This window comes from Podarcis filfolensis, assembly GCF_964270895.1.
Source record: "Podarcis filfolensis genome assembly, chromosome: 10".
In the NCBI taxonomy this organism is placed as follows: domain Eukaryota; kingdom Metazoa; phylum Chordata; class Lepidosauria; order Squamata; family Lacertidae; genus Podarcis; species Podarcis filfolensis.
The window spans coordinates 4265815-4409993 of NC_139612.1; the positions used below are offsets into that span (position 1 = coordinate 4265815).

At 42.1% G+C, this 144179-nt stretch overlaps 1 protein-coding gene across 1 annotated transcript; it reads left to right on the forward strand.

Annotated features, from left to right (window-relative positions):
• Positions 1–8787: 8787 nt before the first annotated feature.
• Positions 8788–64079, forward strand: LOC310744048 (cadherin-related family member 4-like; the record flags this gene model as incomplete). Its single annotated transcript, XM_083574793.1, has 23 exons — positions 8788–8833; positions 9005–9172; positions 12782–12946; positions 13719–13813; positions 15385–15488; positions 16212–16357; positions 17548–17733; positions 19044–19135; positions 23627–23740; positions 25831–25943; positions 29151–29296; positions 30828–31008; positions 33004–33154; positions 34157–34262; positions 36060–36275; positions 37545–37690; positions 48499–48640; positions 49743–49996; positions 57366–57496; positions 58305–58397; positions 59812–59881; positions 61283–61319; positions 63807–64079. 23 exons carry the CDS (start codon positions 8788–8790, stop codon positions 63881–63883), a joined length of 2979 nt encoding a protein of 992 aa, XP_083430919.1. The 3' UTR covers positions 63884–64079.
• Between the last annotated feature and the right edge of the window lie 80100 nt (positions 64080–144179).

Consider the following 144179-nt stretch of genomic DNA (forward strand, 5'->3'; position numbering starts at 1 on the left):
GAATGCTTCAGATGGCTGAGAGAAATAGTAAAGGAGCAGATCTAACCATTGGGATAGATCTCTGTACAGACAAGCTAAAGAAGACCAGCCCAGTGGAGGCAGGGAGCATCTCATCCACCTGATCGGAAAACAGCAGCCAGGTCATCAGCATGGTGTTTAAACATGGGTGAAAGCATTTGCCAAAGGCGGTTCCTACAGAAGAAGGGGCTCAAAGGCAGGGGTGGTGATAGGGGGCAACCTCAGGCCATTGCCAGAGCCTGGTACCCTGGTAGGCCCAAACACTAATGCCCACCCTACTCCCGGAAGGTGATTTGTCTCGGCCAGCAACCCCCAGCTGAGCCCCCTTTTCACTATCATGGCGAAAGTATAACAGGGTTAGGATGTCTTTCCTCGCTCCTTCTACTGCTGAAACAGTGTTCTAGCCAATGAGGGCTGGTTGGCATCTGCCGTGCACCCTAATTCCTCTCAACCAACATCACATCATTGCACTAGGTGCGGGGGGACAGTTTGTGTTAAATGGTGGGGGCCAGCTGGCACTGGCTGGCTTGAATGCCACTGGTGTGGCCACAACTGCCACCACCACCGCTGAAGTGAAAAAAAGAAAAATCCTGCCACAAGGCCAACACTTCTCCACATGTCACTCCTTCCCATTCTAAGCAGCCCAAGCCCTGAGATGCTTACAGCCCCACCAAGAACAGAAGCCCATCGTGTGGGGACCTGGAGGAGGGCCTTTCTTGTACTGGCCCCCCGTTATAGAGCATGGATGGCTGAGGGGCATGGATGGGTGCAACTTTGATGGGGTTTTATCACATGATAAAGTTACCTCTCTTTTCTAAAGCTTCTGATGGCCATGTGTCAATCATTTTAGCCTTTACTCTCCTTTTGCACTGTGGAATTGAATGCAATTGTTTTATCACTGATGCTTTGATTGTGTTTTGTATTGATATTGTTTGATTGTTATCTATAAACTGTTGTGAGGTCACATGTGCCAGAAAGCAGCATGTACATCTATAATACAAATTATGTACAAGAGCTGTACATAAGTGTTAAGGAAACTGGGATAACCAACATGATAGTCTCTCACTGTTGTCAGACTCCAGCCCACCATCTCTGACCACTAATCATGCTGGCTGCAGCTGATGAGAACTGAAGTCCAAAAACATGTGGAGGGCAACACATTAGCTACCCCTGTAAAAAATAGCTCAAGCCCCCCACCAAACCTTGGCACAAATTATACAAACAGCGTAATCAACTCCTAACTATCTTCCTGGACTGTCCACTTGAGGGGATAAAGATTAATATTTCCATGTTCCCCCATGAAAGAGACCTATTGGATTGTAGAAAAATAGCACGTCAGGAAAAAAACTGAGTTGAAGCCTTGCCCATGACACCCAATTTTAAAAACATGAAAAGTGTCTTCCTGGAGTGGACCAGAGGTCCATCCTAACATCAGTTTAGGATGAACTGGATGGTCTAGCATCTTAACTCATTAATAGGCTAGTTTTATGAACATGTCAAAGAGCTCGGTGGCTTCGTTTTTGTCCTGGAACATCCTAATGAAACATTTGCTTGTGCTATTACTCATTCTGCCCAAGCTCCTTCTACAGGATGAAGCTAATAAGGTCACATTCTGCTTTTCTGAATGGTCTGTTTGTGTGGGTGAGGAAGCTTAATGTGAAAGGAAGAAAACCCGTTTCTTCACCGCTTACTACACCTAACATCAGGAAGAAATTATATTTCTTTTCTGTTTTGTTGTTCAAAAAGAAATGATGTCACCTATTTACCAGCATGGGCCAACACATTAAATGGATTCCAGGTTCCTTAAAATAATAATAAAAAAATACAATGCACTGCATTTCATTTCATTTCATTAGGAATTGCTTTCAGATCTTAGCTGATTAGGATGGACTGTTTAGATTATATTTTTTCATACTGCCATCAATCGCCTCATGGCACTAAGGGCTTAACTACACATTTGCTAGGTACACAACATGAAGCTCTGTTTCTGTCTTTCTTATATAGGTCTTGTCTGCAGCAAACATTTAGATCATTATGACCCCACTATAAATGGTCATGACTTCCCTCAAAGACTCCTAGCAATTGAAGTTTGTGAAGGGTGCTGAGAGGTGTGAGGAGATCCCCCATTCCCCTCACAGATCTTACATTTCCCAGTTTTCCTTAACAGTCAATCCCTCTTCCCAGGAAGCTCTAAGAATTGTAGCTCCATGAGAACAATGGTGACCTAATAATTCTTAGCATCCATGACAAACTATGATTCCCAAATAATGAGAACCAAATAATGTTCAGAGTTGTATAACCTGTTGATGCCTTGACAATTCCATAATTCTATTGGATCCTCCTTGCTGTGGCGGTTCATAGTCATAGCTTTTCAGTGGAGCTAGTTCAAAGCCATTGAGTTGTTTGAAGGCAGTGCCAAGGTAAGCCTGAGATTTAACATGTGCACGGGACCAAGATGTTCTGTGTCATGGTTCTTCATTATGCAGTGGGGGAGGCGGTTAGCTGCAACTTCACTAGGTCAGGGTGTAGTATTAAAAATAGGGGAAGATGGTTGGATGTCGTTTTGGATAATGACTTGTGATTGTTATACATCCATTTATCTCTAACACATTTTGTTGCATTGTAACTTCACTGCCATTTGTCAGCCTCGCCAAGAGGATCTTGTGACATATTAAGGAAATGAAATTAGTCACTAAGAGCACAAACATTTCTGGAGTGTGTCAAAAAAAAAGTAAACTCATAGTTTATGCTGGGTATTTCATGGGGCCAAAAACACTGCAGAGTAAACAAACAAAAAGTAATATAATTTAGGAAGAAGTTTCCATACTAAAGTGAGTTCTTCTTTCCCCAGACACCTGGCTGCTTTTTTGTTCCATATATTTTCATTCTGCTTTGAGTGTGTGCTTCATGTTCTCCATTCCTTAGTTGAGCAGTCTTCCAGGATCTCATAAGGAAATAAACGAATTGGCTGTGTTGCTGTTCTATTTAGAGATGGGTTGAAAGTTCCACATTGAACTTTTAATGGAACTATGATGGATCTTGGAGAACAAAAAGGTCTCCACGAAAAGATGATTATCTTTGTGAATTCTTCTCTTTATTTTTTAATATATCTTTTTTGCCTTAACCCTGGCTCATATGAAGCTTCTTTTGTGCATTGAAGGTTTTGCTCATATGTAGCTCCTTCTCTGGAGGCTCTGCATAGACACCAGAGATGCAGGGCTGGAGCTTGTCATTTCACAACTGAGTTCTTCTGCAACGGGAAGAGATAGTTCTTTTTCTTTGCCTCACAGACTCTGATTTCTATTTTCTCACACTATTTATTTTATTTTGTCTAAGTTTAAAAGTTAACTTAAAAAGAAATCCCCATTTATGAATTATATTCTTCTTTTGTATACTTTGATATATTTTTTATTTCCCATAAAATAATATGCAATAAATCTGCCAGGAAGCAGATAATTTCCTCATCAATTTCTATGTTGGGGTTTTCTTGAACAGATCTCATTACTATAGCTCTTGAATTAATGTCAGAAAAGACTATCAAGATGTCTCTATCTAATTTTTTCTTTCATGAAAGGGCTGAGTTAATTCTACATACTGATTTGATCACCACATTGTCTGCATTTCTTCCTAGGATTGTAACAAAGAACTCTTATAGAAACATCTTTAAATCATTTGCTTTCTCTTTCTCTTTAATACCTTTGACCTTAATGCTAGCACGACTCTTTTTATCATCAATAATATCTTTATGACTTTCTAACTAATCTGTCTTTTGTAACATTGATCTTGCTAATCACGTCGATAAGTCAGGGATTCTGTCTTTTCCACTTGTCTTGATTTTCTGTGTACTTCCTCTGCTGTTTGTAATTCCTTACTTATTTTCCCTTGGTTAGATTTTCAAATCTTTCTCAGAAAGTTTTAATTTTTAAAATTCTGAGTCTGCGTTTCTTTTTTCAAATTAGTTTGCATTGTGTTATTTTTTCAAAAGCTTCAGTATTAATATTCCAAAACATATTCATGATTATTCTCTTCATATTTTATTGTTGTTAGCCGCCCTGAGCCCGGCTTCGGCTGGGGAGGGTGGGATATAAATAAAATTTATTATTATTATTATTATTATTATTATTATTATTATTATTTTCCATGTATATATATGTGTGCGCATTTTATATACATACGCTTCATCAATTGCATTAGAACATTCACAATTTTTATCAACTAATTATGCATTCCACCACCCCATTATTAAATTACCCTTAAGCCCTGAATAGATTTCACTAGACTTGAGCATTAATGAACTATACCACTGTTTGTATAATTCACAAGTCCTCTTCAAATTTATTTATACTCCTATCACCTTACATAATATTACAGTAAAAGGTATCTACACTCAGTATTGCACAATGTCTAAGCATAATACATCTCTCTCTCTCTCTCTCTCTCTTTCTGTTAATTATATCACAACAGTAAACTGTTTCTTGGAAAAAAGGGCAGAGCACAATAATTGCTCAGTCTTTTCTTCAACTGACCATGGTTCTTCACCTTTGTACGCACCAAAGGAGCTCACCCTTCTAGTTGTACTCCTCTGGTGGCACATCACCCAGCACCCTAAGACTTCTTTTATAACTGTTCTCTTGCCTCAATACTATATGTTATTCAGTTGACCCAGAAATACTCACGCAGAGCCAGTCTGCTTTACCAAACACTTAAGACCAGCTGCACAACTGCAGCTGAGGAAAAATGAGAATTATGAGTCCATCAGGAGATTCACATTGGTGCTAAAATGGACCACACCCCATTCTCCCCATATCTCCATTCCAACCAGGACTCTAAGTCCTCTTTGACAGCTTTCCTTTCCTTTCAGAAATGCTCACTTACTGCTGATATTCTTCACCAAATACTCAAGGGGAGCCCCACACTGGTGCCTAGATAAAAGTGAGATTCAAGAATCTGACAAGAGAGGTCATATAGGTGGCAAGAGAGACCACACCCCTCTGCTTCCTGTGTCTATACAGTATCACACCTTTATATTATATTTGTAGGCAGATCTTAAATCCAATCCATCATGAAATTTTTGGAAGGGCCAATACTTGAAGAGAGTGAAATTTAGAAGATATCTAAGGTTGAAAGAATCATCTGTTCTGTCCAGGCCCATATAAAACAAGTCCCCACAAAAATTATTATTATTTTGCTTTTGCATTCCTTTTAGAACATCTTGATGCTGATTCTTTGGCAGGGCATCTGGACAAAGGTCATGCAAAACATCAAAATAGAAACCATGCAAATCAAGTGTGTGGATGAACAATGAGCAAAAATGAGCTCATTGTTCATTTTTGAACAATGCCTAGTGAAGTACTTGGGGCATGAGGAGTTGCACAAAATAGTGGGACATCTGCTTTTAATAGGATTTTCTTCAGCCAGCTCCGCTTACCACTAAAGAGAAAATGCTCCTCAGATGACCTGCCAAGACTGTCTCTTTTCTCCTTATCACCACTGCACCGTGCCTTTCTCCAAATCTTCTGCTGGCTGCTGGTGCCCTTCACTTGTTTTTTCGATACTGAGTGTATAATTAAAATGGTGGCTGGGTTTTGGAGCTCCAACAAGCACCACAGGCAGTAGATCAGATGTTGGAGCACAGCTCCAATCATTCATGTCCAGTGTCCATGCTGGCTGGCAGTGGATGACAGTTAGAGCTGCCCCACCAACCTCATTCTTCCCTCAGCAAATCCCAACCTGTCTGCCTTCTTACTTACAACTAGCCAGGGGGTGCTCTGGTGCCTTCTGGCCTACCAGTCCCACAGGCAACCCAACACTATTAGTGGCCGGGATTGATGGGAGATAGGAGTCCAGCAACCTCTGGAGGGCCACAGGTTCTTCATCCCTGAAGGAGGTGACATGGGCAGCATAATTTTGCTTTTTAAACTCCTATGAGGACAAAGCTAGTTGTGGCCTTGGAGATACATGAATTCATCTCTGATGTCTTTGTCTCCTTTAATGTGTGCAACTTTGGGTGTGCTGATTGGTATCAGGATTGTGGTCCAGCCCCAGCCCCAAATCAAGACAGTTGCTCCCTGACCTCTATTACCTATGGAAGAAATATATATATATATATATATATAAAGGGACAATGCAGATGCCTGCCTGCTTTTTTCCTGCGTAACTAGGAACAGATCTAGATGGGACTTAATTTATGTCAGGAAATTATGTCAGGGTTAAACTTGCCGCCCCCTTTGCCACAAGCCTGATCCAAATTTCCTTCAGGTTTTGTTTTTGGTTTGTTTTTTTTTCCTTTTTTTAAGCAAACACATACAAAGTTTTTGGAGATGAATTTGTGCATTTCTGAGGACATGCCTGGTTTGGCCTTGAATTGATGGTCTGGCCACGGCTTTGTGGTAAAACTGTGTCTTTGGTAATTTGATTCAATCCTGGGCCCAGTGTCATTAAAAAGATGCATAGTAGTGGGCCTGAGAAAAGCCCTTGGCCATAGAGCATGGCCAACTAGAAGAGAAGGACCAATGGCCTGACAATCGATGGAAGACAGCTTCATGTGTTTATATTTGAGCTTGCTTGATGCTCTCTTCAAGTGCTGACACACAAGAAAATGAAACAGACTGGTAGGACTAAGACCAATGGGTGGAAAGAGTAGGAAAGCACCATTGGGCTAAATTTCCTAATGGCGAAAGGCATTGGATATCTGGGAGACTGTATCAGGAGTTGGCAGACACTCCTTCACTGTAGCTATTTAAGCAGCAATTGGATGGCTAACTACCAGGCATGCTGTTTTTTGCATTCTCTACAGCAGATCCTGCATTGATCTGGGGGATGGAAGATCCCCTTGAAGATCTTGAAGATCCTGTTCTAACATGAGGCTTATGAATTCTTGTATCTTTATCCCTGCAAAACTAGATCCAGCACAGAGGGAGGGAGAGAGGGAGAGTCATGTATTCCTTTGTATCTAGGCATTATACTTACATGGTTACCTGGAGCTTCTGCAGGTAACAAAACAAATAAGGAAAGTCTGGGTGAAGTAGGAGACTGGAGTAACAGAATGACAAAACAAATAACACTGATCCCTGGATAATACTGAGACTCGGTCATCAACAGGATAGAGAGTCCATGAACAGTGCTTCTCTATGTCTGTAAATCCCACTGCCAGCCCATTAATTGAGCATCTCATCCATTGTCTGGAACTGATCTCCTCCCTTGCTGGGAGATGAGTTGATGGTTTAATAGCTTTTTCACATTTTTGACTTCTACACGTTGCAGCAGATGTTCAGTTGATAAGCCATTAGTTCATAATAATTACAGTATGCCTGTGTGCATAAAAGATAACAGCCACCTGGATGTAATGGGCAAGTTCCCTTTTATTATCCCAGCTGCTGAGTCGTCAAAAAGGTATTAGTAAATACAAAAGAATCTGATTCCATACATAACGCCTTACAGGGTTACAAAGGCAGGATATGCAGGTCCCCACCCACAAGGAGCTTACAATCAAAGGTAGACAGTGGGGAAAGCAACAGGAGAAAAAGTTGAACATCAAAGGAATAAGGGATGATCCAGTTTTGACCTTAAGGTGTGTTGAATTAATCTGTAGTCTCTCTAGAAAATGGTGGTCTTTCAGAACCTCTTAGGAGGCCCACCTGTTTATAGATGGGCAGTGATGTTAATTTTGACTAGGCGAGGTACTTCATAGACTGCTACATTTGCTCAAGCTGGCTCTGAGATCTTCATTAAGCTGCTCTGAGGCCTCAGTTTGCAGCCCAGAGGTTTCTAGTTTTGCTTCAAGGGTGTCCATTTGCTGCTGATCTTTGGTGTCTTTTCCTTGCTGTGAGATATATTTCCTTCAGGCTACTGGCTTTGGTGTTTCAATGTCCAATTCACTTGGACTCGAGAGTGTTGCTGTTATTTCCTCCATTCTGGAACCATTATATGGAACAAAGCTAATATAAGGCCTTGGAAGACTAGACTCTAGACATGTTTTCTGAACTGAAAACCAAATATGTCTCAGATTGGCTTAAATGGCAATCCTTCCCAGGGAGCTCTGGGAATTGTAGCTCCAGGAGGGGAATAGGGGTGTGCCAACAATTATGAGCATGCTTAGCAAACCACAATTCCCAGGCTTCTTCAGGGGAAGCAATGGCAATTTAAAGTGGCATGATACTGCTTTAAATGTATAGTGCAGATGGGACCTAAGTCTTTAAGAACCAAACTGCATGCTACATTAATCATCTAGTTTGCCTTTCAGTGCAAGATTTTTCTTTCCAATAGCCAATGTAGGAGAGGGTCAGGAGGGAAGTAACTTGGATTGTGACATTGGCATAGAGGATCAAGAGCTCCATCTCTCTGTCCTCTGCTGTGTTAGAGATGGTGGCTCATATATGGTGGCTGTTTTTGAAAGAAAAGTCTTGTACTCAGGGGCAAACCTGAGTACATTAGTACATTAGTACATGTTACATTAGTGTAACATGTAGCTTGGCCCTTAGCAACTGTGGCTGATTTAAAGGCCTCCACGACTTTGAATGGGATTTGGGTTGAGTTTGTCTTGCCCGTTGAAATTTGGCAGAGAAGGAAACTTAACATTATCAGCATTTATGTGAACTTGGAACGTGCAACACACCCTCAAGACAATGCTGATCTTTTGTGCTTGGTAACAACATGATTATGGAGTGCTGCTTCCTTAATCTGCACTCAGTTTCTCGCAAGTGCAGCAGCACATACATTTCCCCATGAGCTGTTGGTTTTATGGATCTTGGATGTTAGAATCTGTGCATCATGGCATTAGCAAGAAACAGTCTAATTGCCCTTTTAATGTGTACAGGTAAGTTGGACTATGACAGAGGCAGGTGAATATACTGAGAGAAATTGTACTTAAGAAATACTTTCTCAGATAAGGATCTTGGTAAGCAGTATCTGTAGTTCAAACCTGAAATCTGACAAATCAAAGAGAAAGAAGTAGATTTTCTTCCTTTGATCTTTCTCCCTATTTTAGCAGTTTCAAGGATGACAGCTGACCTAATATTTACTTTCAACCCGGTCAATCTGAATGAGTCGACACCTGTAGGAACGGTGCTAAGTCAAGTTTCTGACCCTGATGTTAATGACACTATAAATACTTACAGGACGGATGATCACTTGGACAAATTTAGCATTGATCCAGGTAAGTATGCAATGGTTTTTCATTAGGGCATGTTCAGTATCTTCGTAACTTAATTTTGGGATGAAGAATGAATGAAAAACAAGAGGGTGAAATCACAAGTGTGTGCTTTGTGGCTTTATAAAGTATTTTTATAAGTACAGACAATATAAAAGAAAATGGGCAGGACGTAAGAGGTTGTCCTGGCCTCAATAGTGAGCCTTTCCTCCCAATTCATTTTGCACTGTTGCCTCTTTATCCTTTTGGTTTTTAAAATAGTTTTGCCCCAAATTTCCCCTTCAAAATTGTATCAGTCCCCCTCCCCCTAATGAATTTAAAGGAGACTAGCAAAAGGAAGCAAATACTTCAGGTAGGTCAAGAACCATAGTGGGTTCTTTACAATACTATCCCTACTCTGAGTAGACCCACTGAATTTTTTGAATACAATTAATTTTCATCCATTAATTTCAATGGTCTGCTCTGAGCAGAACTTAATTGGTTACCACACGATGTCTACTCTTTGGGAACAATTCATTTAATTATTATTTTTTACAGTGCTTCCCTGCAAATGCACTCCCATCCCATAAATCAATTTTGCAGTAAACAAAAGTATCTTTTGCAACCAAAACCATTTCCTGAAATGAGAACAGGGTAAACAGGGCCATTGCTGGCCACTGAATTATTATTTCTTATTATGAAATTAAAATACACACATTGTATGCCAAATATACAGGATATGCTTTTGGCAGGGGCACTGGAGGAACGAGATCACGGCAGAGTGCGGACTGGAGTTCTTCTGTGTGTGTACATGCAAGGGAAAGTGTCAATGGTGTTATTGAGAGCAGCTAAAAATGTGCAGGTTACAGAAGGTGAGAGACAAGGTAAAAGCGAAAATCGCAACAGGGACCTGACCTAACACAGAACTCACTGAGAGCACCATAACTTCAGGAATGCTTCACTATCATTCTTTAGCTTAAAAAAGGCCTGCCCATGTGGTAAACCATGCCATCCCACACTGCAGATCTCTGGCAACATTCTGCAACATCTGGTATGTGGGGCTGTCCTTGATGACAGTTTAGAAGCTATAAAGGTAAAGGTAAAGGACCCCTGACAGTTAAGTCCAGTTGCGGATGACTCTGGGGTTGTGGCGCTCATCTCGCTTTACTGGCCATGGGAGCAGGTGTTTGTCCAGTTTTTCTGGGTCATGTGGCCAGCATGACTAAGCGGCTTCTGGCGAAACCAGAGCAGCACACAGAAACTCTGTTTACCTTCCCGTCAGGGTGGTACCTATTTATCTACTTGCACTTTGACATGCTTTTGAACTGCTAGGTTGGCAGGAGCTCAGACCAAACAACGGGAGCTCACCGTGTCGTGGGGATTTGAACCGCCGACCTTCTGATTGGCAAGCCCTAGGCTCAGTGGTTTACACCACAGCGCCACCTGCGTCCCTTTAGAAGCTATAGGTAAAGGTAAAGGGACCCTCACCATTAGGTCCAGTCGTGGCCAACTCTGCGGTTGCGGCGCTCATCTCGCTTTACTGGCTGAGGGAACCAGCATACAGCTTCCAGGTCATGTGGCCAGCATGACTAAGCCGCTTCTGGCGAACCAGAGCAGTGCACGGAAACGTCGTTTACCTTCCCACCAGAGTGGTACCTATTTATCTACTTGCACTTTGACGTGCCTAGCAACCCAGGGACCCAGCAACGGGAGCTCACTCCGTCACTCCGTCACGGAGATTCGAACCGCCGACCTTCTGATTGGCAAGCCCTAGGCTCTGTGGTTTAACCCACAGTGCCACCCGCGTCCCTTAGAAGTGAATAAGGTAGGTGGGTTACTGCTTTAGAACAGATGTATGGATTATATCACTCCATTCTTAAAGCAGTTGTACCGGCTACTGGAATGTTTCTGGGCTCAATTCAGAGGGCTGGTTTAACCTTACTGCACAATCTTCTGCATATTTACTCAGAGGCTAAGCTCCACTTTGTTCAGGTGGTCTTATTCTCTAGTTAAATGAGTTAGGATTGAAGCCTTATAGCCCCAAACAGCTTGAGACAAGAGTAACTTGAGAACTGCATCCTCTGCAAAAATAAATTTCTGACTATTCAGATCCTCCTGAAAGGCGGAACCAATAGATGGGGAACCTACAGCACTCCAGATGTTGTTAAATTTCTGCTCCCATCATCCGCAGACAGGATTGCATATGGTTAGGATGATGGAAGTCATAGTCCAATAATGCCTGGAGATCCAGATGCTCCCATCGCTTTCATTGGCTCTTCTTTGGGTTCTCCTCCCTTAAGAAGTGAGCCCAGTGATGATGCACAATTGTGGATGGAGGCTCACATTTGCCCTTTCCCAAACAATACAGCCATCCTTTGAAATCCACACTCCTCTGAATTCTGCAATTCAGTTCTCCAGCTAAGCAATGTGTACAAAAATAAATATACAAGCACAAAGTGTGCAAAAAATTCACATATTAGTGAAAATAGTAAAAAAAATAGTAAAAATAGTAAAAAATAGTAAAAAAAAAATATAAAGGAAAATCGTTTTGCAAAAATATGGTTATTAGGCAAAATTGCACACAAAACTGAATATCAGGAGAAATTTGCACTAAAATGTTGGTGAATTTTCATGAGTACTTGCTCTTTAACCAAAAATAAATAAATAAATAAATCACAAACTGATATAGAAGTGATGGAACTTAAGATTGGAAAAATGAGAAACTGAGAGAAGCCAAATTTCACAGATTTGCCCATCTATTGGTTCCTTTTTCTTTGTGGGGATATTGACTTTGGAATTTCCTCCCTTGGGAGACTCACCTGACACAGAGCCTGATATATTTTCAGCACCAGGCAGAGACCATTTTAGTTGCTTGGATGCTTTAGATAGTGGGCTTTTCTCGGTGTTTTGATCTGGGACCTGATCTTTCTCATCTCAAAAGTTCCGAAGGTCAAAAGTCAAGTAAGCAGGTCATTAGCCTTACTGCTTCAAGTGGCTTGTTTCCATGGTCATGCAAAACAAGCGGGAAGATATCCGCTCTCGCAGTGAGTGCTACATGGTATGCTGATCCCATCCATCTCCTGCTCTGTCACAACAACAGCATCCAGATCAGCACAGATGGGAGCAATATTATCTGCCATGTGCTTAGCAAATTGGTCACAGCACCTCCTTGAGGGTCCCAGGATCAGCATTTCAGGGGGGCGGGCAAAGGTTCAGTAAAATTTAACAAGTTGCTCATTCAAGGCTCAGGTGCAACCCTCCAAAACCTGTTTTTTTTTTCCTTTCTAAAAAAGCAGAAGTGATTTTCTTTTTTTAAAACCCCCAACTTATTTTAACCATAACAGTATCATTGACACAGACAAAGTCACCCCTTTCTGAAAGGCCCTTTATTTTGCCCTTGGCAGGTGTAGCTATTAGCTAGGTGTAGCTAGAATCATTGAATTCACACCAGTAGACATTAATGCAGCAACTACAGAGGTTCCCACACAACAGTGCATGCACTTGATACAAACTGATATATAAAATGTGCTTGCCCCCACCCTAAATGCGCTGGTTAATTGGTCCGTGTATTTCTTAATCTAAAGACAAAACAACAGTGGTAAACTGTAAAGCAGCTATCTTTCTTCTAAGTTTCAGGCATCATTAAAAACAAGAAAGTATTTAATTTTGAAAGAGATGACAAACATTATGAGCTGCTCATTAAGTCGGGCCTTCTCGCAAAAAGGAAACTTCTCATCATCAACATTCATGATGTTCCTGAAAAACCCAACTGTACAGACCCTGAGTTTGTTTTAGGAACAGGTGAGAAATACTAAATTTGATCCAATACATTATGGTACTAAATATAACAGAAAAATAAAAAATCTCATTCAGTTCCCCAACAAACCCCAACCATAAATGAATGCATAAAGTGCTAATCTTAACAATGCTAGCTCCATCTATTCCAGTCCGCCACTTGCAAAATTAGTGCTGGCGCTGAGCTGTGAGCAGCAGTCTGAGGTGACCCAGGAGCTGGGAACCAGAAATGGTGGGAGAAGCCCATTCTAGACCAGAGGAAAAAGAGGAAGGTAGAGCAAAAAATCAGCCAAGGATACAAGAACACATTAGAGCTGCCACATTGCTCAAGCAATGCTCTACTGGAACAGGAAGTAGTCTTATACTCCAGGGGTGGGGAACCTTGGATCCTCCAGATGTTACTGAATTACAATCCCCACCATCCTTGGGCACTGGCCATGCTTTCTGAGGCTGATGGGAGTTGTAGATCAGCAACATCTGGAGATGCCAAAGGTCCCTCAATCCTGTTATACTCCTTCCTTTCTAGGAAGATCCAATGGCCACCCTGAGTAGGCAAAGTCATTTCAGGACCAGAAGGTTCTTCACTGAGAAGTTTCCACCAGTAGTTCCATACTTCATCACGTGGGGCTTCTGCACATTGTGCAAGTAACTCCTAACAATCAGCCAATCCCATGCCTCTAGCATCTCACCAGTAGAGCCTTGCTGTTGGTATCAGTATTCTGAGGTAAACTACTTGTAAAAGCACATTTCAGTTTTTGTTTATTTATTTGCTTCACAGCTAATGTAATTGTTGATGAAAACTTGCCAGTATTTACGTCAATCTACAGAATGGAAGCAGCAGATGAGGATCTTGTAAATGGTGATCATTTAAAGGTATGTAGTTCTCTTTCTCCTGTTGTAGTAGAGTACATTCCATAGGTGTTGTTTCTAAAAAGCTGAAGTGCTGCTACTAGGTTTTCAGGAAAAAAATGGCCCCCAGTTTCCTCTTTGGGGAGGGACTGCATTTTGCTGGCTATGTCACCAAAAGGTCCCTTCTTGCTGCAATTTCTACAGCATTTGCTCCTCTTTTGAATTATTTGTTTCTGAATCTCAGCTGTACCTATGATATGTCTACACCGTGCAAATGATAGGTATGCTGTTTTGCAGTTCACTGTGGAGAGAACATTGTCTGCACCCAAGGAAGGGGGAAAGTTTTTTATCCTGGATCCAGATACTGGTATTTTGAGCCGGAATGCAAGCCAGCCCCTGGACTATGATCAAGGATATCATGTAATAATGATGAGTCACTGCGATGTAATACTGTGCAAGGCTGAAGGGGGGCAGGAAAAGGATTTCTGTGAAAATAAATGAATCTGTGGTCTAACTCAGGGCGGGGGAGAGGAAAGGGGTCATGTAAGTAAGGTTAGCTAGCATAGAATGACTAGATGTGCCAGGATTGCTACCTTATGCATGTGTTGTGGCCAAAAATCTCTACCATGCCTCTCCTTCACCAGCAGAACAAATGGTTGCATCTGGTTTGGTTTAGAGTAGACCCACTAAAATCAATGAGTTGTATCTAATGAGAGCGTCATGTTCGCCCAAGGACTTCTGCTTGTGCAGTGGAACTTCTTCTCCCCATGTCCCTCTCCTATAGATGCCCTGGAGAGTTGGTGGAACCATGAGGAGAGGAGAGGGAGAGGACGTCCTGTTGTGCTGGTGGAAGTCTTTGTGATATCCAGATGACTTTGCTGGATACCACCCATGGGACTGAAGTTAAAGGTCTCCACTGATTTTAGTAGGTTTACTCTGTGCAGGATATATCCCATACACAACTGTTGCTGTTTTTAAAATGCTCCTCCATGAAATGCTTCTGTGGGATTGCTGATGTTAGATTGCTCAGTTAGACCTGTCACCAAATTTCACATAGAGTGAAACCAGAAGAGAAATTGGAATTTCCCAAAAGGCTGAAATGTATTCACTATAAAAGATAGCTCAGAAATCAGTTAAGTAATAATAAGAATAAAATATTTAGTATATTTAGTATTAAGTTTGTACTTGTTGGATTCTTGCCCTGTGACCATAAGATGAAGGGAAGTATATAAATATGCATATCTACTATATATTTCTGAAAGTGGTTTGATTGTCCATCTGTTCTCTATGGGTTTAGATATTCCTGTTGGGTTCCTGAGGTGGGGGCAGCGGTCTTCATCGATATTTGAACACCAGCCACCATTTTGAATTAAGTGACAAACCAAAATGTCACCCTTCTTTGTAAATAATAATAATAATAATAATAATAATAATAATAATAATAATAATAGTTTGATTTAGTCCACTATAGCTGTTCCTATGAATGTTCTATATTCGTAATTGTAAATTTTAGACGGTTATTTTTTAAATTTTAGATGGTTGTAGTTATGGCTGTAATAAATGTGATGTTCTGCTCCACCAATATTTTCTCCTAGAAATTTCAGTTCGTGATGAGAGCTACAGATACAACAGGAAACTTCTGTCAAGGAACATTAACCGTGAATATTAAAGACTTAAATGATGAAAAACCTGAATTTGAGTAAGAAATGTGTTTCTTTTTATCAAGGAATAAAACAAAAAAGGACTGTTTTATCCAAGTTTGCTTGAATACAGAAATTTTTATAAACACTTGAAAGATAATATGATCTTGTGACTTATATGGCCTTGGCTTTTACTCAAAGCTTGATGACATTTGACTAAAATAAGACTATAAAAATTGGTTTTGTAAAATGGAGGTTTTAGATGTGTCTCCATTTTCAGTTTAAGGCAGTAGAGCCCACAACCATGGAATTCCCTCCCCACGGAGATCCGTCTTCACACTTCATTGATCAGTTTTCAATGAATGCTGAGGATGCAAATCTTTGCCCTGATTTGATTCCTGAGATGTATAGTTTCAGAACCCACCCTATTCTTGGTGACTGTATTTTTTATTTTTTGGTAATTGTAATTATAGGGTGAAGGGCTGTTAATGTAGTAGTAAAAGTAAAAATAGTAACAAGAACAACAACCCAATGTTAATAATAAGGATGCACACATGAGGGAGTTGGGATTGGCTGAAGATTCCCCATAATTGGGCAATTGGTGATATATTTGGGTTTGCTGCTTTGTAATGTGCAGAAGGGCATTTTGCGGTATTGTAAGCATTTACTTGCCGGTGTTGCACATTATGGAGCCATAGGTTTTTGAACAAAGCATAAGAAATCACGAGACCCCAGCTTCACCAGTAAATATATCTTACTTTCATGTTTGCCACTGCATTTAGACCCCTTCCTTCAGATTCTGTGAATGTGACCGAAAACGTGCCGGTAGGAAGTATTATTGCCACAGTGAAAGCGGTGGATCGAGATGAGAACAGCAACATTACCTATGCATTCATAAAGCCACAGGCACTGTTTGGCTTGGACCAAAGTAAGCGATATCTTTGCACATTTTCAGGATAGGCCTCATAAGAATTTTGAAATGGTTTAATTTCCTCAGCGTCCCTTCCTAGAATTTTTATTCACACAAAATCTCCCTATAAAGTGTCTAACTACTGTACTTCTTTGTGCCTCAATGATTTACACAACCAGTTCCGGTGATCTTGATGCAGCTTGCTTCTATGTCTGCCACTGCACTGTGCAATCATCTACGGTCCCACTATGTGTAGCACCTCGAGTACACTATGAACTAGCCCCTTTTGTCCCAATAAATTACCGTATTTTTCGTCCTATAGGGCACACCGGCCCATAGGACGCACCTAGTTTTTTTTTTGGGGGGGGGGAATAAAGGAAATTTTCCCCCCCTTTATTTCCCCCCCAAAACCAGGTTGGGGAATCCAAACCAGGTCGGGGAACAGCGGGATGGTGGCGCTCTGCCTCCCTGCTGTCCCCCGAGCTTGTGGGGCTGGCGCTGGGGAGAAGCGCGCTTCTCCCCAGCCCCAGCCTCCAAACCAGGTCAGGGAACAGCGGGAAGGCGCGCTGCGCCTCCCCGCTGTCCCCCGAGCTTGTGGGCTGCAGGCTGCTGCCCGCAAGCCTTGCGAGCCCGCGGGAACTCCCGCCGGGCTTGCAAGGCTTGTGGAGAGCTTCCTGAAGCCTGGAGAGTGAGAGGGGTCGGTGTGCACCGACCCCTCTCGCTCTCCAGGCTTCAGCGAAAGCCTGCATTCGCCCCATAGGACGCACACACATTTCCCCTTCATTTTTTGGGGGGGGAAGTGTGTCCTATAGGGCGAAAAATACGGTACCTTAAAGGTTACAAGTGATAGGACTTAGTCTCAGTTACAGATAGGTAGCCGTGTTGGTCTGCCATAGTCAAAAAAATTTTTTTTCCTTCTAGTAGCACCTTAAAGACCAACTAAGTTAGTTCTTGGTATGAGCTTTCGTGTGCATGCACACTTCTTCAGATACACGTGGTGTATCTGAAGAAGTGTGCATGCACACGAAAGCTCATACCAAGAACTAACTTAGTTGGTCTTTAAGGTGCTACTAGAAGGAAAAAAATTTTTTTAGGACTTAGTCTATTGCACCATACTCTCTTTTCTTGCAGGAACATTTCAGAGTGACATTCAGTATGATCTATCCATCGCAATTTCCTCATTTCTGTTCCTTTTCCCCCACAATCAGAAAGAGGCACAATTACTGTTTTAGAGCCTTTGGATTCAGTCAGTACTAAACATGTCAGAGTTTACCCACTGGAAATTGAGGCAAGGGACGATGGAAACATTCACACTGCCTCTTACACACTAATCGTATTTGTAGAAGATGTGAATGACCAACCAGTGTGTGATCCAAGTTTTTCTACAGGAACAGGCAAGTTGATGTTGACTGCGTCTATTAATTCAAAGTAATTGAAAATCAGTTCTCAGTGGGCAAAGTTAAACTCTTTTAATCTTCTTTGACTACAGTGGGACTTAAAAGTATGTAAACTAACGTGGGTAATTTGATCATTACATATTATGAAAAACAATCAGTAGATTTACACGTCCTTTAGCTCTGCCTTCATCCGATTGACATTAGAAGGTGGGGTTTTTTGGCATTAATGCTGTCTTTGAGCACAGTGGAAACATTCAGCTAATTGTACAAAAAGAGAGAAATGATATGAAGTGGGAAGTTCATCAGCAATTGAGAGGACAGTGGTTAGTTATAGAAGAGATTGTAGTGATCCAACATAGGCTGCATTCAGACAGCATATTATTCCATTTTCACACAACATAAAAGCAGATCTAGTGAAAGTTCAGCATTCATTTCTGCCTTAATTCCTTCCAGAAAAAAATATTTCCAAACCAATTAACCCAGAAAATTGTGGAAGAGATGGAATTTGGGCACATGGTGTATGGGCATACAGCTCTTTTATGGGTGAATCATGGGGGCAGAGAAAGGCAGATTTAAGGAATGGGTAAGGGGGGTAGTGACTTGTCCTTACATGTCATTACATTCGTTGCTGTGTCACAACACTCTATTGGTGTAAATGAAATTTAGGGCCACATGCTGGTATATCATTCAAAAAGCCACAATTCCATAATGTAACAGACACTGTGGTGTGAAAAGAATGTTAGAAATGGGGACCAAAGGACTGCCTTTATAGTCAGTGAAACTAATGTAATAAACCTCATTTATGCCTCAAGATGCTGAACTATCACTGCCAAGAAGAGGACATTTCATGGCCTAGTATAGGTGGGAGGTCAGGAGTAGCGTTTTATTTTGCCTGGGGTGCAAAAATGCTGAAGCCTTGCTCTGTGTACAAACATCTGTTTTTCTTGGCTAGCTGGGAAATCTTGTGAGGTAGAATTTTAGTGCTAAAGTTCTGGCTTCACAATGAGATTTAGCTTCGTCTCACTAGAGAATAGCCTAGCTCTGCTCAATTTTCCTTTCAGTTACAGCTTCTACATTCCTTATTTATTATTATGTCAGTGGGATGCTCACCTGCTATTGACCTACACAAGGACAGCAGAGCCTTAGACTGGGCCTATTATTTGCAAGGAATCTATGTTTTTCCCGCTCCCCCGTTGCAAATGGGTATAGACGATTTCTACATTCAAATAAACCATTTATGGTTGTTACACAAATTCTGTTTGCCTGACTTATTTTAATGGGTCTGGTTTGTTATTCTTATTGCCCAGGCATTTCTGTATCAGTTCCTGAAACATTTCCAGCTGCCCCAGCTGTCTACACAGTTCTGGCAAGAGATCCGGACCCAGGCGAAGAAATTGAAGTATGTGGACAAGGGGTGTTCCAGAAATGCTTTAGTCAGTGAATGGAGTATGCCACAGTAGGAACTCGCCTCTACTAAGTTCTCAGTACCCTACAAATGCAACTTTATATATCTGGGTTCATAATGCAGAACCTGAGATTGCAATTTCCCCCCTCTTGCTTAAGGAATTTCCAAGTTCAGTACATGACTATTCACAAGTAAGTCTCATTGGCTTTAATGGGGTTTCTCTCAGGTGAGGATTTGTGAAATTAAATTCACTTCACATTTAAAGGTGAACTTGCCAAATCAGCATTTTCCAAAACAATCTGTGAACCAAAATGCAGCTAACCTTTGAAATTTTCACTTCTCTGAATTTTGCACTGTAGTTTTCCAGCCAAGTCATGTGTACAAAAGTACATGTACTATGGTAAAATCTTCCGATAAATGCATATGTTAATGAAAACAACATACAACATGCATTATATTAAGGAATATTATTTGCAAAACTGTGTAAATTAGGCGACATTGCATGGAGAAAAGTGTATAGTAGGATAAATTCACTCTAAAATTCTGGTGAATTTTCACAACTTTTTTTTTAAACTGCAAACTGATTTAGAAATTTGGGGAAACAAGAAACTTAAATTGTCATATTTGCCCATCCCTTGTCACAAATAAGTGAGTATATGATTGCAGCCCTAGTAAAGTAATACTTCCCCAAAATCATGGATTTTTTGAAGCGGTCTCAAAGTTTTTCTTGTTATTTTCAAACATTTGGTTTGGGTGAAAGAAGAACTGGTCCTAAGAAAAGCTGTATTGGATTGGACCAACAGTCCATGTAGCCCAGTACTTTTCTTTCCAGCAGTAACTAGCAAGATGCCTCTGGAAGTTTGCAAGCAGGGCATGAAGAATAGGGAATATTCCTGGGCCAACTAAGGTGGTTTGCAGCCTTGTACTCCAAGACATTCCCATTAAAATGTAGGTGGTTTTTGTTTTGTTTTACTGTTACTCCAAATAGCCATTCTCACTTTTTATGTGGCCTTCTGGGCATTTGAAGCTGCTTCAATGATTTAGCATTCTCCTCAGTGGTATATTTAGTATGTTCAAGGAGGCACACATGATTCTCCCCATTTTATCCTCACAACAATGCTGTACTGTGGGTTTTGCTGAGAGATGGTAACTGGCCCAAGGTGAGCTTCATGGCTGAGTCTCCCAGGTCCTAGTCTCATACTATAACCATCACAGCACACTGGATGTAGGCAGGAGAGTCCTTTTATTTGAAGTAGTCCTCTGGTGGAAAACTAACCTCTGAGAGCCCTTCAAAAGGAGAACTTTCACCTGTAAAACAAGACCCTATACCTACCCTCATATTGATATATGGGACTATTATCTGACTAAGGACTATTTCCCAAACACCATTGAAAGACCTTGGGAACAAAAGCCACCCTAAGCACAAGCTGTGAGTCTCACAACACAACACAACACAACACAACAACACAACACAACAGTGGCCTGTAGGGTAATATTTGCCCATATTCAAAATGGGGTTTGGGGGCACTTGTGGGGATTTTGCAAATAATGCTTGCTACTAATAATGCCTGAGTCAATAATTAGCTAAAGCCATTTTTATGAAACCGGTCTGCTGAACCTCCCACCTTCTGCGCTCCTTCTGCTCTATTCCTCTTGGTGTTCTGATTCTTCCGATTGCGTTTCTCCTCTGTGTCACTGTGTCATTCTTCCTGCCTGCTTTCCTAACGTTCTTCCTTAGTTCCACCTTCACTGATAAAGCAGCAACCCCAATTCACTTTTACAGCCCATTCCTTCCCTTTCTGTGTTGTGATTTAGGGCAAGGGACCTTAGCAGACAAGCTGCAAAACAATCGACTTCATGGATCCCTGCTGAAGCATACTGTGTATGATTGAAGGCTTTCTAGTGTCACACCACCACCAAGAACAGGAGAGAGAAATGTTGATTATAGTCAGACTATATCCTTGTGTTCACATGCTCAGGTTTTCCATTGCTATTGGCTGTAAGAAGCCTAATTCTGAGATATAAGGTATCAGCTGAATAGAAAGACGTTGTCATTCATCCATCACTATAGGATAATATGCCATATTAAGCCCTCTTGTTTGGCAATTAACTGTTTATTCTGAGATAATGGATTTGTTTAGCTCTTCTCTCACAAGCTGATTTGTTTTAAGAACACAATATTTTATCACATGAAGGTCAAGGGTGTTTGAAAGAGAGGGTAAAAGGATAGGGAACAAATTATGCGTTGGAGTAAGATAAACATCCTAGCCATTGTTTTTGCACCACAAGTATTCCTTGGCACTCTCTTTTTGTTTCAAACAACTGAAAGTATGCATTTGGGGAGGGGGGAGAGTAGTTCTGGTTTTGCAAACAGAAGGGAAAGAAGTGATTTCAGTAAGTCTACTGAAATTGCATTTTGCAACTAATTACATAAGCATAACCATTAGTACTCAACAGCAAACAAAATTGAAGGAGAATTGTTCAAGTGCTCTTCCTTCTCTTGCAAATACTTCCTTTAGAAGCCCTGAAAATGGAAAGGAATAAAATTCTCTGACTAGCCAATTAAAGCCTCTCTTGAGAACTGAAATACCTAGTGTGATTAACAACTTTTGTATTTGTGTTTCAAATATGCTTTGTGAGTCTAAACTGCAGTCTGGACAATGTGTCCTGACTGTACAAAATTAAGTTGTGTATTGAACACAGGAGAGTTTACAAGGGCTTTCTAGATACTTAACATTAGTCCATCCCCCCTTACACAGGGGAGGGGAGCACTTTTGGCCAGCTGGACCACATCTTTACACCCCCTCCAGACACCAGGTGTCAAAGCTGGGGCAGTGGCAGGAGGGTTCTGCCTTGTCAGCATGTTTCCTACAGTGAAGACACTGGTGAAGCAGGACCCATCAGGATTGAACCCTTTAATCCTGCTCTCCACAGCCTGGTAATCGGAGTAGTAAAAGAGGTGATTAGGAATGCACACTGATTAGCCCCTGTTCTTTACTACACACTTCAGAATAGGGACTAATCTTTGCGTAATGCCTGGAATGTCTCGAGGGGCTGATGTACCAAAGCTTTCTCTCAATAAAAGATAATAGGAAAACCTTAATGAGTCTCGGCTCCGTTGCAGGATGCGAGGGCATCAAATGTACTTTAGCACTGCTGTGAAGTGCTGCTGGGAACGACACAGCTGTTAGTTTTTTTAATTCTAGTTTCTAGCTTTTTAGCTTTTAAATTAATGTTGAATCTTGAACTATGGGAACTTTGGCACAAACCAAAACCAAGGGCTTGGCTATACAAATACAAATATAACATTTTAAGTGTGTTTTAAGTGCATTATACAAATGTGACACTAGATGGAGATGGTGAGCTCATGGCAAATTCAATATAGTTTTCAAAACACTAAAAAAAAAAGGCATTTTCACAGCGGGGGTTTTTATGTGTGTCTGGATTCCACCCAAGTGTCCTTAAAGCATGTATGTGTGGTACAATGGGAAACTCAGGGGATACAAATTGAACTTTGTATATGAGTTGCTTGGTCCCCTCAAATTCCATGGAGGGTTCTTCCTGTCTTAAATCCCAAATCCACCTCCAATCCTCCCCCCCCCCACAAAAAATGGGTAATCCATGTTGCTGCAGCGGAAACTGTTCAGATGTCTTATTTGTTTCCCTAATTCCACAAACCAATGCTGCAAATGTACTATATGAATCAGGCAGCAGTGAGATAATTTCTGGTCCAGTTTTATATCAAGGCCTATATCAAAGCCTGATCTCTTCACACTGACAAAGAACGTTCTCTGCTAGCAGACTCATGAACCCTCTGCAAGGTGAGGGGAGACAAATGCCAGGTGGAATGGGTTATATAATCATTTGACTGCTCCTGAAATTTTAATCCTGCAGTCGACAAAGGTGAAACTACTATAAACATAGGTCCCCCATCTGTGTATAATTACATCCGCTTTCCATTTCGGAGCAAACACTCAATGGTTGTTCCATAACAGCCAAGAGGCATGCCAAGTTTTCTCTGTTCTGTGGACCAGCGGCATCTAACCAGTATGACCCTGGTGTGTAGTAACTCTCATCCCCTCAAAATCTGGGGAACAGATTTCATCTACTGGCATTTAATTTCAAACGGTAGAGGGCACAAATATGATCCAGATTTTCTCCTTATTAATAAATCTGAGGATTTAGGGAGCCATAAAAATATTATGACTTATGCACATAAATCCCATTATTAAAAATGAATGGGATAGTATAAAGAAATAATTTAGAAACTTACAACTGAGGACTTAACAACCCTCATGAAGTTCATCTGATGTTTGGAATAGGATGAGTGGAAAGGCTTAGTTTACATAAACTGTGCTCATCAAATTAATGTTAATTTGCAGTGTGTTTTTTTCAGAGTGCTCTTTAAAACGTCACACACAAAAAGCACGCAAGGCTACTTTGTCCTTTTCTACCTTTTAACTGTTTCCCCCCTTTCTTCCTCAGTTTTCTATTATCTCTTCTTCAGCCAACACCACAACTTATTTTGTACTGGATCCAGAAAACGGTGGGATTTATCGAAAAGCTGAAGCAGCTCTGGATTATGAAGCAGACCCTAAAGTAAGGTTACCCAGATACAGATCCGTTGATAACGCTCAGAACTGATGTTTGTTCTAAGGTGGTGTATTTTCCACTATTTTAGCTTTTGCCCCCAAATGAATTGTACAGTGCTAATTGGCTCAGATACATAGATAGATTGATCTATGTGATATGGGGGGGGGAATCTATCATCTATCTATCTATCATCTATCTATCTATCTATCTATCTATCTATCTATCTATCTATCTATCATCTATCTATCTATCTATCTATCTATCTATCTATCTATCATCTATCATCTATCATCATCTACCTATCATCTATCATCTATCTATCTATCATCTATCTATCTATCTATCTATCTATCTATCTATCTATCTATCTATCATCTATCTATCTATCTATCATCTGTCTATCATCTGCCTGCCTGCCTATCCCTGCATTCTAATTCAATCCTTGGCATCCCCAGAAAGGACTGGGAAAGATCAGTCTGAAGCACTGGGTCGCTGCTGGTAGGCTGTGTAATTACTATTGAGACAAATGCGGTATGAGTCTGATTTGTATAAAGCAATGGTTTCCAAAACCTGTCCCCCATGGATCACCGGAAAATTGCTGAGGCAGACCACTTACTGATTTTTCTGCCTGTTGTAGTAATTTCATTAGATGCTGTATGATTTTTAATTTTAATTTTATTGCTTTTATTTATTATAATGTATTTTATTTTATTACAGTTTAACGTGTATGGAATTCAAGTTGCAATACAATAAGATATAATGCCAGAAATAAAAGTAGCCATAAAAATACAATGAAGGATCAATATGAATCTTTAATGCAGACATGCCACAGACCGCCTGAATGAAACTCATGAGCCATTGGTGGTCCGTGGACCATATTTGGGAATGCCTGATACAAGGGCTCTTCCTATGCTCCTAAAGAAGCAGAAGAATGTCACCTAACATTGTCTTGCACAACTTGTGCATGGAAGCAAGCACAATGGACAAGTCACACAATGGGCTGGCCACATGCTGTGGTTGGCCACAGGCTGGACAGCTCTCCCCTTCCCGTCTTTGTAGTCCTGCACCAGCAGCCCAAACAGGAGTTTTATTGAGCCATAGACTAAGTCAGGCACCCCCAAACATGGCCCTCCAGATGTCTTGGGACTACAATTCCCATCATTCCTGACCACTGGTCCTGTTAGCGAGGGATGATGGGAGTTGTAGTCCCAAAAACATCTGGAGGGCTGAGTTTGGGGATGCCTGGACTAAGTGATAAAAATCTGCATTCAGCGTAATGTGCTGGTGGATGCCCTTTTTTTGTGAAGGCATCACAAAAAAAGCTCAAAGCTTTACCTTGTAACAATTGGAGTAGAACCCAAAGGTTTGGTTCACGTGAGCAGAACTTCTCTCATGGGATGAGAAATGAGGTGGTTCTCACTGATGATGATGGGGATATATTACATTTGTATACTGCCCTATACCCACAGGTCTCAGGGCGCTTCACAAAATAAAATCACAATGTAAAAACACAGAAAACGTAATCAAAACAAAAACAAAATGATTGTTTCTACATCCTCCTGAAAATCCCCTCTGGAAGGAGGTGGCATGGGGAAAGTAGGAAGGGGAACTGGTAAAATTCACCTCCCCAGGGGGAGCCTGTGCTGGCTCAAACTCCATTCTGCTAGGAGGAGGAGTCTTTCTAATCACGAATGGGGATTTCTGGATCCAACCCATACATTTCCTGCAGAAACAGGGAAATTCATTCATTCCACATCAACTGTTCATAACATTTGCATATTACCTATTGTTCCCACGAACTCCAAATAGGGTATATGTGATCCAGCACCAGTCTCTCAACAACCCAAGAGAGCAGCAGAAATCTTGAAACGTCTGATTAGATAAAGGTCACTTTGTGATTTTCACATCTGCTGAGCAGGGATCTGTATCCAGTTCTGGCTGGCTCAAGTTCAATACTTTGTCTATCCTACATCACACTTGTACAGTGTGTATTCAGGTATCCAGCTGCCTGCTTTTCCTAACTTGGAAGACAAAAGATTGGAACAAATGATGTAAAATGCAGAATACTAAGGATTTATGAATGTCGTTGATTTTAGCATTTCCGGATGGTGGTTGCTGCCAAAGAGAAAGAAAAAGCAAGCCCTGGGTCATGTACTGGAACCATAACTATCAGTATCCAGAATGAAAATGACGAGGCTCCTGTTTTTAGGTAAGCCTTTTCTGAGCTGTCTCCTTTGGCTTATGATTAGTTCATAGTTACATTTGGAGGTGTAAGAATTATGAAAGTATATACCTAATAATAATGGGATGCGGGTGGCGCTATGCGTTAAACCACAGAGCCTAGGGCTTACCAATCAGAAGGTCGGCGGTTCGAATTCCCACGATGGGGTGAGCTCCCGTTGCTCAGTCCCTGCTCCTGCCAACCTAGCAGTTCGAAAGCACGTCAAAGTGCAAGTAGATAAATAGGAACTGCTCTGGCGGGAAGGTGAACGGCGTTTCCGTGCGCTGCTCTGGTTCGCCAGAAGCGGCTTAGTCATGCTGGCCACATGACCAGGAAGCTGTATGCCGGCTCCCTCAGCCAATAAAGCGAGATGAGCGCCGCAACCCCAGAGTCATCCGCGACTGGACCTAATGGTCAGGGGTCCCTTTACCTTTATACCTAATAATGTTCGTATGAATAAGACAAATGCATTTGAAAGCACGAGTATCATACCAGAACGCTCACCAGAGAACAAAGATGTCTGCCGTTGCACCCTTGGTGGCAAAGTGTACCATTTGTGATGTAGACTTGGTTGGGTTTGGTGTTTGATCATGTGGAAATACCCCTGGTGGTACATTGAAAGATATGAACTACTGTGGTATTCCTTAAATGATAAAATTGGAGTAGGAAAGGGATGATGATCGCTTTTAAAATAATTAAATAACCAGTATTTTTTTTAAAAAATGTCACAGTTGTTTAAAACAGAGGTACTTCCCCCCTTCCAGAACATCAAAGCCCCTTTGAATAAATGTGTGGTTCCCTCAATATCCCCCTCCAAACATCTACAATCCCGGTGGGTCACTGAAGGAAAAGAAAGTGAGTGAGGGTTATGAATAAAATATGCATTAGAAACAAAACAAAAGAGTCAAGGGAGACATCTTGGATATCAGCTCTCTTCTGAAAGTGAAAAAAGACAGAATTTATTTTGCTCGCAGCTAGACAGAGATGTCAAGATAGATTAACTGTCATCTCAAACGTATGTTAAGGGACCATTCAGAAGCAATATTCTTTTGTCCACTATTTTAACAATGTATTCTTTGATGCAGTATTCTTATTGGGAAAATATGGGATTCTGATATCAGAATGGTGTGTTTTCAGTTACCTTGGATTAATAATATCCAGGTAAATATGTTTAGATGGCTGCCTTCCTTAATGGTTCATGCCATGTCCAAAATACAATAAGGTCAGGTTTCAGACTTTGTTATGGATTGATGAAAGGTGTTATGCAGATTGCAGTATGTTCTAGAACAGGGATTTGTGAGAAACCTTTTAGAACTACATACCAATGGAGAGCAGAGCCAAAGGCAAACGTAGGTGGATCCAGTGCTTTTTTTTCTTTAAAAAATGTTTAGGGGTACTTTATTTTTAATTCAAGAAAATCACCATTTTGTAGTTCAAATTGGGGGAAATAAATACAAAGTACAAAGAACACGCATTACCTCATATTACACAGCTGACAGCTCACAATAACTTCCACATTGGCATGAGGTTTCATCAGTAAAACACCACACATCCACATTCCACACTGCTTCATACAATAAATGCTCACTTCTGTCTGTGACTCAGGAAACACTGGAAAAGGAAATGAGGCCGCCATTGGGGGTAGCAAAAGAACTGACGATTCACTGTGCTACAGAAGAAACTATTTTTTTTAATTTTTAAAGTTTCTTTTCCTGTTATATTCACAAAATGTTTAGGGGTATGCGTACCCCTGCATACCCCCAGAAAAAAGCATTGGGTGGATCAATAGATATGGCACATACCTTGGTTCAGTAGGCTACATTCCAGCTTTGCACACAAACACATCCTCTCAATCTCGGCAAGCAAGAAGCATCGTTGCAGTTCAAGGACACAATCCAGGCAGCAAGAAATGCTCAGGGAAGCTGCAGAGTAGAGATGGCAAAGGGAGAGAGCAGGTATGGCCTGCTAAGAGCCCTGAAGGTCAAATAGAACGGGGGCCAAATGAGGCCCTTGAGTTTTTTCTACATTGTATTGCATTTTCATTCTGCCCAAGCAGGCACTGGGAAACCTTCTGGGCTCATGGGACCATTTATGATCAATAGGAACCGCTGCAGGCATCATGAACACCACACACTCATTCTCCCCACAAGTAATTAGGCTTGGAAAGTGCAGCTGAGGAGGCAAGAGTTAACCTTCCCTCCCCCAGGGGCACAGTGATCACTCCACGCCCCCTTCCTACCCACCAATATGGCTTGGAGCCAACACAAAGCCATTTTCAAGCCTGATTACAATGGAGGGCGAGCTATTTCTTTCTTTTTGGATGGGGTCACAGCTCTCCAGTTGACTCCCCCCCCCAATGACCCCTTCTATTGGCTATCATGGAAGGCTTCTTTTGAGCCAAATGTGGTGAGGAAGGTCTCAGCTGGGAACCAAAGGGATAATCTTTTTAAACCCAATGTGTGTGTGGGGGGGGTGTCCTGTAGAGAAGTCACAGCTGTAACACCCCCACCAAAAAAACCCTCTGTATGGCAATCAAGCTTGGAGAAAACCACATTGGCTAAGAGAAGGCTTCTTTCAATCCTAGTTGCAGCAGGGGAGGGGTGAGAAATAGGACCCTGTGGGCACGAGGGTTCATGGGCACCCATGAGTACCACGCTGGCAACTCGTGCTCTAAGGAGCGACATACAATACATGGGCCTGCCTTTTATCCTCCTAACAGTCACTTTAGGCTAGGCTAAGGTCAGTAGTCTAAGAGGAAGGTTAGGCTAAGAGAAAACGATGGTCAAAGGTCACCCCATTTGAAAGCTTCTATGGACTGTGCAACTCTACTGCATGCCTCAAAAACAGTATGGTATATTGTACATGTTTCTGCATTATATGTGGTAGTGGTATATAATGAGGCATGGCTGCTTTTCCAGCATCTGCGCCACTGCTTTGTACCTTGATGGAGCTACAGTAAGGTGAGGCAGTGGCAAGCTTAGGGCCACATGGTTGTCCCAGCAGGATCACTTCCACCAATCTGGCACTCCCATTGGTGCACCTCAGCAGCCTTGACTTCACCGCCACCCGGTCCCAGCCCCATTGAGCTAAGCGGCAGTAGTGCTGCTGTCGTTGGCCACCTCTACACATTGTGCATATTTTAACCAACTTGATGATTTGGGTCAAAGCTTGAAGCAGTCTTTCCTTTACCCACAGGAATTCATCTGTAATTCATATTACTATTTTGGAAGACCTGCCTTTTGGGACATCAGTGGCAAGACTGGTTGCAGTGGACAGAGATATAGGCGACAGAGTCTACTATGAATTTGTGGGCAATTACAGAGGTTTTGCTATTGATTCTGGTAAGGTAGAACTGGGAAAAATGCTTCCAAATCTAAGTTATGAAGAACAGCAGAATGCATATACTCAACCAGCCTAGCCCAACCTGTGGTACACTAAACCAAATAGACTCCAGCATCCATACATGGTGCTAGGCCCACCCTCCACCTTGCATTCCAAGCAAGCAACACAACCAGGAATTTTATCATGTCTCATTGGACGGCCACCAAACATGGCTGGTTTCATTTAACTTTGAAGTCTGCAACAAAAGGCTCCAGTGTCCTGAAAGAGGGTGGGAAGAATACAGAAAGCTACCTTATATATTTTTAAAAGTGAGAATATTGGCCCATCTTGCCCAACTGGCTGCCTTATATTTTAAGAAAAGTGACATTATTGGCCCATCTTGCCCAATGTTCTCCATTCTGACTGGGAGCAGCTCTGCAGAGTCTAGGGCAGAGGTGTCTCCCAACCTGGATGCCTGATTCTTTGAACTGGAGATGTCAGAGATTTAACCTGGGACATTTCCCTACAATGTTTGTGCTCCACTCACTTTCAGCCTCTCCCCATAGACAGGGGCGTAGCTAGCTGCTCCGGCACCCGGAGCAGTGGGGCGGGGTGATCTGCCCATGGGGGTGGCACGGCGATCCATGCACAGAGTCTGCCTGACAGAAGCAAGCCCCACGCTGCCATTTCAGACAGCACAGGGCCCTAAGTCACCGTATCACTCCCAGGAGAGACACGTAGCTCAGGCGCTCTGCAAGCCCCTGCAGTGTGCCAACATGTCACCCCCCTCAAGGATGACACCCAGGGCGGACCACACTCCCCTTCCCACGCACCTGCCCATAGACTCAAATATAGTGGAAAGGATTTCATTGTCAATTTCTTGCTGCAAAGATTTGGTTCCCTTAATCATGAATTCTTGAAGTTTTAAGCATGGAGGATTAGATGATGGACAATAGAGGGGATAAGAATATAAACATCAAAGGTCTGTAATATTTAATTTAATACTGTGAGAGGACATTCTCAATAGATGTTGAGAGACTATTTGGAGATGATAATAAACTATGTTATTTATAATATAATAGTAATGTAAACTATAAAATACAATCAACTGATTGATTAATATGCTGTGCTAAAACGTGTTTAGCTGCTTTTGATGTAAAATTAATGATTACGTTGAAACTGATATTTTTATGTATTTAAAACTTAATCTAAACCGCTTTGTGACCTGAAAGGCAATTAGGCATATTTGACTCATGCTCATCTTTTAGGCCTATTTATACCTAATTGATAGCAGTGTAGTAATGCTATCAGCATGCCTAGCTCAAATAAGCAGATCAATGGGACTTGAATCCAATCTGATATAAACACAATTCCTATAAAATAAAGTTACCCACCTATAGAGGAAGCTTATACCTTTGCTAATATGTTCTATTATCATTCTAAACTGGTCTCTTATATCTTGCTTCTGCTTCCATTACTTTAAAATGTTTTGCAGTGTCAATCAAGGCATTCTCTCCCCTACCCCCAATAAATATATATTTTGGTACCTAGATACTGGTGAAATTACAACCACCTATCGTTTGGACTATGAAGACCTCACTTTCCCCCATAAAACTGCATTGGAAATCAGAGCTTTTGACAATGATAGGTTGCATTCTTCCACTGTTCTGCTGATTATCACACTGCAGGATGTAAATGATAATCCTCCATTTTGCACCCAAGACCTTTACATGTAAGTGTCTGAAGTACTTTCTATAGTCGTTGTTTTCAGTAGTAGAAAAAAAAGTGCTCAATTTTAATTGTAAGGGTTGCCATATGTCTGTAAATATCGGCAGTGCCTTTTTTCCATAAAAAGCTCAACAACTTTGCCAAAAAAATCTCAACACGGATTTTCACTGTTTGAAATATGGCAACCCTATTATATCTAGTAAACAGGAGTTCAGTTCTGACTTACCTGGGTGTTGCAAACATGGCTGAGGTCATTTTTTCCCCATGTACATTTTCAGCTGCGCAGAAAAAAAATGTGACACCCTCCACAAATTCCAAGTTGAAAATGTTTGCTCATTTTGATTACTCTCAAATGTTCCTTCTTGCCCCCATGACATCAGCATGCAGCCTGGCCTGGCCATGCAATGTTGGGACATCCTGTTCACCATGGAGGTCCAGTTAGTGTAATCACCCTTGTTGATTAACCCAGAAGGGAGATTTCCAAGTAGAGGGAAACAGCCAAATGATTCAGCAAAGAGGCAGACCAGAAGGCACAATGGGAAATCAAGGAAGCAAACAAACAAGCAAGTAGGGTGGTACATTAAGGAATCAATAATGGAGTAAGTCTATAAGCAGATCAAGCTGTGCCTCCCCAGAATGAAGATCTTAGCCGGAGCCAACAGAATTATAAGGCCAGATGTGTTTTTCTGGATCCATTACGTGACCTGATCTCTGGTAGATTGCACACTGAAGTACTACCTTCGACCATCTGCAATAGTGTAGTACTCAAGGAATCAGGTTAAAGCTCCTACATGCTTCCAGAGTGGGGAGCAGAGATCCTGGTTTAAAATCCCTGACACTTTATAGGAGGAAGCAGGAACAGCCTAAGGAGAAAAGGTGCCACAGAAAAAAATGGTTTATGTACTGTAAATGTTCAACCTCTTCAATCTGAATGCGTTGTCTGGCACTTTCAAACCAATTTCAAGCGTGGCATTTGAGGAAGCAGTATTGGCTACTAGTTGACACTGCAAAACCCAAATATCAAAGCAAGTCCAAGAGTATTCAGTGAAGCCAAAGTTCTGAATGTAGGATGTTCACAAAAAAAAAGCATGATCAGGGGCATAGGAAAGGGGGGGGGGCGGGGGACAGTCTGCCCCAGGTGCCATCATGGGGTGTGTGTGTGACAAATTGAACAATTACTGCCCTACTAGGGTGGTTCATAATTATTATTTTTTGAAAATGTCTACTCCAAAGGTCTTATCTTACTAAACTAGGGATTATATAGCTATATATGAAATTTCATGCATATCAGTTAATACCTTGACCCTCTTCCATGAAAATAGCTGTTTACTTGGCTGTTTTCCTATGTGGTAAAGGCTGAAATTTCAATTCAGTGGAGCAGGGTCAAGATATTAACTGATATGCATGAAGTTTCAGATATAGCGATATAATCCCTAGTTTAGTAAGATAAGACCTTTCAAACAGGCATTTTTACTGCCCTGCCCTCCGCTGGGCTTCCTGGGTCCTGGAAAGTCAGCCTATGTGAAGAAAATGAGACGAGGCCGAGTAGATTCGGCCTTGCCTTGCCTTCATGCCACCCCCTGCACGCAGCTGATTTTTTCATGATTTTACTGCTGTGGTTTTTTGTTTTGTTTTGTTAAACCACTTTGCAGGTTTTTTAAAATAAATTTTATGAAATAAATAAACAACAAATATAAATAAAATAACACAAGCCAAAATACAATCCATCCTGTAGATTTATCTATCCATAGTTGCCTACTTGTTATCAGAGGCCCAGAATCCACATCCCTTTGTAAGAAAATATGAAATAATGTTAAGCCATTTTTGCAGGCAAAAAATAAATAAATCCATGTGTGTGGGGGTGTGGGGGTGACAAGAAATTTTCCACACTGGGTACCACCTGACCTTCTTATGCCTCTGTGCATGATGTCCTGTTTTTTATCATAGGTATGTCAATTAGAGTTACATGCATGTTCTCTATGGATTTTCTCATTTATAGCATTGAAGTGCCTGAAACAATTGCTATTGGGACTCCCTTGTACACCTTAGAGTGTGGAGATAGAGATGGAACACCTCCCAACAATGTTCTCACCTTCACACTGGATGATTATTCCAATAATTATTTCACGCTAGCTGGCAATGAAATCAAAGTATGTACTATCACAAAACACTTTACTGTGCACAAGTGTGTGTTAGCCAACTAGATTGTAGCTTTTAACTATGCACATTTTTAAAATATAACTCCAGTCTGATTGTTAATTACAATTGTTAATTGAAAGACAATTTGTGTTGACATAGATATTAATACAGAAGGGTAGGTACTTGACTATGCAGAACTAAGAGATCACGGTGGTATGGTTTGCGACAGTAATTCTGAGCTGAACAGCTCTTGAAAATCAACACCAAAACATCTGACCCAGATATGCATCTACATAGTTTGGTCACTTGTCATTTTATTATATAACACTTGGAAATTGAATGTGTGAACTATCTTCTTGGGGGGGAATGTAAATGGTTGAGGTGACATGATGCTGTCATCCATGGTGTTAGATCTGTAATGACTTTTTCACTCATGTGGACGTCATTTGCTGCTGCAGTCATCAAATGACAAAGCAGGAAAACCGCAATATCCCAACTTGTATTTATTCTAGTCTCGTTGTTCTTAAGCTGGTTTTTCTCATGCACCACTTAAAAATTGCTATAGTTCTTGGTGTACCAATTAATGGCTTTTTTCTGCCTGTTGTAGCAATTTTAATGAGTGCTGTACTAGATCATAGAATTGTAGAGTTGGAAGGGACCATCAAGTCCAACCCCCTGCAGCCTAGAATAGCATTAACTTTTTTTGCTGCTGCATCACACTCTTAATTCATGTTAAGCTTGTGGTCTACTAAGACCCCTAGATCTTTTTCACATGTACTACTGGCAAGCCAGGGGTTCCCCATTTTATATTTCTACAGCTGATACTTCCTGCCTAAATTTAGAACTTTACATTTCTCTCTATTGAAATTCATTTTGTTAGCTTGGGCTCAGTTCGCCCAATAGCAAAAGCTGTGTACAACTGATATATACAATTCCTTCCCAGTAATTCACAAATGAATTAATGTTTCATTAAGAATGTTATATATATATATATATAAATTCTTTCCCTATAGGTTGGTCCTCAGCACCTAAACTGTGATTCTGATCTGTTTGCCGCAATGCAGTTCAAGCATATACTGATGATCCAAGTTTCTGATGGCGGTGAGCCACCACGAACAAGTAAGTTGTCCTGAGCATGTGGAAGACCTAGATTTATCTAGATTCATGTGAGGGAAGATCACCTTCTCAGCAAGGACCCTCTTACTCCAGGAATCTGGGGCTGGACAGGCTTCTCCTTACCCACCATGGGTTTGGGGCGATACAATAGAAATACCTCCATTGACATAGAAAGGCATAAAGCCACATGAAAAGGAAACGTTTTCAATCCTTCTCCCAAATCACTGTGATTGGAGTGCCCTGGGAAAACAATTCACTGTGATTAAAAAACTGAAATAAAAGATTCCCCCTACCTGTCAATCCCCCACAAGATGCATAGCTCTTGCCACCCACATTTTAATTCTGGCTCATTCAGTAAAATCCTGTAATAATAGTTGTTTTTGAAGCACCGATCTGGCATTTATAAAAGAGCAGTTGAAGGTTTTGTGGACTGAAAACAGGGCTTTCTCTGGGATCAGAATTTTTGGAGAAGGACTGAAAAGGGGGAAAGCTTGTAGGCATCTAAACTATCTTCCATCAACTAGATTTGTCTTCCTTCCATATTCTTTCCTTCCCATGAATCCCAGTCTTGCTCTCTTCTCCAACACCATAGGATCCAATTTCATCGCTGTATGCCAGGCACACCCTAAAACCTCAGTGTTGCAGCAATACTAGCTGAAAAGGGAATATAAAAAATATGATACCCCACTGAAAGCTCTTGGCACTTTCGTTATCAGAAAAATGCAATCTCAATCAGAGTGTAATTCTCATTATTCTATCATTAGTATGAAAACAAATATTTTTGTTTCTACCACTATCCTTGCTGGTGATGGGAACATAGATGATTAAATGTTTGTTCTAATTCAGTCACCTCTCCACTCTCAATGGCGAGCCTTTATGCCCCTCCCCAAATTAGCACCATCAAAGGAACCCCTGTACTCTTCTCCCCACACCTGCTGTACAGCACTAAGGGAACATCCAGGAGGGATGGGAATCTCAGTCACTTTGGGAATTTCATAGAAGGACTACCTACTGAGGCTTTGTGGTTTGCATGAAGGACTAAAAAGAAGAGTGGACCACATTACTTGCTTGTTTAAGAGCAATGTGTTATTTTGTATTTTGTGATGTTTATTTGTAAATATGTTAAGACGGTTTTGCAGTGAAGCTTCGAAACTCATTCTTGTGGTGGAGAGCAAATTCATTTCTATTTTGCACAAGGTCCAGATCAGGGATTCTTCATTTGCAGCAGCTCTAACAAACAGAAGGGTCTGTGTTCTAGGGACATAAAAGGAGGGGGACAGCTCACAGCTAGGACGACAAGTGCAAAGACTGTATAAATAAGCCCTCTGACTACTAAACAGTGCAATCACCACCGAAGGCTTTTCACGGTGTGTGTTTTTTAGATGCCAGCCAGGGCCACTAACAGGCCTTGGCAGGATTAGATGTCCAGAGCAAAAGTGCAACTTCTATTGTTCTCTTGTTGACTGGGCAGAGGGATCGAGATGAGAGATGGGAAAAGAGAAGGGAGGTATACCACCTACCCCTTTTGAAGCCCTCAAGGAAGACCCAGCTGATTTGGGGAAGCATTCAGCAGCCACTCTGGCCCATTAGGTAGGCAAGACCTAGCTGACACACCTGGCTGCTGAATTTTAATCCTTCTGTTTCCAGTAGCCCTTTTCTGTCCAAGCCTAGGCACCTTCATGGCAGTCAGATCATAATCCTATAGCAATACACAGAAGACAATCTATGAGGCAAAGTTGTCCAACAACATTCTTTGAAACTTGTTTATTGCTCTTCTATTTTTTTTAAATCCCCTTTCAGGCACAATTAGGGTTATTGTGAAAGTAACCCGTACTAATGAAATAGATCCTCATACTGGCACAAATATATTCCGCGTGCTTGAAAATAGCAGCATTGGCACTGTGGTTGGAAGAGTCGCCTTTACAGATGAAGACTGGCCATTCAATAATTTGAAGTACACACTCGTTGGCGATGGTGCAGGACATCCTCCTAAATTTTATATAGAGCCAGATACAGGTACTGCCAATTCTTTTAAAGGCTTCACTGCTCAAGAGGAATGAATGCCACAGGAAGAAAATTTGCCTTAGCTTTCATCCAGCATTTTACTGGAGTTAAGAAGAGAACATGGTTTTAGGCAAGATGCAATCCTGGACCTTACTAAAGTGGTCTTGGTTCTAAACTGGTGTCTGTCATCAGTCATGGACCAAATAAGGGTGAACAAATTGAAACTTAATCCAGACAAGACAGAGGTGCTCTTGGTCAGTCAGAAGCCAAAACAGGGAATAGGGATTCAGCCTCTCTGGATGGGGTAGCACTTCCCCTGAAGACACAGCTTTGCAGTTTGGGCTCCTGGACTCAGCCCTGAGCCTGGATGCCCAGGTCTCTGCTGTGGCAAGGAGGGCATTTGCACAGTTAAAGCTAGTGCACCAGCTGCTCCCATTCCTTGGCCAAGTGACACACAGTTCAGTTACATCATGTTTGGATTACTGTAATGTGCTCTATGTGGGGCTGGTGCCATGCTATTTTTATTGGAATTCTTTGTAAGTTTTAAACAGATTTTATATATTAAATAGTTTTAATTCTATTGACCTTTCATATTTTAATGATTTTTTTTCTTCGTTTTTAGTGATTCTTGTTTTCATCATTAAGCCACCTTGAGCCCTGTCAGGGGAAAAGGCAGGATGAAAATAAATCTGTCATGTGTGCTGTTCCATAATGTTTATCATGCTGTAACACCATTTTATCTGATCCAGGATTTTCTGGCACTACCTAGTTAAGAGATGGGGAACCTGTGGCTTTCCAGATGTGGTTGGACTACAACTCCCACACCCCTTGATTGTTGACCATGGGCTGATGGGAGCTGAAGAGCCACAGATTCCTCATCTCTGACACCACAGTCAATGAGATTTGCCATCCCATTGCGTTAGTAAGATGCTGAATCCTGCCATGCCGCTGCCTAAAATGTGGCGAAGGATCCAGCGCCACATAGGCCCCCCTTCTCCTCTTTGCCCTGCCAGCCCCCTCACCCCTCATAAAAAAGGCCTTCATGGAAATTTACATTAGTACAAGACTTTGAATCTTCAATATGTGAGCTTATGCAAAATCCACTGAGATTTGAGGATGCTGTTCAAGCAGCTTTCAAGTATCATCTCTTTTGTTCTCACAAAGCAAAGTTTTAAAGGATCTCGTTATTGGTACACGAAGGTTGATTAATGTATTTTTCTGCTCAAAAAAATAGAAATGTGTTTTTTTTAAATGATTTAATGGTGTGTGTGTCCATGCCAGGTATTATAAAAGTTTTGAATATGCTTGATAGAGAAAGTGAGTCTCAGTATTTTCTCTGGGTGAAAGCTATTGACCTGGACAATGATATTGAACCAGACCCCGTCCGGCAGAGATCCGGCATTGCTATGGTCACAGTCTACATTCTGGTAAGTAAAGGGTTTGTTTGGTGAAGTTTGGAGCATTTGATTCTATATGTATCTGTCGTAAAGCAGTTACAATAATATATTGAGCATAGCTTATTTGTAAACTAGCAGCAACTAGAATAAATGAGATTATTGACTGAGAAGAATAGTGGATTCTACCAGGGATAGAAAATGTGGTGACCTACCATCACCTCCCCACCCCCACACAGCCAGCATGCTTGTGATGGTCATGATCCTGGGCTCTTTGAGAAAGGGAGGTCTGGCCTCCACAGAGTATACCCTTCTCTTGCACCCTCCCTCTCTCCATTTGAGAGACTCACCATCACCAGGTAAGAGAATCATTATTTACCAGGCTGCCCACTATCAAACAAATTTCCAAAAGCTCCCTGAGGCCTCTCTGAAGCCTCCTTAGGTACTAAGACATTAAAGCTCTAACACTGCTACAGGTTACGTTACTAGGTTAAGCGTCTAATGCATTTTTCCCCTTTAATTTCTCTGCTGTGTCTTGCTTTATTGTGGGTTTTAAAATAGTGATTTACTGTTTTTTGTTTGTTTTTTGGGGGGATAATATAAAAAGGAGAATTCCCTGGGTGCTAAGATCCAGGTTTTCGGCAAGTAGTCTTTGGTGAGGGATTCCAGCAGAGATTTAAAATCACAAAATATGCAGCAGAGTAAAGTGCAGCAATAGAGGCTGTTAAACTGTTAAAATACACCCTTCCAATTTCCTTCCAAAATTTCCCACTTCCCCTAGTGTAGAAAAATATCACATTTGGTAGGTTAAAAATGGTTTACTTACAAAAGCTTCAGAGGTCTGGTTCATCTGCTTCCCCGTATGTCAGTCTGAAAAGTTGCATCTGCAATTAAACTTAGTTGGTTACGAAATGGTGAAGGTTCCTAAATGATAGGTATAGGGACACAAGTGTGACTTGTGAGAGCCACACGGCTAAGCTTGAGCAACCAGCTGAAACCTCTTCACATGCTGAGTTCACAGGGCCGTCTTACCCACAGGCGCTAGGGGTGCGGGGCACCCGAGTGCCGGGCTTTCAGGGGAGCCAGGCCAAGAGTGCAGGGCCCGAGAGTTGAGTCCAGGGAAGAGCCCACCCATCGGTCGGAGTGCCACGGTGGGATCTTCTGCTGCGAGTTCGGGGGCGACCGAGCCAGCGAGAGGCTGAGGCAGCCCTCCTGCGCACCTGGGACTGGGCAACCTAAGGGGGCGCTGGGCAGATCTTTGCACCCCGGCACTGCATATGCTTAAGACAGCCCTGTGAGTTCATCAGGGAGACAGAGAGCAAAGGCTTGATTACCTAGTTCCAAGGTGATGGGAAGAGGACAGCTTACTCTATTAACCCCTTCATGCATTAATTAGATGTAAGCATGTTGGTTATATGATGCTGCTTATCCCCCAATTTTAATGATAATTGTTTTCAGATTGTGGGTTTTCTTATTTTATTATAAGCCATTCTGACAGTATTGCTGAAGGGCGACCTAAAAATATAGTAAATAAATAGCCTCCAGGAAACTCACAGTACGAGAGCAATGGCTACCCCTCTCTTAATTGGTCCTCAGCATCTCATACATAGAGATATATCACCTCTGGATGTAATGTTTCAATTTAATTATTGTGACTGTTAGCCCTTAAAAGGCCTATCTTGCGCGCCTGGTGCCATTTCTCCCGATAACAGAAAACAGCAGCCATTTCTGCATGTCCCAAATAAAACTACTATTAAGAAAATGCATTACTGTACTTATGTTGAATCCGACACAGTGATGACATTGTAGCACGAGTGAGCAATATGACAGGGTATTTATTCTACAATGTTTATTTAACAGACAATAACCATGTCTCCTTTTGCATTATACAATATGGGAACTGGGGACTGGCAATTTATTGTGTCAAACTACATCAGTGACCCAGCAGAGGCTTTGGTGTGTGTGTGCTTTGTTCCTTTAACAGAAAGCAGCATTTTAGAGACAAGAAATATTCATTAGGGGAAATTATGGCATTGTTAAAGGATTTGCTTTTAAGCTCACACGATCAGTCTGCTTAAAGTCAGTTTTCGCCTTATTTGAAGTTAATGGCTCAATATAAATCAGTGTCAGAGGAGGATATGGAGCCCAGCTCACTCTAAACTGACAGCTGAAGTAGCCTTTTGCCTAAAAGTTATAACCAAGTATTATGCAGAGACACAAGGCACAAATTAGATTTAATTGATTACATGACAAATTGAAGCAACACCCCTGTACCAAATAACTTCAGCTCCTCTTTTCATTTATTTGCTTGTTTATTCATTCTTCATTATATTCCTTAAGGATTCTTATATGCAATTAGGTGAGAACAGAAAAATGAGTTGGGCATTTAGAGTCACTGATTACATGCTGGGGAACACTCTTCCAGCAAAGAATCAGCAGACATTCTCACTTGCGAATCTCAGGCATCTCTTAAAGGACTCAGCTACATTAGTAAAAACACACACACAATGTTTTGAATGCATTATAAACATACAACACCAGATGGTGCCAGACAGCAAAAACATTTTCTATGTGATTTTCACATAGCGTATTTTTCTTTTATTATAATGTTTTAATTTCTGACTTATTTATAGCGGTTTTTTCCTGCATGTAGATCCACCCAAAGACAGGCTTTTCAGCCATTTAATTCCTGATTAACCAGTCACTTTAATGATCATCTGTATTTTTTTTAAAAAAACTTGAAATAGTGTTTTATATTTCATAGTGAACGTTGTCTTGATATTTTACAAAGTGGCACAGAAATACATTTATATATCAATAATTCCCTACAATAAAATGGGATCCTTAATTATGCCACAGTGTGTTCCAGTGTCAATTTTCTACTCCAGTAATTTGCTCATTCTCTTAGTGTTTAGTTTCAAGTAATAGATTCATCTTTCTTAAAACAAAGAGATGTTTCTTAGTGAACTTGATCCAAATACATCTTACATGACAGGAATTTCATATAAAGTGCATGACTTCATGTGGGTTGTAACAGCCCCCTGAGACAGTTATCTCTGCTGCATTTCATATGTACATTTAAGGGCTAAAACTGAGAACAGTAACTGATGCTAGCTGAGGTCACTGCAGTCACTTGAATGAAGCTTGAATTCTACCTTTTATAACAAAAATCTCTTGCACACTTGTACACACTGGCAGAAAAAGATACAGATGCACAAAGTAGAACCTCCTTCACCATCATGTTGTTCCCATCTTTAAAATCTGGACATCAAAAAAATTGTCAACAATTTCAAAGTCATAGTATTGCAATCAAATCCACTTATTCATATGTAAACCAGCAGCGATTTCAGTGAAATCACTGACTATGAACAAACGTATGGCATGAGTTGTGGATCTATGCACTGAATCTTATTGCTGATTTTGATGTCTGTGGCATGGTTAGGACTGCCATATATCTAGATTTCCCTGGACATTACCGGGATTTCTGAAAGGCTTCACTTTGTCCTGGATCTTAGGCAAAAATCTGTTTGCAACCTTGCGAACTCAGCAAACCATGGGAGTTTTGCTGTATAATGTTCCCACTGCTTTCATAGATCATGCCATGTTGCAAAATTTGGGGTGGTATTCCACCAGTCAGTTCTTTCCCACCTGGGGGAACAGAAAAACACATGAACATAAAGGCTGGCAACATGTCAAAGGAGGTCTGCTGGTGTGGCATCCTATGCCCACTGGTGTGAATAAAAGCGTGGCATGGCAGTATATTGATCAAAAAGATACAATGCAATAATGCAAGAGATAATGCAATGCAAAAAGAACATTAGAAACCCAAAAGGAAGCACTAGCCTTATAAAGCATGTTCTCCTTAATAGAGAGCACGTGTTGCGGTGGGGTCTAGCAGGCCACCCCACTGTTGCTGGGCAGATCTGTTTGGATGGCCACAGGCTGTGATTGGGTACTTTTGTTTCTGGGGAGATTTTGATGTTACCAATTTGTGGGTTGGGCTCAAAGGTTTTAAATATTGGGCACACAGCTTTGGGCTTTCTCTTTTGCTGCATGCACCGTATCACCCGCCCACCCTCCCTGAACTGGGGATTTTGCGCTTGACCTTGCTATGCCTGTCATGGGGTCGTCTGCTTTGGGGCAGGGGCCTGGTAGGAATTTTGTCCATTTGGCTGATTGGCTGGAGCCATTTGGTTTTTGCCTACTGCATAGCAAATCATCACAACTTGTAAGGTTTGCGGTTAGGCATTGGTTAAAAAATTGGTTGGTGGAGGGGCAAGTGCCAACCCCTCCAATGGTGGTGTGGAAAGGGAATTCCGTTAAGGGAATCCAGGGGCTTGCCATGCTTTCGTCCAAGTCCCTGGCATCGGGCTTGAGCTGCGCAAGCCTCTGGGAGCATGCGGGGAGAGGTGAGGGTCTGGTTTCCAGCTTCATTTCCCCCCCAATATTGTTTTCCCTGACTGGCTTCCGCTGGAATCCAGAAGTCAGTTCTGTCCCTGGACAGGGGGACAGATAGTCGGAACCAATGCCTAAGCAACCACTCACAGTTATGTATTTAAATAAAGTTGTGGCCCAAATTATGCCAAAAAAACCTTAAACAAAAATTATGTGTGATGTTTGAGTTATTGGGGTGGCCTCAACATGCAGCCAGGAAAACTAACCCAATAGTCCCTATATCTGAATGCACCCTCAGCTGAATGCCACCAGAAATTTCTTTTCTTTTCTTTCTTATAATAGGCTGAAGTATATAGTCTTGTTTAGGAGGCCAACTTAGTATTAGGGCACATAAAGTCCAGCCCAATAGTTCTTCCAAATGTTAGAGGCTCCAACCTCAGCCATGTTTTCCTAACGCTGTAGTGTTTTCCTTGAGCCTATCGAGTTTATAGTTAATCAGTGAAGGAGTAAGCCTAACAGCACTGGTGGGGTCACACAATGGTTTTTGCAGGTTACCCAAAAGCACTGTTTATTGCCTAAAGTATTCCTAGTGAGACTTTGAATCTGACTCATCCGTCGTTCCTCATGCTGACTCAGGGTCTCTGTGGGATTGATGTTCTTAGCGCCTCAGGCACAGGTTGGACGTATTTGTGGGGTGGAATGGCTGGGGGAAGAAAATCTCCATAGATCCGTTTGTTATGTTCTAGCAGAAGCCGTTAAGTATGAAACAGACCACATCAATGGGATTCTTAGTGCAATGGGTAATGTCCATGGCCCTAATAAGGTTTCTTATATTCACTTATCATTATGTGGCCATTGGAGATTATGTTTTAATATTTTCAGATACCCAAACATGGCTTTAAATAACATAGGCCTGCTAGTAAAAATCCAAAACATGCACACTCCTAATCTGTCTCTGCAATGACTCACCCTTGTAAATGTGGCTTTCTTTCAGATTTTAGAAGGCTGATGATTATTGCATTTTTTCCTGCCCAGAGTAAACCTACCTCATGCCCAAATAGGGATGGGAGAGAATTTTGATTTTGTTTGCATTTTAATGAGTAAATAGCTAATTCACACCTCTCAAACCAGTATGGAAACTGAAACATGATAATCCTTCGAAATTTGCAGTTCTCCATATTTTGTGATGCAGTTCTCCAATCCATATGTACAAAAATGTGTATATTAGGGGAATGTGTGAATAAAATGCACACGTTAGTGAAAATAGCATACAAAATCTTAGGGGAAATTGCTTGTGGCAACTGGCATACAGCTGCACACTGCCTCCAATACTGGAGCCATGATGGCTTGTGGTCACTGATAGCCTTATCGAGTTAAGAGAGACCTCTCAGAAAAAGCTACAGTAGCTATCATTTATCTTTGTTTGTATTTCCATTAATTGTAACCACATGTATCACACAACCCTCAAAGAACAATTAAAATGATGCTCAAAGTGTTGTTCTGCTTAAAGATAAGGTGCAGGGCACATAAATTATTTAATTATCTGTGTAAACAGATGCCATTAATCAACACAAAGGCATTTATAGGTTGGAAACCGTGTAATTATAGAAGAAATCCAGGAACTCTCATGTTTGGGATTACGTCATGACAACAACACCTTTGCCTTCTTCACTAAACGTAGTTAAATGTAATAGGAAGAGGAATTGCTTTCTAAAAAGAAAAATGCTGATTAGATTTTAAGAAGGAAAACAATAATCGTTGAGAAGAAAAATGATATCATCCTGCTCACTTGCACAATGAAGATGCCTCTCAGATGGAAAAATCTTATCTCGATCTTTCTCTGTAGATCAGCCTTCAAATCATGTCCAATTTATAGAATTGTATTCTATAAATAGTCTGAGACTCCTGGACTGCAGTGGAGTTGCTAGAAGTTAAGCCAATTTAGATCTGCACAGAGATAGCCAAATGTGGGCTTCCTGATTGTTACTGCGGACACCTTTTGGGAATCTGCGCCTGTAATGCAGATGGAGGAATGAGAGTTACCTATGGTGAGGGTGCCCTTGGCTTTATCCAGTGCTTTTTTCCTTAAAAAATGCTTAGGTGTACTCTTATTTTGACTCAAGGAAAACCATCATTTTATAGTTCAAATCGGGGAAAATAAGTACAGTAAATGGACAAAAATACAAAGATTCACAAAATGTTTAGGGGTATGCGTCCCCCTGCGTCCCCCCAGAAAAAGCACTGGCTATATCGACCACTGGATATTATTCTCCAGTGATGTCAACATATATGGCAATGCTATAGCTCTGTAATGCTGCTGCAGATGTTTCAGCGTTGCAAATGAATGCTCTGAAACACTTCTAGTAAAGTCAATTGGCAAATAACTACTTTCACTCAAGTAATCATGATTACATTATAGAACAGCAGAAAAGAGTTAAATATAAGCTATCCGGATTGGAGACAATATACCTTTCGTGGTGCAGCCTGGTTCTCATTGTGTCATGTCCCATGTGACCTCTGAGTGACCTCTGAGAACTGAGTGATGCAGAGGGACACATCTCACGTTTTTTGGACACGGGGGTGATAATGAGTTCCTTAAACTCGAGGGCTGCGTTGTGGAATCTAGAAGTCCCAAATTGTCTCTATATGGATCACCAACAGTGGTTCCCATCACTTTGCAAACCGCTATTGACTATGGAGAATTATGATTTCCCACTACAGCAGAAGTACAGTTGAGAACACCTGGAGAGCGGTGGTGGTGGATCCTGCTGTGGTGGGTCTCCTTGCCATGTCCTCTTGTTCACACTTTCTCCCAGCCAGCTCTCCAAAGCCTCCTGCCAACTTCCACCTTCAGCAACAAACATGTGATTCCTAAAACTTTCCCAAAACCCCACTTCCTAAATCACCCACTTTTGTTCCTGAATTGAAGGCTTGAAATAGCAAACACAAGACAAAATATTAGGCTCCTCCACAATTCATTTCCATTTGGGCAACGCCACTTTTCCAAGAAGATGCAGACATAAGTGAATATGAAAATACAAATAATGGCAATGTAGATAAAGGCGGTAATAGAAGCAACATTTCAGGTGGATCCTTCCAGTGTGGGCATTTAGCAATAGTGCTTTGATGTAAATTTAGCTCCAAGCTAATAACACTGCAAAAAGTCTTATATCTTATCGTGGGAGGCTTAAAAATCAGAGAGTATTATTAAAATGCTTTGAGTGGGAGCAAAGACTCTGGCCTTCCTTATAGAAGCTATGTAAATGGATATCAGACTTCTTTTGATGAATGGAGGCTTAGCAATAAAACTTCTATCAACAAAACATGAATGAAATGATCAGGTACAAATGTGTGGGTTTAAAATTATGCTTCCAGTTTGTAATTCAGGCACCAAGGCTCAAATTCACTATAAATACAAGTTAGGGGCCTGTCAGGAATTGCAGGGAGGGCCCTAAGCAATTGGGAAATCTCCATCCTCCTGTATCGTGTAATGGAGCAAGACGGAGTGGAACAGAGGACAGAAAGCTACATATTTATCTTTCCATCCCTGTGCTAAACCCTTGAATTATGCTTATTATCATTAAAAAAATCTTTAATCAACTTGCATAAAGCCAATAAAAATTCAACAACCTCATCTGAGCAGTGTACAAAACATGAAAAAGGTCCAGGAAACCTTGGTAAACATATGATTTAAGCAAGTGTTTTAAACAGGAGCTACATTTTCCGTGATGCTGAGAGCAGGTGATAACCTAAGCAAAGGAGATCAGCTCATATCCTCATCCCTGCTTTTCAGTCTGTTCTTAAGGCTGCAGGTCTTGACGCATGTTAGTGACATTATCAACATACTGGACCTCTTTTAGATCTGGGTGATTTCATTATGTCCAGGTCTGAAATGGAAGCCCAGAGGGCCCAGGCCCCAATTCTGCTACCATGTTCTGGATTTGGAGCCTTTTCTCTAGGGCACTACATGATGAAGAGGTCGCTAAAGCCCTGCCCCTTTGTGTGTCATACATTCAGTTCTGTGTCTTGTTCACTAATAAACCATGTTTGCTGCAGCTAATAGGGCTTCATGGTTCACCTGCTTTTCTATGAGCTGTGTCAATCCACTTAATAAATATGGATTGGTGGTATCTTATTTTGTACCCAAGAAAATAACTCTCAGGGGAAGCGTACAGAAGCTTTACATACCTTATCAAATAATTTAATGGAGCATTTAGTAAGATAAACAGTCTGGGCCATTTCTCTTTTTGTAATGTAATGTTGAGCAAAGCCTGTCTGATTGATTGATTTTCCTTTAATTGAGAACAGACAATAAAAGCCATGTTTTCTTCATGCTGATTGATAAGATTTGCAGCTGAGCCCTGAATGGCAGCATAAAATGCTATATCCATAAAGCATTGCATGGTTTTTCCATCAGAAAACAGAGCCGGTGTTGTGCTGGCTGTCTCACTTTAGAAGAGTAAAGCAAGATATTCCATAGGCAATTGGTAAACTTGCACTTCTAAAAGCTGTGCGTACTTTCTCCATGCTAGCAGAGGATCGCTGGTCCTCTTTTTTCCTTTCTTCTCATTTTAAGTAGCAAAACAGTCATCACTGAGGGGCCCATGTAGGATAGAAACTATTTGCATGTTCAGACCCAGAAACCTCCCCCCAAATAAATTCACACAAGACTCAAATTTTGGTTTTGGTTTTTGGCAGAATTTAGGCCACAACTTTATTGATTACAGAAAGTGGCTGGTTGCATAGGCTCTGCTTCGACTAGCTCCCTGCCTTGCAGGTAGCGCTGACCCAGGGTTCCAGCATAGGTCAGCCAAGGGTGAACACCTGGGTAGCGGAAAGCCGGGAACGGGCTAACTCTGCCACCCAAATGTCCCCCTGGACTCAGGCATGGGCACAACCCCCTCTCAGGGGTTGACCAAACCATTGAGTCCCTGGATTCCTTTAATGGAATACCCTTCATATAGGGATGGCAAGAGCGTTTTCCCATCCCTATCACCTGAACCAGAGCCTATCCACAACCTTACAAGTTGTGACGATTTGCTACGTGGCAGGCGAAACCCAAATGACAACAGCCAATCAGCCAAGTGGGGAAAATTCCTGCCATGCCCCTGTCCCAATGACAGATGACACACGACGGCATAGCAAGTTCAAGCGCAAAGACCTAAAAGTGGGGAGAGGTGGGCGGGTGTTCCGAATGCACGCGCCGAAAGAGGAAGCTCTGGGTCACGTGCATGGGCATAAATAGGTCCCTCGAACCGTTTGGACTGCATCCCATTGGCCAGATTGCACCCAGCTTCGAGGAACCTACCAATCGGGTGTTGTGGCTGACCAATCGTACCCACCCACAACACAGGGTGTCAGTTTTCCAGGGCTCGCTGCACTACGTGCCCTCTTTAAGGGAGGACCCAATTTAACATTTAAATGAATAAATTTGGATATAACAATGGAGGGGGGGACAATGCAAGGAAACTAGTGATTAATGCCCCCCCCAACAGAAACAGTCAGGGACTGTTAAGAGTCTATTCATCACTAATTCTTCAGCTGCTGTTCAACAGGTATAGTGCCTGAGTTTGCTGTCCTCCTTCCTTTTGTGTCATGCCTTTTAGATTGTAAACCTGAGGGCAGGGACTGTGAGAGCCATTTGTGTCTGAAGGCCAGGGTCAAAATGCTTTAAATAAATAAAGATGCAGAACCTCCACTTCAATCCCACTTGCAGCTGATTACAAAAAAGCAATGCCTCAGCAGCACTTAAAGGCACATAGCATAGACCATAAACATCTGTGCCCCTCATCTCTTGCTACTGCTGATGTCCTGCAGTAGGATTCAGGTCTAACCACACTTGCATGGCAATATATCTCTTAAAAGCCTGATACCCTGTTTCTTTGTTGCAAAGCAGTGTGGGGAGGGGGTGACTGGGACTTCTCCACAGCTTCCCCACTCCAAATTGCCTTCTGCTTGTGCTGCTTTGCAGGCCACCATGTTTTTATTACATGCCTGGCTTACAGTATACCTAGGACCTTGGAAAGGAGGGCCACGTGGTTTTTTGAGAGAAAGCTTTCAACAACAGAGGTTGCTCTGAGGTGTGACAAGGGAACTTCAAATCGGCTTTCCAATAGATTTTTAATGTAGTAATGCATGTTCAGTTTGAATAATTGTGTGTTTATTGACTCTGTAAACCTGTTGCCCAAGACACAAACTTTTATTCTTTGTACATATGTACATTACAACTTTCTGAAGAAGGCTAGGAATAATCTGAATAATCAGAAAAGTGCTTCTGCCACCACCAGGCTTAATGTGTCAGTGTCTGCAGAAACTGACTTGTGAAGTTGCTGTGTAATGATTGTAGGAAAATGCTGGGAGCTTGCGGCTCTTTCTGCTAGAATGTTCTTGTTCCTAACTTTATGTCAGAGGGTTTTCAAGCGACCTGCTATTTTCTTCTTTTGCAGAATGTGAACGATGAACCTCCGATCTGTAGGCCACCCTATTATAGCAAACCTATATACTCTACTATTAAAACACCCATCTTGCAGTTGAATTGCTCAGACAAAGATTCTCCCCCTCACCAGCTCAGCTACACTATTGTGGGAGGTAAGACTATATATAGCTTCGTTTTTGTAATGACCATTCATTAGTTTTCATTCTTTCTGTTTGTGTGAATAGAATTGGGGAAGCACCTTCAAGTGTATTCCCCTTCAAAGGTGAGCCATTTGGGAACTGCACAGAAATTAGGACCTAAAAAACACACACCTTATGACAATACTAGCAAGCCAGAGATTGTTCTAACCATAGAAATATGGCAACTTGCAGTAGGTCAGTTGCTAAAGAGCACACACCAAGAGTGCTTTGTTGAAATCAAGGCTAGGGAACTGTTAAGTTGTGGGCAAACATATCAGACGACACAGTGATTCTTCCAAAGCAGCTCTTTATTTGTAAGCTGGAACAGAACTGAACTGAGGAGCTCAGTCAGCCTGCTTATATAGAGCTCCACTAGAATGCAACAGTAACCATTTTCTGTAACTAACTAATCCAATCACTGAACGTCACTTTCGATCCTTCATTTGCATAACTATCTACAGTATCCCCCTGCTGGCCCAGGGTGAGAACAGGAACCCTCTAGATGGTCCTGGACTACAAGTCCCATCATCCCAGACTGTTCGCCATGCTGGGTGGGGCTGATGGGAATTGAAGTCCCTCAGCATGTGAAGGGCCTCAGGCTCCTCACATCTGGCCTTAAATCATAGAATCATAAGTTGGAAAGGTCCCTGAGGGACATCTAATCCAACCCCCTGCACTGCAGGAATATGCAGCCATCCCATATGGGGAATCGAACCTGCAACCTTGGCATTATCAGTACCATGTTCTAACCAACTAAGCTACATATGAATATACACCTTCTGTGCTTTGAGGGAGACACCTCTGTTCTCTGAACAGTGGCCTGGCATTGGGAAAGGAACCTGCTCTAAACTGCAATCTCTTTTGCTTCCTTCCTTTCTTTAAGGGAAGAAAAGCTGCTGTTCTCTTGTACCAGTGCCTAAGAGGCTCTTTGCATCATCCCAGCACAATTCAGACATTTATTAAGACATGCCATATTCACCTGAAGTGCAAGATTCTGAAAGCTGGAGAGCTAGACATGAATTGTAATAGGATGCCATTTTTATTTTTATGGTACTTCAAACCCCATTCTTTCTAGGCAATATCCATTCTCGGTTCAAACTTCAGAGATTAGGCTCTGGCTTAACTTCTTTGATGACGACACAGAACTTCCAGTATGATGTGTTTCGAGGAATTCAGGATCCCACCACATTTCAGCTACTGATAGAAGTGGCTGATGAACTGCATGGCAGTTTAGCTCACCGCTTGTCCACAACAGCAACTGTAATACTGCATGTGGTTCCCTGGAGCACAACCAGGCCTTCAACCACCACAAAAACAACCACAACTGCCGTAAGTTTCCAAGCATGCTTCTTTTTTTCAGGATGTCAAGAGACATCAGAGGGTGTTGATAGAGGAGAGCACAGTTTAAAATGTTTCTGGTATATCTGTGACTTACAGAGAGGGGGAGGGATGGGGTGGCAGCCAGGTCATTGTGGTGCAAATGCGCAGGAGGGAGAACTGGACTGGCTCTGCTGGTGTGTTTATACTGTGCCAGCATCGTCACACCCTTGGAACACCCACCGGGCGGCTACTACTTAAATGCTTCCCCCAAAATCTTCTGCCTTAGGTAGAGTGCCTCACTATTTGCTCTGAATGAATAAAACATAGCAATAAAACAACAATATGATATACAAAGACTAGAAATAAAAAGTCAATTATATAAAATACATTTTAGGGTTTTGAATTAGTAGTCAAATGGTGGATGTTATTCTGATTGCCCCAGCTAAAAACCTTGCAACCTTTGCTGTCACCTGCTCATCTTGATCTGCCAAGAGAAGGGACACTGTGGCAGTGGCTGGGCGACCCAGAATGGACAATAAAAGAGGGGTGATAATCTCATTCCTCAAGTCTTTATAAAGAGGGCAAGCCAGAAGGGCATGCGCCACTGATTCGGGACTGCCATCTCCACAGAGACATAAGCGTTTTTCGTGTGGAATAAGTTGGAATCATCCCTTGAGTACAACTGAAGGCAGTACATTCAATCTTACAAGAGTAAAAGTGCGCCTATGTTTTAGAATTGCTAGGTTATGCAGATAAGGTGCCAGAGAGTCGAAATGGGAGGGTGGAAAATAGTCATCCCATGGGCAAAATTTCCTTATTGTGGCCAAGTTGTTTTGACGCTCAGTATCATTTAGGGGCTGACAAATCATGCTGTTTGCTTTACTAAAACCCAGAGTGAGTAGCTGTTGTGGTGATAAACCACAAGAGTGAAGTTCTTGATAGACAATTTTAGTCCAGGCGCTCTTGTGACAATCTTGCTGCCCTATTTGCTCTATTTCTGATGTTCGGGCTGTGAGTGCCATTCCCTGTATAGCCAAAAGAGCATCATCTATGTTCACGAATGAGGCACTGGTAAGCTTGAGGGAGGTTTAGAGCTAATACATGCTAGGGGTAGCATGGGTGATATGGGCTTGCTTTCTGTTTGTTTTTTGAAGTTTAGAAGACATTTACCCCTTTTACAAAGGGGGAGTGGGTACAGTACATAACATCCTGAGATGACAACACACAGAGCCGTCTGCAGCGTTCTCTGTTTCTCAGAGTTTATTCCTCAATCCAGGACACCTTCTCTTCCCCCTCCTCTCTCTCTCTGGATTATCAGTTGCTGAGGACCAGCAAGAGAATGCGCTTTCCCTCATGCTCTGTTGCTTTTAAGATTCCCAGTGGCATTTTGGTGGTCACTGTTACAGGTAAAGTGTTGGGCAGTTGGAGACATTTTATAGGTTTACAATGACTATTATTATCAAATAGGAAGATCAGCCCTGGATCAGTTTCTCAAAGATTCATTACTCAGGTAAAATTCCTGTTAAATTAACTGTCAATATGCTAATTTCTTCTATACCATTAAGTTATCCCCACTCATGATTTTCTCTCCCAATATCATGTCACACACAATATTTCCCTAGTTTATCACCCAAACACAAGTGCAGCTACTGTAACAGATGGAATAAAACAAAATGAACAAGACTCTCCACTGAATTTATAACGTTTTTAGCTTTTTCTTTATTCCTCTGTGTCAGTAAAGTAGATGTTCGTGATTAAATAATGATGTAATGTTATTTTTAAAAGCTTTCAGTAGTAGTTTTTGAAAATTCAAAACACTACTTTAATGATAATCTGGATTGTGACTCCTCCATTGCTAAGAGGTTTCATTTGCTTTTGAAATTTGTACAACTCTATTATATATATGCTCAATAACACAATGGAAGTTTTGCTCTTTTGGTGGAAACCAACCTGATTCTTATTTTTATTAAAGGCAAGTAAATCTACTTTGAGGTTTTCAAGTTAAAAACTGGTGCAGATTTTTTTTGAAAAATAAATATTATTAAGGCCTGCTTACATTACAGAAAGGAGCTGATTCTCTGCTCCATGCTGTGTGTCTCTTCCTCAGTCCTTTTCTGGCTCATCCGGCATCTGGGGCCAGAATGGAAATGTCAGCACTGCGGGTGTGAAGGCACACAGTGTCTGTGTTTTGTAATGGGAACGAATTGTCAGCTTCCATAAACGGTGGCTGCCCATCACAAAACTACCCAACATGCAATGCCCCAGCTGCGGTTTTATGTTAGACAGCACTGCGCATGTGAGAGCTGATGAGCTGCTCTCATTCAGCAATGGTGAGACCCCATGCTTTGCCCCACTCCAGTCTGGTGGCAAGAAGAGGTGGTATGGTCTGTGTGTGGTATGGTGTGCATGGCAGGGCTGGTCTGCTGGGTCTTCTGCCAGTGGTGACCACGACAGGGGGGACCTTCCTCGTGGGACCTATTGGTTTTCTGTTGGGGGATACCCCCTCAAATGGTTATGGGCTTGCTGTAGAAATCCCATGTCGATTATGATGGTCAATCCCTTGTGTGTTATTCCCAGCATCTGGTCTGATAGCTAAGCTCTATTGCTTGGTGTGAGGCCCCCCTCAGAATCTTCTATTTCACATGTTTTCCCTGGGGCAGAAAGCCACGTTCATGGATACGCATATCCTGTGCCTATACATATAAATAATGTAAGTCTAAAACGAGATAGCCAGCTGAATCATTAAGATGTTAAGCCAGGAAATCAAATTAACTGGCCACACTCATAGGGAACTTTTACATCCGAGTCCACTGGCAAAACAGACACCGCAGATGTTAACTGTCTAAATCCTTTAGTTTCATCATATGGTGACATAATGTTGAGATAAGTATCGGACACTCATGCAAACTGTATTCAGATCCTTTGTTTGTTCAGTGCCTTGACCAATAGCAGCCAGTTTACTTCAATAGCCCCAAAATATCTGTATCGTAGGCTGGTGACAGCCTGTTTTATCACACAGGAGAATCTGCACATGCTCATCTGTCTGGTATCTCTGGGGAAGGGGAGTCAATGAAGAAGGGAAAGGCTGATATCTTTAATGAACTGTATCTTAAAATATGCTTTAAAAATGAAAGGGAAGTAGTACTTCACTGGCTTGAATTTTGAAGCATGTCCCAGGTCCGTGCTGTCTTCATCTGAAATAATGATTAGTATAGTGGGAGCGTGCCCCTCAACAAAGCCATGTTGCAGTGCTAAAGGGGCTGAACCTTTACGGTGAATCTCATATGTGGTGGAGGGGGGCAGCTGAGACAGAGTCCAACCAGAGGGAGGGGCTGGTTACTATGCAGATGAGAGAGAGAATGTTCAGGAGGAAGGGAGATGGTCAAAAGAGAACCAGGGCTTTTTTAGAGCTGGAACTGATTGGAACTCAGGACCTCTTAGGTGGGCACCATTGCCATCCCAAGAGAGAACGAGGGAGGCGTTCGTCACATAGAATCATAGAATCATAGAATCATAGAGTTGGAAGAGACCACAAGGGCCATCGAGTCCAACCCCCTGCCAAGCAGGAAACACCATCAGAGCACTCCTGACATATGGTTGTCAAGCCTCTGCTTAAAGACCTCCAAAGAAGGAGACTCCACCACACTCCTTGGCAGCAAATTCCACTGTCAAACAGCTCTTACTGTCAGGAAGTTCTTCCTAATGTTTAGGTGGAATCTTCTTTCTTGTAGTTTGGATCCATTGCTCCATGTCCGCTTCTCTGGAGCAGCAGAAAACAACCTTTCTCCCTCCTCCCTCCTCTATGTGACATCCTTTTATATATTTGAACATGGCTATCATATCACCCCTTAACCTCCTCTTCTCCAGGCTAAACATGCCCAGCTCCCTTAGCCGTTCCTCATAAGGCATCGTTTCCAGGCCTTTGACCATTTTGGTTGCCCTCCTCTGGACACGTTCCAGTTTGTCAGTGTCCTTCTTGAACTGTGGTGCCCAGAACTGGACACAGTACTCCAGGTGAGGTCTGACCAGAGCAGAATACAGTGGCACTATTACTTCCCTTGATCTAGATGCTATACTCCTATTGATGCAGCCCAGAATTGCATTGGCTTTTTTAGCTGCCGCGTCACACTGTTGGCTCATGTCAAGTTTGTGGTCAACCAAGACTCCTAGATCCTTTTCACATGTACTGCTCTCAAGCCAGGTGTCACCCATCTTGTATTTGTGCCTCTCATTTTTTTTGCCCAAGTGCAATACTTTACATTTCTCCCTGTTAAAATTCATCTTGTTTGTTTTGGCCCAGTTCTCTAATCTGTCAAGGTCGTTTTGAAGTGTGATCCTGTCCTCTGGGGTGTTAGCCACCCCTCCCAGTTTGGTGTCATCTGCAAATTTGATCAGGATGCCCTTGAGTCCATCATCCAAGTCGTTGATAAAGATGTTGAATAAGACCGGGCCCAAGACAGAACCCTGTGGCACCCCACTAGTCACTCTTCTCCAGGATGAAGAGGAACCATTGATGAGCACCCTTTGGGTTCGGTCAGTCAGCCAGTTACAAATCCACTGAGTGGTAGCATAGTCAAGACCACATTTTACCAGCTTCTTTACAAGAATATCATGGGGCACCTTGTCAAATGCCTTGCTGAAATCAAGGTAGTTCCAGCTCCTCTTTTTCTAGAAAGACAGCACTGAAGAGAACAGTTGGAGAGAGACCTGAGTGACTCTCAGCAGACACAGTGGAACAACCTCTTAAGTTTGCTGCAGTTTTCTGGCAGGAATCCTCAGAAGCAGTCTCTCTTCAAAGAGAGCTGAGAAGATTAATGGTGGCGGGTGGGAACTGACATAAGGATGTGGAGCTAGCCGGATCTTCTCTAGAATTATTGTGCTCACCTAACTCTGCTCTGGAGATAATTGGGAACAGTAGTAGGGTGGCAAATTCAGAAGTGCAGGGTCACAGCCAGGCCCCCTCATAACCACACCCCCTTCCTAGATTATACAATAATCTTACATTTAAACAATATTAATAATTAGGGTTGCCTTGCAACCATCAGTGCCGATCTGCATGTCTTGCCTTTTGGCCAGATCTCCTATTTTCTGTGTGCGCACATGTGCAAATGATTTGGACAGCGCCAGTGTCTTCTTTCAGGGTCACTCATGTTGTGCTTTCCTTGAAGTTCCTTTGTAGCAGAACTTGCACACCATTCTCTTGAAACGAAATCATGTTGTGTTTTTGGTGCTTAAGAGCAGCCAGAGCAAATCCTCTTTGGTGCTTTTCTTCAGAGTGACCCCAGGAGCCAGGGCTCAGGGGCTGATTTACCTCCTTTTACTCTGATTAGCTGCAGATCAGTACAGGAGATGAGAATACTTCTTCCCAGAGGCTTAAAACTCCCCATTCATGCTGATGGGGCAGCTCTAGGATGCTGTAGACAGGGACCCTGCTGAGACCCTGTTGCAGAAATAGTGGCAGATCTTGGACCCTCTGTGACCCCAGGCTGATACACGTCTAGATCCAAAGCACACTGCTTGCTGCTTGAGGGAAGGTGAGAGGGCTCCATATCTCACTACTCAGCCAAGAGCACGAAGCCCTCAATATTGCCCATATATACTTAGTCCAGATGGTCTTCATGCAAAATAATTATTTATAAAAATATATGTCACACTTTCATAAAATTACTTATATAATATAATTTTACAATGATTAAATAGACCCAATGTCTATTTAATGTCTACACAATGTGTAGAATTTGCACAATCTCGATTTAACAGCCAGGAACACATTTTTCAGGGGGCTCACCAGTTGCTGGTGTTTTCTGGGAATGCTTTTTTTGTATGTAATTTTATATAATTAGTGCATTTTTTCCTCTCTTCTAAAATCTGAAATTAGTGTCTTCTATTTTCTGTTAGCTAGGTTTTTTCTTTTCTTTTCTCGTACTAAGAATGCTGCACCACCCACAAATTTAAAAGAAAAATGAAACACCCACGACAATATTCTGCTTTTATTTTGCAACTTCTCAAGAGTATGTTGAAACTTAAGTTTCAACTTAAGTGAAATTTCCCCTCCAATAAGAGTTTCATGTTCTACAATACACAATTGTTCTTTTAACATAGGGACACTGCCACCTACTGGACAAAGTATAGGTCTGTCATTAGTACAAATTAATCTAATTTCTAAGCCTTTTCAAAACTTCCTTTTTAATGTGAGTTTAGGATGGAGGAAGACAGGATGTGGGAAAACTGTGATTCCCACATTTAAAAAAAAAACCTAACAGCAAGTGAGGGGGTGTAAAATTGGAAAAAGAGGGCATAATCCAGGGGTGGGGGAACTTTTTCAAGCTGAGGGCCATATTTCAATCTGGCCTGACTGCACTGGCAAACGATTATGTTTCAGGCCCAATTCAAAGCACTGATTTTGACCTATAAAGCTTTGAATACCTCAAGGACCATCTTTCTCCCCATATGAACCTATTCAGACCCGGAGATCATCTTCTGAAGGTGACAACATGAGAGAGGGCCTTTCCTGCAGTGGCTCCCTGTTTGTGGAATGCTCTCCCCAAGTTTCTCTGGTTACGTTTCTCTGTAACCGGACCTTTGTCGGATTAATATTCTGCGGCCTTTTAAATGTGTTTGTGGGAGGAGGGTTATTTGTTCTGTTCTTGTTTTATTGTGCATTTTGTGTTTTTGTGTTTTTGTTTTTTATATTGTGAACCACCCAGAAATCTTTGGCCCTTTCCTGCCATTACCATGTAGATCAGAGATGGGGAACCTGTGACCTCCACAGATTTTGTTAGACTCAGTCCTCCATTTGGGAGTTGGAACCTAGTCATAGTTGCAGGGCCACAGCTTCCCCACCCATACGACAAGTTTTTCTTAGTTTTCACCATTATGGAGACTGAGGGTGGTGGGATTCAGCAGTGTGCTAATACAGGCATAGGCAAACTTGGCCCTCCAGCTGTTTTGGGACTACAACTCCCATCATCCCTAGCTAACAGGACCAGTGGTCAGGGATGATGGGAATTGTAGTCCCAAAACAGCTGGAGGGCTGAGTTTGCCTATGCCTGTGCTAATACAATCATCCCATTAGCACAAGCATCCGCTTTGCTAGCTAGAGGTCATGCAATGGCTTCCACTAGCACACCGGGCTAACTGAATCTGAGATTTCTTTAGAGCATTTTTGCTTATGAATAAGTTTTAAAAGCATGTCACATGCCTTTTATTCAGGGTGTTCTATGAACCACGATGCTTCCCTTCTGGACCCAATCATATTCACGTTTAATTGGAATTAACTCTGAATTTGAATTTTATTTTCCAGATTATATTGCATTTTGAAAAATCTAATGGATATCCATTTCTGTTTTGCAAATGACTGCTGTTTGTTTATTTCTAGGCTACCACTTCGGTGCTGATTCAGACTTTATATTACTGGCATCCTGAAAACTGGTTTCCTGTTGTCCTAACTATAGCAGCAGCCCTCCTACTGATGTGTTTGTATATGGCAGTGTGGGGTTGCTTCAAAGAGTAAGGACTCCTTCAGTTTTGGGGACAGCTCAGAGGAGACAGTGAATATGAAAATGTACACTTAGACTAGTCTGTTGATAGATATCCCACCCACTGCAATAGAAGTTTCCCATTCCCCCCCCACCCATGTCTCATGAGACACCAGTCCTGAAACTTAGAGGAGTTTTTAAAGTGGTTTGCTATTCATCAAGAGGGAATTGTGTTTGCTACAAATAAGCACCACATTTCATATACTACAGCAACACAAATGCATGTATCAAGAATTCTATAGGTGGTAGGTAACATGGATGTTCCTGCATGCCCTTGTTCAGTTCTCTTAGGAGCTAAGGGTGCAGTCTTCTGGTATCTGGAATCTGAGCGGCTATGGAATAGAGTGAATCTCCCTCTGTTCCTGCAGAGAGTGAAGCCCATAGGTAGAGAAGAATGTCTGGCCTCACAAACCTTCCCTTGTGGAAATGTCTCCTAACCTTACCACTCCACTGATGAGAGTGACCAAAAAGGGGGTGCAGATTGCAGGATCTGGATCCAAAGCCCTCGTTTTTCCCCCATATATCCCTGGGATTGGGGAGGGGGCTGTATGCGCAACCTGCACCAGGAGTGCATATTCCTGCACACCATTTTCCCTGGCCAGGACAAGACGGCCAGGAGAGGAGGTTCTTCTGCCCACAATCTCCCTTGCCCCAACCTCAAAAGATTACTGACAATAAATTTTGTGCCAGCCTTTCCAATAAACTTCCATCTCTCCATGTGTTGCTCCTGAATACACACCCCGTGGTTCTAATGTAGATGGCATTTTTACCCTCAACAGCGTTCCCAAATGTGGAAGATTCTTTCCACAGTGCTGTATCGACCAAAACCATCCGCCAGTCCTGAACGCTGAAAAACATGCCAATTCTCCAAGGTAAGGGTCCTTTTCTGTCTCGTGTGCATAGTGTCTCATCAGGCTACTTTAGCACAAATTGTGTAGCCACTTTAGGAATATTGCCAGAAAATATAAATGACACTCATTTCTTCCATGTGGTTTGGAGTCACAGAGAGTTGTCAGAAACCTCCAAGATTTTCATTTATCTCTTGCAGCATATGTTTTAATAGGCATGAATTCAAGGCTGCTTTGTACCTCTTTATGTTGGTTGTCTGTGTATTCTTGCCACCTCATGAAATGTTCCTTTCATATCTCCAATTTTCTTGAACAGATCTCTGGTTTTTCCCATTCTATTGTTTTCCTCTATTTCTTTGCATTGCTTGTTGAAGAAGGCCCTCTTGTCTCTCCTTGCTATTCTTTGGAAATCTGCATTCAATTTCCTGTATCTTTCACTATCTCCCTTGCATTTTGCTTGCCTTCTCTTCCCTGCTGTTTGTAAGGCCTCCTGGTAGAACACCTAAGGTAAAGGTAAAGGGACCCCTGACCATTAGGCCAAGTCGTGACTGACTCTGGGGTTGCAGCGCTCATCTTGCTTTATTGGCTGAGGGAGCTGGCGCACAGCTTCCGGGTCATGTGGCAAGGATTAATAAGCTGCTTCTGGTGAACCAGAGCAGCACACGGAAACGCCGTTTACCTTCCCACCAGAGCGGTACCTACTTGCACTTTGACGTGCTTTCGAACTGCTAGGTTGGCAGGAGCAGGGACCGAGCTCACCCCATCACAGGGATTCGAACCACGACCTTCTGATCGGCAAGTCCTAGGCTCTGTGGTTTAACCCACAGCGCCAACCACATCCCTGGTAGAACACCTACAGGGACAATATTCCTGTGAAGGGATTTCTGATGTTACAGGCAGTACTGCATCCACAACCATGAGTTCTTCTGAGCCTTATGACAATAGATTATTATTGTTTTAGAACACAGAAGATGATGGAATCCACTCAGATATGAATATTATCATCTAAGATTCTGTGAAACTTGTGCCATAACTCTCCACATTCTGGAATAATGCCAAATGATGGTGCATAAATGGCAGCACAGATGCTGCACTCAGGAGTGACGGGCAGAGAGAGGGGATGCTACACATCTGGCCTGTCAGCAGCAGAAGAGGAGGGAGGGGGAGGTGGCCAGGAGACCAGTGCTGTGCTGGTGACCTGGTGAGGCCAATACTCACATTGCTCATACACTTTGAAAGATCCCAGTGGATCCCATTTGTGCAAGACAGGGATTTAGGAGGTATTTCAAAGAGAGTCACAAAGGAGCAGCATCTGGCACCGCACAGGAGCAGATCCTGCTTCTTAGCAGCTGGCCTGATCCTCCTTCGCAAGTGACTCCCCTGCACACATTGTGGGGAACACTTGTCTAATGCTGCTTTTCCTGTTTCTCTCTACCAGCAAAATGAATCCAACTGTGAATCTACTGCAATCAGATGCGACATTCAGAAAACTGTCTGTGAGCTCCGAAGTAAGTGGAATTGCACTTGCTATTTGCAAGCGGAAACACACCTGCTCATTGTGCTGCCAATCAAAATCCCATGTGGGTGTGGGAAGAAGTTTTAGGCTGCACGTTTTGTCTGCCAGCCATGAACGTAGCTGCGTTTCAAGAGAGAGAACCTCTCTCACCCCTTTTTCATTGGACTGGGCAAGGATCTTTCTTTCTTTCTTTACATTTATTTCCCATCCTTCTTCTAAGGAGCTTGAGTCTGCCCCCATTTTATCCTACTGGTCATGCTGACAGATAGAAGGTCACCCAGTGTGCTGCATGACTGACTGGGAATCTGAACCAGGGTCTCTGCTGCCCTGGCCTGATACTCTAAGCCCGAGATTGGGGGTCTCAGAGGCCAAATGTGGCCCCCCAGGCAATTCTGTCTGGCTCTTCAGACTCTCCTCAGGCAACACACCCTCCTGAAGCCCTTTGCCAGCCTTGCATTGCACCCTCCTTCTGTGCCTTTGCCTGCCTGGAATGTGCCCTTGAACTCTGGCAATGCTTCCTGCTTGTCTGGGCAAAGGGTAGAAAGGGATGTTTGAGTGTAGAGAAAGGTGTGGGTTTTTTCAAGGTCCCAGAGAGAGTTCTGGTAGTTTTGAAGTCTCTTGTTCAGCTGGGATAGCTCAGTCAGTAGAGAAGGAGACTCTTAATCTCAGGATTTTGGGTTCAGGCCCCATGTTGGGCAAAAGATTCATGCAGTGGACTAGTTGACCCTCATGGTTCCTTCAAACTCTACCATTCTATGAGCCTATGAGCATTCACATTTATTGCCCTGCCCACTTTTGCCTCTTGTCCCACCCACCACTGGCATCTGCCCCCCCAAAGGATGCCCAGAAGGGGCTGTAGCCCTCAAAATAAAAAAGGGTTCCCACCCCTGTTCTAACCACTGTACCGCACTGGCTGAGGTGTGCCTATATCTGTGGAAAAGATAGTCAAGGTATAGTGGTTAGAACAGGGATTTAGTTTGTGCTAGAAACCACCCTTTTAGTCTTGCAGCTCCAGCCCTCTGGAATCAATTACCAGCTGAAGTTAGACAGGTAGCTAGGATCTTGATGTTTAAGTCACTACCTAAAATGCTTTTGTTTAAGAAAGCTTTCCCTGAAGTGTGAATCAGTCATTTTATGGAATATTAATTGTACACCTGTAGGAATTGTTTCATTGTTTTCAGAATTTCATATAAATGCTTTTAGTGCATTATAGAATTTGTTTAGAAAATAATAATTCTATTGTTGTAGACTGCTTTCATGGCCCCAAGCTGCAAATCAGCATATAAATCTATAAAATAAACGAAAATACCTTCTGTTAGTTCAAAAGTCAATGGTGACCAGAAGCATTGAGAGTACAGGTGTGCTAACGACAGTGATTTATGTTGCCTTTCAGCCCTCTATCATTTATGACGGTTGTGCAATGGATCCAGGTAAATATCAATATGGGTTTTAAAGTACACTTTCAAGTTTATTTTTGTCGAATCTCACAGAATATGCACCTTGAGATCAATTTGGCTTAACCTCTCAAAGGTCACATGAGGGAAACGATCAAACTCTGCCCCCCCCAGCAAGCCTCTTCTGGATCCGCCCCTCCCTATGGTGGTGGTACTGATGGCAATGATCTGCTGTGTTAATATATTGTCTTTCCTCCCAAAAGAGCCCTGGCAGGTTGACAACCTGTTAAATTCAGCGACTCTCAAAAAAGCCCTGATTAAAATATTTAAAACTATATATCTAAAAGCAAAGTAGTAAAACCCAGCAGGCAAAAATCCTCAGTTTTTCAACTTCAAAAACATATTGATCCCCAAAGCCCAAAGGAAGAAATGCATCTTCAGCTGGTGCCCACAAAATATCTGCCCAATTATGGGGGTGACGATGGAGAGTCTACAATGGAAGGCACTGAAGCTGAATCTCCACACAATAGTTTAACACTAAAATTCTGACACATCAGTTTTTCCCTAGGAGAGAATTCAGTTTCCTCACTCACCTATTCCTTCACAAAAGTGCACATTATTGGCAGTTCTAAAGAAACCAACCAACCAATTGTTTTAATGCTGCTTCAGGTGTTCCTGAACTACTGATTCCAACACCAGGGGTTTTGTAAAATCTGTAAATTGGGGATGCGGATGGCGCTGTGGGTTAAACCACAGAGCCTAGGGCTTGCCGATCAGAAGGTCGGCAGTTCGAATCCCCGCAACGGGGTGAGCTCCCATTGCTCGGTCCCAGCTCCTGCCAACCTAGCAGTTCGAAAGCACATCAAAGTGCAAGTAGAGAAATAGGTACTGCTCCAGTGGGAAGGTAAACGGCATTTCCGTGCGCTACTCTGGTTCACCAGAAATGGCTTAGTCATGCTGGCCACATGACCTGGAAGCTGTATGCCGGCTCCCTCAGCCAGTAAAGGGAGATGAGCACCGCAACCCCAGAGTCGGCCACGACTGGACCTAATGGTCAGGGGTCCCTTTACCTTTACCTTTATCTGTAAATCGAATCAGCTTCATGTCAGTTAAGTAATATTGTTAACTTGGCATTTTGGGAAACTCTGAACACTTCCTTCCAATAAAGGTTTCGTTCCACTGTGTATTTTGGAATTCAAATTCTATTTACATTCATTTTGTTTAATAAATTTAACAATGAAACATGCAGCTTCTCAGAGCAATCGGTCTATCAAGGTTCCAGCTCTTGTGATGGGAAGCACAAAACGGAATATTAATTGAGAGAAGCCATAAAAATGAGAGAAAACTGCTCAAATCCAAACAGTAGAGCTTTTAAGCCTGTCCACATGGTGTCGCTAGTGTACCATGAATCACCCAGTGTACAGCCTGTTCCCGTTTTTTTGAAGAGTTCTCACTGTTAAAAAGGTTCTTCTAAAGCCTGGCCAGCATTTGCATCCGTGAAGGTTCTTACCCAGTTGTTCTCCTGCCCCTGGCACTACAGTGAACAAGTCTGCTCCATCTTCTGTGTGATGGTCCTTATGTCTCTCTTTGATCTCTTCTTCCCCAGGCTAATCATGCCCATCTTTTTCAAACACTTCTCATACGATTTGGGCTGCATCCATGCACAGCAGATTATTCAGTTTCCATGACTTTTCTCTAATTGTTAAATTCTGCATTCATGCAATGTAGAAGCCACTTCTGGAACTATAGCGGAATATGTTGCATGTTTGGTGCTCATTTTCATCTTATTTCCTTCCAGAAAAGAAAAATGTTTGGAAATAATATGGAAATAAGTGCTAACCTTGTGCTAGATTCCACGTAATTCCACTATATTCAGCTATAGTCCCTGTCTACAAGGTTGTAACAGTTCCAAAGAATGGGGAAGGAAGATCCTTCTAACAGCAAGAGATGTTTGGCAGTGAAACAGACTCCCTTGGAAGCTGCTGGACTCTCCTTCCCTGGAGGTTTTTAAGCACAGGTTGGGTGGCCATTTGTCATGGACTCTCAGCATGTCTTCCAACTTTCCAATTCTATAATTCTGCGAAGAGGAAAGTGCATTCTGAATCACAGGTGATGCAGTACAGTTGTACCTTGGATCTCAAATGCCTTGGCTCCTGAACAAATCGGCTCCCAAATGATCAAAATCCAGAAGTGACTGTTTCGATTCACAAACTATTTTTGGAAGCTGAACATCTGACGGGGCTTCTGCAGCTTCCAGTTGGCTGCAGGAACTTCCTGCAGCCAATCAGAAGCCGTGCTTTGGTTTCCAAACACTTTGGAAGTCGAACGGACTTCCGGAACAGAGTCCATTCGACTTCCACGGTATGACTGTATGGGAAAACTGCTTTGCCTTGCAATAGTGTTATAAAGATTACAAGAAGATAATGTATAGGACATACTTGGAACACTTGGATGTGCTGAAAAAGTGCTATTTACTTATTTATAAAAATAATACTAAGACCAAGTCATTTTTCCCTTCTCTAGCAACAGGACTGCAGTACCTCTTTAACAGTAAAACTGGGGAAGTCCAGTGGCTAAACCAGAAGACCTCTGCTATGTAACGTTTACTTCCTGGTAATACCAACACTTTTCACATCTCTTCTGTCTGACAGCCCCATATGTATGGACAAAGTGGCTTTCAAACAATTCACCTGGAAGTGGGAAGTTATTGATCAAACTATCTGACCATCTAATAGTCAATAATGAAGTCATGGAATTTGGGCATTGAAAGTAATGTTCTCATTTTGAATGTTTCCATAGAATTATTTACCTGGCTTATGTGGTTGTTATACTTGTGCTTTGTTGCTAAATACAAATTCATTTATTTCCTTGATTTTTTTGAAGTGTTTTTTCCCTTGATTTGTTCAATAAATTGCCCAGGCCAGAATAACATTGGTGCTTTTGATAGGATTGGGGGGCAAATTATTATTATTATTATTATTATTATTATTATTACTATTATTATTATTACTATTATTATTATTATTATTTGCTTTTCTTCTTTATTTCTCCAAACCTCTAAAAATTAAATCACTAATTTTCATAACATTTAACACAGCTGTTCATCCCCCTGCATCCTAATAGGATGCAGGTGAACTGGGAACAAGCCTGTGTTGTTGTAGTTCCCTTTTCCATTTATTTATTGCCATTTATATCCCACCTTTTTCACTGCTCATCCCAGTCACCACCATCTGGGCATAGCCCTTCACCAGCCAAGAAGCAAGGGGGCATTATGGTCAGTGCTGGGAATTTTGGGGAAGCAGGTGGTGGAGTGTTCAAAGGCTTTTTCCAATGGCAGAACAGCCTGCTGCCATCTTTAATCTGCCACAGAGTGGCCCAGTGGGAGTGATGCTAGGAAATAATGTATCATCATCCCAAAGGGGTCTTGTTGGAGGCGGGGATATGTTTAACCCCCCAATATTTAACTTCTAGAAGATTCAAGAAATGGCTGAAAACAGAAGAGAATGGTAACTTCAGTCACTCTCACTAACATACTTTGAAAAAAGGCTCTCCCAAGCAAAAACTGGGACACTAGACGTATGGTGATTTACTAGGGGCAAGTACCAGAAAGCAGAGACAGTCCTGGTAAATAGAGACCAATGGAGCATATATTTAAAATGCCATAATAATTTACTCACCAGTGAAATCAGAGCTTTGCCTTTAATGACATGCTGCCCATGGACCAAAGGTCATGATGCTTAGACAAACAATAAGATAAATCAACTGGGCACAACTTTTTAATATTGTTGAGTGATGTTTGCACACTTGAGTGCAGTTGGGATTTTGTTTTTAAGCAATCAACCAAGCCATCCATTATTATAGATGCAAAATAGTTCTTGGGTTGAGAGGATATGATAATAAACATATATCACTAACACACACTTCCATGACTTGTTTACATTCTGGTCTGCAAAAGAACAAGCCTGATTAACGGGGTAAACTCTGGCCTTTTTTCTATTATCTGATCTGGTGCCTTTTTCTTTCTGGCGATGTCATAACACAACCCGGTTGTATATTTTATAAAGATGTCATTCTGTTTATTTGCAGCTTTTCAATCTATCGAATTAATTGAAAAAGACCTACCTGTCATTTCCCCTGCACATTCCTATGATGTATTATGGTAGGAAACTTTTCCCAACTGCCTGGGAAATGTTTCAGAAAGGAGAAATGAATAAGGTCCAAATGCAGGATTCAGCAGGTCAGTTTTCAATTGGTTCATATTAAAAGAAAGAAATTGTGAACAATAATTCACAACAACAACAACAGCAGCAGCAACAATAGAATTTACAACTTGCCCTTAACCAGCAAGTTCCAGGACAGTTAAAATAAACACCGACTGTAGAAGAATGGAGAATAAAATTGTTAGATTATGCTGAGTTGGACAAATTGACAGGAAAGATCAGATATTTAAGAGACCAAAATTTCATCGAGGACTGGAGAAAATTCGTGGAATATCTGGAAAGTATAAGTAATGGTCAGATAACACTAAGGGGATTTAAAGAAGCACTGTGAAAAATTAAGAAATATTGTCTAAAGGGAATAAATTGAAAGATATAAAGAATGTCAATATAAAATTAAGAAATGCGTAACTTAAATGATGGCTACGAATGATTTACGGAAAAACTGAAGGAAGTCTAGAAAAAGAGTAAGTTGTGAAACAAATGATGCGAACTAATTTGTTTATTGTTCTTGATGTAAACTAATAAAAATTATTTCAAAAAAAAAAGGACAGTTAAAATAAAATACAGTTACAGGAATAGGGTACAGCCAGTATTGTTGCAGCCACTTCAGTCTTCTGGGCCCTTACCCAGGGTTTGGTTTCCTTGGAATGAGGGACCGTGGAGACTGCAGCCTCTTTATGGCTTATTTACACAGCTATGCAACCTGAGGCTACGATGGAGGGGCTCGCAGCATTAGCACCCCAGCAGGCCTTGCTTTTCCCCCGGGCACAACCACTCTCAGGCTTCTGCCTCTAGGCTAGCTCTCTCTCACGCCTCTGACCTTTGTCTTCTCACCACCAGCCGGGTGAGGGAGGGGGGCACCCATTTGCCCTCTGGCACAGAGCAGCTTCCTTTATTATACAAACGGCCTATATGTAGGGCCATTGCCAAGAAGCTGGCCTGGCCTGTTCCAACAATTGAATCATCCATTGGATTTTAACCCTTGCTGGATCCAGGAATCAGAAAGGACTCAGGCATACAGCCCCCCACCCAAAAAAACTCACATATGTACCCTAAGGTTTTAAATTCCTGCACTCATCCATTAATATGTTTGTCCACAGCTGTTCATTTGGTTACGTGTGTGTGTATTGCCATTCTACAGTGTGACTAATGGAATTGGACATGATGACTTAATTCATCTGGTGAAAATAATGGAAATAGTGAAGTTCCCAGAGCTTGTAGTTAAAGGCACATGTGGAAAAACCTGGCTTCACTGATGTCAGAGATACAAGTCCAACAGATCTGTGTGGGGCCAGGAATTTGAGCCCTACTTGGGTTCAGGATGACAGTGTTTTAATACCCACTCTCTGTTTGGAAAGGCCGACTGCTTCTTTGAAATGTGATAGAAGGTTGGAATTGGGGTGTGGGGTGTCTCAACATATCAGAGATTTAAGGAAAATGCTATTTTGTCATTTTAAAAGCATTTATTAGCACTTGGCCAAGAACAGAGATAAAAAAGTGGGATTCTGCAAAATGGAGGAGATGAGCAAAGACAATTGAAAGACTGAAGGCTAGTTCTGCGTTGCTACAGACAGAGATCGGGAAGTAGATCCTCTTTCAATGGCTTGTTTCTCTCCTTCCCCAGTGTCTTCTGAAGGTATACTCCAGTGTGGGCATCAGGAAGAGGACTTGGGGAAAGGATGTTCATCAAACAGAGATGGAATGGACATTGTGGAAATTACATTGTGGCCCCCGGGGCCTCTGCTAGGTTGAGATTTATTTAGCACATCACGGCACTCAAGGCACCTTACCTGGGGTTTTGTAGATGATCTCTGAACCAGACACTGACCCACTTAGCTTCAGCAAGGTGGAACATCATGTGCCTTCAAACCACCCAACTCGTTTGGTATATGTACACAGCCGCTTTAAAACAATTATGTTTCTCTTCCCAATTTCATATCTTTCATGCTCTCATTTAATCAAGCCAGCTGGTGGCTTATAGACCACAACCAGACCTCCCTTCCCCATTGCTTCCAGTATACCACCCTGTGCTAGACAGAAGCACAAGGTATGGCACCACATCTTACCCAGTGGGTGTCTGCAAATATCTGAGAGATGCATATCTACAGATGTTGCTGTTACTCAAGGTCAATGAAAGTTTTTCTGTGTGCTTCTTGGCATAGTTAATTGTCTCTATCTGCATTGGCTATGGATATATTTTCATACCTTCGGTTAATCCAACACATCATTTATCATGTTGCTGAATCTTAAGAAAGAAAGGATGTGATATTTCCAAGAAATAGTGTTTGATACTGTTTGTCTTTGAGTGAATTCTCTTTTTTGAAAATGGATAAATGCATGATATTAATACCTCAGAAATAGCAAGCATCTGTTTGTACATTTATCTGATGTTCTTGGCCCCCAATTCTAATTTCATGAGTTTGAAAATTCCTGTCAAAAGATTATTATTTTACCAGCATGATTTTGATGAATGACAGTGGGTGTTCTACTGGGAGCCAAACACTCAAAAATCTTTATCTTTCTTTTGTCTCTCACTTGCTCTGAAATAATAGGACAAGCAACGGTGACATTCAAATAACAGGAAAAGCAAGTGGCCAAGCAAGAGGCAAAATTCCAAATAGGCAGAAACACCCAAAGAGGATGCAGAGGAGGAGGTGTGAGGGGGGGGGGTGCTGTGGAGGAGGACACCCCCTGGGGAGAGTCCTTGGTCCAGACAGAGAGGCCTGGAGGACCCCATTTGGCCCCATGGCCTGAGGCTCCTCACCCCTGATTTGTGGGAATGTTCAGGGTGGCAGGAGAGGATATATTGTTTATTAATATCCTTCCTAACTTGCGCTAGCAGGTTCCTTTACTTAGCAGAGTGCATTCCCCTTTACACAGCAGAAAACTAGTTGCAAACTCGTTTGAGTTTCTTAAGACAATACAGTGGTACCTCAGGTTACATATGCTTCAGGTTACATACGCTTCAGGTTACAGACTCCGCTAACCCAGAAATAGTGCTTCAGGTTAAGAACTTTGCTTCAGGATGAGAACAGAAAATGCACGGCAGCGGGAGGCCCCATTAGCTTAAGTGGTAACTCAGGTTAAGAACAGTTTCAGGTTAAGAACGGACCTCTGGAACAAAGTGAGTACTTAACCTGAGGTACCACTGTACGCAATTCAATCTGGCTTGTCCAGATTGAAATGTGTTCTAATATTTTCCTGGTAAGACCCCTTGAATCCCTCCTGAAAGAATAAAGACACCAGAGTCTTATTCAAAAGTAACAAACACAATGTGATCCCTGAAGACAGGCTTTAGGCTTGAAGTTTCAAACATATACAAACAGGTTTACCCCATAAGGGAGATTTACCTAGTGACTGCTGGCTAGCAGTCCAGCAGTTCACAGGAAGAAAAGAGAGCGTGTGGCAGCCTGCCTTGGCCTTTTACCAGATCTGGCAAGGTCATGCCCACCCACTAGTCACATGCAAGGAAGGATGCTCCAGGCCAGGAGGAACAGGAAGGTTCAACTTGCTGGACCAAACATCCCCTTGCATGTCCACTCTAGCAAAACAAGGAATGTGGTATTTGACTGTTCCCAGCGGATTACATTCCACATGATTTACGCTGGCAGTAGCTCCCTCGGTTTATTTATTGTCATGGACTGGCTTTGTGAGGCTGGGATCAAAGGGCACATGGCCATTGCCTCCTTCTCACAGTGCTCTGCCAGTGCGGGCTGGGAGGGCAACGAGAGAAGGACACAGCAAGGCCGGCAGGCCCCCTTGCAACCAGCTTTTGCCTCCTCCTGGCGCCCTGCCAGCCCCACGCTGCTTCACGAGCCTGAGATATGGGATCAGACTCACAAAGCAGAGCAGGGCTGGCAAGGGCAGCATGAGAAGCAAAATGGGCCCTCAAAAAATAAAATAAGAATGTGCCCAGGGCAACGTTCCCCCTCGCCCTGCCCATGCTATGCCTCTGAATTAATGGAAACAATAACTGTAATAATAATTGTAATAATAATCTAAATGGAAGCAATAAGGGTATTGGAGCTCTTTTTTGGTATTTTGGTAACTTTTATGGGCTTACCTACTGCCCTTACTACTGTTCTGCATCTCCAAGCCGGAGTCGCAATACTGAAACTAGGTTTTGTGGTGAACTCGAAGTTCAAACTGCTCCCTGCTAAGAGGTTTGCTAGCTTGTTTTGGATCTGTTTCTATGAACACACAATTGAAATGCATGGTTATTATTCCTTTTGGAAGGAATTCTGGTTTTATTTTAAGTATCTACTGTAATTCTCTTATGTTACCAAGAATGAGCTATTTTGCAGTTGGAGGCAGGCAGAGGTTTTTCTTGGACATCAGGTATGGAGAGAGGTCAGCGTGGTTAAGTCCCCCTCCCCCCCCGACCTACGTTATTGTGCATATTTTGAGCAAATTCTATCTGTCCTTGACCATTTTGTACAACCGATAGTGAAGCAGCCACATTCTGTTTTCAAACAGAAGTATGTAACTCCCATAGGTTTTACTGGGGAGTTGTAACTGGGGAGTTCCAACAACAACTTTTCCAGCTGTGGAATTTTGGGTGGAAATGATGTGTGCATTTCTTAGGGCCTTTTTAAAACTCCTCTTCATAAAGATAATATTTAGAAGACAAAGTCCTGCCGTTATTCAAATACCTTTGTTTTATATAAGCAAAGTAATGAGCATGCTGTTTTCTTTAGGCAGTGAATCTATCAAACCATCATACGAAACCCCAGTAAACCAAACGTGAGTTTCATGCAGTGCCTGAATTTTATTACAGTTATCAAAAAGAATGTGCAGTTGCTTAAGCCACATAAATCCCCACAAATCCCACAAAGGTTCGATGTGATCCATGTATCAACAATACATAATTGACCATATTAATAACATGTTCGCAGTATTTCTCTCTTTCAGGAGATGCCATAATAAGCCACTTTTGTAGAATGTTAACCAGCTTCCTTCATTATTTCATGATATTCAGGACTGAGACATTTTATTTTTCATTAAAGTAATGCTGAATATTTCATCACATTAGCATGTATGTACACACACTTTAGCTTCTATTCCATATATGTTTTTTCTAGGATTTTTCTATGGAATGCAAATGGTGGTTTCTATGAAAACAGCACATAAAACCTCTTAGAACTAGATGCTGCTCGCATTGAAAATTTGTGGCTTGAGGCAGCCTCTGGCCTGTGTATTGCACCAAGCACAAGTAAAATGAGGCAGAGAAGCAAAGAGGACTGGTCAGCCGTATGTCTGAAGAGGTTGTGTGATCCTGACTGACCTCTCCCAGTGCTTCTGGGCTGCAGTTGCCATGGCATGATCCTCAAGGGGATTCAACCTGTCTTTGCCCTGCCTTGCATTTCTAGCTTTCCGAGAGAAGTGCCTGTCAATGACCAAATCCCCGTGCTTTCAGAATTCAATCTGACCTCTGGCATTTGAAAGAATCACAATTCTAAAAGTAGCCAGACCTGTGAGTGACACCAGCTGAGTATGTGGTATGAGTTGATTGTGAAAATGCTGAGCTGGTGCTTTTTCTCAGTACATTTAAAGTATTGATCTCAATAGCAATTGCTCAGGCTTGCTGATTAATTTTCTAGAAACCTAAGTGAATACTGGATCTCCCTTTCTCTCTCTCTAGCAGATAGAGGCAACATCTGGAATGCAGTTCTCACCAATTGCAGCCAGAGATTGTGGCAGTTCTAGCTGAACAGGTTCCTCTCTCCTTGTGTCTACATAGGAATAGGATAAGCATTACTATTCACAAAAGAGTTTCATAAATTCAGAGGTGATTTGTGCTATTTTGACTGAGAGCTTCTGTTTTCCCATCACAAAGTTCAGATGCGACTGTCGTCTCACTTTTTTTTTTTAAATTGTGCTTACCTACTTGAAAATTAAGCAGAGCTGACTGATTTTGGAGATGTTGAAGAATTATCCAACTTAATTCCAGATTTGATGCCAAATATATTTATGGATCATGGATGGAGGCCAACAGATTGAGGTTGAATCCTGACAAAACAAAAGGACTGTTTCTGGGGGAGGGCAAATGTGGGGGACTCCCTGGTTCTCCATAGGGTAACTGTGTGCCTAAAGGACCAGGTGCTCAGCCTCAGGGTCATTTTGAGCTGACGGCTGTCCATGACAAAAATTATTTGCTCTAAAATCTGAAACTGTCTTGTACTGATAGCAGTGCTGTAATTATGAATTATGGAAATATATAAATTAACAAAACAAATTATCTAGATTGGGGTCAGAGAGGGGGGGTCTTCATTCCCACTTCATCCACACACCCCCACAGCTTATTCTTACAAGACAAATGCCTCAAGGACAAACCATGGGATTAATGTCACATGTAATTTTGCCCACCAATGAACTGCTTTTCTGCTGGTTTCTTTGACTGCAGGGACAGGGCACTGGATATTGCAGGCTTATTGGCTCTCCTACTGAAAGCTGCAATGATGCCACTATAATACAACTCTCATGGGCTACCAGGTTGGGCAGCAATGGGGGACGGGAGGATGGCACAGAATGCCCTTTCCCCTCTCATTGGATAAAGTCCACTACCCACAATAGAAAGCTTTCAGGGAAAGAGGGGTGTTTGGGGTATCAGTGAGGATCCATAAGGAGGCAAGGCCAAATTTCTTGTCAGATTTGCATCTGAGCGGGAACATAATTCAAAGGCTTGTAAAACACACATCTCCTCTGAGGCAAGTTTTAAACAAATCCCAAGCATGGAGAACTTTGCCAGGGTCCTCCTGCAGTGATGCAATAATCTAATGTGGAATGATCAGCCAATAAAAAGGAAGGACAGACACATCAGTACATATGCCATTACCATTCAAATTCAGTATTACATCTCGTTAACCTAGCAATTACATGAGAATAAATATGTTAAAGCTTTCCTGGTTTCATGTTCCTCAAATTGTAAATGATAGATGGAATTAAAATCTGTAGCACATTAAAAAACTACTATTGGTTTATTCTGGATAGAAATTCAGCCCCTGCTTTGTCCCATATATGCTAAAGATAGAAAATCTGCAGTATATTCTTCCTCTAGTACACCATCCGAAGAAGCCAAGCTCTTACCAGAATAACACTCGCTTACTGAGTTTACTATTTCCCTTTTTGAAAAAGTGAGAAGTGCTGTGGAGGGTAAAATTCCAGGAGACAAATATATAAGGTTACAATAATATTGCAAGAGACAAGTTCTCTTGCTTATTGTGTAGAAGAATTCACAAGCTTCAGATTGTTCATTTCTCCCCTCTTCCTCCTCCCCCTTAAAATAACTTGAGAGGTTTCAATTTTTCACCAGCAGAACCTAGGGCCTCTCCAGATGTCCTTTTCAATGTGCATACATGGGGGTTTCTGCTTATGATGGCATCAGGGCAATATTCCTCCCACATACTGTACGTTCTTCCCACAAATGTTGGCATTTGCATGGGCTCTTCATGAGCTCAGGGTGCCCTTTCAGACTCCCTTTGTATTGTTCATCCATGATTATTTGTGCTCATGGTGACATCAAGGTGGTTATGCATGATCCCCCCTCTCATTTTTTTCTACTGTAGTGCAGTTTACTGCAGACAGCAATAATACAGTAAACATCACAGAACAGTGAGTTAACAGTAGTTATTTCTATTTCTATGTCTTTCTATTTCTGTTTCTATTTCTATTATTTCTATTTCTAATATTCCTATTCCTATTCCTGTTCTATTCCTAAATGCGAAAGAATGGTATAATGCCCATGTAATCTTAAAATACTTTTAAATATTTGACTGACAAAGACTTTCAGATAAAAATGCAATTATCTTTCTGAACTGTGATGGGATGTTGAGCTGCTTGTGCGTAAAGTTCCTAATCCCTCAGTGTTTGGCTAAGTCCACAACCACTGTCTGTAACGGAGCGCCATAAGCATGGCTCCGTCAGTCGCTGGCAGAATCCGACAGTGGGCGTTTACGGAATTTCTTCCAGCATAACAGCTCCTTAACGGAAACACGTCTTCTGGACTCTCTACGTGACAATTTCCGGCGAGGAGTGGGTGTCCCTAATGGAGGTCCTGAAACCTCCTCGCTGTTCTCGCTGGAATTGTCTCTGAGCCAATCTTCTGACTCGCCTTCCCTTGGAGCTCTTTCTCGCCCCCTGCTGGTTCCCTCCTCCGCTGATAAGTCTCTCTCAACCTCTGGGAGCCCCTCCACCACCTGTTCTTCCGATGACAGTTCCCTGACATGAACTGTGAGATTTGCTGATGTAAATGGACAGCAAATGAGGGTGGGGGACCAATATTAAGAGGGGGGGACTGGAAGATTGTTGGATAGGAATGTAGAAAATGAAATAGAAATGTAAATTAGCTTACCTAAGAGTTTCCACAAACCATCATAAAAATCAGACTACTGTGCTTTGGATAATGGATTCTTCTCAGATGGAAAACAGATGTGGTGAATTTGTAAAGCCAGTTTTGAAATATTTAAAATGTTAAAAAGAGAAATGATAGGTTTCGGATTAGAGTGGACTGTAATTATTAAAACAAGTACAACATAATATTCTAGTGTGAAGCGCTGCTATTCAGCATAGTCCATCCCCCCTTTCCCCTTTTCTGCCCCTCCAACAGTCCTCCTCTGGCTGTTTGGAGGGTCTCCCTCTCACTTGGTGCTTTTCTAAAGACTTTTTGTGCTTCTTTGACCCTTGGGGGTTCCCCGAGTCTCATGTGCATGGATGGAAGTCTTGTCCAACTGAGAAGAAAAACCCCCACAAATGTCGACCAAAGAAATGCAAGATGATGATGATGATAACAGTACATTTTTATTTATACCCCGCCCTTCCCAGTTCAAAAACCGGGCTTAGGGCGGCTAACAGCAAATATAAAACATTGATTAAAATGCAACTTAAAGACAGCATAAAACAGCATAGAATACAAGATAAAATGCAGCATCAATATCAATAAAATTAAAAAATTCAGGGGTCATTTTTGGAAAAAACAAAAAACCCACAGTCAGTAGACATCGAATGATCACCAGGGCTAATTGGCTAAGTTGGTCCTACTAGGGCCAGCAAGGAGGTGTGTGAATAAGAATTTAAATTAGGGGTCCCAGAAAGAGTTCCTTCATAGAAGAGGAAAGGGAAAAGGGAATAGAGGATCAGGCTAATTCAAACTGAAGGCCAGGCGGAATCGCTCTGTCTTACGGGCCTGGTGGAAGGAGATCAAATCCTGCAGTGCCCTGGTCTTGTGAGACAGAGCATTCCACCAGGTCGGAGCCATCACTGAAAAAGCCCTGGCCCTGGTGGAGGATAGTCTGGCTTCCTTAGGGCCCGGGACCTTTAAGCTATTATTATTCATGGACCTTAGGGTCCTCTGCGGGACATACCAGGAGAGGTGGTCCCGTAAGTACAAGGGTCCTAGGCCGCATAGGGGCTTTAAAGGACAAAAGCTGCACCTTAAACCTGACCAGGAAGAAAAAAGGTTTTTGTTTTTTTAAGAGGGCATTGTTTAAAACCAATATCAGCAAGAAAATACTGTTTAAATACATTCATAGCAGGAGACTGGCTAGAAGGGCAGTTGGACCTTTACTTTATGGCCTCATTACCCAGTTATTCTCTCCAGAGTTGGGAATACTGATATACTTTGTCTTGTTTCAGTGGAAGTGATTCATTCAAATTCTCTAGTGTTCTGCTGCTGTTTATCTTCATCTACGTATTTACACATTTATGTATTCATTTCTGTGTGTTGTAATGCAGCTTTTAGTTTTTTCATCTTTTCCCCTTTCTGCATTACCTTTGCTCATACATGAATAAAAAAAATACAATCTTGATGTCAGCGTATGCATGATTGCATCCAGGTTTTTCTTATGCACATACACATAGGGGTTCTTCTTCTTCTTCTTTGGTGATCACTCATAGCCGAGTAAGATTGTCTTCCATGAGCACAATCTTAACAGTGAGTCCATAAGTGACTGTGGAGGCCAGTTCTGGATCCACACGTCCTTCCACAGTAAGGACATAGATTTCCGGGCGGGAGTTGATCATGGTGAGGGTTTGCCAAGCGTCCCTTCCTCTTAGCACATTTCTCCCTTTCGTGCTGCGTTTGTGCTTCTTCAAAGTCCACGACACCTTTGGCAAAGGCTGTTCACCAACTGGAGCACTCACAGGCCAGTGTTTCCCAGTTATCAGTGCTTATGTTACATCTTTTTAGATTTGAGATCATCTTTAAACCTCCTTTGTTGTCCACCGGTATTTCGCTTTCCATTCTTGATTTGGGAATAGAGTAGTTGCTTTGGAAGATGATAATCAGGCATCCAAACAACATGGCTGCCAAGAAACAATTGGAGTCTTAGGGCATGCTCCTCATAGCACCCTGACAAATGAGGTCTGCAGTCAGCACTCCTCATCTGACCAGCGTTGAAAGCAAGTCCCAAATCCCTTGTGCTCTCACCAACCTGCTTTTACCCAGATATTTTGGGCTGGAGGTGATTGGAGCTGATGGAGGGCACCAGGTCGGCAAACGCCAAACTACTTGCTTTAGCTGAGATCCCTGCATTGCAGGGGGTTGGACTAGATAACCCCCGGGGTCCCCTCCAACTCTACAGTTCTACGATTCTATGATTCTATAATACATTGTCTTTAGGAAATCTTCCGTTTCATGTACCTGCATCTAGGGCTGCATGAAAAACAAGCCAGGACTTAACAATTCTGTTCTAAATCACTTCCACCTCAGCTACTGGAAGAAGATGTGTGAAAAGACTCCATTACATCTCCCACACAGCTTCATTGCCTGCCGCTTGCCATGGGATGGGAAAATGCTGACTGAGGTGATGTTACGTGTCATACATTTTCTCTCACAAGGAGATGTGGTTTGGAGCAGGGGCTCCACTACACTTCTCCCATAGTGTACAGGTTGGGCTTGAGCATCCAAGAAGCATTTAACAGAATCGACCAAACACATATGAAGCGATTGCTGGTGACCAAGGTTCCAAGCCACTCAGCAGTGTGCTAAAATGCCAGATGGGCAAAGGAGATGCGAAATGACCTTTGCCGCTCTTCATTGCCAAGATATGACAACGTGGGAATAAACATTCTTGCATGCATTCCAACTTTCTTCCTCCCAAGTTGGCATTTCATGGTTGCTAATGCAACCCTTGGCCTAGCTGCTCTGAACTGTTTTTCGCAAGCTGCTCCAAGCCTATTCCCGCAGATCACATTCCCAGGCATTTTTATTGTGTCGTGCGGCGCATGCTGTAAAAGCCACAGTGTGCTGGCTTTGTTGTAATTCCAAAGGATGACTTTCTCTGGGAAAACAAACAAGGCAACTGGACTTGTGTTTCCTGCAGAGACCTCCCACTCCCGAGCAGCAGGTGATCTCATCCATGCCACATGTGTTGCAGGGGGTGGAAGCACACAGAGAAAGAAATCTCTGTATTGATTTTCGCGGGTTGCAGTCACAGTGTTCAAGTTGGCTCCCTTATTGTTGCACTCAGTGGAGAACGTGGTAGCTGTCGGCTAAATGCTGTTGTTCGGTACGTGTGCTGTAACCAGCCCCAGACTGTGTCAATCGGAAAAGTACTGCCAAACTTCTTTCAGAGCTTGGCTCCCAAATCTCATAGGCAAACAGGCTTTCTATCTTGAGATCTATTAGTACTGTCAGATCTAAGCAGCTACTATAATTCCTAGAGAAATAACAGTAGTATATTGGGAAGAGAAAAGGTAATGGGAATCATTAAAGAATCTTTATATGCTCCCATTGTGGCAATGAAATTCAGATTGCTGAATGATTTAGTTACATTTTTGTTTCTCTGCTTCTTTGATGCTAACAGCATCAAATTATTTTTCTTCCTGAACCTCTTAGTTCCAGAAATGTATGCACCCTTTGGGTTCACCCCATTATTTTTTAACAGCAATGTTGTTCTACATTAAAGTTGAAAGCCTTTTCTGTTCTCTGGATGAGTGATGTTGACCTCTGAGCCTTTCGATAGGTTTAGAAATAAGTTTGATAAGAGACAATCTCACCTCCCAAGGCAATTTACACCTTTGTTTGGGGAGCTTTAACAGAAAAAAGAATGTACAAGCATCCTTATTTTCATTCCTAGTTGTAGAAAAGCTACAATAAATTGTGTGTGGTAGTTGAATTGTGTATTGGGGGTTGTCCGTTTATATTGTGTGTCTTCTTCTTCTTCTTCTTCTTCTTCTTCTTCTTCTTCTTCTTCTTCTTCTTCCTCTAACACTCATAGCCAAGTAAGATTGTCTTCAATGAACAGTGTCTTCTTAACAGTGAGTCTGTACAACTAAATAAACCAATGTACTTTACTACAAAAAAGAAGAAGAAACATATCAACTAAACAGTGAGTCTGTAAGTGACTGTGGAGGCCAATTCTGGATCCACACAATCCACACAATTCTGGATCCACTACAGTGGGGACATAGGTTTCCAGGCGGGAGTTGATCATGGTGAGGGTTTGCCAAGCATGCCTTCCTCTTAGCACGTTTATCCCTTTTGTCTTGAGTTTGAGTGTCTTCGAAACCCATGACATCTTTGGTAACGGCTGTTCTCTAATTGGAGTGCTTGCAGGCCAGTGTTTCCCAATTGTCTGTGTTTATTTTTTAATATTTGCCTTGAGAGGGTCTTTAAACCTCTTTTGTTGACCACCAGCATTACGCTTTCCATTTTAAAGTTTGGAATAGAGTAGCCGCTTTGGAAGACGATAATCAGGCATCCGAACAACATGACCAGTCCAGCGAAGTTGATTTTGAAGAGTCATTGCTTCAACGCTCGTGATCTGTGCTTCTTCCAGTACACTGACATTCGTTCTCCTGTCTTCCCAAGTGATATGTAGAATTTTTCGGAGACAACATTGATGGAATCCTTTGAGGAGTTGGAGGTGGTGTTTATGGTGTTGGTCCATGTTTCACAAGTGTAGGTAAAAAAGATAAAGGTAAAGGACCCCTGGGCGGTTAAGTCCAGTCAAAGGCGACTATGGGGATGCTGCACTCATCTCACTTTCAGGCTGAGGGAGCCGGCGTTTGTCCACAGAAGCTTTCCATGTCATGTGGCCAGCATAACTAACTAAACTGCTTCTGGTGCAATGGGACACTGTGATGGAAACCAGAGCGCATGGAAATGCCATTTACCTTCCCGTCACAGGTAAGGTAAGTTGGGGCAGAGCGATGGGAGCTCACCACCATCATGCGGATTTGAACGGCCTGGAAGGTGGTGCTTTCCTGGCTCCCTCAGCCTGAAGCGAGATGAGTGCTGAAACCCCATAGTTGCCTTTGACTGGACTTAAACATCCAAGGGTCCTTTACCTTTACTTCTAGAAAACAAAACCCCCACAGGACTGGCTTGAACCTCAGCACTTTCTGTTCTCTGAGACCAGTCCCAGGAGGTTTCTGTACATCACAGCCATGTAACAACTCACATGGGGAGTAAGGTCAACAGAACATGGGCCCTAAGTGCTTAACTGTAAGATAGCTGTCTTGCTATTTTAAACTGAAATAACAAACTGTATGAGGAAAGTCTTTGTCAGGGGGAGAATGGCAGAGGCAGGGGAAAGGCAAGGAGCAACAGCCAGTCTTCCAGCTGGGGATGATTAAATAAAAATGTGTGCAGAGATAGACTGATTGAAGGGTGAATGCCAGAATTAAAAAAAAATATTTTCGCACAGCTGAACAGCGAGGTTATCTTATCGCAGCAAATTTGATATTCCGAGTGTCTCCCCCTCCGACATTTCAGATGGACTCTGAGCCCTTTTCATGCACACCCAACTAAATTCTCCCTAAAAAATTTAAAGACACAGCATATTCCAAGAAGTATTTATTTATTTGTTAGTGTTATATCCCACCAGTCTTCCCAAGGAAGTGCAGGTTGGAAAATAATAAACAAGCCAAACTATACATTTTTTTTAATAAAAAATACACACACACATACATATATACATATAAAAAAATTATTATTATATTGCAACTAATAAGTTCAGTGTTGCCAGGAACAATATATTTCAGGCTTGGTGAACAGGGATGTATTTAATTTCCTCCAAACTGTCAATAATTAGTTGCATAGCCCATAGTCAAGAGTTACCCAAGCTGGTTTGCTGGATTAATGGCTATTTATGTTTCCTGACTCAGTATCTTCCTCGAATCCCAATGAGTATTAGAATAATATAATTATAGAGTTGGAAGGGATTCCAATGGTCATCTAGTCCATCCTTCTGCAATGCAGGAATCTTTTGCCCAACGTGGACCTTGAACCCACGACCCTGAGATTAAGAATCTCATGCCAACTGAGCTAATGTTTATTCCAACACTGCAGGCGGGCAACCTCACCATGCCCCAATAAGCTGGCTTCCATACACATATTCCTAGCTGTAAGTAGGGGTGGTGGAGAAATTTGATCCAGTTCACATTTAAAGGCCATTTTATCAAATTTATACTTTCTGCAGCAATGTGAAGTGAAATACAGCCATCCGTCAAAATTCACACTTCTCTGAATACTGCAGTGCATTTCTCCAGTGAAGTAATGTGCACAAAAAGAATATGCTACAATAAAGTGTGCATTTAAATGCATGTATTAGTGATAATAACATACACAAATGCATTACATTACAGGAAATTGCTTTGCAAAAGTGCATATGTTAGGCAAAATTGCATGCATAAATGTTTATATTAAGATATATTTGCACCAAAATGCTGATTAATTTTCACGGTGCCTTTTTAAAAAAATTGCAAACTGAAGTTGAATTGTGGAGAACAGAACTTAAGATTGGAAAATTAGAAACCAAGAGAACTGAAACTGACATAGTCATTATCTCTAGCTGCAACACAAACTGAGTGTGCAGATGGGTGCCTTGCACTCACTTTCTGCCTGCCAACCCAGCAGCTTGAGTTGAGCATCCATAACACCAGTGGGAACATCAGCAATAGCACATATCATATGCTCAGCTGGTGAGAACAATGGGCTAGATTCAGAAAAGTGTAGAGAAACCCATGTGTATGAATTCCACATTTTCCTTTATTTGTGTCACCACCCTGAGCAAAAATTTGGGATTTGTCTCAGATGGGCAGAAAGACCAGTCTCACAAGAGCCAGAGATTCTGAAAACCAACCCAGACCCCAGTGCCTTGACCAGGTATGAACCAGAACTCAAGCCTTTTGGATCATGTACCCTTGACCCAGGAACTCTTGAACTGGAACCCTCAGAAGTCCATGCCCTCAGAGCCTGCACTTCCCATTTGTCAGCACAGGCAACAAGTGTTTGAGAGACTTGTCCAAGAGTTCAAAGAGTTATAGACTCCAAGGCAGAGTCCTGTCCCTTTAGATTTCCATCCCTTGAGAAGGACTAAGCCTGAAAAGGGAGATCTGGCCCTGGAGGCATACAATGCTTCAATTCAGTTTTAGGATTAATGGGAGTGAACGGCTCACTTGGAACTCTCCATGGTGCTGCCCTGTGGACTACTTTTCAAGATTAGGACAGGACCATTTGGTGGCTACTGTCTTGACAACTAAATTTAATGACGTGCAAGATCTTAAGCCTTCTAAACTTGTTTTTAAAAAAGCATTTTGCTAATCTGACTGTAATCAAATTTAACCAATCTGACCTTAATTAAAGTTTTAAGAAATGTGCTTTTGATGAGGTGTACTTGACAAAAGCTCCATTTAATCTTTCATTTTTAAATAAGTTTTATAATGGTATATTTTTATAGTACAGGTTACAACTATACAGAAATGGTATCTGGGATATGTAATCATGACAGTCAGAAGGTAGAAAGGAAGGGTGTTTGCTAGGGGTCCAAGACCAGGAGAGAGCCCACAGTGCTACCATTTCCTCTTTGCATTAAATATCCAAAAAGTTTGGATGCAGCCTAAGAGAATTCTCTCATCAGTTTATGAGTTTTGTCTCTCCCATCTTTGAAGGGCTGCCTATTGGAATCAGCATTATTAATTTTCATTCCTAGGGGGTCTTATATACCTTGATATTTACCCACAATTTCACCCCTAGAAAAATACCTCAAGGCATTAAAAAAAATTACAACAACAATCATTAACGCATCCGTATTTTGACTTCCTTCACTCACAGAAAGTACTTGCTGTGGAATTAAATTACAGTTGAATGCCCAGGTTCATTGTCGTTGCCCCCCCTCAATTCACTTTAATTGGGGATCTAGCTAACCCCAGTGCCCTTTTAGTGAAGCCTTTAAATTAAAATCACACACACAATGGGAGGGAGAATTGAAAAACAATAGAACAATAGGGCTCCTGATCATAGCAGTATGCACGGAGTGTGAGACTTAGATTTCTTCCTACTTCATATCCCTTTCAGTTTGGTTATGACTTCAGATATGTAGTAGGGTTAAAGAGAAACAGATGAAATCTTCTGATCACTGCTGTTAAACCTCTCTTGGGGCAGCGTATCTCTTTCTTGGGGTTGGGGGAATAATCTAGTATTTTCAATGGCACAACATGGCCATTTTCCATTGTCTAACATTTAAACGGAAAACTTAGAGAGAGACTGAGGCTGTAATCCTAAATCCTAAAGCACTTAGATCCAATTACTTATGAGTAGACATGTATAGGATTCCGGCACAATATATTGGGATAAAAAGTGTTGTTTCCAATTAAGATGTCATTTGTTCTACAAAGCTGAAAGTAATTTATAAACTGTCACATTCCAGGAATCTTGCTGGTCACAAGGAATGCTTTTTTTTTATAAAAAAAATGATACCTGGCTCAATCAGCTTCCCAGAAACGTTAAGCAAAATCCATAAATAATGTCTCAGAGCTGAAACTCAACAAAGGGCTCCATTCATAAAAATGTCAGGATAGATTTTCTAAGTATATTTCATATTAATGGGGAATATGGGCCAAAACTGTGTTAAAACTTGAGCTGTTCAAATATATCAAAGCATTCTTCTTTATAAATAGATGGTTAGCTTGCCACTGGGCCCTTCAAGTGGAGAAGCGAGGGAGACAGTGCCAGACTACAATGCTCAGTGTTCATAATGCATTGCTGAACTATGATCCTTCCTGCCTATTTGAAATTCATTTCAGGAATTGATTAAGCCTGTTGAGTCAAAGAAACTTTTTTTGCATTGATTATAGAAGTGGGAAGGGTCGGGTGGAATAAATCATTTGGAAGAGGGCCTGGGAAGGATTGGGAAAGGAAAAAAATGTGTGGAATTGCCGCTTTATATGAATAGAAGTGTAAAAAAAAGTTTCCTTGGAAAAGGGCCTAAACAGAAGGCCTTAATTCTTTGGAGTTGTCCTGTTGTGGAACTATTGCAAGCCAGCATGAATGCTATTCCAGTGCTATTCCATGAATGCTACCTTCCACAAGGAATCATATGAAGGCTACTTTATTGTATTGCATCTTTAGGCAGCACAATGTGTCCAGTATACCATGACTTTATAAAAGCACAGATGGAGTCACAGGAGGTGCAGAACTTAGCTGCTCAGGGACACAGTTTTGAACTCAACATGCTTCTATTTCTTATGGCTGGAAGCATATCCTTGAAAGAGGGAGGGTAATGCTTAGAGAAATCTCAGAAGCCTTTGCTGAATATGATTTCCATATTCAGTGACATGGCAAGGGAATTATAGGGTGGTATTCAACCGATTTCATATACTGAAATCAATGCAGCTAAGTCATCTTTATTCATTTCAATGTGTCTATTAGCTGAATGCTACCCGTAGCATATTATTTAATTTATATTGGGGATATACTTGTGGGGTGCCTCAGGGTTCCGTCCTCTCCCCCATGCTTTTTAACATCTATATGAAGCCACTGGGAGAGATCATCAGGGGGTTTGGACTGGGTGTCCATCAATATGCAGATGATACCCAGCTCTACCTCTCTTTCAAATCAGAACCAGTGAAGGCGGTGAAGGTCCTGTGTGAGTGCCTGGAGGCAGTTGGAGGATGGATGGCGGCTAATGGATTGAGGTTGAATCCTGACAAGACAGAAGTTCTGTTTTTGGGGGACAGGGGGCGGGCTGGTGTGGAGGACTCCCTGGTCCTGAATAGGGTAACTGTGCCCCTGAAGGACCAGGTGCGCAGCCTGGGAGTCATTTTGGACTCACAGCTGTCCATGGAGGCGCAGGTCAATTCTGTGTCCAGGGCAGCTGTCTACCAACTCCACCTGGTACGCAGGCTGAGACCCTACCTGCCCGCGGACTGTCTCGCCAGAGTGGTGCATGCTCTGGTTATCTCCCGCTTGGACTACTGCAATGCGCTCTACGTGGGGCTACCTTTGAAGGTGACTCGGAAACTACAACTAATCCAGAATGCGGCAGCTAGACTGGTGACTGGGGGCGGCCGCCGAGACCACATAACACCGGTCTTGAAAGACCTACATTGGCTCCCAGTACGTTTCCGAGCACAATTCAAAGTGCTGGTGTTGACCTTTAAAGCCCTAAACGGCCTCGGCCCAGTATACCTGAAGGAGCGTCTCCACCCCCATCGTTCTGCCCGGATGCTGAGGTCCAGCGCCGAGGGCCTTCTGGCGGTTCCCTCATTGCGAGAAGCAAAGCTACAGGGAACCAGGCAGAGGGCCTTCTCGGTAGTGGCGCCTGCCCTGTGGAACGCCCTCCCATCAGATGTCAAAGCGATAAACAACTACCTGACATTCAGAAGACATCTTAAGGCAGCCCTGTTCAGGGAAGTTTTTAATCTGTGATATTTTAGTGTATTTTTGGTTTCTATGGAAGCCGCCCAGAGTGGCTGGGGAAACCCAGCCAGATGGGCGGGGTACAAATAATAAATTATTATTATTATTATTATTATTATTATTATTATTATTATTATTATTTTAAAATTTGTGTAAATTAAAATGGATTACAATTTATTTTATTGTTTATTTAAATGCCATTATATTGCTTTTTAGTATTATTTCTTTATTTCAAATATGTTGAAAGACCTTTAAAGGTCATGTTCTTCGCAGTGGAAAGGCCAGCATCATTTCCCACTACAAAGTCATGTGTGTTGCAGTTTAACCCCTGTGATCCTCTGTGGGAAAAGATCCTGTCAGCTTTAAGTTGGGTTACTGCTCTTCTACCACTATTGCATTTTCAGGCAAGGAAGCATGAGATCTTGCATGTTGCATTCACCATGTAGCATAAACAAGAACTAGAGATTATGGAGTCCTCCACTTTGATCATGATTTGTGTGAGATCTGCGCTTGCTGTCTCTATGGTTTGCTGCCCACAGTGTTTCCAGGTCAGAATGTTTAGATTAAGTCAACTGGCAGCTGTTGGTGGAGGAAATGAGACCTGTCTTCAGCACTCTGTCCAAGTGGGCCCTTGAATAACTAAGATCATTTCCCAGCATGACCAATTTTGAAAGTATAGCTAAGGGTAAAACTAGACACAATTTGTCTAGTTCAGATATAAAGCAGGGATTGGTTTTAATATCAAAAGGAGCGCACAAGTGAGCTGATCTGAATAATCCCACACCTCCCCTCCCCATAATCTACTGCTTCAGGCACTTTCTAGCCTAGCTCCATACCAATGTGGTCTGGATTCAGCCATGAAGTTCATCTGGGCCAGCCAGATGAGAGGAAAAGCAATGGTGTGCTAATTATATGAGAAACAATGCAGTGGAAAAAGTGTAATGACTGTTTGTAACAAGAGTGGCTTTATATATCACATTCTCCCGGTGCTTTACCAGCTGCACTGGCTCCCGGTGGAGTACAGGATCAGGTTTAAGGTGCTGGTTTCAACCTTTAAAGCCCTATGCGGCCTAGGACTCTCGTACCTACGGGACCGCCTCTCCTGGTATGTCCCACGGAGAACCTTACAGTCTTCAAATAAAAACATCTTGGAGATCCCGAGCCACAGGGAAGTTAGGCTGGCCTCAACCAGAGCCAGGGGTTTTTCGGCCATGGCCCCGATCTGGTGGAACGCTCTGTCACAGGAGACTAGGGCCCTGCGGGACTTGACATCTTTCTGCAGGGCCTGCAAGACAGAGCTGTTCCACCAGGCCTCTGGCCAAGGCACAGTCTGACCCCCTCCTTCTGTAATCATCATAGAACTCTACCTCAATGGTTGCCATTAATTTGATTCTGAATTGATTTTAGAATGTATTTCAATTAATTGACTGTGATTTTATGTAAACTGTGCTATTTTTATTGTTGTTAGCTGCTTTGAACCCAGCTTTGGCTGGGGAGGGCAGGATATAAATAAATAATTATTATTATTATTATTATTATTATTATTATTATTATTATTATTATATGACCCCTGAAACCACCACCACCCACTGCAAGACCCTATTGATTCTTCCAGTGGCAGCAAAACAGATAAATGGAGTAGGCAGGGGTGAGAGAGGGTAATGATCCATCCAGAGAGAAGGGTCTGCCTGCCTCTTTCTGTGTGTTTGCATGTGCATAAGAGCGCATGGGGCAGAAGAAGGTTGGCCAATTGTGAACATAGCCCTTGGTTTATAACAGAGTTTCTGCTCAAAAGCAGGTACATTCATACCTGCACAGTATACAAAGGTGTAATATTTATGCAGTGCATGCTAATATTTCTGTGGCTTCTGGTTCTGGTAGTTTTTAAAGTGATTCAGTATGCAAAAACATTTAAGTCCCAACCCTTAGGTGCACTTGAAGTCATTTAATTTGATTGGTGAAATCACACTCAATTGTGTGGTACATGGGAAAACTGCACTGAAATCAATAGTTAAGAGAATAGCAGTTGACAAAAAGCAATTGATTTTCTCTGATTTGAATCCCAGTGGATTGAGCATCAGTTTTAACAACATTTCATTCTGTTTCTAGCTGTAAGTTTTCATTCCACAGTAGTGAGGTCTTAAACATCATCTTCTCTCTTTTATCAGTCCCTTGGAAAAAAATAAATCTTCTTTTCCTGCCTTTTATCTTTCTAGACTTCCTCAAATTCACAGTCTTTCTGATATGAGCAGCAGCTTACGACAGGGGTCAGCAAGGTTTACCTCGCCTAGGCCGGGTCACTCCAGCGGAGATTCCTCCATGGGCTGGATTTCCGTAGTCTGCGCAGATGCGATTTCTGGCACCGCGGAAGCGAGTCCCTGCGCCGCGTTGTGCTGGTTTAGCGCAGTGGGCGGGGACTTGCCAAGTGGGCGGCTCGGTTCGAGGGCAGTTCAGGGCCCAGTTAAACGACTCCCGTGGGTCGCTTGTGGCCTATGGGCCTTAGGTTGCCAACCCCTGGCTTACAACAATAGGAAATTGATGAAGTGTATAGTCCTGGACTGATGACTGATTTGTATTCGTTTGGTGTGTGTGTGTGTGTGTGTGTGTTTTAAAGATGTGGGGAACCTCTCTCTGTGGCACCTGAGAGTCTCCTGGTTTGCATCCCTTTTCCAGTTGCCTCCTTTTTGAGTGGTTTTGCCTGGTTGGAAAGTGTCCCTGAATTCTGCAAATGCTGCTTGCTTCCCTGGATGGAGGACCGAGAGAGTGTTGAATCTAGTCTACTGTACAAAGGTAGAATTCACATGTGCTGCTTTACCCATGTTCCCATCTGGTCCTGCCCATTATTGGTTTGTGTTCCCTAGAAGGTTGCTGAGAAGTAAATGCAGCCCTCAGCGCTTACAAATCAAAGAGGTGGATATGAAAGAATGTGGATATGAAAAGGGAAACCAATAGAAAGCAGAGCTGAATCTTAGCAAGGGGTGATTGTGTCAACACCCACCACCCACGTGCGGAGTTACTTGCTTCTACAGAATTTGGCCAACTATTTTCTCTTCTTTCTCCTCCATCTAACTACCATTTGTGTTTAATTGTAACAATCTGTCATCACTTGTCTTGACACATAAACTCAGCCCAGATGATGCTGTCTGTATACACTGCAGAGTGGAGAAGTTTTGCTATTGACCTTAGCTTGTAAATACACTCTAAAGCGGTTCTAAATGTTTCCTTGGCAGAGCTGAAAAAGTCCGACACATTTTCCCACTCTCCATTGCACTTAGAAGAGTTTGGTTATACTTTGGAAGGGATTTACCAGACCCCATTTACAGGTTTTCCTAAACAGATTACATATTGTGGCTAACTTTGTGGATTCTTGGAGACCATATTCTGCTCTTTCCTCATTTATGTAGCAGTTAAATCAGGACTTCCCCTCCAAAGGATCTCAATTCACTAGTTCATTTAAGCATATCCCTAAGTCCTTTCCCGATAATATGAAACCAACTGTAGCAGTGATCAATAGTCTAGTCCAGGGGTCAGCAACCTTTTTCAGTTGTGGGCCGGTCCACCGTCCCTCAGACCATGTGGTCGGCCGGACTATTTTTTTTTGGGGGGGGGAATGAAAGAATTCCTATGCCCCACAAATAACCCAGAGATGCATTTTAAATAAAAGGACACATTCTACTCATGTAAAAACATGCTGATTCCCAGACCGTCCATGGGCCAGATTTAGAAGGTGACCCCAGGCTTTAGGTTGCCTACCCCGGTCTAATCCACCATGAAAGTAGGCTAGCACATTCATGTCACTAGTCTGAAGTAGTGCCAATTCTGGGGTGCAGGGAGAGAAATAGCTGCCCCAGCTAAGGAGCCCTGGAGGGACAGAGGGAGCTGCCTGCAGCCAATGAGGCACATGAGGGAGCTGAGAAAGCCAAAAGCAAATTGCTTTGGAGCTACAGAGCAGCATGGCCGGGCAGTCCAGGCTCATCCCAGGTTGGCTGGGAAGCTCAGAGTTTCAATGGCGCCCACTGGATGCTTCATTGGGGGCAAAAATTCCAGCTAAATCCCCTTCATTTTGCCACTGCTTTAAAATGATTTTGGTGGCACTGTAAATTGATGATGAGATCCCTATATGGTGGGTTCTAATGCTTGCAGCTTGTTTCTCAAAGCAGGGGTTTTTTTAGGGGGGCGGGTCAGAAGTGAAAAAACTGGCATACTTCATGTGAAAGTTTTATCTCTGAAATGTTATGTCTATGTGATGGCTGGCTGATGCTTGCCAGTCACCATGATCAAATGATGTGAGCAAGTCCAGTCTTTGAAATGGAATTTTCAGTTACCTGTTTCACATGATTGTTTGTGAGGTAAGGAGAGGTGTGAGGGAGAAATTTGTTTGCCTTTAAAGACAAGCCTGCCAAGTTTGCACTTTCACAAACCAAAATACAGCCATTTTTCAAAACCCACAGTTCTCTGGACTTTGCAGTGCAGTTCTCCAGCCAAGTAAGGTATACAAAAATGCAAACACAAGGGGGGTTAAGCACACATAAAAATACATAACATACAAAAATGCACTATATTAGGAAAACTGATTTGCAGAAAATGTGTATATTAGGCAAAAGCAAATACAAAAATATGCATAAAAGGTTGATGACTTTTCATGAATCATTTTAAATATAGTTAAAATGAACAACCTGTGAAAATTTGGAGAACTGAAGAATGGACCAAATGAGAAACTGAGAGAAGCCAAAATCTACAGATTCATGCATCCCTAGATAAAGTTTGTGAAGCATCTGGTAAATATGCTATAGGAATAATGAGCTCCATAGCATGGTACATGTGCCACACTTTGTGGTGCTTTTTGATGAAAACCGTTTGAGAAACCTATAACGGTGCTTTCATTCATTGGGGGGGGGGGCGGGGGGGGAGGACAAGGACATCCAACAAGTCATTCATTTTAGGAGGCTAAAATAGCTAAAGAACAAGTTCCCTGTAGTCAACCCATTAACACTGATTTTATACGCTGGACTAATCCATGTGTGTTCTGTCATTTTAAATGGAACTAAGAGCCTTCACTGGACACAATCTTGCCCTGAAGTGCTTTTAAACCTTTTTTGCTTGTTTGTTTAAATGCATAATGTAGTATGACTTCTTTAATGGGTCTGAATCTTTTAATTGCAAGTGTTTATTTTCCTCCCCCTTTTCTAAATCCTCTTGGTCAAGCACTTTGCAGCTAGTATGCAGTATCCTTTGCAGCTAGTATGCTAGTATCCTTGCAATAATAAACTGACCCAGACATAAACTGTCACACTGGAAGTGAAAGGAAAGTCGTGTGGTAACTGAGACTCTTTCTTTTTATGACTCATGGAAAAACACACACCCTACTTCCTGGTGTTATAGACTGTTAACAGTCGCCATTTGAATTCCCATTAATGAGTAACACCCAATAATTGCATGGCTTTTTCCACTCTGGGTGCAATCTGATAGCTGTAAGGAATCTTAAATCTGAGGGCCAGCTAAGAATCTGTACTAAGGGGGGAAAGTATGACCTAACAAGAAGGGGTTATAAAACATATGGCTTCTTAAAGCTAATAAATACTCCTAAGGTTCTAAAGTTCAAGTTAAGCCTTAGTATACAAGTAGGGGCTAAGAAATGAGCTCAGTGAGTAGCAAAATGAAGTACCAATGTATGACAAATAGAGGCAAAGAGGGGAGACATAGCTGATTAGAAAGTCATGCTTATATGTTCAGCAAATCCTGATAATTAAAATACAAATGATGAAAAATAGAAAGATATGTTAAGCCCCCTTTTGGGTAGCAGCAGGTCTTAAGCTGGTGAGCCTAGTTTGTGGGAAGGAAGGACATCTGGCCTTCTCTCTGTGATGCTTCAGTGCCACCTCTGCAGATGGTGAGAAGGTGGTACTGCGGCTACCATAGAATCATAGAATCATAGAGTTGGAAGAGACCACAAGGGCCATCGAGTCCAACCCCCTGCCAAGCAGGAAACTCCGTCAGAGCACTCCTGACATATGGTTGTCAAGCCTCTGCTTAAAGACCTCCAAAGAAGGAGACTCCACCACACTCCTTGGCAGCAAATTCCACTGTCGAACAGCTCTTACTGTCAGGAAGTTCTTCCTAATGTTTAGGTGGAATCTTCTTTCTTGTAGTTTGGATCCATTGCTCCGTGTCCACTTCTCTGGAGCAGCAGAAAACAACCTTTCTCCCTCCTCTATGTGACATCCTTTTATATATTTGAACATGGCTATCATATCACCCCTTAACCTCCTCTTCTCCAGGCTAAACATGCCCAGCTCCCTTAGCCATTCCTCATAAGGCATCGTTTCCAGGCCTTTGACCATTTTGGTTGCCCTCCTCTGGACACATTCCAGTTTGTCAGTGTCCTTCTTGAACTGTGGTGCCCAGAACTGGACACAGTACTCCAGGTGAGGTCTGACCAGAGCAGAATACAGTGGCACTATTACTTCCCTTGATCTAGATGCTATACTCCTATTGATGCAGCCCAGAATTGCACTGGCTTTTTTAGCTGCCGCGTCACACTGTTGGCTCATGTCAAGTTTGTGGTCAACCAAGACTCCTAGATCCTTTTCACATGTACTGCTCTCAAGCCAGGTGTCACCCATCTTGTATTTGTGCCTCTAATTTTTTTTTTGCCCAAGTGCAATACTTTACATTTCTCCCTGTTAAAATTCATCTTGTTTGTTTTGGCCCAGTTCTCTAATCTGTCAAGGTCGTTTTGAAGTGTGACCCTGTCCTCTGGGGTGTTAGCCACCCCTCCCAGTTTGGTGTCATCTGCAAATTTGATCAGGATGCCCTTGAGTCCATCATCCAAGTCGTTGATAAAGATGTTGAATAAGACCGGGCCCAAGACAGAACCCTGTGGCACCCCACTAGTCACTCTTCTCCAGGATGAAGAGGAACCATTGATGAGCACCCTTTGGGTTCGGTCAGTCAGCCAGTTACAAATCTACTGAGTGGTAGCATAGTCAAGACCGCATTTTACCAGCTTCTTTACAAGAATATCATGGGGCACCTTGTCAAATGCCTTGCTGAAATCAAGGTAGGCTACATCCACTGCGTTCCCTTCATCTACCAGGCTTGTAATTCTGTCAAAAAACGAGATCAGGTTCGTCTGACATGACTTATTTTTCAGAAATCCATGCTGACTATTGGTGATCACAGCATTCCTTTCTAGGTGCTCACAGACTGTTTGCTTAATGATCTGCTCCAGAATCTTCCCTGGTATTGATGTCAGACTGACTGGGCGGTAATTATTTGGGTCCTCTCTTTTCCCCTTTTTGAAAATAGGGACAACATTTGCCCTCCTCCAGTCTGCCGGGACTTCGCCTGTTCTCCAGGAATTCTCAAAGATGACTGCCAGCGGTTCTGAGTTCAGTAGGGATCAGGGGACATAAAGGGCCAAGAGGATTCTGTTCGGTCTTACAAAACTTCTGACTCTGAACTTTGCTCCTCAGTCTATGCAAGAGTCAAACCCAACCATAACTCCAGGGGAACCTCATCTGAGGAAGAAGTGTAGGACTCCACAGAGATCTCCATTGCTACTGTGGACCCTGAGAAGCCCTCTGTCATAGTCAAACAGCACAAAGTACCCAGCCCCAAACACACCTTGCATGGCACCTCTGATTATGCCACATTGAGAATCCACCAGACGCTCCTCTGGAGGTGGGGCTAAGCCTGGCAAGACGTCCAGAGCCAAAGAAATGTGTTGACTTGATAGCTAGAGGATTTTACTACTCAGGAGGAGGGAAAAGCCAGAGAAGGATTGGGTATGCTTTAGGACCCAAAAGATGATCAGGAAACAGGATTGGCAAAATGTGAAATTGAAAGAAGCTGAAATTAACAGATTCACCCAGCTTCTAGGAGTCACAGGTGAAAATTGAGTGCAGGATGGAACCAGAAAAGGACAAACTACCCCAGAAGGAGCATAACGTGCCCCCCACCAGGGGTACTACTTCTCCCCTAACACCCCATACACCCCAACCCGTTAACACTTATTTTGTACACTAGAAAAACCCATGTGTGTACTGCTCTTGTAAATCTACAAAATGGGATGGAACAGGCCGTATTTGAATGCATGCACAACTGATATGGAACAGAAACAGGTGGGTCCATCCGTTCCTTAGTTAACAGCCATTTTGTTAGAGTAATGGCACCTGTGCTTTCAAAGTGAAAAGTTTTTAAATGATTTTGGTGACACCACAAACCGATGATGAGAACCCTGTAAGGTGGAATCCAATGCTTGAAACTTGTTCTTCAAAGCAGGTTGTTTTTTTTAAAGAGCAAAAACTGACAGTCTTTCTGTTTCATGTTAACTATTAGGCATGCCAAATATTTCAAGCAAACTTTCATTACCTTTACAAAGCAAGATAACATGATGAGACAAGACCCTCTCCCATGTTTTACTTGAACTTGGTCAACTTTCCCATTTGGCTATAATTTTTGAAAGTGAAACACTCCTTCTCTGGAGATAATTTAGACTCCTTTCCTCAGGGGAAATACCTTACACAGTTCCAGGATGATAGATTCCTTTTACTGTTGCATGAAAAGGGTTTTTCGCTCACCCAAGGACCTTTGAAATGGTCTGCCAGAATCTTTTAAAACTGCCAGCTTGAATGTTTCTCATCAAGAACATTCAAATTAGTTGACACAGCTCGATTCATCCGAAATGGATTGTCCAAACCACCTTGTAGATCCCCCCTCCCCACAATTCAATACTAGCTACCTGCAGCTCTGAGAAACTAGATCTGATTGGACAAAAATTCAAGGAAGGTGTGCATTTTGAGTGAATGCCCTAAGCTTGTAATCTTAGGCAGGTCATGCGGGAAGGAAAGGACTAAAGCTGGGGTGGGGAACCTGTGGCCCTCCAGATAGTTGGGAGTACAGCAACAATATTTGCAATAAGCTACCTGAACCAGTAGGGGGCTACAGACAGAAAAGCAACCGGTTCTTCATCCTCACTGATAAGTAACTGCTTGGTGGTAAAGTCGATCATGCCATTTCAGGCTTTACTTCCTTCCTGCTGCTTCTCCAAGCTCAGCCAGAGTCAGTATAAGTTAGCATGTGGTGTTAACTTCTTGACTCCATCTTGCAAAACCTTTATTCAGAATGGCTTTGTTTGCCATGAATAACAAATCTTAAGTTTTCTTTATCCCTTCAACCAGCAGTCTCACCAGACCAGTGGTGGCCAAACTCCAGATGCTTTGAGACTACAACTCCCACCATCCCTAGCTAACAGAACCAGTGGTCAGGGATGATGGGAATTGTAGTCCCAAAACATCTGGAGGGCTGAGTTTGGCCACCACTGCACCAGACTATTTCTCTTTGCACAGCACTGCCATATATTTACCCAGCTCCAATGCAGGTATTGTTTGACTCCAACTCCCATCAGCCCCAGTCTGCATAGACAATGTTCAGGGATGATGGAAGCCGTAGTCCAGTGAATTCCCAACCCCAGCACTAAAGAAAAGCTTCAGGGAGCAAGAACAATGGTGAAAAAGAAGAGCTACCAGGAGGGTATTAATTACTTAATTAATCTTAATATTTCAGCACCACCATACTGCAAAGTTTATGTATATAGGCAAAGTAGATAATATACTGAATGCCTGTATATGCATTTAACATTTATTATTTTTTTGTCATTTAAATTGTGTGTGTGTTTGTGTAGTAAAGCAGCAGCAGCAGCAATTCCTGGTGCCAACAGCGGCTTCCCTCCCTCCCTTGTCAAATCACAACTTATGGGCAGGGGTGATTTTCTTTGAAATATGCCTGACCCCATCATTGCAGGCCTTTAAGTGGACCCTAAAGACCCATTTGTTTACAAGGGCCTCTTCCTAAATCAGGATTTTATTGGGTGGCTGTGTAAATGCAGTGCTGAGGTAGTTTATAATTATTTATTTGGTTTTAATGTTCTTACTGGGTTGACTGTGATCAGTGCCGTTGCTGATTCTTGTCCATGAATTGTATCCTTACGGTGGTTTATAGTTTTAGATTTAGACCTGCCAAAATAGTTGAAAAACATCTTCATGTATGCGACAACGGCCGCGAGAGTTCTGGTAGCACAAGTATGGAACACTGAAGAAACCCCAGCTAAAGAATCATGGCAAGAAAAATTGATGGACTATGCAGAACTGGCAAAACTGACATAAACTACTGGACAAGGATAACTGCGACTTTAAGGATGAATGGGAACCCTTTACAAAGTATCTGAAGATGCAACAAAGCGAACTGGACTCCTTGGCAGGTTTTGAATAAACATTCACAAACTTTTTATTGATAATAATCAGCTAAATAGTTTGAGGATCTATACAACTTTGTAACATGCAGAAAACAGCATTCTTAGAGAAACCAAAGACTGGAACTGAGGGAAGTCGGGGGGTGGGGTGGGGGTGGGTGGGTTTTGTGGGAGGGGAGGGAGGAAAAATGGGGGGGCAAGGATGATATGTTTTTGGATAATATGTCTTGTTATAATTTTGAATAAAAAAAATTAAAAATAAAATAAAATATAGTTTTAGATTTGTTGTTGATTTTTATATTGTGAATTTATATGTTGGATTCCACCTTGGGAGGGAGAGCCCTAAGAGGTGGCCTTCTCTTGTAACTATTGTAATAAAACCAATTAATCTCTAGGTAGCATTGAGAGACATCCCTTTCTGGAACCTCAGACAGCTGTTGTCAGTCAGCAGAGACCAGGGGTCACCAACATGGTTGCTCTCTGATGTGCTCTCTGATGTGTCAGGCCACAACTCCCAACATCCCTGCCCATTGGCCATGCTAGCTGGTGCTGGTGGGAGCTGACATCCAGTCTCATCTGGAGGGCACCATTTTGGCTCCTCCTAGTGTAGGCTGGGTGGTTCAATGGTCTTTTTCATACAAACCAGCTTCCTTCTCAGCATCTTCATGCCTTGCTTGTCCTAGCTCAGAGGTAGCTGGCAACCCAGTAGAATGCTGGACTAGATGGTGCCTACAGGGGCAGACTTAGGTAATATGTGCAAGGACAAAATCTGGCAGCCTCCTCCTCCAGTGATGGCAGAACAAGCTGATTGGTGCAAGCAAATTGGGGTGCATGCTCTGTGCCATCTGCTGCTCAGCAATCCAAAATGTCCCAAATAAAAGGGATTTTCTGGGGGAGGGTCCAGTCAGTGCAGGAGAGCCCAGGGGCAAGCAGGAGGGCTGGCTGCTCACCACTGCCACCTCCTCCGCTCAGCTCGGCACCAAGGAACCAGTCACACTACCCTATATCTACCTCTGGTCCCTGGGTTGTTTCAGGAAGCCATTACTCCTGTTCTTATGCTTCTGGAGCAAGGATCCAAACTTTCCAAGATGCAGGATACATCTCAGCATGAGAAAGGAGAGCCTCAGCAAAGGAAGCACAAAGACAAATTAATCCACCAAGCCACAAATGGCAAATGCTTTGTAACAGCCCAAAAACAATATCAGAAGCATTCCTGGATAAGAATTAAAAAGTGATAGAAATGGAAGACCCACTTAAGTCATTGCAGGGTCATGAGATGCCAACATCGCTTATGCGCAGGGGGAGGAATTAATAAATATGTTGGACTTCCTAGGCAATGGCAACTTCATTCCAGCCATCTTTCGGTTTAATGAGATTTGCCACAAGTGGGTGCACTTACATGGTTTTGTTCTCATCTGATGCATCCAAAAAACTACATTATGCATGACCTGGTGGTTACAAGCCTTAGCTAATTGACACTGTTTTCCTCCTCAGTGTTTTACTACTGTAGTTGTAATTGAGCTTGTAGCCGCATGGTTGGAAAGCATAAGCTGAAGGGGTGTTGTACATACATAGCAATCCTTCAATTTTGGAAATCACTTTGCCAGCAATTGCTAAACATCCCAAGACTGTTAAAGGTAGATGAGCATTTCCATTTGTTTCCCCCACCCTCAAGAAGTCATCAGCTGGAAAATCCATAGAAGGCAAAAGTCTGCATGGGCTGGAAATGTTTTTAATGAATTTGTATGCCTAATGTATTGAACAGGTGGCATGAAGCATGTCATAATGTATAATTGTTTGTCTTTGTGCCTTTCCTACAAGGAACATATGGTAATGTACATAGCTTCTTTCTCACTGAAGGTCACAACAACTTTGGGTTATGACTCCATGTGTGGTGAAGGACAAAAAGGAGCCCCAGTCATGGTGCAGAAGCTGACCAGAATGGCAGCTGGGTCTTATTTAATGTTGGTGATATGGTAGTGCCCTTCGCTGGATCTGACAGCAGCAGGTACTTATGGCGTTGCAGGCCCCTCAACACACAACTCTGTCCCCCAAAAGACTAATGCAGTCAAGGTGCTGCTGCTGCTGCTGCCCCCAGAATCTGCCACCTGGAGTGGTTGCTTCATGCTGCCTAATACTAAAGCTGGCCCTGAGTTCTCTCTTAGTTGCCTACCTCAGAGCACTGACACCCAGTGAGGTTTATGCCTGATAACCAGAAGTGTTTTTTATTTTATTTTATTTTAAAAGCTGCATTTAATTGGAACCTCCCTTTCACTGCTCTTCTATTCTTCCAGAAGTGTTTTTTAATCATACATGCACATATTGCACTGGTGTGTCTTGAGGACTTTGCAGTTTTGTTCCCTACTGACTAATCTCTGCAATTATATTGGGATCAAGGGAGAGGCTTTCAAATCAGGGAATGATGCAAATTCCAGCTGGGTTTGACCCTAAGCAATTTTATTTCTAGATATTAACTGTTACACTACAAGGTCGGTGCCTTTGGTGAATCGTTCCCTTTCTCAAGAGCGTCACTTTTTGAGTCCTTAAGAGGGCTCAGTATTTTGATGAATGCTGTAGGCCTTATGTTTTGATAACTCTAGTTTATCCCATTGCAGGAAATGGCTGGAGAATGTTTACAAACAAATAATATATAATTGGCCTTTGAGTGAGCATTTTTAGTTGCAATATCTGCTTTTTAAAAATGCTGTTAATTATCTATATATTAGCAGTAGGCAGCAACCACAAGAGTTGTCTTATATCTCTCCCGACCAAAGAACTGTGGCAAGAGAAACTGATGGACTATGCGGAATTGGCAAAACTGACACATAAACTATGTGATAAGGACAAATGTGACTTTAAAGAAGAATGGGAACCTTTTACAAAGTACTTAAAGAAACAACAAAATGAACTGGACTCCTTGGCAGGTTTTGAATAAACATGCGCAAATTGATTATGGGTAACATACAGATAAATAAATTAAGGCTCTTTACAATTTAATAATATGCAGAGATTAACATGTGCTGAAAAACCAAGGGGAGGAGCTGAAGGAAGTCTCTGGAGAGGTGGGTGGGAGGGTGGGATATTTCTTTTTTCTGGGGAGGGGGGAGGGAAAAATAGGGGGGAATAAAAAATTGAGGATGATATATGTTGGATAAAATGTTATGTTGAAAATTTCAATTAAAAAAATTATTAAGAAAAAAGAGTTGTCTTATATCTGTGGCATTCACCTCTCCTCTGAGTCAATTGACTCTTCTGGGTCTCCATCTGATTTCTTAAATTTGAAGCTCTGTTGACTATAATGGGCATGTAAAGATGGCTCTGCCTTTTGTTTTCCCTTTTACACTAGTGGTTGAAATTTTCAGACAAAAGGATTCCTTAAGAGTGGGTTAAAACTGCCAAATTTCTGGCAGATCACCCAAGGTTTTCATACAGGGGACATTTTTCTTTTCTTTTTTTTAAGAAAGAGTCTCTGTTTTTCCCCCTGCCAGAATTGAACACAAATTGCAGCCATAGTCACCCCTTCTGAGAAGATGAAGTCTCCTAAATTTCAGAAAGATAAGTATAGCATTTCTCCTTCAAGGGCAGACATTACCTGTGCCTCTCTCTGTGTGAATAGAAATCCTATTCCCTCCCTTAATATTTTGGACAATCAGTTTGAAACCTGAGGGCATGAAGGAGGTGCCCCTGGGTGAGAAATCTGGTGAAGTTCAGACAAATAGGAGTAAGTGCTATTGTGTTAGGTTATTTTACAAACATTATAAAAATTGAGAGGAAAAATCAGCTTTCCCCCTCACCACCTGCCTTTACCTATCGTGAATATAAAAGAAAGAGGGGAATGACTTTGATCTCATTGTTTGGGAAAATAATGGCTGGGAAAGAAGCAGACCATCTCAATTGTCTGACTACCACTTATGCCCTGCTCTTGCAGCCAAAACTTGGAGAAGAATGATAATCCACATGAAGAACTCTGCTTATTTACTTCAAATTCCCTCCTCCAAATCACTGTGATTGGATCACACTGGGAAAATAATTCACTCATATTAAAAGGTAGACCTGTGCTCCAAATCTTGGGCTACTGCAATGTGCTCTATGTGGGATTACCTTTGAAGGTGACCCGGAAACTTCAACTAATCCAGATGCGGCAGCTAGACTGGTGACTGGGAGTGGCTGTGGAGACCATATAACACCAGCCCTGAAAGACCTGCATTGGCTCCCAGTACGTTTCCGAGCACAGTTCAAAGTGTTGGTGCTGACCTTGAAAGCCCTAAACGGCCTCAGTCCAGTATACCTGAAGGAGCGTCTCCACCCCCCATCGTTCAGCCCGGAAACTGAGGTCCAGCTCCGAGGGCCTTCTGGCAGTTCCCTCACTGCGAGAAGTGAGGTTACAGGCAGAGGGCCTTCTCGGTAGTGACGCCTGCCCTGTGGAATGCTCTCCCATCAGATGTCAAGGAAAAAACAACTATCTGACTTTTAGAAGACATCTGAAGGCAGTCCTGTTTAGAGAAGTTTTTAATGTTTGATGTTCTATTGTGCTTTTAATTCTGTTGGGAGCAGCCCATAGTGGCTCAGGAAACCCAGCCAGATGGGCAGGTATAAATTATCATCATCATCCCCCATCTATCCACTCTACAGCCTATCCCCCTTGAACTCAGTCATCTTAGGTTCATTTCTCAGAAAAGGGGGGCAGGTTGGGTGTTTAACTTTTGGGGGGAGGGGGAACAAGGCAACAGAGTTACTCTGAAGACTGAGGACTCCTTGGTTTGCCTCAACACACCTTGCTAACAGTCTGATTCTAGAATGTGAAAGCCTGCTCTATAGCTACAGAATTTTCTTCATTATTCAGGATACACACAGCCAATGCACAGCCTTACCATACATCAGGGGTAGTCAATGTGGCAACCTCCAGCGCTTTTGGGCCCCAGCCTCCATCAGTCACAGCTTGCATGACAGGGTTGGTGGGAGTTGTAGTTCATTGGCATCTAGAGGGCTCTGTGTTGGCTACTCCTGCCATATATGAAAGCCTTCTGTTTAATAGATGGATTCGCCTGAAATGCTGAACTGTGACTAGTGAATTGGGTTACTGGGAGATCATCTTCCTTGGAGGATCATGTAAATGTTGCAGTCTCTTAATACAGTCCATTCATTTTAATGTTTTCTGTTTATTTATGTCAACACTGCCTCAGTACTTACTATTCCTTCCATCCCTTGTGGATCATTAAAGGGTGCTGAAATACCAGGTTGTGCTTTAATAGCTAAAAGCTAATTTGTTAACTCGCTCTTCTCCCTGCCTCAACCCCATGTCACTAACACACACGTTTTCGTACATCAAACCTGCACAACAAAACCACCACTTCCTGTGGTTAACAAATGGGCTCTCCAAGTCAAGGCAAGCCTTTCTCCTTGTAAAAATGAACAATAAAATATATTATTGTGATTCTCACACAGGCTGTGCTCTCTCTCTCTCTCCGCTTCAACAGCTTGCTACTGGAGAGTTGACCCAGAAAGATAATTTCGACCCACTTTCTGAGGCAGGTTGTTTAATGAGCCTGCTGGAATGTGTAGCATTTGCACATTATGAGTTATAATCCTGTTACGCATTTTGCACCTTCTCACTATTTCTCCTCAGCTATCTAACACTTTGGGAATGTTTTCCTGTTCTTTCTCATTTTTAATAGGGACCCATAGAATCCGGGTGGTATGTTCTCACACGACTGTAGAGGCATAACCGTCTTTGGAGGGGATCATGGGCAAAAGAACCAGAAGGACAATGTGGAGAAGGGGGGAGGGAAACCAAGGCCCTTTCACACCTTGGTCGTCCCCCTCCCGCTCCTTTTTTGATGTTCAATATGGGGTAAAATGTATCTACATGGTTGTGCCAAATTCCACTTTGCAATGTGTGGTGATGATGGATATGCATCAAGGAAGTGGCTATGGCTGAAGCATCTGAGAAGCGCTGCCAATGGAAGTTAAAGCCATAAGTGACTCCTTTGCCATAGTCACCTTCCACAAGTGTGAAAAGGAAGCTGTGGGGAAGGGCTGTGGCTCAGTGGTAGAGCCCTGGCTTGGCATGTGGAAGGTCCCAGGTTCAATCCCTGGAATCTCCTGGCAGGTCTAGAAGAGATCCCTGTCTGAAACCCCAGAGAGACACTGCAAGTTGGTGTGGACCCTACTGAGCTAGACAATCCAATGGTCCAACTTGGGATAAGGCAGCTTCCTATGTTCTTTGCTACGTAAGCTTCTCTGTCTTTCAACCAAGACCTTGAATTGAAGGAAGCAATGGTTCAAATCTCAGGTGACTTATGAACTCACAGAGCAAAGCAATCCAAACACTGTCAGGAATTTGGATGAGAAGAAGTGGTCCTTCTTCCCAGTTTTGCCTGATTGCACCTGGCTCTGCAGGCAGGGGGACTGAGATCCCTGCTGTGCTCCTTGAAAGCATGGATGTGCAGAAGCCATCACCACCAGCAGCTAGTATAAACCCCCATCTTGGAAGTGGGGAGGGGACAGAGTCAGGACTGCCAAGGATCCGCTGGAGTCTAAGCCAGCCCAGCAATGCACAAGCTGCAGCAGGGTCTCTTTGCTGTGTCAGGCATGGAGCTTCCACACCAAAAGCACCTGCTTTTCCTGGCCAGAGTGAGGACTGGGGCTGTGCATGCAGTAGGGGCTTCACCACTCTGGTAAGCTTTGCTGCTGCCCAGCTGGGTTTAGCACTTTGTCCTCAGTAGAGGTATGGAGCTCCTCCCAGCAATTTCCCCTCTCTCTGACTTTAGGAGAAGCCAGTTATTATGCTTTCAAAGAAAGACTTTTGATGGATAAACCTGAATAAACTTGATTAGTGCTGCTTTTCATTTTGCAAGGTACGAAGTACATAAAGATTGATACAAAACCTAATGAAACAGTTTTATCTTTTAAATAAATATAGTGATGTTAAGTTGTTGAAGGTATTTATGCAAGCTGCCTTGCATAATCCACTGGGTTTGAAAGGTGAGCTATAAATCATGGGCCTTATCCTGTTCCTATGGCACATGTCATAGCCATCTCTGCTCCACCTGAGGAAGATTCCTACTGCCAACTCCCACTCTCTGCCAGCATTCTTCTTAAAAGTAAGGAATTATGACTGAAGGACAAATAAGCGTACTTTAGAAAGATCATTTTCTTTTTGCATTTCATACCTTCCAGTTTTTCACAGGTGAAAATGGAGACACTTGTGTAACAGGGGCTTGCCTTGACAAACAGGGATAGTTGGAGCGTTTGGCATTTCATTGTTTTCATGCTGCCTGGTATTAGATAATTGCATCTATGTACCAGCAGGGGGAGGATTTAACCCAATAACTATTCTGACCACATAGATATTAGCATCTCTTCAGAAGAGCATAATGCAGTCAGAGAGGTGAAACTGGAAAAAATGATTCTGCTAGATCACTGTAAAGAAAACTAAGAGAGAATCTTTGTCACGTCTCATATACTGGTACTCTTCCAAAGCATAAATGGAAGAGATGTTAATCGATCTAGAACAAAGGGTTTCTTTATAGCTGTTAGAAACTAAATTGCAGGTTGTTCACAGGAGTTGATACTGATTTATCTCCCTGTGTTCTGCCCTGCACACAAATGAGAGACTAGTTCAGGAGTGGTGGACACACCAGGGCCTGAAATGGGTTAAATATTTATTCATTCCTTTTATTTCATAAAATGTATATACCTGCTTGATTGTAAATGAAACCTCAAAGTGGTTTACAAAAGGCATATGTGGGTACAGCATAGCAGAGTCTGACATGGCATAGTGCAAGGATATGGCTATTGGCCAGCCCACCTGCTAGCTAGTTGATGTCTCACCCCCAGTCCACAAGCTGGGCACCAGGATGGAGCTGCTAGGGTTACAGGCCCACCACCGTGTGGGGCAATCTGTCAGCCCCACCAGCAACCTGGGTGCTGAAGTCTTATAGCCTAGGAGGAGAGCACAGGGTTAAAGTTCTTCCTCGGCTTTGCTGCCAGGCTCTGTCCCCGATTGGCTCTGATGGGGCAAGGGGCTGACCTTTGCCTAAGTACAACCTTTTACCAGGACCTGATTCCTCCTTTCCAGCTCACAGCATGGGCAGCACAGAAGAGCCTGCTGCAGAGATGGCAGTGAGCTGGGGCTTTGTAAGCAACTCATCTGAAGATCAATCAAAACCTCCCCGGGCACCATGCACACAAAGGTATGCACCAGTGCAACGTTCACTGAAGTGAACAGGGAGCACCTACGTCTTCCTGAATTGTCTCATTGGAACAGGCAGGAGAGGTACCATCAGAATGCTGAGAGGGGCAGGAATGTAATGGACTTTTCTCCAGGGCAAAGGCACTCCAAGTGCTAAATCCCAGTAGGAACAGCAGCAGGGAAAAGTGTATCTCAAAACACAGCGAAGTGACATTGTGATGTCCTCTCCCTTTTCTTCCTAGCTGCATCTTTGAAAATCCCTGGTTTCACAATGGCATGCTGGGTTGTGCTGCAGAACCCAAACTTTCCCACTCTTTAGCAGGCATTTCACTAATAACAGAAGTGCCTCTCTTCTCTTTTCTTTTTGGGACAATTAGGGGTAGAGGGTGTGGAGCAATTAATCTTCTGCTGATGGCCTTTTTCATTTGCAGCTATTGATATAATCACTCGTATTTCACCCCCCCTTGCACTTTTGTGTAGTTCATTGGTGTGAGTGGACAGACATCCATCTTACTGATGTATTTTCCTAATATTGTCCAATGCAGGAGAGAATGCTCTGGCTTACCTTTGTCCCAGCGCCACAGTGCATCTTCAAGAATGAATTAAATCCCTCACTTTTCACAGTGAATTATTGTTCAAACACGGCCAGCCTCAGTTGCTAAACAGCCTGGACCAAAGTTCCTGTGTGGCGCATATTTATTTCATCCCATTGTTTAAACTCGATGCATGATTTTGCCAAAGTTAAAGCTTTCTTTTCTTTTCTTTTCTTTTCTTTTCTTTTCTAACACATTTATTTAATATTAAAACAAATAATAACATTACGTTCCCCACAAAATCAAGAATTACACCACAGCCTTGTCCAGTGCCATAATTCCACAGAACAATCACTCCAACCTCAATCCCCCATCACTGTCATGTTGGTGCTCAGCAAATACCCTCAATCAACACCCAACTACTGATCTGCTTTACTAGACTTTTTTTAAAAAAAGTTTCACTGCTTTCACTTGGAGAATTACACACATCTGTACTTTTTCCAGTTACAGTTGGTTAGAGTTCAAAGTGCTTAAGCTTAGCAGACCTGTGCCTTTAATTTTTTTTATTTCTACTTTTCTAAATTATATACAGATATTTTGTTTCTTGTCAGGATAATGCTTGCATTTTGCCTTAATGACCTGTTTGCTAAAGTATGGCAACATATGGAAACAAACAATCTGAGCTAAGAAAAAAATGGCTTGGTTTTTGCTTCCTTGCCTGCAATCCATTAGTCTTTCCCCTCATATCTCTGTCTTTCCTCAGCTTCATATATATCATTCTGTTGCATGCTCTGCACCTTCTCTCTCTCTTCCCACCCCATCCGCTGGGATTTCTCTCTATAGGTTCCTTTCTTTTGGGAATTCTTCCATCACCATCAATCTATTGCCTTCTCCTTCCATGGGATGAAGGTTTAACACCAGCCAGACTGACAATTGCCCCTTCTCACATAATCAAAACTGTGCTGATTGCTTTGTGCCCTCTGTCATTAGACTGAGAAGACCAGGCAACATCTCAGCCAACCAGTGAGTTGGTTCTGATGATATCTACTCCCTTAACCAGTCCAATGTGTGAAGTGCACAAGTTTCTCCCCCTCATCCCAGCACCCCATACCTACACGTACACGAGGGTGGATGATAGCATTGCCTCGGATACGTGCAGAAATCACACATAATCCCAAAACTGATTTTCAAGAAATCAACCAAGTGATCCCACACAATTTTTACAAGCGTAAAAGTCAATTGGATGATCTGTCCCAAAGTGTACACAGGTGTTGTACCAGGTGTGCATAATGAAACTGCATGCATTCATTTATTCACACATTGGGTTGTGTGTGTGCTCGTGCATGCGTGCGTGCGGTGTTGAACATAACAAAAAAGCAACCTGGTATCAGATACCTCACTGCCACAAACATAGTACAATGTCTTGTGGTTATAAAATATTTTTGTCTCTGAGGCTGCCTGCTAGGAAAACTGATATCATTTCAAGTGTAAACTGGATTGGTTTATCAAAAAGATTCCGTCATAAAATATGATCCATACAGCATCATATGCACACTCAATTAAGAGTGATTTAAGATTTATACAAGTGTTGAAATAGAATCCTCAGATACCATTACGTTTAGTTTCATACACAGCACCTACTGCTAGCTCTAATTTAGTCTAAAGATTATAAATAAACACATAGACACACGAAAGAAAGAAAGAAAGAAAGAAAGAAAGAAAGAAAGAAAGAAAGAAAGAAATTTCTCTCTCTCCAAACATGTGTGCATGTGTGTATGGTATGTTTTGTTCATGGTGATTACGAAGGACCCAGGAACGGTTCCCAGGAACGGTTGAAAAAGTGATACTTAGTAATCTGTCATTGGTCTTCTTCATGAGGGACAGTAAAACAATTAAGCATTAAAGAAAGTCACTTTTGTATCCCAGACGCATTTTGGCTCCCAGTACCAGTGATGCAATGCTGCTTGGTATTTATAAAGAAGTTATTCCAATAAGTACAGACGGAACGTCATCCCTAAAAACTCCTGATAGAATAGGAGCGCCTAATGAAAAAGGATGGCGACCTTTGCACATCTCAAGGGGCTGCTTTGTCATTCTGTAATTTACACCTTAGTGCAGGATTTTCAAATTACAAACGTTTCATTTACAGACCATTAAAGAAAATAGCAGCTTCCTCTTTCCCCTAAACCTATTGTAAACTATTTGGTTTTAAGATGAGTGTTTCCAGATTTTGTTTCATTGTGGTGCTTCTTTCCCATTTCAAATGGTTCAGCTTTTGCCTGAGTCATCCTTTGCAACAGAATCTCAGGCTGCACTTCTTTTTTAATTCTTTACCTCAGTCCTGTATACCTGAAGGAGTGTCTCCACCCCCATCATTCATCCCAGACACTGACGTCCAGCTCCAAGGGCCTTCTGGCGGTTCCCTCATTGCAAGAAGTGAGGTTACAGGGAACCAGGCAGAGAGCCTTCTTGGTAGCGGCGCCCGCCCTGTGGAACACCCTCCCTTCAGATGTGAAGGAAATAAGCAGCTATCTTATTTTTAAAAGACATCTGAAGGCAGCCCTGTTTAGGGAAATTTTTAATATTTAATGCTGTATTGTTTTTAACATTCGATTGGGAGCCGCCCAGAGTGGCTGGGGAAACTCAGCCGTGTGGGCAGGGTATAAATAAATTATTATTATATTATTATTATTACCTGGAAGCAAGTCCCATTAAACTGTATGTATCTGAAAAATGCAGCCCCGGGATCAGGAAAAGTGTTGAATTGGGGACGGGGTAGGAAGGGGGCAGGTATTTTGACATTTAAAGGTAAAGGGACCCCTGACCATTAGGTCCAGTGGTGGCCGACTGGGGTTGCGGTGCTCATCTTGCTTTATTGGCCGAGGGAGCCGGCTCCTTTCTCTAGCTTGTGATATATTCCTCAGAGTGGATGCTTCTGTTATTGTTGTTTAGTCGTTTCGTCGTGTCCGCCTCTTCGTGACCCCATGGACCAGAGCACGCCAGGCACTCCTGTCTTCCACTGCCTCCTGCAGTTTGGTCAAACTCATGCTGGTAGCTTCAAGAACACTGTCCAACCATCTCGTCCTCCGTCATCCCCTTCTCCTTGTGCCCTCCATCTTTCCCAAGATCAGGGTCTTTTCCAGGGAGTCTTCTCTTCTCATGAGGTGGCCAAAGTATTGAAGCCTCAGCTTCAGGATATGTCCTTCCAGTGAGCACTCAGGGCTGATTTCCTTAAAAATGGATAGGTTTGATCTTCTTGCTCAGAGACTCCTTTCTCTAGCATGTGATATATTCCTCAGAGGGGATGTTTCTACCCAGAACCAACTCTCACTCCCTGTCTTCCTAACTATCCTCCCAACCTCACTCCCAACCTGCTCCAAAACCTCCTCCTAACACTCCCTCCAAAACTCGCTCACTGTCTCTCCAAATCCTCTCCTTTTCAACTCCCCCTCCTGGAACCTCGGCCACTCAAAGGCTGCCGTACATTAACCCATTTCTGGCATGGGGAAAAGAGAAAGAAAATACTTGGGGACCCAACCTGCCCCAGCAAAAACAAACTTTTCCGTCACAGAGGTACACCAGCTCTGGAGCCACAAACGATGCAGGGAAAATGTGTGAAGGAGGATGTCCCCCACTTACCCAGGCAAAAAAAGATTATGGAAAAGTGGGAAATATGACTCTCCATCCTCAGAACAATAGATTTTATTTTTTCCCTGAACCTTGAATTACTTCTATCTCACCACCATCCCCATAGGATTGCTCTGCACGTGGTTTATAGTAACTGACATGCAACAGTCTTCATGCCTGACAACAATTATCAGTAGAAGAGAAATAGCTTTTTCAAAGTTGTGTGGATTTGACAGTTCACATACAATAGTATGCAGCACTTGTCAGTATTCAGTTGTTCACATGCAGTAGCTTTTGGTATCTGGCAACATTGATAAGTGCCATTTAATGGTTAGCTTATGTGATTTTTACATTTCAGGCCTGGCAAAACAATCAGAAGATGCCAACATGTGTCTAAAGCATTCAACTTTCAAAGGCTGAGGCAAAATGTGTATGTGTGTGTACACCCTCCCCCTCCATTCTCAACTGAAAACTTCACAGTTGAGTGGAAAAGTTGGAAAGTTCTGCACATTTTTTGAAATATTTTAGTACTAGAGTTGTGCAACCCTCCACCCTGTAGTCCTAAGTGGTAAAAACCAGTTTAAGGAATTGTTTTACAACATTATGAGCTGCATGTCAAGACTGTGCCAAGATCTGAGCCATTGCGATGTATTTGAGTGGCATCTTACATATACAGCAATCACATAAGGCCTTGGTAGCCCACAAAAACTGGAATGGAAATAATTTGTGACCTTCTGCTAAAGCGATACCTCAAGAATATTCCCTCTCTTATTATGCTCCATCTCTGCACCTAGCTACATGGGTAGTTAGATCATCTTTCGTTGAGCTGATTTTTTTCAGAAAACGTTTTTTTTAAGGAAAATTGCTGAGATTTCTCTTCTTCTGACCCTTTATAAACTTTTCTCTAAATATACACCAACTTTTTTTCTTCTTTGTGGAAGCTCTGATTTCCCACAGTTGCTACTGCTACCACCTGCAGTATCCTTTGGCGAAAGAGAGAAGCTGTCACTATCACTTCCGATGGTGAATGTCACCCCCTGCCCCAATAAACATTTTGAGGAATTTCTCCTCTCTCTGAAGAAATTCAGAGATATGGTCCCCTCAGTTTCTCTGGCCACAAATAGGATGGAGAATGAACTGAAGGAATGGAAAGCTCTGATTCTGAAATACACTATAGAAATTATCCTAGTTAAACTGGAGTTCAGGAAGAGTGGAATGTGGGGCAGAGTGAACCAGGAGGGAAAGAAAGGAAATACACATGGGAAATTCTATCTGTATTTTTAAGAAACTTCTGCAAAATCAATTGCAAGCAAGGCACACCTCTCATTTTTAGAAGTACTGAAGTCAGCCTGTTTCCATTTTTCCACAGACAGAAATGTCTAGCCAAATACCTGAGAAACATTCGTTTACAGCCAAGAATATCCCAGACTGGTTTGGCAAACACCTCAAAGCCTGTCAACGTGTATATTTCAAAACATCAGATGCTGATAACCAGGGAACCTGTTAACCCCCTCCCCCATTTTAATGTCAAGTGAAAGTTCTGTGGGACCCGTATTTCATCCAGATATCAACAGCTGAAGGCACCTTCTTCAATTGTCATGTGTCTGACCATAACATTTGTAACAAAAAAGAAGAAAGGAAGAAAGTAATATTTTACTGAACGACATCATCGATGAAGTAAATCTGTCTGTTAGGCGCAAGTTCATAAAGCATTCCTAAGAAGTCACAGCAGGAACTTATTGTTTCATGTTCCCAGAGCATAAGGAAGGACCAAGAGGACGTTTTCCCTTGTGAGGGAACTACCCTGGAGGCTTTTGGTGTCTTTGTCATATCTGTTTATTTACCTAGTTACAGGTAGGTAGCCGTGTTGGTCTGCCGTAGCCGAAACAAAAAAAAATAAAAATCCTTCCAGTAGCACCTTAGAGACCAACTTAGTTTGTTATTGGTATGAGCTTGCATGCACACGACTTAGTTGGTCTCTAAGGTGCTACTGGAAGGATTTTTTTTTTATTTTGTTTATTTACCGATTTACATATAAGAAATAGACAGACACTCAAGCTAGAGAAGCTGTGTTGCTGCCATAGAAGGCAATGGTCCTGTATATCCTTCTTCTCTCTTGCCTGGTAATGTCTGGAACAGGCTTGGGGAGCTTGTGGTCATTCAGATGTTTTTGGATTCCAACTGTCATCAGCCCTGGCCGGAATGGCCAATTTCAAGGAAGACCAGTCCAACCATATCTGGAGGACCACAGGTTCCTTATCCTTGGTTTTGAACTGAAAAGAGTGTGATTTGACAAATGTCAGCCACACCTTTTGCAGTCAGGCTGATGGGAGTTGTAGTCCAGAACGTCTGGAGGTCAATAGGTTTGGCAAAGGCCATATCCCATGTGGATTTGTGGTTTGTTTTTTTGGTGGGGGTTGGTGCTGAGAAAAACACTGTGCAATGACGTCACCTCATGCCGCAGAGGTGCAGTGGATATACTGTACTGCATTGGGTCTTTGACTGGCGAGGCCAAGATTCAAGCCGTCACTCAGCCATGAAGGTTGCAGCATGGCCTAGGCCAGCCACCATCTTCCAGGTACAAGCTCGCTGTGAGGTGAAAATAGGGACCAATATGTCCCTGAACAATGTGGGTGAAGGGCCAGTTTTTTAAAAAATGCTTTGAAAAATAAGTACTGGTGTGGTTATCTCCCGCTTGGACTACTGCAATGCACTCTACGTGGGGCTACCTTTGAAGGTGACTCGGAAACTACAACTAATCCAGAATGCGGCAGCTAGACTGGTGACTGGGGGCAGCCGCCGAGACCATATAACACCGGTCTTGAAAGACCTACATTGGCTCCCAGTACGTTTCTGAGCACAATTCAAAGTGTTCGTGCTGACCTTTAAAGCCCTAAACGGCCTCAGTCCAGTATACCTGAAGGAGCGTCTCTACCCCCATCGTTCTGCTGAGGTCCAGCGCCGAGGGCCTTCTGGCGGTTCCCTCATTGCGAGAAGCAAAGCTACAGGGAACCAGGCAGAGGGCCTTCTCGGTAGTGGTGGCCACCCTGTGGAACGCCCTTCCAGCAGATGTCAAAGAGATAAACAACTACCTGACATTCAGAAGACATCTTAAGGCAGCCCTGTTCAGGGAAGTTTTTAACGTGTGATATTTTACTGTATTTTTGGTTTCTATGGAAGCCGCCCAGAGTGGCTGGGGAGGCCCAGCCAGATGGGCGGGGTATAAATAAATTATTATTATTATTATTATTATTATTATTATTATTATTATTATTATGCAGTGCTAGGAGACGGAGACATGGTGCTACCTTATACTGAGAAAGACACCTTCTCTGTCCAGCTCAGAATCATCTACACTGAGTGGCAGCATCTCACCAGTGTCTCAAACGGTATGTTCTGGAGATGTGAAGGACCTCTTTCATGCAAAACAGATGCTCTCACACTGAGCCCTTCCCTCTGGTTCCAGCCTTGTAGAGACAAGAGGGATGTTTATGTTGGGGTGGGCAGACTTGTGTAGATTTCAGGGCAGGCTTTAGACTTTGCCAAAGCAGGACGTCAGGGAGAGGAAGTCAACATTTAACAAAGGACTGGTACACTGAGGTTTAAATGGCAAAGACCACGTATTTAGAACAGACTTTCTGCAATTATGCTCTTTTTCATAGTCACAATAACTGCAGCTGTTTTAGTTCAGTTTTTATTAATTTGGGGCAAATCGTCGGCCCTTTTTATTAAATAAAGGAAAGTGTTTCTCTGGCATAGACACCTAATACACAGAGGCTGACTTCAATGTTTCTAATAATTGCCATTCATCAGGCAGAGCCATGGAGCTGGTCAAAAAGACGGGTGCTTCTGAGGATGAACTCCATCAAGCTGGACCCCAGGCGGGTTGCTGTTTCTTGGGCTTCCTTGAGGCATCCATCTGGCCCTTTTCCAGGAGGGCAGATATTCCTTAACACCAAGAAGAGTGGGGGCAAGACTCATCTGTCCCCAAAAGGTGCCCACATATCGGGTGCGAGCAGGATGAAACATTTAGATTTTAGACTCTTTCAGTTCCTCGTGCATGATATATACTGTAGGTTGTCTTTCTGTTTGGTTATTTATGATGACATGAATAACTATTCTGGCATTTCTGGGATTTTGAATACTCAGATCACATTTTATTTTTTGAAAAAATAAGAACTAGGCATCAACCATATATTTTTAAGCGTTAAAGAACTTTCTCAGCATGGGACTGGTCTGAACTTTCCTTGCCCCTACCCAAGTTTAACAACTATAAGAACATTTTTACTGCGATAAAGAGAAAATCAATATATTTCCCTGGGTGAAGCAGGGGGGAAAGGCTTTGTTTACAGAGAACCAGCGTGTGGATTATTCGTCATGTGGGCTATTGCTGTCATCTCCATTTGACCATTTGGCCTGACCTTTGACCTTTGACCTCTCTTGTTGCTTCCTATATTTGTGTCAGTTTTGGTCTTTTGCTTGCTTGACCTCCGGGCTCATAAATTAGGGGAGGTCAGGAAAGTAATCAAGGAACTAATTGTGCGGTTCAACTTAGTTCAAGTGGGCGAGTTGTGTGCAGTGCAACACCACCTGCGAGCAGGAATGAATCCAGTCCTGTGCAAACCCGAAAAAGCTGTTTGGTCAACCACCCAGACTGAAAATGTAACTAATGGAAAGCTAAATGGATCACTTGCTGATAAAAACTCACAGGAAGAAGAGCTTGTGTCTCAGGTGCTGAAATAATAATAATAATAATAATAATAATAATAATAATAGGATTAACCATGGGGCATCTAAAATGTCATCTAATTTAACATGGAATAATTCACACCCTACTGCTGCTACATTCTTTGCACACTTTCTTTTAACACCTTGATTGAGGTCTCAGTTTGTGCCAAGGATTATCAGGGAACAGCCTTCTTCAAACAGCCTGGAAGAATAAAGCAACAGATATGCAGATCCCAACATAAAATTACATATTGGTTAGCTGATAAAATATGGATACATAGCAGGTTTTGTTTGTCCAATGACTAAAATAAAGTACAAAAAGTTTTAAAAGCAAATGATATTTTTTTCTGGTTTTATTTTTTGCGTGATTTCTGAATGTGTGTGTGTGTGACTTCAAACCTCCATGATGTGGTTCATTTTAATGTGTATATTTTGCATTCTTGCATTTACGTTATGCATTAATAAACCCTCAGCAGAAATATGCAGCTAGATGATGTGAGAGAAATCTTGTTTTCCTAGCTCATAAAACTGTTTCATTGAAACCCATCTTGAATCGATGCTGCCTTAAAGAAGTTTTATGTGTTAATGCCAGCATATCACTGGAACATTAATCAGAATCCTCTTGAGAGCACCTATTCTAAGAAGGGTTACTTAATACATCACTTTTATACAGTGTTTTAAGACTGTTCTTAGTATTTTATGTACATAATCGGCAATCTTACAGCAACCTATGTAGACTAGATTGGAATAATGAATTCTCCTCCTATTACAGATTGAGAGGCTTTCTCGTGCACTGCTCAGTCTTATCGTCACAATGCTACAACAGATTTCATAAAATCTGGACTTTCAGTGCTTTATCCCTTCCTGAACAGAATTGTAATTGCCATTTTGGATCATGCGAAAGACGTTCTTTTGTACATGCCTGAAATATTTACTCCCTAAGGGCAAATGCATGTATATCATTCCGAGCCATGCTTTTGGTGCAGGGCAGGACTTGACTTTAGAAAAGTCCTGCCTGGATAGTCGTCAGAATGAAAAATTTGTCAATGCCTTTTGCTGAAGGTCAAGTAAAATGGCATTTGCTAAGGATGTGCATGCACACCCATGTGTCTTCTGGTTCAGAGATTGTCTAAGCAGTTGCCACAGGACAGTCATGTTTTCAAAATGCACTTGCCAGTTTTACCCCTTCATGTATTCTTGACTTGGCATCAATATGCTAATTTCAATTTCTGTTACCATTGAAGCTGGAACCTTCTGCATGCAAAGTATTTTGCTGGGAGCCACCCAGGGTGGCTGGGGAAACACAGGAAAATGAGCGGCATATAAATGAAGTAACAATGACAACTACAAATGCTCTACTTACTAGGCTAAGCTATGAGCCTTCCTGTATCTAATAGGATTGATGGGGCCATTTTATTTTCTTCTGGTGAGATGGTTGTTTGGATCTGCCCACCCCTGTCAACTGATCAAGTCCTGTCCATCCCCTCCCTTGGCATTCATTTTGGAATCTTAGAAGCCATCTGGCATCATGTTTTCTTGAAAATCTTGCCCTCCTCAACCAGTAGCATCCTGTAAACTGGGAGAGTCTCCTATAATTTTAACAGAAGCCATGACTGCCAGCAATTCCGTCTTCCTTCAGCCTCTTCAAGGGCATCTAGTCATCTAAAGAACTATTAACTCCATAAACCATTCAGTGGCTTAAAAAAGCACCAACACTTTGCAATCTAATGCTCTATTTCTTTGTCTGTTTTCTATTTTCTTTTTGTCAAAAGATGACTTGCAAATTGTCACCAGTTTTAGTTGCTGGAAGACCATTTGTACAACCATAATGAAAAGTATTGTAACAGTATGAAAAATAATAGGGATTAAAATATTTGCAGTATATTTCATGAAGGCTGGATCTAGATGCATCAAAGAAGCGTTTCAGTTAAATGCTTTGTAAACTTTGTATGAGAAATCAGGTTGACAAAAATGGAACTCCATAGCGCCATCTGGTGTCACAGTGTTATAATGCATATACAACGCATATAAAGCACTTTTTCTTTGCCAATGTAGCTGAGTCCAATGATAAAAATTAAATGACTTATGAGGCTGATTCTGTGGAGTTCAGTTTCAGCCGTAATTATAATTATAAGCACATATAGGATTCTTCTGCTTTGTGTTTAAATACACTGACGCTCTTCTCATGGCAAACTGGTACGATATATGTCGAGGTAAATGGAGCCCCTTCGAAATAACCCAAAGCCTGGCATTTAAAGTGTGTGACGGATTTATGTGTCATTTTGTAGCATTTAGCACTTGTTATATTGTTTACTTAAAGAAGCGATACTGATTTTAATTTGACTTCTGTATATGTTTCAACCTGTGGTAGTCTCTAAACATCTGGTGTTGGTTTCATTAATGTGGTTTCCAATGCTCACAGATTTATATATTTGTATACTACCCTTTATCCAAAGACCACAGGGCAGTTCATGACATAAAAATACAAAATGAAAAACAAAATACATAATAAAATGCCCTTTTAAAATGTGGGGGGTTTGTGGGGGAGGGGAGTTATTGGGTTGCTGTTTTTATTTTGATTATATATTTTGTGGTTTTATATTTTGATTTTGTTGTGTGAACCACCCTGAGACCTCTGGATATAGGGCAGTATATTATTATTATTATTATTATTATTAGAAAAGCAAAAGCAAAACAAGTCAATCTCTCAAAGGACCTGTTGATGGCATTTTACCATTGCACTGTGGAGAGTTTATTAACTTATGGTCTGTGTGTGGTTTGGGAGCTGCACGGCCAGGGAAAAAACAATGCTGTCCAGGGTTGTAAAGACTACAGAGAGAATAATTGGGTGCACTCTTCCCACCTTAGATCAAATCTATGCTGTCAGGTGCCATACGAAAGCGGCAGAGATAGCGCAGGATAGTACGCACCCCGGAAATGATCTCTTTCAGCTTCTACCTTCTGGAAGAAGGTATAGGGTTATAAAGGCCAGGACTAGCCGCCTGAGAAACAGTTTCTACACAAATGCAATTCTGGTTCTAAACGCAGCATAAGGGGTCTCTATAGTATAGTGTATTTTAAAATGGGGTTTCAGAGTTTTTAGGGGTTTTTGAATGTTTTATGTAGTTTTTCAGTGTCATTGTTCTGCATGGGACAATGACAATACAGATATTGTACATATCATATATCAATAACCCCCCTTTCCACAGACACATTTTAGAAAGATAATCAACTGAATGCCTGGTGTCTGTGTGTGTAGACACACACACACGCACACACAAAAACCACACACACATGAGAGAGAGAGAAAGCACCAGGTGAGCCTCCCTGTGAAGAGCATTCCACAAATGGGGAGCCACCGAAGAAAAGGCCATGTTCCCTTGTTGCCACCTTCTGAATTTCTCATAGGGAAGCATGGGAAGAAGGGTCCCAGAGGATGATCGAAGGGTCCGAGTGATTCATGGGGGAGAGACCACCTTTTTGCTCAGTATTATTTACAGTGCATTCAGGAACCTCAGGCTTTGGGGTCAAATGCAGCCCTTCTGTTTAATCATCACGACAGTCATTAGCTTATCGTGAGTGCATATGAACTTGCTGCAGCTTCTTACACAACTGTTTTGGGGTTGTTGTTTTAATTCCTGTATAGTTAAAGGACCCCTGGACAGTTAAGTCCAGTCAAAGGTGACTATGGGGTTGTGGCGCTCACCTCGCTTTCAGGCCAAAGGGGGCCAGCGTTTGTCCACGGACAGCTTTCCGGGTCATGTGGCCAGCAGGACTAAACTGCTTCTGGCACAACAGGGCACCATGACGGAAACCAGAGCACACAGAAACACTGTTTACCTTACTGCCACAGTGGTACCTATTTATCTACTTGCACTGGTGTGCTTTCGAACTGCTAGATTGGCAGGAGCTGGGACAGAGCAACAGGAGCTCACCCTGTTGCGAGGATTCGAACCACTGACCTTCTGATCGGCAAGCCCAAGAGGCTCAGTGGTTTAGACCACAGCGACTCCCGCTCCCTTAATGCCTGTATAAATGGTTACTGGGGCTATTTTCTCATGCAATAGTTTTAAACATATCAGACCATACAGCACCAGAGAGAGAAAATCTGGAAAGAAATGTGCAATTGCAAATGACTGATGTTTCACGAGTGAAATGTAATACCAACACTCAAGTTATATCATTTATTCCATTCCATAGATAGCAAGGGGTTTGCCTCCAATATGATGCAAAATAGTCAAAATATAGTCGCTTTAGTGAAGCATGTTTCCCTTTTCCAGCCTGTGATGGATTATGGCAGTCTGCGGTAAAATCACAAGACAAAGGCGATCAAATAACATTATTGGAACAATAGCTTATGTGCAGAGCACAGTGCAAAATAGCAGGTATATGAGGCATGGCAAATATGTAAGAAAGATAGCGGGTTTCTCAATTGCTGTGATGACAGGCTGTGATTAATAGCTTAAATAAAAGAGAGAGGCCAAGCTCATGAGCTCTCTTATCTTTGTGTTCAGATTTCCAAATGGGTTTTAAATGAGTTTCATCATATTCAGGGACTTGGCTCCTGTTCAAACAGTGACAGGTCTCCATGTGATTATAAGAGTGTTTATAAGCCACCAACTTAAAATAAAAATATCATGGCAGTGCACAATAAAATTATTTAAACATCAAAAAAACATAAAGTACAGAGCCGTGTTCGAAAATCTAATGCCACTATGCTGAAGGCCATTGTCTGCATAGAAACTATATGAATATAGTTATATGAAACTATATGGACCTCCTCCAGATGGTCACAGTGATCTGCATCTGGGCAAGACAACCTAGTCAGGTAGTCTGGTCCTAGTCTGTTTAAAGCCTTATACCTTGAACTTAGCGCAGTAAAACACCAGCAGCCAATGAGAAGCTTTCAGCATGAATTGAGAGCTTTCAGCACCATTGTTTACAACTCATATGGAGTTGCTCTCACTCAAAACCCAGGCGGCAGCATTCTGCAGTAGCTGAAATTTTCAAATCCAACAGGACTCTTGTCTTACCAGAATTCAACTTCAGTTTGCTGGCTTTCAGCCAGCCCATCGCTGCCCTTATGCCCCACTCAATGCATGAAGGATGGTTGTGTGAACACTCCTCTTTTGGAATCTTATTATATTGTAATATCATGTTATTATGTATACTGCCTTGACAACCTTCTGACTGAGTTGTTTGTTGTTGTTTAGTCGTTTAGTAGTCGTGTCCGACTCTTCGTGACCCCATGGACCAGAGCACGCCAGGCACTCCTGTCTTCCACTGCCTCCCGCAGTTTGGTCAAACTCATGCTGGTAGCTTCGAGAACACTGTCCAACCATCTCGTCCTCTGTCATCCCCTTCTCCTTGTGGCCTCCATCTTTCCCAGCATCAGAGTCTTTTCCAGGGAGTCTTCTCTTCTCATGAGGTGGCCAAAGTCTTGTAGCCTCAGCTTCAGGATCTGTCCTTCCAGTCAGCACTCAGGGCTGATTTCCTTCAGAATGGATAGGTTTGATCTTCTTGCAGTCCATGGGACTCTCAAGAGTCTCCTCCAGCACCATAATTCAAAAGCATCAATTCTTTGGCGATCAGCCTTCTTTACAGTCCAGCTGTCACTTCCATACATCACTACTGGGAAAACCATAGCAGTCTTTGGAATTCTAAAAAGATAAAATTAAGCTGTATATAAATCAAAGGTTGCCATATGGCCTCTTTTTCCAGGACACATCCTCTTTTTCATGGGCATGTAAAATGAGAGTCCTCTTGGTGGCAAATGTGTCCTCTTTTTTGATATTCAAAATATGGCAACCCTAATAAATCTTCTTAAATAAAAATGGAAAATAAGTTAGTAACGGGGTTTTTTTCCAGGGGGAATTCGCCAGAACTAATTTCTGGCACTTCTGAGGTGGGTGCCATTGCCATTTTAAGAGAGAGGTGGTTCTGGCACCTCTTTTTCTAGAAAAATAGCTCTGGTTAGTAACAACAATAATAACCTCAGTCTAGGGTGACTCACAATTGTGTGTTTGGAGGGAACAAAAAAATCAGTGTTCTGAAACAGATTTGCGTAAAATAACAAGGATTGCCTGTGTATGAGTAAACAAAGCACTCTTGAATCAAGCATGCCAGTGACATATTAATCTTTCATCACTTGGATTTCACTTGGATTTCTACCCTTACGATACAGATGGAATTAGCTCATCTTAGAGATTTTGCCTGATCATGCTAGTCCCTCTTACAATATTTTATCTGCATGCTACCCAGTTCCCTCTTTAGATGAGGTTATGAATCTTGAAGTATGCCTTATATTAAAACTTATTCCAAATAGTAAAATACAGCCAGATGAATCCATTGCTCAATTATGTATCTCCTCTGGGTGTACATATAGCTGTCATAATAAGTGCCAGTACAGAGAATGAAATGTAAATTTATTTTATTCGAAAGGGAGAAGGGTTCAGAATGCTGAAAGGAGTCATCTGGTCGTGTGTGCATTTACATATGCAGCTGATGAAGAGTTATACCCCTTTTTGGAAGACTGTCAGCTAAAGAGGCTACTCCCTTTCTAACAATATTTGGCCCATTCCAGGAAAGCCATTATTTCAAGTATTTACAGCTTTTAAAATATAGTAATCTTGGACAGCTCCCTTAGCACCCCGCCCCCACACACATACTGAATTATCTGAACTAGTCATCCTGCATGCTGCCAAATATTATTCATTCTTTTCATTAGCTGGTGATAACAAATGAAGGGCTTTGCTACATTAACATGTCAAATAATCCATAAGAAGCATGTCATAAACATGACCACCATTTAAACAAACAGACTCGGTTGCAGTTAGCACTGCTTGTATCATTTATTTTAAGAGCCTGGAATATGATTGGAAATGTTCTAAACAAAGCACTTCTTGATATGAATGAAAAACAGTTTATCTTCATCTCTTAATCATTATATATTTATGACAATTTCTCAGGCCATTTGAACATCATGATCCTGAAAATATGCAGAAGGCTTTTGAAAAGGCTGATATGTACAGAAGTGGTACCTTAAAAAGAACATGTGCCTGAAATCTGAATGTGCATAAGTGCATGCATGTGTGTAACTAAATGCATGGGTTTCTATACAACAGTGTGACTGTAAGTAGATATCGTTGAGCATTCATGCTTGGGTCCTGGTTCGTGACCCCGGTTCAGTGACCTGGGAACATAGACATGAACTATAAATTCTCAGCAAAGCCTAATAGTGAAATAGATTTACAATCTGTTGTCCCCGTGGCCCACACATTCATTTAAGATACTGCTGGGCAGTGCTCTAATATGTGGGCTCATCAGTGGCAAATGAGTATTTTGAAATCCATGCATCCTTAACTGTGCTAATGCTCTAAGAGGTAATGTGAGGATTCATCCACACGCTACCTTCAACGCACATTCAAAGCACAATATTTACCTCAAGGGATTTTGTGCCCTCTAGTTTCTAAAGGGTTGCTGGGAGCTGTGACCCTGTGAGGGGAAAATGAGAGTTCCCAGAAATTCTTGGAAGCAAAGAATGTGCTTTAAATAGTGAGTGCACAGCCCAGAGCTGGGGTTACCCATGTGATTTAGACAGTGACACGGATTCAGGGTGTCGGAGTGTGGGGAGAATGATTCAATAGGGCCAGAGAGGAATCCACATCTCATTTTTGTGTGTGTAGCTTTACACTAGTTTTTCCAAGACAAGCAAAAAGGCAAATGTGTATTTTGAGAACTTTAATGTTTATATAAAATGAAAGTTTATCTTAATGATCAGTATCATACTTTTTGTATGTTTAGATATTTCCATTTTTGTCTCAACAGTATGGATGGGCAATTAAAGAACAACAGATTTGAAGCTCAATTAGTGGAACCTGAAAATGGCAGTTGCCTTGAATTGTCACTGCTAAAGAATTAATATCCAGTCCACATTCTCCTAGTGGCTTAGCAACTAGAGTTCAAAGGGTACATTTGGGAGACAAAGTCACGGTCGTTTTTCTGTTTGCTCTTCCAGGAAACAAAACATTTTGCTTTGTTCTAGCAAGAACGAAGCCTGTTTCTTTTCTTGCAATGGTGCATGATGATTTAATGGCATTTAAAATCTGAAATTCAGACCATAAATTTTATGTAGTATAGGGTGAGAAGTACAGTTGTAACAGCTTGTTGCCCTTTTGGCCCAGCTGGTGATTTCTTGGAGTTATTAATAGCATCTGGTTATCTGTGTAATAACACTTAACACGTATTTTGGTAAAGACCTGCCATCATTGAAATGAGCTGACATCTTGGCACAGATATGGCATAGCCAAGTGCCCATGTATAACCTCTATTAAACTGATCTACTTTTAGCAGTGTGTGTGTGTGTGTGTGTGTGTGTATGCGTGCTTGCATACAAAACCACAATATAAATATTTAGGGCAGTATTCAACTTTAGTCTTCACACAAAGTAGACCCAACAAAGTTAATGGACACGGGTTACTTAAGTACATTAATTTCAGTAGGTTTACTCTGAGTAGAACTTAGTTGAATTCAATCCTTCATATTTTCTGGCAAGTACAATGAAATTAAATGTAAGCTTCTAAATCTGTAGTTGTACCATTTTATGAGGATTAATAAGTTGTGGCATTGTCTTTCCCCCCCAGGGCTACAAGTAAAACTCTCTTAAGCTTCTTTCATCAAGACTAGACGAAAACCACAGACATCTTATGCAGAATAGCCCTTTGTAAATTATACCATTGATCAGTTCTATTCTTTTAAAAATACACAGCAAACAGATGTTGTTCACATTGCCGTAACAAGTCACTTTCCTGACTATTTTCCCCTCAAAAGCTCTTCCATTTCTCCAGATGCTGTTCCTTAATTTATCTATGGTTTTCTTTCATGTCTTCCTCCTCAATTCTTTTCCAGGCTTTGATTTTGCCCATCAGTCAACACTGCATAGACTGGATTGTGACCACTTTGCCCATGCTCACTACAGGATAATAGTTTGTCCATGGGTTGGCAATTGGCTGGCACGTTGTCCGACTCAGCAGTTCTGAAGCAGCAGCAAGTTTGAAAAGGCATATAATTAACAGCCCTATCTGCACTAAACATTATGCCCAAAGCATCTTGGAAACTGTAGTCTCAGGTTATCAAGTAGTGTTGGTAGCCTTTAGCATCTTCAGCTGGTTGGCTTAACTGCGGCCTTCCTGCTCAAACTGGGCCTTGCCATCATGCTCTAATGATCTCAAGAATAGACTACTGCAACTCACCCTTGAAAACTTTTTAAGAAATCTCAGTTAGTACAAAATGCTGCAGTCAAGTTGGAGGCAAGTGCCGGGTACTCTGGTTCTTTCATGAGAATTTTGTGTGACTTGCATTGGCAGCTGGTTATCTTCCGCACTTAACTGAAGGTTTAAGAGCTCAGGACCTGGCATAGGAGCCCACTTCTAGGGGCCAAGGGGTCATCACCCCTTCATAACATATTTGAGGGGGCAGTCCCCCCCAAAGTTGATGGGCATTACCATTCAAATGGTCTACATGACCATGTCATGTGATCTGCCCCCCCCCAATATTTTATTCAAGTTGACACCCCTGGGACCTGGATATAGTAAGAGCTGCTTTCTTTCAAATGAGAATGTGGGGTCTAACCCTCTGTCTTAATTAAATAACAGCTGTACTAATGAAGTTGTGGCTTTCAAAATGGTAGGTAATTGATCTCTGAGAACCTTCATATAAATCTATTAGATAATAGATTTTTTGGCGGAGAGGAATTAGTGTCAAAAACTTATGGAAATATATCCATATTAAGGAGACCTGACAGTCATGCTTCCAGCCTGATCTAAAGGTATGAAATGTCATTACCTTCAAAATAAATTGGATGCTTAATTTTTTTAAATGATTAAATTGAAATTGCTTTTAAAATTTAGTTGATTTTTCAAATTAAAAAAGACGATCTCCCCACTGATTTGCAAACTGCCTTGAATGTCATAAAACAGCTTAGAAATTCTACAAATCTATACATTTGGGACACCTGTCCATGTGTATGTAAGAAACATTACTTGGACCGAATTCTGAATACATTTCTGAGAAAGACTGGAACTATTCTTTATGGCCCTTGGCTCATTTGCTGTAAAAGTGTTGAGTGCAGCTCAACACAGTGTGTGTCTTGTACTTTAAAAGATCTTACAACATCCACACTGCTTAAAAAGAATGTCCTAAAGGAAGCCAAATATCCTGAAAGTTAAGCCTTGCAAATCCATTCTCAACACTAGGAGCCAACTGAGGTGTTTGATGCAAAAAAATCCTTTCTTAAAAGAAAAAATGCCAACCATCTGATACAAAAACATAATAAAATGTCTAATGTGCTCCTGAAGCCTAACTCCAAAGTGACTTATTAAATTTCAATTTAGTCATTTAAAGTGCTATATTCTGTCCGAATAAACAGGAGGGGATTAATAGCCAGAGACTGCTGCAAACCTTCAAAGCTTAGAGCAGCTAAAAATCTCAGCCCATTACGATTTCACTGTCTTTTGAACATCAGGCCTTGTGTGGTCCTTCCTCCAGATGACTTTCAATAGCTCACTGAACATTCACAAAATAAAACTCCATAATGGTTTAAAGATGTGCTCCTCTCTTTCTGCCCAACCTGCATCTATAGCTGCATGTAACTGAGAGGGGTCTTGTTTATACAAAACATCCCATGATTAAATTTTGTGAGCAGCCCTAATCAGAAAAAGCAAAACATGGATTTTTCTTATCGTCAGTCTTAGATATATTGTGATAGTATACATGATCACTTTTCTGCCGTAGATGTCCTTCTAAAGAGAATTTTTCAAGTTACAAGGTTTTGCACTTACAATCTTTTATTTCATTCAAGTATTTATCCTTTAAAAACAGAAACCATTAGGAAATCTACTTTTTATGCTTGAGAGCTGTTCTAATTTATTGCATTTATTTGTCCTTTACTACATAAAATTTCTCAAAGTGACCTACAATTATAAAAGAATGCATAATACAAAAAAATTAATGGCAACAAAAGGATAAAAGAACATTATTGACAATCAGCACAATCAAAACCTGAGATGTGCTGGCGTGAGAGAGTTTGGATTTGGGATTTAGTGGATCTTGGGTTTTCCTACCCACCTAAGTCCCTCACCAAGGCTGAGCTGGAGACACGCTGGCATAAGTCCTTCACTCCCAGGGCTCAGCTGGTGGAACTTAAGCCGGTGTAAACTGAAAAAAGTGGGCCTTCCGAGGGCATGACATGGGTGACTCAGCGCAGTGAGAGATCGGCACTTCTTCAAAACCCATTTAATTTGGTCATGTGACCTAAGGTCAAAACTTGGGCTGACCTACTGGCTCCTGAATGGAGTGTGGAATAGGAACAATTTACACCAGCATAAATTACTCTGCCCTGAGTTAGTCAGCTTCCTATAGAGAGGGTGCTCTGAAAAAGTGCTCATCCTGTGATAACATAAAAAGAACCAAGTGACAATAATTCACTCTCCCTGTCCCTCAAGACAAAAGTTCTGCCCACCTCTCCACCCACTCTGCTACTGAGCTCCAGGCATTTCCCCAGTCCGGTTTTAATTTTCAGGAAAAATGAGAAACAACCACCCCCACCCCCTGTATGTTTAAGTTTATGAGAAAACCAAGACACCAGAGCTACTCAAAAGCTCAGGCGCTTCTTGTTCCACCTCAACATGCAATGTTAACAGTGCAGTCTGATACAGTAATGTGAAAGACTACCCCAAATCACCCCAATTTGCCTTATTCCGTGTAGGAGCAGAGCCAATGCACACCCTAGCCTGTACAACCTGAGGCACTAAAGCTGTAAAGTCTACAACTGGGTAAGAGTATGGCTTGAGAATCTCTTCCAGTCATGGATGTATATATATTAAGGATTCGGAGTCCAGCTCTGTAGTGCGAGCTCCTCTCCCAGTTAAAGCTGCAAAAGAAACAGACAGTGTTTTCATAGCTGGAGATGTACTGGAATGAAAAATAACCATTTCGTTAAATGAAGTCTTGTGATGTTTTAAGCTAATTTAATACATAGGAAAAGCCCAATGGGGCGCTCTCCAAACTGTGGCCTGTGATCGGCTGTATATCAAGGTCAAGGCCCTTCTGATGTGCATCTGCAGTCTATCTTCTGAAATCTGTTTCTAATAATGGTAGGGGTATTCAGATTTAAATGCTGTCCATGATTCAAAAGAGGCGTTCTTTGCAGTACTGGAATTCTCACATGAGATTTGAACAGGGTCAGAGGAACATAGGCTTCAAGCACCTCTTCACCATTTCTCGAGAGGCACATTTGTGGGACACTGCACATTGTCACCCAGGCCCTGCAATAAACAACCGCAGCTTTACACATCACACGGGACCTGCTTTTGCCTAAGTGGTCATGTCTGCATGGGCAAATCACACGGGTCTTTTCCTTCCCAGTGAGATGATACTTCCATGGTAAGGTCCCCATGCAACTGGCCGCCACCCAGGGGGCTGGAGCATTGAGACACTAATGTAGCAACAGCATATGATATGCTCACTGAAAAGTATTATTTTAAAATAATAAAAATCTATCAAATTAATGCTGAAATGGGGTAGAACAGACTCACTTATGAGTAAACACATGTGAAAATGACATGAGCTGGAAACAGACATTTGTCCTTATTTCAGGGTTTTTCCTTTGCCCCAGAATATGCAAGACTTTGAACTGGCAAGTCCTTGCTTCGAATCTCACCTTACAGTGTAATCCTAGCCATGCCTACTCAGAAGTAAGCCCCACTGAGTTCAATGGGCTAAGCTCATGGTGGGGCAAATTACCCAGAGCCCCATGCAACATATAGTTTGGCCTTTATTGCTCTGAGCAGTTGTGTGACTAATGCATCATGAACCGAGCAATGGCAAATTAATTGTAATATTTCCAGAGGCGTACTCCAATATTTTTATGTTTATAGATGGAAAATATTTCCTGATGAGCCGGAATGTGATGATAAATTCATTCCATCAAAAAGGGGCTGTGTTTGCTGTGAAAGACTGACACAGCTCCCCTCTGGAATTAATCACTCCGTGGAGCTGCTCATCTTCTGCTGCTGGTTCCCTCCTTTGCTTTTTGCTCTCATCGCAACTTCTTTAGGTGCCAAACTGAATAAGCAAACTTCCCAGCTGTTGCAAGAATTCTGCAGTTTGAGTTCATGAAATCTGTGCAGGAAAACAAAACCCCTTGCAGAGGAAATGAACAGAAATGAAAGCATATGGGCGTAGCTCTCTCTTAGAGGGCTAGTATTTAGGGAGTATGGGGGGGGGGGCAAGTCAATCCCTGATGGGATCTTTCATAGTCCTTTGAAAAGGTTATAAGCAGCCACTGGGAATTGGGGCACAAATTGAGTTGAACCTGTGGTGGTGCTGTTGAAGGTGGGAAGGTTAATTGGGGGAAAAATCAGTTTGTATATTATCACTCCTCACCCGTAGAAAGGGAAAGAATATAGGTGACTACACTTGCATTGTGTTGCAGATTGGGAGAAGATGCAGATATACTGAGCTTGTGTTGAGAGAAATTAAGTTTTATCAGAGGCAATATATGGAACTGATGAATCAGGAGATAGAATGGAAGATAAAACAAATGAGACAAAGGACATTTGAATCGGCAGATAAATGTGGGAAACTTCTGGCATGGCAATTGAAGAAGAGACAAAAACTGAATATGGTTACAAGCCTAGAAGTTGAAGGAAGGAATATTTATAAACCAAATGAGATTAGAAACTGTTTTCAGAGTTATTTCAGGAGACTTTACGCACAAGGGCCGGTGAATGAAAAAGAGATAGAAGAATTTCTTAAAAAATATGGATTACAAAAAATTTCTGAACAAAGTAAAGTGATTTTGAACCAGAAGATAACTGAGCAAGAAATAGAGGGAGCCATTCAAAATATGCAATTGGGAAAATCTCCAGGACCAGATGGATTGACTTCCAGATACTACAAAGTTTTGAAAGAATGGCTTGTACAACCGCTGAAGGAGGTCTGTAATGAAATTTTAGAGGGGAAGAAGGCACCCGAATCGTGGAAAGAAGCGTATATTACACTTATACCAAAATCGGAGACTGAGAAGAACCAGATTAAGAACTACCGCCCTATATCATTACTTAATGTGGATTACAAAATTTTTGCAGACATTTTGGCAAAAAGATTGAAGAGAGTTTTGGTGGGAGAGATTCACAAAGACCAGGCGGGCTTTCTTCCAGGAAGACATTTATCTGACAATGTGAGAAACATAATAGATATTATGTAATTTTTAGAAGCCAATATTAATACTAAGGCAGTATTAATATTTGTGGACGCGGAGAAAGCCTTTGACAATATCTCTTGGAGCTTTATGAAAAAGAATCTTGAAGGGATGGGGGTAGGCCAAGGTTTTGAGAATGGTATAGGTGCAATTTATTCTGAACAAAAAGCAAAACTAATTGTAAATAACGTGGTTACTGAAGAATTTGCTATTGAAAAAGGGACACGACAGGGGTGCCCAATATCCCCATTACTTTTTATATCTGTCTTGGAGGTTTTATTAAACATGATCAGAGGGGACCAGCTGGTTAAAGGGATTCAGGTCGGAGCTAAACAATACAAATTGAGAGCGTTCGCAGATGATCTAGTATTAACTTTACAAGAGCCAGACACTAGTACGAAAAGAGTTTTAGAGCTAATACAAGTATTTGGTCAAGTAGCAAGTTTTAAGCTGAATAAACAGAAAACGAAAGTACTTGATAAAAATCTAACAGTTGCTGAAAGAGAGAGGTTTCATAGTGAAACCGGTTTAATGGCAGCAAAGAAAGTGAAATACCTGGGGATTAATTTGACATCTAAGAATGTGAACTTATTTAAAGACAATTATGAGAAATGTTGGACAGAAGTTAAGAAAGATTTAGAAATATGGTCAAATTTGAGACTTTCCTTGTTAGGCCGAATTGCTGTTATTAAGATGAATGTTTTGCCGAGAATGTTGTTTTTGTTTCAAACATTGCAGATTGTGGATAAAATGGATTGTTTCAAGAGGTGGCAGAAAGACATATCTAGATTTGTCTGGCAGGGCAAAAAGCCCAGAATAAAATTTAAGATATTAACTGATGCAAAAGAAAGAGGGGGGTTTGCCCTGCCGGACTTAAAATTGTATTATGAATCAGTGGCTTTTTGCTGGCTGAAAAACTGGCTGCTTCTTGAAAACACAGACATTTTGGATTTGGAAGGGTTCAATAATAGGTTTGGCTGGCATGCATATATATGGTATGACAAGGTTAAAATTCACCAAGGTTTCAAAAACCATATTGTTAGGAAAGCACTATATAATGTTTGGATTCGGTATAAAGATCTGTTGGAAAACAAAACCCCTAGGTGGCTGTCACCAATGGAAGCTAAGGAAGTGAAAAAACTTAATATGGAATCTAAATGGCCAAAATACTGGGAAATTATAGAACAAGATGAGGGAAAAGTGAAATTGCAGAGCTATGAGAAATTGAAGTCTAAAGTAAGAGACTGGCTTCATTATTACCAGATAAATGAAGTTTTCAAACAGGACAGGAAAATTGGCTTCCAGGTGGAGAGATCAAAATTAGAAACAGAATTGTTGGAACCCAATACTAAGAATTTGTCAAGAATGTATAACTTGCTGTTGAAATGGAATACACAGGATGAGATGGTTAAATCAGCTATGATTAAATGGGCACAAGACATTGGTCATGACATTATGTTTGCTGACTGGGAACAGTTATGGACTACCGGTATAAAGTTTACGGCATGTAATGCCTTAAGAGAGAACATTATGAAAATGATTTATAGGGGGTACATGACCCCAGTCAAGCTTGCAAAAATCTATCATACGCCCAATAATAAATGCTGGAAATGTAATGAAACTGAAGGTACTTTCTACCACCTTTGGTGGACGTGCCCAAGGATCAAGGCCTTCTGGGAAATGATCTATAATGAAATTAAGAAGGTCCTTAAGTGTACCTTTCATAAGAAACCAGAGGCCTTCCTCCTGGGCATGGTAGGCCAATTGGTGTCAAGGAAAGATAGGACGTTCTTTATGTATGCTACAACAGCAGCAAGAGTTATTTTAGCAAAGTATTGGAAGACACAAGAACTACCCACGCTGGAAGAGTGGCAGACGAAGGTGATAGACTACATGGGACTGGCCAAGATGACTGGCAGAATCCGCGACCAAGGAAAAGAGACGGTGGAAGAAGATTGGAAGAAATTTAAAGTTTATCTTAAGAACTGTTGTAAAATTAATGAGTGCTAAAATGTCATGGGTAATGTAAAACAGAATTGCAGTGACAAATAATTGGGTAAGAGAAAAAGGATTAAAGAAAGTGAATTATAAGTAATTGAAATTAGGGGTTGCTGGAAAAGTTTAAAACAGGGATGCAGAAAAGGGAGGTATGGGGAAGTCGTTGAAATAAGGTTTAGGAAAAAGAGGTTATGAAATTATACGTGTTTATATGTTTGTTTGTTTATGTATTGTCAGTTGTATTGTGTCTTAATATATGTTGGAAAATTAATAAAAATTTATATATATATATATATATATATATATATATATATATATATATATATATAAAAAGATATACTGAGCTTGTGACTGGCCTGTGTGTATTCCATGATTCTGAAGTTTTACCATACAGTGTAGAACATGATACTGCAGAACTTGGCATCCTGAGAACCTCATCTCTCTTCTCCTTATGACTGCAGAAATAGGCTTGAAGGAAAGAAAGCAGGGGTCATTGACTTCTCAGAAGTTAGAGGAGGAGTGAAGCAGAATTTTCCATGGGCAGGAACATGCTGAACTGTGTCTTTCTAGGATTACAAGAAGAAATTATGCCAGCAATTATGCAAATATGTCTCATTTGCATGCCTTAGAGAGGCAATGAATCCCAGTATTTCTTGACAGAAAATTTAGATTTCCTTATTGCCAAAGTCTAGATTCTCCCCTCCCCCCAAAAAACCACTTATTCCTGATAAATAATATATTCAGCTAACTGTGACTGATCTTCCTCATCCAATATGTTTTGGGATCAAGTATCTTGTCTATGAAGCCCTGAGCTATAATAATATTCCCATTTAATCACCCTTCTTGAAATCCAGCTAATTCCCCAAGAAAAAGAAACAGCTTGTTCATATAATATTAATTGTATATAAAGTTATGCAGATTTGACTTTAAAATATTGCTAAAACAGTACAACAACAGTTCACTTCCTGCCCAACACCCAACACTTGGATTTGGTTCTGTGCCATCTCAGATGTACGGTGGACAAAGGGAGCATTCAAGGAATCTGAAACGCCTGAAGACTCAATGTCAGGCAAGTGAGTTGCTTAGGAGATCCATCAAAGGTGATTTTATGTTCCAAGTTTCTGTGCCACAGGAATAGTTCAGAGGCCAAGGCGATATATCCAGCTTATGTCACCTGACACCTGGCTCTCTGTTTGCTCAGTCCTTATGCTGGCTATATCCATTTCCCCAGCCCATTGCAAACCAATGATTAGAGGCGAGCTGGAATGCTTTCCTATCAGTTGCCTTCCCAATGCGCTAGATAAAAGTGGGTTTCTCTCATGGATAGAAGTCAGTGTGCATGAATTGCAAGCAGTTCCCCACGATGATGATGCAGGTGACCTGGAACACCACGCAGGTCAGCCGACATCTGCTTGTGAAATACTCAGGCCATCTGTCCCAATGCACACATTATGCCTAGGGGACAGCTGGCCGGGCTTCTGAAAAAGAAGGAAGCTTAGCTGCATGGGGGGGGGGGGGTGTTGGATAAGCAATGCACACTGGCATTTGAAAAGAAAGCTTGTGTCTGACCCCATAGGTCTACCCTGAACTTGTGGCGGGCACACTTTCACACTCAACTGGTCATTAAAGCTCTCGGCCAAGCAGAAATATGTTTCTGGGCCCTGAGTGAATAGGGAGTCATTTATCTTCTGTTCACATATGCAAGCAGTTAACTATTGGTGGTATGTTATCGGCATGGCCAATTCCAGAAAATGTAACAGCTTGTGAGAGGGGAAACTGGCTGAAACACAGAGTATTCCCCCCTCCCCCAGTGTGAATAGAGACAAATTTCATTTTTAATATGTTTTTTATTGATTTAGGCATTAGTTGTCACAAAGAAGAAATGCAAACACTTCAATAATGCAAATTTGGAGAGAGAGGAGGATTGAGATTTAAGGGTGTGCATTTGTTTTGGAACAACTGAAAAACTGAATTGCATAGCTCCACATTGATTTATATTTAACAAATATCACTATAAACCAGTACACCAATTATATAGCTTGTAGGTGTTATTTTGCACCAATTATTCTATATTCAGTTGGAGGACACAATCATTTTTCTTTTTGTAATCTTATTTATTTTATTTTCAGGCAGAGGAAGTAAGAAGTTGAAGTGGCTAATTCATTAGTTTATCTCCTTTTTGAAAGTGGAACAATGCATTTTCCAACCATATAAAGGTAAGCTAAATCTCTTTCCTGAACTTTTAATGATATATCCTTTAGATCATATGGGGGATTGGATGGTATTATGAAGGAAAATGGATTATTTCCATGTGGCAACAGCATCTACTTTTGTTGTTGTTGTTTGTCCTATTATTATTTCATTTGATGTGTGAGTTTTCATTCACTCGAAAACAAATGTACAAAAAGGTTCTTTTTCTGTTATTCCATTTGCATTGGCAACAGCAGCTGATCTAATTGGCCACCTTCTGCAGCAGCCATTTTCTTCTCTGAATGTTGTGCCCTTCCAGGGCATTGCAGTGGGAGAGAGGGAATCAGCACTGCTGCCATCACCACGGGGGGGGGGGAGGGGGAGGAGGAGGAGGAGGAGGAGGAGGAGAAGAAGAAGAAGAAGAAGAAGAAGAAGAAGAAGAAGAAGAAGAAGAAGAAGAAGAAGAAGAAGAAGAAATAATGAGAGAAATGGAAAATTGATGTGAGTAATGAAAACGAATGCTATTTAAACAAATCACTAACTAAACAAATGCTGTCTTAACAGAATAAACAGCAAAATCACAAAACACGCTGCAAAGAAAAGCATGAAAAGCATAAGCTGTATGACCTTAGAAATGGGCCCTTTCTACCGAATTCCAAAACTTTCTTTTTAAATAGTTCTCTCCAAAGTATTTCACTTCCCCAGCAAAAAGCTAGTTATAAAATGCTTTACTTACAAAACTCTTCAAATTCATGTGTTTTTCCATATAGCAGTCGGAAAAAGTTGCACAGGCTGTAAACTATTGCCTTCTTGCAAAATGGTTAAAGTTCCTAAACGACTGATATGCAAAACATGCTAGTTTCAGACGCCATTCTTGTCTGAAGCAAAAGAGGCTGCTTAAAGACATGTAGCTGGAAGGAGCAGCTCAGTGCTCCTCACACACCAAATTCACATGTAGACAGAGTACAACAAAAGGCTTGGTTGACCATTTGGTGAGGGGAAGTGGCATAGGCTAAACCTGGCAGGACAGCTTACTCTATGACATTAACCCCTTCATGCATAAATTAGACTTAAGCAAGCTGGTTATATGAGGCTAACTACCCTACACCAATGATATCAGGTGTGGGACAGATGGGTGTGGTTTAAAAGAAACAGTCACACAGGCCAAATTGAGACTTGGGCCAAGCCTAATCTGACCCATGGGCCACAGGTTCTATACCCTGGCCTAAGGGGGAGGTGAAAAACAAAGATGAAGGGGAGCAGCAAAATAACCAAAAAGGGAAAGAGAGAAAGTGACATGCAAAGGGCTATCAATGTTTGTGTGGTGAGGGCATATATCTATAGCATATATATATATATATATATATATATATATATGGCGCATAGTATTTAGATTTAACACAGCAAATGTTTTAGGGAAAACAGTAAGCCTTGCTGCTCCCCTTTCTCACCTGTATCTTGAAAGCCAACCCATTCTTGCCCCAAGTAGGCAGACTGGTTTGTTTGGCAATGATAATTCACGGATATTTACAGCTGGTTAAACCAAACCAACTCTAGCTGTATACTGCTGAAGTTCCTTAGAATATCATATGCTTCTTTTTTACAGCTGTGCATTACCCAGGCACATGGGAACATTGATGAAACACTGCAAAGAAGTAAACTTGTGACAATCAAATGCATGATTGCAGAGTGTTTTATTAATGAGCACATGTACTCTTGCATGTAAAGTACTGCTGAAAAAAGAATCCTGATGTAACCGTATAACTAATCACCTCAAGTTTACTTTTTGTTCACAGCATTGCTTCTTTGCAGTGTTTTATGATTGCACATGCATACAGCGGTAATGTAGATAGGTGAAAATGAATAGGTGCTATCCATTATAATGTTAGTGTAAAAAGTGGGAGATTCGGCATTGTTGTGCCAGCTATTACATTTGCACAAGCAGTAGCACCATCAGGAGTAAAGGTAAAGGGACCCCTGACCATTAAGTCCAGTCATGGACGACTCTGGGGTTGCAGTGCTCATCTTGCTTTACTGGCTGAGGGAGCCGGCGTTTGTCCGCAGACAGCTTCCAGGTCATGTGGCCAGCAGGACTAAGCCGCTTCTGGCAAAACCAGAGCAGCGCACGGAAATGCCATTTATCTTCCCGCCGGAGCGGTACCTATTTATCTATTTGCACTTTGACATGCTTTCGAACTGCTAGGTTGGCAGGAGCAGGGACTGAGCAACGGGAGCTCACCCTGTCGCAGGGATTCGAACCGCTGACCTGATTGGCAACTCCTAGGCTCTGTGGTTTAGACCACAGCACCACCCGTGTAATAGTAATAGTAAAAAAAGTATATGTTAGCACTGAGCAATACTTCCACTGGCACCCATTGGTTTTGGTTTCTGTGCTCTACTAGGGATGGTGCTTCTGCTAGCAGGAGTGGCTGTTGCACTAATGGGCTGCCACAACTAGATCTTGCCCAACGGAAATCAGTGAACACTTTGACAAACTCTGCATAGTGCTCTGTGCAACCTTTTGGGGTGGGGTGGAATAGAACAGTGAAGAATTCTTGTTGCATTGTTTCCACTGGGGGGGGGAGAGACGAAATATCTCAGAACTCCAAAATCTGGGAAGAAATTCAGATGAGAAGAATTTGGCAGCATCCCTGGATGAAAATGAAAGCCAATTTGGGATCTTCCATCATAAATATATCCCAGAAGGAGGATTAAAGAATCTCTATAATTCTGCTGATCCAAGTAAATGTCCTTTCATGTGCACTTTCAGCATCTCTTTTATTAGCTCATTATCTTGATGTCCTTTCCTACTAATCTGGGGCTCAATAAAAATCAGCATTTTCTTTATCTTTACATATGTGAGATACCTCCCTCTGCACTTATCTCCCCCAAGTAGAAATGGGTTTATCCAGAAAAAGGAAAAGGCACCACAACAGAAAGCCAGAACATAAGAAAAGGGAGGAAAATATCAAAGTCGACATTTTAAATGTTTTTTGTGATGTTTGCACTTCCCCCTGTCTAAAGCGTCTTTCATGCTGAGCCATATGGAACCTTCTGGGGCCTTCTCTGTAAGCTACTGACTTGCACTAGGAAAATACGGCACTTGCCGCAATGTGGAGGCAACGTGGACATCACTGCGGCAGAACAATAACTCAGCATTATACTATGTCCACACTGACAGCAACTCTCCAGGGTTTCGGGCAGGAGGCATTCCCAGCCCTACTGGGAGATGCTAAGAATTGAAGCTGAGATCTTCGGCCTGTAAAGAAGATGCTCTACCATTGATCACTCCTTGAATTCCTCTGTGGAGTCTCTCACATGCAAACTTGAAACCTCATTATCACCTCAGCAAGGGGGTTCATCAGTTGCAATGGCAGATGATACAATGCCTTTGTTCTTCAATTAAGTCCCCCGCTCCCCCAGTATAACATTCATAATAGTATTCCAACAGTTGGAGGAAATAATCTATTTTTATTTTCCCACAGTCTATTTTGGGGAGAATATAAAATGCATTGTTCTCTCAAGACTGCAGGTGCTGCCAGTTCTGTAGGATGCTTGATAAAGTGAGGCTGCCGTTTGCTTCAGATTCAAAATCCCACGTAGATATAACATACACACCCACCCAAAGTAGCCGTTTGTTTTATTAAATTTCTTGAAAGGATTGCATTTGTCTGCACAGTGTTACAATTTGATGCTTTTAAAAAATCATCAGCATGGAAGGAAGATTATGATCTCCCATTGCCCTGGGAAAAGCTGCAGCTGAATGAAATATTTCATGGGATCCAAGTAATTAAAGGTATAAAGTGCTTAAACAAGCATTTAACCATTTCAGTCTCACTTTTCTCTCTCTCTCCCCCCCATTTTCTATTTAGATTGCATATACAAAAAATTTCCAAAGCAGAATACATCCCGTTAAAAATGATACAGAAGACTATATATGAAGTAAGTAAATAAAAACTATTGCTTCACCCATATGAATTCTGATAAGGGAAACACACAAAGAGACAAAAACAGGAGAAGGAACAAAAAAGAAAAAAAGAGTAATTGGGGATAGTGTCCGAGTAAAGTTTCCCTGTGCCTGTTGTGTGCTTATTAGACAGTTTAATAAACAGAAATTGTGCAGCCACAGCTTTCTCAGCTGGCATATAAAGTGATGGGGAAAGCATTCCTGGATTGACTTCTACTGGTCATGCAGTTGTGAAAGGAAAGCAGTGCAGTACAGGCCGTATAGCCTGGGGCACCCCATGTGAAAGCATTGATGCCAAGCATTGTGATGACACGCCATAAACAGTGATGTCTAACATTGAGAGACATCACATAGTGGAGGAATGGGAAAGCTCAGGCTCAGAGAAAACATCTGACCCTGCACTGGAATAGCTCAGTCAGTAGAGCATGAGTCTCTTAATCTCAAGGCTATGAGTTTGAGCCCCACGTTGGGCAAAAAAATATATTCTATTCTAGGTTCTATGCCTCTCTGTCTGGTCTCTGAGACTCTCCCCAGCCACACCCCTCCTTGGTCCTCCTGCTTCGCACACTCCTTGCTTGGCTAGGATGCTTCTTTGAACCCCAATAATGGTCCTTGCCTGCCTTGATGGAGGCTAGGGAAGAATATGCTGCCCTGTCTGCTTTTGCTCCTGCCCACTGCCACTGGCATATGGTCTTTGGAAGATTACATAGAAGGGAATGTGGTCCTCAGGCTGATCAAGGTTCCCTACCCATGAGACAGTGGGTGAATCCAATGATATCTTTGTCTGGACAAGTGGTGGAGCATGGTAGAGTTTGGGTGGGACATGGAGCCTGGTTGGCTTTGACATGGCAGGTGGCACAACAGGCGTCAGCGTGGCATAAGAGTTTTCACCGTGGCATTGGCAAAGCATGATGGGATATGAGCACAGCATTCTTTGCTTTGTGCACATCTCATGCAGGGGAACCATTCTGTGTTGCTGCTTGTGAATGGGACCTTCTGTTAATTTCAGGATGAAAATGGGCAAATATAGCTACATCCACCCCAAGAAACAACTTGCAAGGAGCTAGGATAAAATTTGTAATGTTTGCTATCAGCTCTTATGTGGGGTTTTTGCTGTAGAGGCTTAGTGTGTAGGAAGGTTATTTGCCTCCTTAACCAGTTCCTCCATAACGTTAGCCAAAAATCCAGATGTGGAAGAAGCACCATACACAGTAGCTTTGGCTCTATAGAAATCATATAAAATCCTCCAGGTGACACTATAAAGTATCAGCTGTCTTTCAGCTCCAACGGGGATGAGGAAGAGAGAGGACATTAAAGAAGATCTGGTTCTGGTTTCCTCACAAATAAATTAATCCCTTGTCAAAAAATGTCCCAGTGGGAGAAGAACACGGCATAACTCAAGGCACTGAAAGTTTCCTCAGGAAAGAAGGTAATATTCCTGAGCCTGTGGTTTTATTCTCTTGCACATTCCTTGTGCCCATTTTAAACAATGTTAAGTAGCATTATCTAGATATGAAGCATTTCTCTAAGGCACCATCAAAAAGGCGTTAGTTATAAGCAGATGGTGTTATGCTCAGGTAATGTTTAGCAATTTGCCTTCACCTGCATATGTGGTGTTTTTCAGTGCAAAAGCCTGCAATGTAATGGGCGGTAGGAAGTAATTGGCATGAGAACACTTACCAGTTTGGGACATGAAGGAGCCTTCCTTCTTTGCATGCATGGAGGGCAAGCACAGAAGCTTCTGCCCTGATGGGTCGAAGAGTGTGACCACTTAAAACCAGGCATGCAAAGGAACTTCACCCACACCCAACCCTAGGGCTTGCAATGCATATATGCCATGCTTTGAGGCGGGAATGGTGGATTCTCCAAACTTTTGGAAGGGGCATCTCAGTTAGCTCAGCTCAAGCTCATTGTGGCAATACAGTTTTGTCGGTAGAATGGTGAGAAAGATCTGGAAAGGCATCACTAAGACTCCTGCACTCCCCAAACTGGACAAGAAGGCATAAGGAAGAAGCCAGACAGAACAGAACACTGAGGACCAAGGCCACACTGCCTATTCCCTTCCTTACTCCTCAACCCCACCTTGGTAGGTACAACAGAAAAGTATCCCACAGGGACTTTGTTCTCCTTTCAGGGATGCTCACAGCAGCCAGCCGTGGACTCTTTCAGGTAGCACCATGCTATTCTATTTCTATTCTATTTCCATTCTGTTCCCCCGACAGCCACCCAGCCTTCCATGGTTACTGAGAATGTCCAGTTCCCATCCAGCTGTTTCCTCCCCAAACTCTCATGGTGTGTTTTTTTTTTCCTTTTAAAAAATTGTCCTTCTACAAACCTTGCTGTTCTCTCAAGCCTGCTGCAAGATGGATGCTGCTGCTTTGGCTACATAAGGCTTGGGAATTAGGATTTTTCTCTCTATAATTATATAGTCTGAAGGGGCTAGAGGGCTACATTCCCTTTTAGTGAACCATGCAAGAGCCACATGTAGCAGTGGGCAATGCATCATTTCAGATTCTCTTGTTGCTCATCTTTCTAGTCTTAAGTTTGGTTGTCTACATTTCCACATCTGTCTACATTTCACCTCATGAAAAGTCCTCAGAACTTGAGTGTAAACTTCCCCTAATATACACATTCTTGCAAAGCAGCTTCCCTTAATAAAATGTGGTTTTGTATATTAATTTTTACTAACACGTGCATTTTACCATAGTATATGCATCCTTTGTACACAATACTTGGCTGGAGAACTGCATTGCAAAATTCGGAAATGTGTGAATTTCAAAGGGCAGCTGTGTTTCAGTTCACAGATTGTTTCAGAGAGTATAAATTAGGTGAGTTTGCCTTCAGCTAAGAACTGATTCCAATTCCCATCTCTGGTCACATGCAAATTTTACCTTTCTGCAGTAAGCTAGTTTCTACACTGACTCCTACACTCCTCTCTGTCCTCCATCTGAACAAGCAAGTGGGTTTTCAGAGTTCAGGAACACATCTTAGCCATGCAAAAACACTGAACCAGTGTGCCAAGGATGGCCAGTGAGGGCTGTGGGGTGTGTGGCTAGAGAGAATTCCAAGGCCCAGAGACAAAAGCTAAGAGCACTGCATTCAACACCCAGACCTGAAATTCCCCACACTGGTATATAGCATTATTCTCAACCTGCCCCTCCCCCTTATGAATTTGCTGCCTCAATATCACACATGCACCCTGAAAGTGTCTTAATGCACATAATATTCTGTTTTTAAAGTAATTGAATGTATCTAATTCGATTCCTTCCGTTTTGCAGCCCAGTCTTCATGGAAGTCAGGTTATAAGCACCATCCACAGCAATTTAACAACTTCATTTGGCGAGGGGTATTTGTGAGGATAGTTAACAAGCCACAAGGGATTTGGTGCATGAGCTAAAGCATGCCCTCTCGCATCAGGCCCGTGTTTTCCTACAGCCGGCTTGCTGTCGTAAGGTCAGAGGCTGTGAAGCTGCGGTTAGTGAAAGAAATTAGTCATGAAAACAGCCAAGCCCAGTGGGGATTTATAAAGACATGAATCAACTCCATTTTTTTTCCTTAAAAGATGTTGGCCTTCAAAAGTCCCCCCCCCCAACCAACCACCACTCCCTCTCTCCCTCTCACTGTCACCATCCCTTTTTTGGGACGGTTCCTGTAAGATGTATCATATTGACTCATTTCATTTGTTGCATATGATAGTCATAAAAATACCAGGCATAAATACCAAAGTTTTGGATGTTCCAGCTAGAGAAATGGAAAACAGCCACACCTAATATTGGAATTACCATTGATTTGCTGGAAAAAGCAAGAAATATTTTGCAACGAGAAGTTTATTGGGAAGGGAGATCACTGCCAGAGAAAAGCTGAAACTCAATTAGCACCATTTTTGTTGGCTTAGCAAAACATCAGACAAACATTAGGTGGTTGCTCTGCTTACACAAGTGTTTATTTTGCTGCACATACTTCCAGTGTACACGTGCTAGGAGGCCACAGTTCAGTGCATGGGTGCTCATCACACACTGTGACATACTGTTTGCCTACTGTTTTCTACATAAAAGTATAGGCTATATAAGACCTTTGAAGCTGTCTCATTTCTGAAATGAATTGTTTAAGCAATCACCACTCCCTTTATTCCACATTCTTTTCAGCCCATGTGGCACATCATTGTCTCTTGCTCAGGGCTGGCCCAGGACGTTCTGGCACCTGAGGCAAACCACAAAATGACACTCCCTTCCCTGCCAGGGAAGAAGGGGTGAGTGAAGATCTACAGCAGGAACAAAATCAGAATAAATATCTATATTGGGATCTGCTGCCCCTCTGGATCTTGCCGTCTGAGGCAGTTGCCTCACTTTGCCTAATGGGTGGGATGGCCCTGCTCTTGCCTGTGGGTTTCTCATGAAATTTTTGGTGGACACTTTGGATTGGATGAACCTATGGTCCGACTCATTAGATCTAGGCTCACTTGTTTTTCTGACTCACCATTCCATAAAGTTTCTTTCTTTCTTTCTTTCTTTCTTTCTTTCTTTCTTTCTTTTCAAAAAAGCTAAAAAAGAAATGATTGTGTGCCGGGAAATATCCAAGCTTTTTGCTCAGACCTAAAAAAATAGGGGAAAACAGGTTATCATCTGACAATTTAAAAAAATTATCTTTGCAAAATGCCTCCTGTAGTGAATCTGCAGAAAGGAAGATATTCTCTCCTCCCCCTGCAACTGACAAAGAGAGAGAGGTTTTACAGCAAGTGTTTTACAAAGTTAATTTTAAAAAGAAAGGAAAAGAGTTTCTTCTGTCACTCTGGTACACCCCCACCCTCTTTTGCCTCCTTAAAGAGGTGACTGTCTTAGAGAAAGGCACTGTGGGAGAAAGGCAGGATATAAATAAAAATAATAAAAATGAATAAATAACTTGCCCTGCCCCCACCAAAACTGCATGCACATTTCTGAGGAAATCCTCAAGTAATCGATGACTTGCTTAATATCCATCCCAACCCTTGTTTGGGCATGCATTTTTGTAACAGTAGCCCTATGTACCTCTTCTGAAGCTCAGTTTTATATCAGGTTGTGATAGGGCCTGGTGGGAAAGATGTCTGCAATTCAAAGGGGGGGGGGACTCAAATATCGCACAAATATTGGAGTGTTAGGTCCTAGTTGTAGAGTGAATTCAATGAAACAAATCCATTCAGGCCCAGGTTCAGCACCCAGCGCCTCTGGAAATCTGTTTTCATTGGTTTACAGACAGCCATTTTAAATTTTCCCATATTCCCCCAATGTAGTGCCACCCCAGTGCATTGTGGGAAATAAAAATGGCTGCTCCATGCTACCAGCCACTGATGCAAGCTATTCCCATGACTGAGGCTCAATGGTGTAGGTGGACTATGGTTTCTTTGCTGCACACCCCATGAAACCTGGAGCTGGCCTCAACTCCAGTACAAAGCAATATAACAAAAGAGGTGAAGAATGCTATAAATGTCTTGATAGAAGATTAGCAGACAAAGTTAGTCCGCCCCTGCTTGAAGTCATAAGAGATTTCAACCAAAGCAGGATCCCTCTGCATGGCAACAGGGATACCACATGTTGAATGGCACAACTCCTTTGCTACCAGAAACAATTTGCAAATTGAAATGAAGCATGCCCCAGAGAGCAGAGCAAACTTCTCAGAGTTGACAGCCTGGTTGATTTATAGGGAGAGAGCCAAGGTAGCAAACGTGTGAAGCGTTACCATATGATCACAAAAGGAAATAAAAATAATAGTATTTTAAAACGTGCTTAAGATATGGAGTGGTATGGCTGCTTTTTGTTTGCACCTTGACCATACTGCATGGGGGTTTCACCAAAACATATATTATTCTTACATATGGTCTTGCGGTCCTTCTGTGGATGTTTATCTTGGCTTATGATAGGGATGTAACTTCAAATGATGTACCCGAATTGTTCTTCTCCATCATAGATTGATCTGTTTTTCCCATTGTCTTTATGAGGACAATAAATCATTGTTAAAATATATATTTTTAAAATAATAAATCTGCTAGTTCAAGCAGATGCTAGACGAAAGAAGTAATCAGTAACCTGAAATTGGAGTACCAAAAACAGTGAATTGAATACTAATACAATGAAGGCATATGGCAAGTTTCTTTTTTAATTGCTTTCCCAACTGATGCAGGAATTTCCTTTTTAAGAGTTTAGTAAAAAAACAAAATGAATATATTCTACAAAGATCCCTTTCAAAGTGCTCTTCTGTAGTTCAATTTATGGGGTACCTGGGTTTATTAGTCTTCAGGTTCGTGCAAATGCCCATCCGATTTAGTAAAGCAACTCCGTTTGCTTGTTAAAGTACATAACATTTATCTCCCTTCCATCATCATGCAGGCCCAAATCTGAAGTATTTATAGAGATGAAAAGAAATACATGCTGAAAGTAAAACAATATTTGCAGATTTCCCCTCCCCCTGTAAAAGGGAATGGTTTTATGTTCATTTATTTATAAAACTACCTTTAAACCACAGTTTCATTTTTTAAAAAATTATCAAAGCCTAGTACCACAACAAATCTGTTTATCTATCTGTCTGTCTGTCTGTCTGTCTGTCTGTCTATCTATCTATCTATCCATCTATCTATCTATCTATCTATCTATCTATCTATCTATCTATCTATCACACACAACACCAGAATCACACATCAGTGGTGAACTGTTTCTCTCTCTCTGGGTAAGAACATAGAAAAATGTTCAGCAAACTTTCTTGGGGTGGCAGCAGCTGAGTGGTGATGGCTTCAGTTGAGGGTGGCTTTGGTGAGCGGTGGGAGGAGATGGCTTTGTTTTTTGTTTAAAAAAAGATAATTTTTATTAAACGTTTTCTTGGTTTACAAAAGTACGTGCATTGTCTATTTTTTCAGGGTGCCGTCTTTTTTTACATTTGAAATGAAACTTGAGTGTTGAATACAGAATAAGCTTTGGTGGACGGCGGCAATCATTGCAATCATAATACTTGAGTGTTGACAGTACAATGGTACCTCGGGTTACATACGCTTCAGGTTACAGACGCTTCAGGTTACAGACTCCGCTAACCCAGAAATAGTACCTTGGGTTAAGAACTTTGCTTCAGGATGAGAACAGAAATCGTGTTCTGGCGGTGCAGCAGCAGGAGGAGGCCCCATTAGCTAAAGTGGTGCTTCAGGTTAAGAACAGTTTCAGGTTAAGAACGGACCTCCGGAATGAATTAAGTACTTAACCCGAGGTACCACTGTACTGTTGCAACTAGCCACCATTGCCAATAGTAGTTATTGCCTTTAGTGGTCTGTCTTCATAAGGAAAAGCACATGAGGCCCATTTTATGATGATGGATGAGAAATGCAGGAGACACCTTTGTACGGATTGCAGCTTAGAATCACTCACACAGTGTGATCCTGTTCCATTAGGCACATCTAAATACCACTGAATATGCTCATTTTAAAATGTTATGAATGGCCTGTGAGAAGATGAGATCCTGCATATTGTTTTGGCTGGTACAAAACCTCCAGGAGCTCCACCCAGCCAGGACTGGTTCCCTGCATTAGCTGCTTGACCTGGCTGCATGCGAGGGAGAGGTAAGACAGCAAAACCTTGACTGGACCAAGTGCAGCTTAGTTCCTCCCATCCCAGAGCAGTCAGGTATAATTCCACTATATAACTTCATGATGCAATCATGCGAAAGAGTTGGTACCCCAATTCACTTATTTTCCTGTTACTCCTTTTGTACCATGTCTCTTAGAATGCAAGCCACAGGTCTCAAGCATCCTTAACAGGCAATCAAATCCTGGCATACACTTGAGGCTGTAATAATAGTTTGCAAAATAAATCCGTACAGCGTGAGCAGCACATCCCCCTCCCAAATCTTAGGAGTGGACATCAAAGGGAAGCCTGAGGTCTCACTGCAACAGGGCAGTAGTTACTTGACTTTGTCACGTAGCTGAAGTTAGCACACTTGGTCCACATGTTTCATTCCTGTGATACTTTGGCTGTGCTTCTGTTAGCAAAATGCCTTCCAGATGCCGTCATAGATATTGCCAACCTAATCAGAGTTCAGACTACCTTAAATTGGGGGCGGGGGGAATCATTGTTTAAGGCCTGACTAATCATTTGGGATCAAATTTTAAGGCCATGTGTTATAGATAAGCTCAGTTTTGTACTGAGATATAAAATACAAAAAGCCAAAGGCTGCCTTTATTGCATTTTTATGATGCCTGGATACGTGTTTGCACTCTTTTATAACTTTAAAGGCCTTTACGCAGAAACCTCATAGTCTATACTGTAATTTGGGTTTTCTTTTTTCATAAAAATGCTTGCAGGCAGGCATTATGTTTATGTGTGAGTGTGTCTCATATATTTCATATATATATATGATAAGGGACGCGGGTGGCGCTGTGGGTAAAACCTCAGTGCCTAGGACTTGCCGATCGTTTGGTCGGCGGTTTGAATCCCCGCGGTGGGGTGAGCTCCCGTCATTCGGTCCCAGCTCCTGCCCACCTAGCAGTTCGAAAGCACCCCCAAGTGCAAGTAGATAAATAGGTACCGCTTTATAGCGGGAAGGTAACGGCGTTTCTGTGTGCTGCGCTGGTGCTGGCTCGCCAGGGCAGCTTCGTCATGCTGGCCACGTGACCCGGAAGTGTCTTCGGACAGCGCTGGCTCCCGGCCTCTTAAGCGAGATGAGCATGCAACCCCAGAGTCGGACACGACTGGCCCGTACGGGCAGGGGTACCTTTACCTTTACCTTTATATAGGATAGTGTAGATACTAAACATAACTATGTTAAGTTTCAGGTGCTATTTTAAGTTATGGAAATGATTTTTCAAGTGGAAGAATCCCAGTTCACAAGACCTAGATGATTTGTCATAGCAAAATAAAGCCTATACAGATAATATTTAAACACAAGATAAAATTGTGCACCCATTGCACCATAGGGCATGGCATGTGGGAGTAAATAATGACACATAGGTCTCAGATACTGTCAGGGAATCAGGAGCAGGAGCACTGGGGAGAGAGGAATTGGAGAGCGAAGGGGAAGAATCCGAGGGAAGCGTAGGGGACTATGACAGTGGCCCGAGAGATTCCATGAGCTTCTCCAGCGAATCAGAAGATTCCCAGAAGGGGGCTCCGATGGTCAGGGCAAGGGGGGCCCAGGGGGGACGCACCAGAAACAAGGAGCCAGAGGGGAACCCCAAAGCAGCAGTGGAGGATCGGGACCAGTTTCCCTACCAGAGCGTAGTGGGGGGGAAGAGTCACATGTGTCAGGGCCAGCGTCTCCTCTGGAGGGGAGGGAGAGTAAGTCAGGGCTGACCACGCCTCCATCGGAGAGTGGGGGAATGGAGGGGAGGTCAGTTGCAGCTAGCCCACCCGAAGGGGGAAGCAGTGACAGCAGCAGTGAAACAGTTAGGAGGAAAACTGCTGGCTGGGCGCGCGCGCCAAGTTCAAATGTGCAGGCACGCGGGACAGCAGGAGACCCGGATGGGGAACCAGCTCCTAAAGCCCGCCGGAGGGAGGGAGAAGGCTCAGGTGAATCAGCGTCAGAAGAGGCTAGGAAGGGCGAGACCCCGGCGGGCAGGCGGACCCAGAGGAGGAAGGAGCAGCGGAAAAGGTGGAGCAAGGCGAGGGTCTTAAATTGGTGTACAGGGGGAGGAGATTCAGAAGGGTCATCAGCGGTCTGACAGTTGAGACGTGGGGCTGCGCGCTGCGGCTCTGGAAGTGAAACTGAACTTCAATAAAGACTTTTGTATTTAATTAGAAAGCAGCGTTGGTCCTTTGTGAGCTGGGACCTTGGGCAGCCTTGACAGATACGTTCAAAATGGCCACAACTTTATAGGTTACGGCTCCTATAGTTTGACGTGGTCTAGGACAGGGACCTTCTCACTGCGTAGTCAAATGCTGGGTGATGTCACCTTTCCATCCTGCCTGCTGGGATAACGTTGGAGGTGTTGTTCGTGTTCCACCCTGCCAAACACACAAACCACTCCTGGGGAGGCTCATGCAGCCTGGAGGAGTAGCAGCTGCACCACCCATGATCTGGGGCTGAGGTGTTAGGTGACTCTTGAGGCTCCTCAAAGAGATCCCTTCAGCAGGGAAGCAAGCACCACCACCCCTGGTTACCCCAACTAAGTGCCCTTCCTGGTGCCTCCAACACCCAAAAGAAAAAGCTGAGACAAAACTTGTTCATGTTTCACTGTTTAAGAGCAAGTGTGTGGAGAAGCCGGGAAACCTCAGATCACCAGATCCAGTCACAACTGTGGGTAAAATTCCTTCCCAGCCTTGTCAATCTGGTGGCTAA